This window comes from Elephas maximus, chromosome 23 (assembly GCF_024166365.1).
Source record: "Elephas maximus indicus isolate mEleMax1 chromosome 23, mEleMax1 primary haplotype, whole genome shotgun sequence".
In the NCBI taxonomy this organism is placed as follows: domain Eukaryota; kingdom Metazoa; phylum Chordata; class Mammalia; order Proboscidea; family Elephantidae; genus Elephas; species Elephas maximus.
In genome coordinates, this window is record NC_064841.1 from 59089359 (window position 1) to 59233537 (window position 144179).

Genomic DNA, 144179 nt, shown 5'->3' on the forward strand with positions numbered 1-144179 from the left:
ATGGACCTGTGTGGGCCTATTTCAGGAGAATAGGCCCTTGTTGGCAGACTCAACTGTTTCAGCTGTGCGGCCGAGAGGTGGGTGTTTGATGTTTGACATTGCTTTGCCTATTAAACAGGGTCCTCACCTACCCACATCAGGTCACCCAGCCACCCACGACAGGGGTCCAAGGATAACTGGTACCTCCCAGTCCTTACAACCAAAAACACTGGGTGCCCATGGTCTGTCTGCAGAACCCACCCAGCTGTACACGCTTTCCTCAGAGACACATAAGGAACGATTCTCAGCCCCCTGCCTTGTTCAGAGTGTGACCCCCTGCTGCAACCATATACCGGTACCTACACCAATCACCCCTGCCCCTCTAAGACTGTAGGACAGTCTGTAGGACACACTTGATGATCAGCTCCCTGGACACCTGAGCTGAATTCATACAAGAAAAGTGAATGAACTCCTAGACGGATATACCTGATAACAGCTCCAGCCATCTGGGGACAGGACGTCAGAGCTCCAAAGGTGAATATAGTCAAGCTAGCTCACTCAAGCAACCCATCTGGGCATATCAAAACAAAACAAAGCAAGAAGCTATGACAGTAAGCAAGCATAAACTAATACAATAACTTATAGATGGCTCGGAGAAAACAGTCAATATCAAGGCACATAAAGAAACAGGCCATGATCACCTCAAAACAAAGAATCAAGGGATCTTCTAGATAAAAGTGCATTCTTGGAATTCCAGAGGCAGAATATAAAAGATTAATATAGAGAACCCTTCAGGACATCAGGAAGGAAATGAGGCAACAGGCAGAAGAAGCCAAGGACACACAGATAAAGCAACTGAAGAAATTAGAAAGGTTATTCAGGGACAGACACCACCAGTTCTGCCATGTACCGGGTGAGCAGGGGTGAGTCCCAGTCTTAGCTGCTTCACCTGGAAAGAGGCTTACAGGTTATCTAGCACAATCTAGTTTGAGAATCCCACCTACAAAGAGCCGAATGGTAGTGGCTTGACACTGCTGAAGAGTGAAAGGTCTTTCACTGATGAACAGTAAACAGTTGGCTCTTCCTTCTGCTTAATATATGCCTCTCTGCCCCTTCTACTTCTGGGTCCCACTTCTGCCCTAGAAGCAAAACATCCTCCAGATGGCAGTCTTCAAATACCACGTGTGAAGACAGGTGTTACCTCCCCGCCTTAAGCTTTCCTTGGCCATTGCTTAAATGATTTTCTGACAACCTTCCCCACCTCAGACCAGCTGATCAAAATCACCTGGTGAGCTTTTAGAGGTGCCCTGGTGGCATAGTGGTAAAGCACTCAGTGCAAACTGAAAGGTCGGCAGTTTGAACCCACCAGCAGCTCCTGGGGAGAAATAATGTGGCAGTCTGCTTCTGTAAAGATTACAGCCTTGGAAACCCCATGGGCAGTTCTACTCTGTACTATGAGGAGCTATGACTTGAGAGCAATGGTTTGGGGAGTTTTTGAATTTTTTTTTACTCAATCAAAACCTGGGGGTGGGTCTTAGGAATCTAGAACTTTTGTAAAATCCATCCCGTCCCGCCCCCGCCCCGCCATTCTGTCGTCATCCAGATTTGGGAATGACCCATTGCATCAGCATAGCCGGACTGCTTTTTCTTGATCTTAAGAGATGTTTGCCGATTTCAAAGCAAGTAGAAGGTATGGACTTTTCTCAGTTGAGTCATTTCAGAGTTTAACTTTAGGGCAAAACATTGACAACAGGTGAGGAAGTTTAAAAAGGAACCAATCATTAAGGCAAATCACAGTAAGTTCATACGGTGCAGCACGTGGTGGGCTTGTTTTCTGGGGAACCAGGGATCCTAGACAGTGGCTACTTGAGAATCGTTTAATCCAGAGCTTTTCCTTATGGAAAGGGGGAAATACGTATTTTAAATCAGGCTTAGGAGATCTAGTAAGGAGCCCTGCTGGCACAGTGATTAAAGAGCTCATCCGCTAACTGAAAGGTCAGCGGTTCAAACCTACCAGCCCTCTGTGGGAGAAAGATGTGGCAGTCTGCTCCCACAGATTTACAACACTGGAAACTATGGAACAGTTCTACTCTGCCTATAGGGTCACTATGAGTCAGAATGGACTTGATGGCAGTGAGTTTGGTTTGGGGTTTAGAAGATATAGTATCAAACAGTATTAAGAGTTAATCTTCTTAAATTCCAATTATACTACGTATTTCAGTCCCTTTGACTGTTTCAAGGAGCCCTAATGGCGCAGTGGTTAAGCGCTTGGCTGCTAACGGAAAGGCTGGTGGTTCGAACCCACCGAGCGCTCCACAGCAGAAAGATGTGGGAGTCTGTGTCCATAAAGATTATGGCCTTGGAAACCCTGTGAGGCAGTTCTACTCTGTCCTACAGAGTGGCTGAGTTGGAATCAAGGGCAACAGGTTTTGACTGTTTCAGAACTCCGGGTTCTTTCTTTGGGCCTAGAAATCGGACTGCACTTCTGCAGGTATCAAGGATGCCTTTGTACCCTCTTCCTCCACCTGTTCTGCATGTATGTTTATCTACACATTTTATTAGCAACCTATGTTGCCCTGACTACCTCTTAGATGATTATTTTCTCAAGGGCAAAGACTGCTTCAACTTTTTTAATAATTAGCTACAGTGAGCATGTGAGTATTGTCTATTAGTGAAAACTGATTATGATAACAACGGCTAGGAACTTGGGAAGGTTATGGAACCTTGCTCGGCTTCTCACCAACTAAGCAACTGGGAAAATGACTTAACCTCCAAAAAGCCTTAATTTCTTCTTTAGTAAAATGAGGATATCACTACCTCATAGAAGTTGTTAAGATTAACATTTAGGAAAAAAAAGGAAAATGCTGAGCATAGGAACCATTACATAACTCAAGTGGGATGGGTTAAATATTTTAGCAGCTCTAGAGTCAGAATTGACTCGACGGCAGTGGGTTTAGAGTCAAAACTGGGACAGGTAATGGATGATCACAGAAAACATGAATGAAGAAAGATGGAAAAAGCTTGCAAGTAACAAGCACAGGTACCAGATAACAAGGGAACTTAGAGGGAAAAAAGAGGGGAGGACACTTGACTTTTCAACATGCATGAAAAAAATCTTGGATATAGGGGATTTCATTCACTAAAAGTTCATATACAGTGTGATATGGGTGCTTAAAAAAGAGAAAGTGCTCTCAGGTGCCCATTGACGGTCTAGTCCAGCTGGTTACTGTGCTCATTCTACGAACACATCTTTTAGTGATACGAACAAACAAGGGCTTCCAGAGCAGGGCTCACAAGAACGGTGAAGGCTTTGAAAGCCATAGGACACAAAGACCACTCTTGAGAACAGAACTCTGGCTGGGGTGATGAATGAAGGAGAATAAGGCAACACAAATGATTATCTTCTAACAATTCAAGTTAGGCAACCACAGTCTGGGATGGATAAACCACGGAGACTGCGCAGGAGCAAAGACACAGGAGGGAGGAGGTGTGATAGAAAAGGGGTGACTTTTAAAGTATTTTCCCCTCCAAAATTCTATGATTCTAAATTTAAACATTTAAACTTGGGATTTTCTTCAAAAGAGACTACTACTACATAAAGACACACAAGGTAATGGGCCGATTTCAATGGAGACACATACAAATTGCTATTTTCACATGGGATGCTACTTGAAGAAAAAGCCCTTTGGATAAGGAAAGTAACAACTTTTGAGGAAAACTAGTAACAATTTCCAAAGTGTGTATTCTAATTCATAAATACATTTCAGGGGAAAAGGAAAAAACACACTTAAAAACCCACAAGCACAAATAAACCAACTTTAATAGATATTATTTTGTATTTATATAGCGCCTTCTTCAAGAACCTTAAATGCTTTACAGACATTGTATCTAATTAATCCCCACAACAACCCTGTGAGGTAGGTATTACTCCCGTTTTACAAGATAGGGAGACTGAAGCACAGAGAGGTTAAGTGACTTGCCCAAGGTCACACAGTTAAGTTCACTGAAGAGGCAGGACCTGAGCGCCTTAGCCTCCCAGCTCCCAGTTAGATACCTCAGAAGAGAATTTTTAATGAAAAGTGTCTTTAAAGAAAGTATCAAGAGTAGTTATGTTATGAAAGTGAGGTCTTTCTACTGCCATCAAGGAAAGAAAGAGCCCTATACCGATGGTTAGAGGCAACGAGATCCATATATTAACATCCTTCCATCTTTCCCTTTTCCTAAAGCCTCATGGTTCCTGTCTTAAGTAATCTTCTAAAGGTAACGTTTCCAAGACTGAAACCATGGGACCTAGAAGTAGAACTTAATTTAGAATATTTACTTTTAGTTAAGATAATTTATAGAAATTTTTATTCCAATATACAAAATATGGGACAGCCATCCCAACACACATGTACATAGTTACACAGCAATCAGCCACCGCTTACAGCTTACACCTGCCCTTCGTATAACCACAGTCAACCAACAGACAACCTCACAGTGCCTTCTAGACGGGCCACTGTTCTTACTTACAATACCTGCCTTATTTTTCCCAGCCCTGTCCCTATCTGCTTAAAAGCACACTGAATTTCTGAGAAGCTTCAAAACTTCTTTCTTAGATTCAGCTGCTCTAACAGTGAATGTAAATTTAGAACCATCACCCCAAGCCCCTCCCCTGACAAATCATACTACTAAATACGGTATAGATGTGAAGAAAAAGTGTGACTACATGGAACTCAATGAAAATGCCATAACTTGCTTTAATGTGAAATTTAACCCTGGCTTTTATGGCACATAGGTATTTTTTTAAATGCAAAATGTGAAAAAACACAATGTAGCAGTATTCCAATGCTTACTTTTATGCAAATGACTTCATCTTTCTTTCTTATAACATGCTGTGGCTTAACTGATGTAAAAACTGATTCAGCTTAATTCAAAACAAAATGTATCCCTCCCTTCCCATCACTATGACTTTCTCCTACATTCCTGGTTGTGAACCTCTGCAACGCGAGCTGACTGGGCAGGCTGTGTAGAATTTGTACAGAATGATTCCAGCCTGCGTAAGGCTTTAAAAACCAGATCATAAAAAGCAATTTGTTAAAATCCATCATCATTTTCTCCCAGGACATCTGTTTCAACAGCCCAAACAGCTAAGTGACCCTGTTAAAATCTGTTCACTGAACGAATAGGTGAAGTCATTTCCTGAGCTAAAAGTTACAGATAGTAAATGTTAATAGTAGCAGCAGACAAAAAAACATTCTATTTCGTTGTTGTTGTCTGTTTTTCGTATTCAACAGTTTTAGTAAAACATCTTTAGAAAATTACAGCAATTTAAAAAAACAGATTACTGCCTGAAAGGGTTTGATAATGAACATCCAGGGCCCGATTGTTACTATTTGGAATACATATTCAATTATTTTCTGCAAGTGACATTCACCTACTGTCAGACAACTTACTGATGCATGAAAAAGTATCAATGGCAACTGAATTTGTTTTATAGGTATTTTACAGTACATATATTACTTCTTAAAAACCCCCAACAGAATGGAAAGTCTTAACACACGCAAATTCCGATTCCTAAATGCACTTACAGCATTGTTTTTTGCATTCCTGGTCTACTTCATTAAAATTTAATCTCCAAATGGTTGTTAGCTAGCTAACCAGGCTGCTGGCGTTATAAGGAACAGATTACTTCTTTCCAGGGTAAAGAATGACATTTGAAAATAACATAACTGTTATGACATGAATTTTCCAAGTGTGGTCTCAACTCTAAACAGAATATTTCAGAACTCTAAAGACGGACATCCCACCATTGCACCAGTTCCTTTCATCATTCTAACAACTATAGTGGATTGTGATAGGTTTTTTTTTTTATTATTATCATTTTACTAAAATTAAAGCTGAATAAAATAATTGACTTAGGAACTATAACAAAAGGACAAATAAATTTAGCCAGAGATATCAGTTCCTTCTGATAAAGAATATTTATCCCCTCTCACTGAAATTTTTCTTCAGGTATATTACTGATTTCAAATAGAATTTAAAATTCACCTTAAAAATAGAAACTAACAAAAGGACAAATTAAACTGACAAAAACTAATAAAAATATGCTCAAATTTACTGACAGAATCATGGGCACTTCATACAATACTTAGACTCTACCAGTTTTAAGTAAAATAAATAAGAAAAAAATTATAATTACAAAGCCAGTCTTTCCCCTTGGGGAAACAAAAAGCCATTTTCGACCAATTGTTCCCTACATATACATATACTGTATATTATTATAAGCTTCTTCAGAGAAGCAAAACATATTTGTCTTCCTGACACTGGATTCTAGTATCTGTTAGTTTATTACATCAGGAAGGCAACTGCAAGTGTTGGGCCCAAAAGTATTTCTGGTTTATGCTTGAAGAAAACCACTGAACATGCTTTCTATACACACTGAACACAGGCAAACTGATACAGTGTATTCATTATCGTCTTCTTACATAATCAATACAACCTCCAACGGATTCCTATTCCTTCTGTTGCACCCCAAGGAGCTCAAATAATTACTGGTGCAAGTGACAGAGAGAAAATGCATGCCAAATGACTGGAAGGCTGTTTGACGAGAGGAGCTGGTATCTCTGTTTGCACTCACTGGTTGTATGAACTGCACAGACAGCATGATACCTGAGCAAATAAATCAACTACCATGATAGGAAGGGCTTGTTCATCCAGAGTCTTTGCTTTATTGTGTGCAAAGTGTGCTGCTGCCCCCTGAGCTTCCTGCATTTCTCTTTTCTTGAAAAATCAGTGCTTGATCCTTTCTAAAATAACCAGAGAAGAAATGAGGCAGAAAGTCTCTCTTCACCACAGTTCCCATTCAGTCCCGAGACTGATAGAAGAGGATGTAACCGGACTCAGAGTTCTTTGAGATATCTGATGTCAACCCGTAGAATTCTTCAATAGCTTGTGCATCTATTTTCTGTGAGGCAAAAGGCAAACACCATTAGTACATAAAGGAGCTTTCTGAACTGCCTGGCATACACTTCTCACCAGGGAAATCTTCAACATTTCTTAGTTATGGCCTCCATTTTCTCATTTATAAAATAGCTCTGTACAACCAGAGTGGCTTAAATTAAAAATGCTGACAACTCGAAGTATCGGCAAGAATGTGGCACAAGTGGAACTCTCGCACATAGCTGGTGGGGATGTAAAATGGTACAAACACTCTGGAAACATGTTGGGCAGAATTTTCTAAATATGAAGATACACCAACTTTTTTTTTTTTTTAATTGTACTTTAGATGAAGGTTTACAGAGCAAACTGTTTTGTGACACTGGTTGCCAACCCCATAACATGTCAACACTCTCCCGTTCTCGACGTTGGGTTCCCCATTACCAGCTTTCCTGTCCCCTCCTGCCTTCTCGTCCTTGCCCCTGGGCTGGTGTGCCCATTTAGTCTCGTTTCATCTTATGGGCCTGTCTAATCTTTGGCTGAAGGGTGAACCTCAGGAGTGACTTCATTACTGAGCTGTAAGGGTATTTGCAGTCCATACTCTCGGAGTTTTTCCAGTCTCTGTCAGGCCAGTAAGTCTGATCTTATTTTGTGAGTTAGAATTTTGTTTTACATTTTTCTCTACCTCTGAGCTGGTACCCTCTATGGTATACACTGACCCCTTCATCTATCAAATTCTACTCCAACGAATAGGTTAAAACATTTGAAAACCATTTTGGATCTACACAAATGTTAATTTCATATGGTCCAGCCTAATATATGCCCAAGAGAAATGAGAGCATAAGTCCAGCTAAAGGCATGTACAAGGAAGACCAAGGCAGTTTTACTCATAACGAAAAGCCAAATTTCTAATTTGGTGTATTCATACAATGGAAAACTACACAGTAATTATAAAGACCTATGAGTCGGAATTGACTTGACAGCAATGGGTTTACATTTTAATACTATTATAGACAAGAACTTATCTCACAGATACAATGCTGAGGGAAAAGCCCCTGACACAAAAGAAGTCCTAGTGTTTAAGTCCATTTATATTCAAGAATATCCCCGCACCCCCCCCCCAAATGAACCCATTGCTGTCTCATTGAGAATAGGCAAAATCAATCATGATAATAAAAGTAAAAATACTGAACTCCAAGGACAGAGGGAGAGAACTTTTTGAGGTACTGACCAGGAAGAGGAACAACGTAGCCTGCTGGGGGTTGAAAATGTTCTTGATTTGGATGGTGGATACAAGAGTGAGTGTGTGTGTGTGTGTGTGTGTGTGTGTATGTGTATGCATGCATGCATGGGCATGCGTGCACATGTAAAAATTTGAGTTGTTAAGATACGTATACTTTATTGTAGCATTATTACAGATCACACTTTTTTTTAATAATAATTTTTTTTTTTTTTTTTAATTGTACTGCTGTTGAAAGCTTTTCCTTGTTTATTCTAAATGGTAATGGTTAGATGACCATTCAAGCACTGGAGTTAGACATGAGGGAGCAAGAAGCAGGAATTAAACCAAACCTGAAGGCCTGGACATGTGTCTAATACATTTGTACCTGACATCACCTGTCAGGTAGAAATGAGAAGCTGTGAGAAACGTGTGAAGAGCAAAATACAAACAGCTTTAAAGAAAAATAAGAAACCAATGACTTACTTCTACAATGTCGTCATCAAACAACAACCAAAAATCATGACTCTTAACTATTGCAATATAATGGCCTCGATTGGGACCACTAAAACAAAAACAGAGAAAAGTTAATTCTGTACAGTGTTTATTAATACTCTTTTATGTCCCAAATCACATGTTGTACAGAGTAAAAAAAACTGAAACAGATAAAAACACCCCTTACCTATTCTTCCCCGCTCCCAGCCAAAAAAAGAGCAAGCCGTGCTAATTTGCACTGGCATCCAACTTTAAAATCAAATAACTAGTACTCTACTATGAAAGATAACAACTAGTATTCTACTTATATAAAATCCCTTATTGAATTGTATAGAACTAAATTTTGAAGAAATAATTAAAATTATTGTCTTCGTAAGACTTTTCAAATTATGTTTCTATAATACTGTTCAAATTTGCTTATATGAAAGATTTCAGTAATTCTTCTAGCTTATTTATTTATTTATTTTGGTCACAGCTTGAACATGCTCAGTTAAACTACAAAACAACAAATGTACAATTATTTCTAAGCCTCATCCCCTTGGTAATAGTTTCTTTTTTTTTTTTTCTTTAAGGAAAGATCCAACGTGATACTTGAAGAGACAAAGATATCAAATTAAACCCACGGTTCTGAAATCAAGATTGAACTTTGTAAACTTCTTTAAAAGTAAATGACACTTACCCAATAGTCAGTATCATCAGTGCTATCTATATTTAATTCTAAGCACCACAATTTATAATTGCCTCTGCATCTCACTTTAAACAAAGGTGGAATATAGAAATCTTCGTATGCATAAAAATTAAGGAAGGATTATTTCTTTTAAAAGAAACACTTTGCTTTATGAAAGGGCACGGCAGAGAGTTTATTATAAAGCATATATATAATTTTTATTAAATTATAATTCTATAATTATAACTATAATTACATTTTGCTTGCAATAGCTTTCAATAGATGCTCTTTAAGGTGAATACTATTCTAAAAGTAACAACCGCAGACGTTAGAATGAGCCACCTCCTATCATGTCTCATGTTTCTCAGATCCTTTATCCTGTGGTGACATGAGTATCTTAGGTGACAGAATGACATGAGTGCTTTATAAACTTTTCACTACAGAGAAAAACACCTCAAAACTCGGAAAAAAAAAAACTTTTAATGTGTAAATGAGTCTAATTTTCTCCATGTCTATAGGACTCATCTAGAGTCTTGTATTTCATAAGGAAGGAAATTTTAAAAAATCAAAGGGGATAAAAATAAAAAAAAATCACAGAAAGACTGAGAAATGGAAGCTGAGAGGGAGGAAGGAGGTGGGTAGGCTGAGGGCTGGTAGCTATAAGATGTGAAAAGTTAGGCAGTGTTTTCCTTTGGCACAGTTACTTTGAAGAATGGTAGACAAAAGTTAATTTCAGAAACTAATGATAAGAAGGGCTGAGGCTAATGAATCTGTTATCTAAGGACGTTGTTTATTAGGGATTTGCATTCTGAACATAAAACATGCTCAATTTGACATACAAGTGCCTAAAGTGTGCAAGTAACTGTGTTGGTTGCTGTGGGGATTAGAAAGAGACCCAACAGCTCCTGCCCTGAAAACACTTCCAGTACAGTAGGTAACTACACCAAAAATACAGTACAAGGCAGACTCTAGTGGAGCCACAGGGGCTGGCAAGTGGAGAGCCTTCATCTAGTGAGAGAGGAGGTTGGTTACACGATGGAGTTGGTGCCTGAGGTGAGCTTTAAGGATAATATTTAAAATTCGCCAAATATTTATTGGAGATCAACTATACACCAGACATTGGGAATACAAAATGAGTAAGTTGGACTGACACAGGCACGCTGAAAATGGGATTCCTCAAACAGTGAAGGGTGTAGGCAAATGTACACCCTCCATACTCTCCTATGAGACAGACCTACAAATAAATTCGATAAATACAACGAAACGAGGTTAATAAGTTATTTCCTGTCCTAAGCTCTCGTTCTCACAAGGGAGACAGACATATAAACTGGTAAATATGGGATAATACAATGCAGTCAGTTACAACCGGCACTATGCAAATACAGAGGAACAGCACCCTGGAGACGAAGGTCCACAGAAGAGCATCAAGGAAGACTTCCAGAGAGGTTTACAAATATACAAGAGAGGACAGGAAGAGGCATGAGACAGCTAGAGTGAACTGAAGGAAAAGGAGAAACTGAGGTGGAGGTGGGATCTAGAAGAACTGCTGTGAAGAACTCACCCTGAAATGAATTCCCACTCGTTAGACAGTGTGATCTGTGAGGGAAGTCAATAAACATCTCTGGGAAGTTTCATGCAGCAATTCTGACAGTTGACAAGATAGAGATAGACAGTGGGCAAGAGAACTGGACCATGTTTGTGAGAACATGCTATAAATAACTGACCCTGTGTCATGGCTGGGGGAGAATCAAGTGAGGCTGAGGAAAGGAGCTGGAAGGGGGAAGGGGCCACGGTGGTGCTCAGTGTCAGGACCTGAGAGCTCAAGACCCTGGGAGTAGAGCAATTCCAAAAGATCTGGCAAAAGTTAAGGAGATTATGACATCACCAAATTTGACGAGGCTAACGAATAGTAAAGTTAGGTGTTAGAAGGTAATGATTAAAACAGCAGCAGTGCAGTGATTCATATTTCCCTTTTAATCCTAATATTCCAGTGAGGTAGTTAATATTATTCAGTATACAGGAGGAAAAACTGACATTCAGGGAGTTATGTATGAAGTCACACTGCCAATATATGGCAGAAATGGACCCGAAACCCAGGTTTTTCCCCCGAGTCTGAAGCCTCAGGTCTGAGTTACTGTACCAAAGCTCCTTCTATTATCTGATACTGTTTCACTCCTTCAGATGTCATTACCCTTTTCTTAGAATGCTCCAAAATCTGGACGAGAAAGACGGCTGCTGAGAATAAGAGACACGGAGATGATGTTGGCACCGGTGGTGGAGGTTAGGGCTGTATGACATAAACTTCACTCTCGTCCAGTTTTCATCACATACTCTCAGCAGCAAGTTAGGGGGGGATAAAGATGAGAGAGCTACAAGTTCCCCGAAATCAGAGGAAAAAGCATGAGTGCCCTCTTTTACAATTACAAAGGAAACTCTGGGCAAAGGCTGACGACTGTCTGTTCCAAGTTTACATCTGGATGAGCCTTTGCAGATGCGATGCTCTTGCAGTTTGAGGATTCTCTTGAGATTGTATTTTATAAACTGAAATGCATGTGCACAGTCACAGAGAAGACGTGCGTGCAACGGTGGAAAGGGGGTGGGAGTAAGAGACCACGCTGAAGATGACCCACCAGTCAAATCAGAAGCCTGATCTTTGAAGATTATTTCCAAAGCTTTTCACAACCGTTAACACGATGAACGTATCCAATTAGCCTCAGGAATAATTAATTTTGCAAAATAAATTTAGGCAGCATCATTTTTACCAACAAAAACATAAGGGAGAAAAAAAAGAAAGAACTAATAAGCCTCCAAGTTCTAGATTTCAGATAAAGCACTCTTAAAGTAAAATTTAAACCGTAAGAATAAAAATCAAATCATGGCAATAAAGTATTTTAATATATAATATAAAAGTTTAGAGAAAGAAATGATAAAACATATTATGTCTGAAAAATCCAAAGTGAAATAAACTATCTTGAAACTAAAGCACTGAAGGATAAAGAACTTCTAGAAACACTACATTCAAACCACTCATTAACATACTGCATGCACACTGCTTTACTAACCGAGAAATTTCACTACAAGTCCCCAGAGTTGTAATTACCTTCCACAGTGAACCACGACAGCAACCAGGTCATACATTCTGTCAGGGTTGGTTGCATCTCCTGAAGTATTAAACAGACGAAGTTCTAACGGAAAAACTACCCGGTAAGAAAGTTTTGTGTATCGATGAAGTTGATCCATGTATTTAAATCTCTTCAGATGCAGAGCTAGAATCATGGGCAGCTTTTTAACTTTCATCCTATTAAAAATAAACATGAAAACAATATTTCATAAGACATCCACCGTGTCCCTAAAAGAATCATCCAACTTTAGAATATTCAATTAACAGTTAGTGGTCATTTTCCAAAGTCCGGGATTACTCAGTTTTGCGTATTTCTTGTATGAGCAGAGATGGAGGATTAAGCAACATTGTGAAGGTCTTAAGATGGTATACCCCCACCCCATGACACCCATCACCAACAAACTGCAGAATCCCACTCAGCGCCCTATGTGGCTCCAAAGCAGATGGAAGAGCATTGGTCCTCTGGCAAGAAACATTTCTTTTTGAAATACAGATCCCTTATGACACACTGAATAAATTCTTAGTGGTGAGCTGTATCAGTCAAGCAAAAGACGTATACCTCAGTATTAAGTACATTCGAAGGAACCCTAGTGGCGTAGTTGTTTAAGCGCTCGGCTGCTATCCAAAACCTCGGCAGTTTGAACTCACCGGCCTCTCTATGAGAGAAAGATGTGGTAGTCTGCTTCCGAAAAGATTACAGCCTAGGAAACCCTAGGGGCAGTCCTACTCTGTCCTATAGGGTCATTGTAAGTTGGAAACGACTCGGCGGCAATGTGTGTGCGCGTGCGCGTGTTCATGTGTGTAAGATACAACTGGTTCCTTGAAACAGCAAACTCTTCTGGATGTGAGTGGAGATAGAAATCTTTTCGTTTTTTAACCCATATGATTCGATAACAGATTAGGAGGCTAAAATGAGAGCATTAGAGACCACTCCACTACAGGTGTTTGCCAGAGATAACAGCTCCAAATTAACAATAATGACTACATGTGTCCCAGAAAGGGAACAAAATAATCTGGAAATTTAGGAGTTTAAATTGTTAATTGTGCCACACAGGCCACCATTCCCACTCCAAGTAATCTTTGTTATGTCCTCAGGTGCTCCTCCTCCCTGAGACCGCCTCTGCACTCCTACTTCACCTGACAAGCCCATTCTTCTTTCAAAGACGCAGTTAACGTAACTCTGGCACAATGGACTGCTCTCTTCAGTTCTCCAACAGCGGCTTTACAGAGTCCCTTAAATCTGCATAGTTCATTATGCTCTAAAACCCTTTAGTGACTTTGATCTTTCTCCTAAGCTTTGAACTCTTGGCAGGTAGAAACTGTTTCCTTAGTCTAACAGGCCTGGTACATGATAGATACTTGCTGAATGTTGCAAAATTTGTTTCTATACAGGTTAAGGGGAGTAAAACATTATTCATAAATTAAAAAAAAGAAATTTTCTAAGACACTGCCTCTAATGAAGTGCAGAAAACAAAATAACTTTACAGCATTATATGAAATCTGCATTCTATAGATCTTGAATGTGGTGGGTAGCTTATTATTCCCAAAATACTTATTATTCAACTCACCTGGCCTTTAAAAACTTATTAGCCAAAATAAATGTAAACATAAGTCATTCCAAAAAAGCAGTCTGGCAATATGAATTAAGAGCCTTTTTATAACCTTTAGTAGGAGTCCCTAGGTGGCGCAAACAGTTAAGCACTTGGCTACTAACCACTCAGGGGCACCTCTGAAGAAAGACCTGGCTATCTACTTCCAAAAAGCCATAGCCACTGAAAACCCTACGGAGCAATTTCTACTTTGAAACATATGGGATTACCCTGTTAATGGCAACTGGTTTTTGTGTGTGTGTTTTTTTACAACCTTTTATAATTGCATTTCTAGGAATGTAAACTAAAGTAACTCTAGAAGTGGATTTTTTTTTTTTACCTTAGAAATCATATATTTGAGATTATATACCAGTCTTTTTACGGTAACCAAAAACCAAACTCGTGCCCTTCAGCCCTACAAGAGCTCTGAGGCAGGTCAAACAAGACAAGCGTCTTGCTTCAGTCCTTCAGGCAGTTCCCTGACAGTTGAAAACGGGCACATACAACAATTTGCAAATGAAGTCAGCTCTGTTCATGGCCAATTCCAGGAGAGGGTAAGGCACAGGCAAGGAGAAAACCAAAGCTTTCTCACTGATTGTGTGTCATCTTTTTCTTAATTCAGCATTTCGCTTAATTGCTGTAACCCTTTCCCTAGTTTCCAGAGTTCTGATAAAGTTGTTTCTGCCAGTTTCTTTTTTTTTTTTTTTTAAGGGGGGCGGGTGTGTTTTTGTGAGAGGATGGTAGCATGACAGCTGCTCATACCAGCATCTTCTCTGAACCCCTCCCCTCAAATTCATTTCTGAGGCCAGCATAAGCCCAGTACCAAAACTTGATAAAAGTACTACCTGAAAAGAAAATTACACACCAATACCCCTTATGAATACAGGTGGAAAATCATCAACACAACACAGCAAGCTGAATCCAGCAATGTATCAGATCTACTGGGTCACGACACGATAGCTACACTAAACGACTTTTGAGAATTTTAAAAAATCAGTTTCTTTCTAAGAACCAGTAACTGTAAAGACGCCTTCATGTTCCTAAAATAACAAAGTAACCACGAACCTATAAGGGGCATTTAAAAAAATAAGTATGACATGTTTATCAAAGAAATTCCATTTCTCCTCCTAAAGAAAAATATCCCCACCCTCACCTAAGAAGTTTCCAGAACTTCTCTGAACATCTCTGCAGAACACATATGCTGACCAACAATATGATTTTTATAAACGAAAAGTATTTCATCATTAAAGCAGGACTGAGCAGATTACAGGTATTAATTTCCCAGCAAAAATTTACTACCCACACTATACACAAGGTTCCAAACTCAAATGACCAGAGGAGCCAATGTAATAAGAAGTGTTGGGAATTAGAGCAAATTAGGGAGCACATCCTTCCCATTTTTGGTCACATTCCCCAGAAGTGGACCCAGTGACAAAAGTCACGTGCATGGGATTTATTTAAGTAACGCTCGCCAGACGGGAAGTGAGGGATGCAAGAAAGGGAAGGGGAACAAGCCAAATAAGGGTCTAATCTCAAGCAAAATCTCACAGATGGTAGCTTCACCCTAGTCCCACAAACCCCGGAGTGTACGTTTCACCTCAGACTTCTCCCAACAAGGCAGATGGGCTTTTATGCCCTCTTCCCCAGCGGTCAGTCGTTGTTCAGACTTAGGAGAGGGGGAGAAATTCCGAGCAACCTTCTTTGCTAGTAGCCCAAGAGAGTCCTCCGAAAAGAGCCAAGAGGTGCTAGGCATCAGAAATGAAAGCCCTCCAAAGGACTGGGGGTGATACTGTCTGTGCCACCCCCTAACTAGAATGCCAACTATTGAGCTGCAGGCAATCAACACCATGACAGAATGCAAGCCCAGGATCTCAGTGCTGTCTGATCTTCAAAATAATTTTTAAGTAAAATTTCCTATTTTTATAAATTATGTAAGCCAAGCAAATAGGTTTACAGACTGAATTTGGCCCAGAGAGCACTAGTTTGCAATTTCTGCCCAGATGAATTTAATATCCCAGCCATAGGCACATAAGGACTAATTAACATCCTGTGATCATTAAGGTTGTGTGTCAACTTGGCTGGACCATGATTCTCAGTGGTTTGGCAGCTATGATGTAGTCTGGCAGTCATATAATGACTTGGTCACCTTCGTGACACGACTGGATATAACGTGATCACCTCCATGACGGGATATGCTAGGAGTAGCTAATCAGCTGAAAAGGAGTTTCCCTGGGGATGTGGTCTGCATCCAATATAGGTGAAATTTCTGGCAAAGCTCGTGGTCTTTTGCTCATTCTGGATTCTGCAGCTGGCTCCTGTTCATCTAACCTCTGGTTACTGGGACTTGAGCTAGCAGCTTGTCTGCCAATCTTGGGATTCATCAGCCTCCACAGTCGGTATCTCGGGTTCACCAGCTCCTGTGAGTCAGGAGAAGCCTCCAGCTTGACCCATGGATTAGGACTTACCAACCTCTACAACTGTGTGAGCCACTTCCTTGATACAAATCTCTCTATATATACGTGTGTGTGTGTGTGCGTGTGCATGTGCGTGTGCATATGGAAAAGTCCTGACCACACAGAAGAGCTTCAGGCTAAATTCCATGCCCTTATAAACTGTAAGATAAATAAGAATTAACTGTGGCAAACTTAAATGGTGGTGAAACGGGAATATAATTCTATGATTGGGTGTAAGGAAAACACTAAGGTGACTAACCAAGATATAAGCAATGGGAGGAAATTAAGACAAGATAACACAACTCAATATCCAGCAATGTGATGAGGAGCCGTCACTGATACAGATGAGGCCCATGGAATACCCCGATGAGTAGATGGAAAACAGTATTAAACAATCTCTAGAGATTCAGGCAGATATGCAGCCAGTCTGCATCAACTTGTCAACAGACTGTAAGGACCTGGCCAACAAGAAGTACAAATCAGATTCAGTAGGATCCTAATAGGGGTGTGTGCGGGGAGCGGGGGGGATGGTGGTTGGAGATGTTGACTATAACAAGGCAAATCCCTATTGCTGAGAAGATTTTGATATGATATTATAGGAGTGACCATGACCAGGACATGGGTGCAGAGGAATAAGATATGGATCTATTATGAAAACAGAACAAAAGGTAAGGACTTGATCTCAGGAACAGGAAGAACTCCAGCTGTTGAACCCAGAGTACATACTCTGAGGTGGACATATGGCCATAACAACTTGATGTGGGGTCACCTGGGCATTGCCTTGGTGCTTCTCCAATGCCTTATGAAGATGGGGTTGGTCTCAGGTGTGGGCTAAGCCTGCATATGGAGTAAATGGAGAGTAAACAACTGCTGTGGAGTCGATCCCAACTCATAGCGACCCTGTAAGACAGAGTAGAAACTGCCCCATAGGATTCCCAAGGCTGAAATCTTTACAGAAGCAGACTGCCACATCTTTCTTCCACGGAGCGGCTGGTGGGTTCAAACTACTGACCTTTTGGTTAGCAGCTGAATGCCTCACCACTGCACCACCAGGGTTCCTTAAATGGAGAGTAAAGGAAGGAAAGAGAGAGGAAGGCTGGGGCTCGGTTCCCAGCCCACTGTCACTAATCCTCAGAGTCCACACTAAGTAAGAGGAGTGACAGAGATTTTGCCCCCCAGCCCCACTGCCCCCCCAAAAGGAGAATACTACCCGAAACAAAGACACAATCCTTTCCTTTTCTAATTCCCCAGGAACATCACCCCGCCTTTTTTTTTTTTTTTTTTAATTTTTATTGTGCTTTAAGTGAAAGTTTACAAATCAAGTCAGTCTCTCATACAAAAATTTATATACACCTTGCTATGTACTCTTAGTTCCTTTCCCCTTAACGAGACAGCAACACTCCTTCTCTCCACTCTCTATTTCCGTGTCCATTCAGCCAGCCCCTGGCCTCCTCTGCCCTCTCATCTCCCCTCCAGACAGGAGACACCCACATGGTCTCATGTGTCTGCTTGATCCAAGAAGCTCACTCCTCACCAGTATCATTTTCTATGTTATAGTCCAGCCCAATCCCTATCTGAAGAGTTGGCTTTGGGAATGGTTCCTGTCCTGGGCTAACAGAAGATCTGGGAACCATGACCTCTGGCGTCCTTCTAGTCTCAGTCAGAACATTAAGTCTAGTCTTTTTTACAAGAATTTGAGGTCTGCATCCTGTTGCTCTCCTGCTCCCTCAGGGGTTCTCCGTTGTGTTCCCTGTCAGGGAAGTCATCAGTTGTAGCCGGGCACCATCTAGTTCTTCTGGTCTCAGGATGATGTAGTCTCTGCTTTATGTGGCCCTTTCTGCCTCTTGGGCTCGTAATTACCTTGTGTCTTTGGTGTTCTTCATTCTTCTTTGATCCAGGTGGGTTGAGACCAATTGATGCATCTTAGATGGCCGCTTGCTAGCATTTAAGACCCCAGATGCCACTCTTCAAAGTGGGAACAGAATGTTTTCTTAATAGATTTTATCATGCTGATTGACTTAGATGTCCCCTGAAACCATGATCTCCAAACCCTCGTCCCTGCTACGCTGGCCTCTGAAGCATTCAGTTTATTCAGGAAACTTCTTTGCTTTTGGTTTAGTCCAGTTCTGCTGACCTCTCCTGTATTGTGTGCTGTCTTTCCCTTCACCTAAAATAGTTTTTATCTACTATCTAATTAGTGAGAACCCCTCTCCCTCCCTTCCCCGCCCCACTCTTGTAACCGTCAAAGAATATTTTCTTCTCTGTTTCAACTATTTTTTGAGTTCTTATACTAGTGGTCTTATACAATATTTGTCCTTTTGCAACTAATTTCACTTAGCATGATGCCTTCCAGGTTCCTCCATGTTATGAAATGTTTCACAGATTCCTCACTGTTCTTCATCGATGCGTAGTATTCCCTTGTGTGAATATCCCATAATTTATTTATCCATTCATCTGTTGATGGGCACCTTGGTTGCTTCCAGCTTTTTGCTATTGTAAACAATGCTGCAATGAACATAGGTGTGCATGTATCTGTTCACGTAAAGGCTCTTGTTTCTCTAGGATATATTCCAAGGAGTGGGATTGCTGGATCACATCGTACTTCTATTTCTAGCTTTCTAAGGAAGTGCCAAATCGAGTTCCAAAGTGGCTGTACCATTTTACGTTCCCACCAGCAGTGTATAAGTGTTCCAGTCTCTCCACAGCCTCTCCAACATTGATTATTTTGTGTTTTTTGGATTAATGCCAGTCTTGTTGGAGTGGGATGGAATATCACTGCAGTTTTGATTTGCATTTCTCTAATGGCTAATGACTGACATCACTCCAGTTCTACCCATATGCTGTTCATCCTCCCACTGGATAAAAGTATATGAATTGTTCCGTCCACATTTCCCAGACTGAAATTCTTCCTAAGCTGTGATACAGCTCATAGATGAGCTATAAAAGAGCAGCTGATATGCCAATAAATTCTGGAAAAAGCTAGGTGAAAAAAGGTAATTATTTTCTATTCTGTGTTTTTTTTCATAGTCTACAATACGAAATACGACTAAGAGGACATTTTATTATGTGGCAAATTAATTTTATCATGGAATATTTTTTTGTGTGGCACATTATTAACATTTCTAGAAATTGTTCTTCAGTGTTCCCAGATAAAAAGCTTTTTAGGTAAAACTGATTTTTGTTTCTTTAATAAGAACTATGATCTGTATAAAGAGCCCTGGTGGCACAATGGTTAACCATCTGGTTACTAGCTGAAAGGTTGGTGGTTTAAACCCACCCATTAACTCCACAGGAGAAAGACGTGGTGACCTGCTCCTGTAAAGATTAGAGCCTAGGAAACTCTATGAAGCAGTTCTACTCTGTCACATGAGGTTGCTATGAGTTGGAATCGACTTGACGGCACCTAAATACATGATCTATATATTCAACACAATCTTGTTCTCTTATTCTAAGACTAGAACTACAGATTTTGAGGGCTGGTAAGAACTATAGAAGTCAATAATCCAAGTGAGGTCCGAAAACATGAAGTAACTTGCTCAAGTCCACACCGTAAGGTATCAGAAGAACTGACACTACATCCCAGTGGGAAATACACAGTTTCTGTATAGTTGCTGCCCATGAACGTACACATTATTTATCCTACAGAAACACTCTAACAAAGTGTCCAAAAATAGATGGTGTATGTGTGTACACAGATACACTGTGTGTACATACACAAAAATGCTTATCAAAGCATTGTTTATAAAAGCAAAAAAATAAGAACATCTAAATGTCTAAAAGAGGGTTGGCAGGTTACTATACGTCAATACAGAAGAATACCACCACACAGCATCTCTTAAGAACGATGTAAAAGTGTATCCTCATTGACATGCAATTTACTGAGTGAAAAAAGTTACGAAATTGTATACAAAGTTTGATTCCATTTGTGGAATTATATGTGTACATACATATGCATTTAAATCTAAGACATATACAAAAAGGTTAACAATACTTTTGTGAATGTTGTTGTTAGTTGCCATTATGTCAATTCTGACTCAGGGTGACCCCATGTGTGCAGAGTGGAGCTACTCCATAGGGTTTTCAAAGCTGTGACCTTTCAGAAGCCTGTCTCCCAAGGTGCCTCTGGGTGGGTTTGAACGACCAACCTTTTGGAGTCTACCGCTCAAACGTTTGTGCCACCCAGGGACACCTGCTTTTGAAAATAGTGATTCTTCATTTATTTATATTCTTACCTGTGTTTTCTAATTTCATTACAAAGAACATATACTCCTCATATAATTTAATAAAAGATCTAATATTAAATAGAATAGTAAAATCTCATGGATGTATGCAAAACAAACAGCTCAATTTTGTAGACAACTGCCAATAGCCCACGTATGATTATTTAACTGTTTGTTATTCCATGTGAAGAGTGGCTTACGTTTTCATTCACAGATGGGTCAGTAAAGTTTGCAAGTTGCTTCCCTCTTAGCAAACACTTAATCCTTGACTTCTTCTTCCTTAACCAAGAGTCTTAGGTGCTTTCTACAAAAGTTTCAGGATTAATTTCATAATCTGCCCCTATGCAGATCAAACTTATCTGAGCTATTCCCATCATCTGCACTAACAGAAGGAAATAGTGAACAATCTGTTTTGATTACTTGTATCCATTACCCAAAAGACCTCCCTTCCTAGTAGATATGCCTGTATCCGAAACAAAACAAAAAGATAACCATTTAAAAATCTGAGCTCTTCCCTCCCCTTTATGAACAATTCAGTTCAGAAACCATTAGATGGGGTCCCATAAGGCAGCCATCTGTGCAGGCGGGAGCGGGGGCAAAAAGAGGACATCTGTGATAAATAGAATGCATATGTGTATGTGCAGCGCAGGGAGCAGGCTGGGAGAGTGCAATTGGTTACACACAGGAGCAGTGACCCAAAAAGTAAATAGAGTAAATACAGTGGTGATAATGGCATTCAACTTTTACTGTCAGAGAAGGCAGGCACAAATATGAAATGGGAGAAAACTAGAATGAACTCTATGGTATAGGCTGAAACTAGATACATCACCATGAATTCATGGTTTTTGGATGGATGGATGGATGATGGATGGACTGACGGATGGACGGACGGAGAGATGGAGAGGGAGAGAGAGAAAGGGAGGGAGGAGAAATACATGCGGATGTAAATGTGTGTGCATATATATGTACATATACACACACACATATCCCCTAGCTCTGTTCACTAAGGGACTTGACAATAGAAACATCCCAACAGCAATGCACACCTACACCCAGATCCTGGTATCAAGATCATTAAACTCAAGAAAAGGCCAAGGAACCATTCCAGATTGAGAAAACTAAAGGAGCATGAACTGTGAATGTACCATGTGATTCTGGACTGGAACCTTTTTCTACAAAGAACATTATTTGGACAACTGGTGACCCTTAAATACAGTCTGAGGATTAGATAATAGTAAAGTGTTAATGTTAATTTCCTGATTTTGATGGATATGATTACACAGAAAAATTTCCTGGTTTATAAGCAATGCATACTAAGATATCTGGGAACCACTGGGCAACATACCAGTGACTTACTTTCAAATGCCTTAGGGGAAAAAAGCACGTTTTGTTCTGTTTGTGATTGTTCTGAAATAAAACGTGCAATAATAGTAATAATGATGACGGTTCCATTCCCTGACAACAAAACCTAGTCGTCATAACAACACACTTGGAGAAGGTATGAAACCCTAGGTGGGGACAGCAGAAACCACAGTGAGGGGTACACTTGCTCCTCTCGCCCATTCTTGAAAAGAAAAAATGTTTACACAATCACAAAATCTCAAAGACAAGTATTTTAACTGTATTGGTTTATGATTATGAAACAGTCGTTAAATGCAGAAAATCACCTGAGGGTCCAGAGTCTTTGTAACAAGAGCTTCAAGGAGAATATCATTTATCTCCTAACTATTTAATGAGTCTTAACTGTGATAAAATTAAGAATTTTTACTTAATATCAATTTTTATAAATGACTTTCAGCTAGAAAAGCTCATCAACAACATCTATTGCCAAAGAGTCACTAAAAAAATTCAAGAATCACCAAATTACCGTTTGTGTGCTTCCTGTTTGCTGCGACACTCTTCACAGTAGTATTTGTACTCACTGCATAGAGTTTCTGTGTTGCTAAAACCCCTGTGTAAACGTCAAAATAAATTTATTTTGTATACACCACAAAAAATAATCATGTATTCATTTAAAAATATTCTAAACCAAAGACAATCATTAAGTTGCAAAAATAAACAATTCCATAAATACCTTAAGCAGTGAGTAATTGATGTGTTTTGTTCCACGTCAACAGAAAGGTCTAAAAAATCTTCATCTTTGCTGCTTATCTGTAAAAATAAGGACTTATCTTTGATTTCTTCAACTTTTAGGAAGCCGCTATTCCCGTTGACAGGGATATCATTCTCTGGCTCTCGTGGCATCTCGCACTGACCAACACCATAGCACACTATACTGGAACTGCCCCGTTTCTTGTTGGTTCGTCTTCACTAGCCTATGAGCATCTTGAGATCAGAGACTATGCCTTAATCATCTTCTATCACCTTCTACTACTCATCTTCTACCTACTATAATTGGTACTCAAGTATTTGTGTGACACTGGACGAAGAAATATTCACTCTTGAGATATCCTGGATTTCATCCCTCCAGGTTAGTTTGATAAATTACATTGATACTCATGATCATTTCCTGAATCTGCATAATGATGGCTTCGATTCTGAGGAAACAGTCTCAATTCATACCCTTAATTTTTGACAGATTATCTGCAAATGTATATGGCAGGCCAAAGGATGACCTAGCAAAAAATGGGTGAAATGATCATTATCCATTCATTACAAATCAAATTAATAAATATTTAAGCACTAGGTACAAGAAGGGATGGTATCACTTTCTCCTTCAAAAATTTCAAGGCCCACCCTCCACCATTCCCAGTCTACAAAATAAACTTCAAAGGCCTTAGCACAGCATCCCAAAGGCCTCCACATTAGGTTCCCCAAACCTACCTTTCCAATATTGCCTATTACTGCATCTCTCAGAATGCTAATAAGCAAACTCAGCTACTTTTTGTTTCATTGAAGAACACTGTATTATACAATTCTGACATCTTCTAATACAAACCAAATTCTGTAACAAACATCGAGGAACTGCCAAATTCTGATTACCCTACATTTCAAGTTGGCGTACTGCTCTAATAATAAATAGGCCAACACATTTCCTAAGGCCTCGAATTCAGTTATGACAAAATTTTATTATTTAACTAACTACAAAACTAAACAACTCACATTAAAATAATAATTGGAGTTGATTAGACTGAAATAAGATGAGTGCTAGCCCAATTTCCTAAAGCAAACATTGCCCAGTCCAGCCATTACCGCAATTAACTGATGGCTGGGGAAAAGAACCAGAACACAAACAAAAGACATCCTTCCTCTAACCTGGAAACATCTTCACAGGCTGCTGTTACGTACTTAAGTACTCAGTCATACCTCTTTCACTTGACCTGATTAAGGTTTACCACTAAGAATTTACTCAGAAAAAGGAATTTTATTTATTTATTGGTACCGTGCCCTTCATTAACTGAAATTACACTATTGACAGTAATCATTTGGCAATCATTTTGCTCACCGGGGTGGGGTTATGGCTTGCTTGTATTTAAAGAGCATAATCATTTTATTCATGGTTGAACCTCTCCTCCCCTCAAAAGAATCATCATTTGCTTAAAAGGAAAAAAAACAAAACCCGTTCCTTATTAGTCTCTGTCAGTGTACCTGTATTGATTTAGTCAGTCATGTGGACTGCGTTATTCTTCCAAACACCCATACAACATTTCTGTTGCCTTTCTTGCTAGTGAACACTTTTCCAATGACTATGCTATTTTCATATATTATTGTTATGGATTGAACTGTGTTCCCTCAAAATATGTGCTGTAAATCCTAACCCCTATACCTCTGGTTTTGGAGCCCTGGGTGATAGAGTGGTTAAGAGCTTGGCTGCCAACCAAAAGGTTAGCAGTTTGAATCTACCAGCCGTTCCTTGAAAATCCTATGGGGCAGTTCTACTCTGTCCTATAGGGTCCCTCGGAGTTGACTCAATGGCAATGGGTTTGGTTTTTCGGTATACCTGTGGTTATCCCATACGGGAATGGGTTTTCTTTGCTGTGTTAATGAGACAGTGTAGGGTGTGTCTTGAGTCAGTCTCTTTTGAGATACAAAAAGAGCAGATTACACAAGGAAGCAAGATAGCAAAGATGAGGGGAAGATAGAGGCCCACACCCACATGAAGATCACCAAGGAACTGAAAAACAGAAGCTGAAAAGAGACAAGGACCTCCTCCCAGAGCCCACAGAGAAAGAAAGCCTGTGCCTAGAGCTGGTGCCCTGAATTTAGACTTCTAGCCTCTAAACTGTGAGAAAATAAGTCTGTTTGTTAAAGCCACCCACTGTGGTATTTCTTTTATAGCAGCACTAGATAACTAAGACAGTTATTAAAAACTAGTAGTAAAACCATCATGTAGTAAAGACTGGACCAAGCAAAAACCATCAATCAACACCGAATCTTGGGGAAGATTTTGATGAATAGCAGGGTATTTGCATAGTGGTAAAGGAGCCCTGGTGGCACAATGGTTAAGTGCTCGGCTGCCAACCTAAAGGTTGGAGGTTGGAGCCCACCTGCTGTTCTGTGGGACAAAGGTGTGGCAGTGTCCTCCCATAAAAGTTACAGCCTTGAAGACTCTATAGGGCAGTTCAACTCTATAGGATCACTAAGAGTCAGCATCAACTCAATGGCATTGGGTTTGGTTTTTGGTTTTTAAAGACTTGCCTACTAGTTGCAAGAGGATTAAAAACCAGCAATTTTAAAGCAGAGAAACTGAACAACACCGTGACCCAGTGATCAACATGAATCTCACCAATGAGGGGCAGAGAGACCCTGTGTGTTACGACATGATACACAGAAAAGGACACAACATCGACTCGCAGTATGTCAGCTGAGAATGCATGACCGGCAACCAATCAGGAGGAAACATCAGACCAACTCGATATGAAGAAAGTGCACAAAAGGGCAGGGGGCTGTATTCTCAAAAAACATAAATGTCATAAAAGACAAAAATAGGCTAAGGGAATGTTCTAGATTAAAACAGGTTAAAGAAGCATAATAACTAGAAGCAATGCCCAGTTCTAAACTGGGTTCTGTACTGAAGGGGGAATGAGGGAGGGCTTTACTGGTTCAAGTGATAAAATTGGATAATGGATACTTAATTAGGTAAGCATTTGTTCAATCTTTCATTCCTTAAGTGAGAAACGAGCTAACAGGGTAAAATATAAGAGAAATACCAGGTTATCTGACCCCATGCATAAGCAATTTTCCCACTGCTCATCTACAGAGTATCCAGCAAGTAAATACTTTCTCCTCCTTGAGTGTGGGCAGTATGCTTTAGTTTTTACTCCAGCAATGAACACTAAATATAATTGTGGGAAAAGGAAAAACAAATCAATATGCCTACCTGACCAGAAGGCTCCTGTGAGCTTACCCAAGACATACAATTTCACACCATGGCTCTACGGCCTCCAAAAATTAAAACAAAATCAAAGAGTTCAAGCTGCAGTAAGTATCGTTTTTCACCTCAGGTATTCATTGTCAATAAGCAGCATTACTAAAAAGTGCAGATAGAGCCATTTCTAAGGAAGAGTACATCTTTAACATTTATATACTGTATCTAAGAACTATAACTTGCATGTTCATCTCTCAAACTGTCATCAAAGAACTTTTAATATAACAAATTATATTTTTCTACATAAAATTTTATGGTATACTTACAGTTTCACAAGTAAGACATCTGGTTTCATTAGTTAATGTTCCCTGAAAAATCTCGTGAACCCACGTTGGGTCTGGTGTGCTGTTATTGTTTTCACTGTCGATGTTACCATTAGGTAAGCGGCCATTTTGTTTTTCCTGCTTTCTTTCTTCTTGTAAAATATCAGCAATTGTATTTAATAGGTAATTTAAGAATTCATGGGCATCTTGCTGCATGTAGTTGTCAAAAAGCTCTAAAAATTAAAAACACCATTAGATAATTTGGAATTAATAACTTCAAATAAACAAAAAAAATTTTTAAATTATCTAGTATTCTGTTAGAACTTAATACGAATGTTTGATAACGCAGGTAATGTCTAAGAAATAGATAACTTTCTCATCTAAAAAATTATGGCTGAATTTGAGGGAAAGTTAGGATGAAGAACACTAAATAGTCCATGAAAAAGGGGCAAAATATACTCTCACACATTTCTATGAAAGATATCGGGAAGACAAGAAACACTGATTTTTACTAGTTCATTTAATCTATTATTATACAAATATTGCAAGATGGCAAATTTAAAAGCAGAACTTTTGGTCAACCTCTTGCCAATAATGCCTAGTTAGCTGGTTAAGAATCACACAGAAAGTTTGTTAAAAGTATAAATCACTGGGCCATACATCCTAGAGACTGTGATTTAGTAGATCAGGGTGAGGCCAGGAACCCAGGGTTTTCAAAGCTTCTCCAGGTGATTCTGATGTACAATCAAGATTCACAATATACCGTGTTTTTATGCAAATAACGTGTTATATGCTTTTTGCCACCCATGCAACCCCTGTGCTGTTTTCATAAGTACGCTATGCTATGCATCATGTATATGAGCATGTTATTTACATGGGTATGTTATTTGCTAAAAAAAAAAAAAAAAATATGGTAATAGTATCAGGTAGTATTTACTTAATCCTGAAAATTTCTAAGGTCCCTTCCAAATGTGAGATTTTATAACTCCATGAAACACTGCATGTAATTTTACAAATGAGTAAATTTAATAGAAATACCAATAGCTAACATTAAGCGTACCCTGCATGGCATCACACAGCCCCGCGAGAACAGTGTGAAGACTTTAGAGGCAGGATCTCATTTGATTCTGTAAACAATCCTGTGATACTGTTATTAGCCTTACTTTACTGACGAGGAACCTGGATCAGAAAATATTAAATCACACCGCGAGGAAACGGCAGAGCCGGGATTCAAACCAAGCAGGTTGATTCCACCGTGCTACAAAGCAGCACGTCCATTGAGCACACAAATTAAACTGGGATACCTAAAAGGTAATGGATTATTTAATAAACTCATTGTGAAAAACTACCTATTTAGGAATTTTTTAGAACTTTCATGTACATTTAGTAAATTCCACAAAAAGTATCATAAAAAAACCAAATTCACTGCCTTCAAGTCAATTCCAACTATAGGACTAAGTAGAATTGCCCTATAAGGTTTCCAAGGAGTAGCTGGTGGATTTGAACTGCCAACCTTTTGGTTAGCAGCCAAGCCTTTAAACTTCACCACCAGGGCTCCGGAAAGAGTACAGTTAACATTATTAAAAAGAAAGCTGACAAATTCAGAAGAAAATTTAGGGAAAGTTTTCCAAGACAAAAAGGAATAAAATAAACTACACTTTGGAAGAACTACAATATGGCTGCATAAAGTTAAGCATTAAAAAAAAAAAAAAAAAGTTAAGCATTAGGAATCATAAAATTAACCTGAAAATCACTAATATCTTCAACATATAAAGAGCTCGTACAAAAGAGAACAACACAAAGTGGGCAAAGGACTTGAAATTCACAATTTATAGAAAAAGAAATTCAAAAGGTTATGAAAAAACATGAGAATAGTCATCAAAAGGTCTTGATTTTCCTTTATGTAAAATGGGTTATCCTCTTCCTTGGAATGCAAAGTTATTGTAAAAATAAAATGGGAACCAGTGAAAGCACCTACTGGGAGGTGTAGTAAAAGAAAATAAAGAAGAATGTTTTTAATAGTGGTGTCAAAAGAAGCTTATTAAAAAGCTTCCCATTTAAGGTATGGTTGCTACAGCCAGACTGTCTAGATTTGATTCTGGTTCCAATTAGATGCATGTCCTTCACTTGACCTCCCTGCGCCACCATTCCTCACCAGAAAAACGGGCTAATAGTAGTTCCTGCCCCGCTGGGTTGTTATGAGAGTTAAAAGTGCTTAGAACAGAACAGTGTAAGTGCTCAAAGATCATGAGCCCTCACTGCTATTATTACTGTTATTAAACAGAACACACACACACACACACAAAACCCAGAAGTCATAAAGAAAAAGGCTGACCACATAAAAATTAAGAATTTTTGTATGGCAAAAATGCCATAAATGAAGACACGTAATGAGCTAGGACCATCCAGCTATGATTATCCAGAGTACACAGAGCCTTAATATCTCGAATATTCAAAGAAACCCTTTACAAAACATGAAAAGGAAACCCAACCAAAAAATTAGCAAAGAGAAACAAACAGGCAATTCAAAGAAGAAATACAAATGACCAAATAACATACCACAAGTGATCAGAAATGTAAATCACAACAATGACATCATTTCTGCCCCTCACTTTTGCAAAACAGAAATGAGAGTGCCCAGTGTTGTGCTGAGCGTGGGGAGAGGGCACTGTCACCCACTGTTGTTGGTGCCTAACCTGCTATGGCATGCCTTGGTCCTGCCTGGCTGAGAATGCAACTTAGTTCTTCTCCTAGATGTCAATCCCAAGTAAATGTCTGTACAAGTACTAAAACGAGTGTGCACACAGCCACTCATTTACAGTACAAAAGTCTGAAAACATCCTATTTATGAGAACAGCTGATTTAAATTATGGTGTAATTTTGTTATGGAACACTGCACAAATAGTTAAAAAGGAAGTAGTTCTGAATGAACCAACACAGTAATAGTTCCAAGATATTAAGTGAAAGAATCAAGGGTGCAGTATGTGTAGTAAAATCCCATTTTTACCTAAAACAAACAAGAATAGTAACAACAACAATGACAAAAACTCCACAAAATATAACTACAGTTTTCTATATTGCTGTTGTTGGCTGCCGTGGACTCAGCTCTGGCTCCTGGAGACACTGCGTGCAAAGCAGAACCGCGCTCCACAGGGTTTTCAAGGCCGTGGCCTTTCAGAGGCCAATCATCAGGCCCACCTTCCGAGGCGCCTCTGGGCCGGGTTCAAACCACCAACCTTTCCGCTAGTAGTTGACTGGTTCACTGCTGGCGCCACCCCGGGACTCCTTACAGTTTTCTACAGGGGCATATATATTAAAGGTTTGGAAGGTCCAAGTTATTCCTAAAGAAGAAGGTGGGATTAACAGGTTGGAGAAGTTTCAAGAGAAACTTTTGCTTTTGCACGGAAATATTACTTTAAGAATGTAAACACGCATTATTCGTATATTTAAAAATAAACGAGTTTCTACACAAAAAGCCCACTTTCCTGTTTCCTACCATTGCTGGCTGCACATCTTTCATATCCAATACTTCCCAAGCCCTTTTAATTTTTTTAAAAACATTTTCTGCATAAGTCTCTCTGTTCCATTTTCATTTTTGTTGTTGCTCATAATGTTTTTTCTTGTTCTTTTACTGTCTGCAGAAACTGTAGGAGTGTCCCTCATTTTGTTCCACTTTCATTTTGATCTGTCTAGTTCAAGTTAGCTCCCCTCAGGCCACTGACAAGTCTCCTGTCCTTTAGTTTTAATGGCTCTATTCTACCGTGGAGGAACCCTGGTGGTACAGTTGTTAACCCTTTGATAACCCAATTATTTTGAATTTTTTGTGGCACTGGGTTTGGTTTTTTTTTTTTGTGGTACCATGTGTTTTAATTAATGGAAGCATGCTGACTCATTGAGTGTGTCTGAATTTTTGGTAGGTAGTATGGATTTTCTTTTTCTTGCCTTCTGCCCCCCACAAGACTACCCTAAGTGTCTAGTGGTACCTATGAAGAACGACTAATTATAGTCCAGAGTGCCCACCAGGGTCTACTGGTACATATGTGTAACAAAAATTTTCAAAATTTCTATCTTTCCTACCCAAAATTCAGATACCTCATACAATACCCTGTAAAAACAGTAATTTGCAGCACACGCCCATTTCTTCCGTTTCAGTCATAGAGGTCCCTGCCCTTCAGCAGCACACACTGTCAGTCGTATAGGAGCGTCCCAAAAGACCCCAGAGGCTGAAAAAGTTGATGGTCATTATACGTACCGCTGGGCACGAAAAGGTTCGCTGCTAACTGAAAGGTCAGAGGTTCAAACCCACCAGCCACTTTGCTCTGTGAGAGAAAGGTCTGACGATTCCGTAAAGATTACACCCTTGGAAACCCTATGGGGCAGTTCTACTTTGTCCTATAGGGCTGCTATGAGTCGGAATCAACTTGACTGCAATGGGTATTCTACCCTGTTTGCAAATATACAACTTTGATTAATAGGCTGTGATTCTTTCTACCTAAGAATTTTCCCTGGCACCTCCTGTATCATGGTAAAATTTACACTCAGTCTTTCAGATTCATTACTTAATTTCATATACCCAAATCTATTTTATGAATTTGGATCTCAAAGCAACTACAATATTAAAAATGGAATTAGAGCCACACTTCATTTCTCTGCTATAAATTTAACCTGAGGGATCTGATTAGCCTTAAATAAATTTATTACGTTCCTTTTAAGCACAATAAAAATCAAAAGTTCTAAGTGTTACTGCATTAGCCTAGGGGAACTTTTATCATCCAACTGATCTTTCCTGTGGTATGCTGGATGTCCACTGGTTTTTCCCACAAGGGACAGCAGATCCATTCCCTACTCCCATGCTCACAGCAGAAGTCACTACAGCTGTTCCCAACGCACTGATTCAGCCTGCACCTCTGCAAACCTCCTTGGCAGTCCACTCGACCTCTGAGACCAGGACAAGCAGTGCTTGGGAGCCTAGATGGTTCTGCCACTGGAGAGGACTATGCCAAGTCAAGATCACAGAAGTCAAAGGCTTTGAATCTTGCCTCTCAATGCAATAATCTTCCACACCTGAAGATAATACCCTACCCCTCAACCCCATTCCTTTCTCTACCCCGTCCCTATCCTCTACTACCCACATTCACTTATTGTACCTTATTTCCTTCCTCATCCTTTGGATTTTCTTCTTTCTCAACTCCTTCTGGCGCCTTTTCTAGGAATCTCAATCTGTTCTAAGCAAACTCCCCATCTCTTCAACCTTTAACATCTTCTGGCTCCCTGCTGCCACTTCTAAACCATCACACTTTCACTTGCATATCAAAATTTGCCCTCAATCGAAGCTCATCAACCTGGTCATACTACCCTGGACCCTCCTCTCTTCTGCCCATCCCCTCCCCTCTCAATCCTCTGACAGCCTAATTCATGGTTTCTCTCTCCACTCAACTCTCATCATGAACTTGACACTTTCAGTGTCTATGCAACTTCCTTAAATGCATATGAGCTCCTTAAAATCAAGAGCCATCTTTACTCCTTCACTTACCCATTCCCAGGGCACAAATCTAGAATCCCCCCACCTCAAGAAGGTTCACTCAAATAAAGATCGGAAAGAATACTACTACTAGAGTTGAGAGGGGAGCCTGAAAAAAGTGGAAGCAAACTGGAAAAGCCACAAGGAATACAAAATGCAACATCCCAGGGGTGGGCCGGTAAAAAGACAATATAAGCACTGCCACGCTCATGGTTAAGGCTGGAGACGATGAATGCACCAGGGTGGGTATCGACATGCTGGCTCAATGCCACAATCTAAAGTTGTATGTCTAATCATTTTCATGTTTAAAAAATTATTTTATTCTATAGGCAGGTCATGTCAAAATAACTGCTTCCTTTGTAAAGCAAAAGTGTGCAAATGTTCTTGATTTTTAAAAAATTGGAAGCATCTCTTTTTGGATGTTCTTTTAACTTCAACTGACTTGAAGCCTCTGGAAATGAGATGCAAACAACCAGAAAATAGTCTAAACTTCTGACATATTTCTAAAATAATTTAGTCCATTTTCTATACACATAAAAACAACTAAACCAAACCCACTAATGTCAAGTAGATTGCAACTTATAGCAACCCTACAGGACAGAGAGTAGAACTGTCCCAGAGGGTTTCCAAGAAACAACTGGTTGGAACTGCCAACCTTTTTGTTAGCAGCAGAGCTCTTAACCACTGTGCCATCAGGGCTCCTTCCATACACACAGTATACTAACTATGCCTTGAGAGTGATCCCTATAGTTTTAAAAACATCAACCAGGACTACAAAAACATTGAAACAACAGAGACTAAACAGCCTCAGGACTATCTTTGTAAACTGTATTACATTTAATTTTTAAAACCCTAGTCTTCTTAGGGTTTGCTTTCTTCTCTGCAAAGTAACATAATGGGAAAGATGGACTTCAAATTTTCTTTGGTAAATTAAACACGTTAATTCACTCATTCATTCATTCAACAAATATTTCGTAAGCACCTGCTATGAGCCAGAGACTGGATTATTAGCTGGGAATACAATGGTGAACAAAAACAAATGGGTTCCCTTCATCATGGAACTAACAGTCTAGTGGGAGAGACAATTTCATTATTAAATAAATGTATAATTATAAATTCTTATAGTCCTGATATTGCTGCAGCCTTAATGCAGAAAAAAAAAAAAGGAAACCTAAATCACTGCTTAAAAATAGGTTATTCTCTTTATTAACTCTGAAGTAGCTGTAGCACTCATTGCACAAAATAACTTCCATGCTTTTCTAGAAAAAAAGAATTGATGGAAATGAGTATGGGAAATCATTTACTCAAATCGATTTAACAGGTGTCACTTGAGGAAAACCAAGGCACACACTGTCTGTTATCTCCCCATAGCACCCGAGCCCTTGCTGTACAGATGCAGATTCCTCGAGAACGAGAACCCCTTCAATCGTACTCAGTGCAGCATCCCCTGCCCTTAGTACAATGCTTGCCACATACGAGATGTGCTGGACTTATTTTATAAACGATTGAGTGAATGAATGAACGAACGAACGGACGAATGGCAGGGTCTGAAACAGCTGTTAACAGAAGAGTAAATCTCACCTAAAACAAAACTCTGAACTATACATATTGCTACAGATGATACTCAAGTTCACCTTACCAAAAAACAAAACAGAACAAAACCTGTTGCCGTCAAGTCGATTCCAATCACAGCGGCCCTACAGGACAGAGAGTAGGGCTGCTCCAGAAGGTTTCCAAGGCCATAATCTTTTTTTTTTTTGTACTTTAGATGAAGGTTTACAGAACAAACTAGCTTCTCATTAAACGCTACACATGCTGTTTTACTACACTGGTTAACAACCCACGACATGTCAACACTCCCCCTTCTCGACTTTGGGTTTCCATTTACCAGCTTTGCTGTTCCCTCCTGTCTTCTAGCCCTTGCCCCTGGGCTGGTGTGCCCTTTTGGTCTTGTTTTGTTTTATGGGCCAGTCTAATCTTCCGCTGAAGGATGAAGCAGGGGAGTGACCTCATTACTGAGCTAAAAGGCTGTCCCAGGGCCATACTCTCAGGGTTTCTCCAGTTGCTGTCAGACCAGTAAGTCTGGTCTTTTTTTGTGAGTTAGAATTCCAAGGCTGTAATCTTTAAGGAAGCAGACTGCCATATCTTTCTCTTGTGGAGCGGCTAGTAGGTTCAGATAGCTGGCCTTTCAGTTAGCAGACAAGTGCTTAACCACTGCACGCACCCCCAGCGTTCTTTAAAGACCACCTTAAATGATGCTAAATTCTCTAGTTGAGATTCGACCCTAACAAACATAACTACTTTAAGATACTTTAGATCACCAAACTGTGTATTAATACTTCCAGGATAATACAGCCAGCATAAAGTGGGTAATTTTAAACATATTAAGTAATTTCATCTCTTACCTAGATCACTGCAACAGCCTTGTGGCTGGTCTCCCTGCTTCTACTCTTATGCCACCCTTTCCCACCCCAACCATACCCAGAAGCCAGAGAGATCTTTTCCTAATGCAAATCAGAACACATCATCACCTGTACAGAACCCTCCAATGGTCTCCCACAGCTATCAAAATGAAATACAAGCTCTAGGCCCTGCCTTTCTCTCTTCCTCTCACTCCACTCTGTCATTGCTGTCAGGTGCCCCTAAATCCATTCCTACTCACAATGACCCTATATGACAGAGAAGAACTGCCCCATAGGGTTTTCTAAGCCGTAATCTTTACGGAAGCAGATGGCCATGTCTTTCTCTCACGGAGCAGCTAGGTGGGTTCCAGCCACCAGCTTTCTGGTTAGCAGCGGAGCGGTTAACCGTTGCACCACCAGGGCTCCTTTTTTACTCCACTTGAGCCACGCTAATTTTCTTGCTTCAAGCACTCGAGACATCTGCACTTTCTGTTCTTTCTACCCACTGCCGTGGAGTCAGTTCCAACTTATACAGACCTTATAGGACAGGGCAGAACTGCTCCACAGGGTTTCCAAGGCTGTCGTCTTTATGAAAGCAGACCGCCACATCTTTCTATAGCAGAGCAGCTGGTGGGTTCCAACTGTGACTTTTCAGCCAGCAGTCGAGTGCTTGAACCACTATACCACCAGGGTTCCTTCCTTCTACTTGTTACATTTTTGCCAAGATCTTCAAGTGGCTTGTTTCTCACTTCAAATCTCTGCTCTTATTTCCCATTATGAGACCATTTCCAACTATCTACATCTAAACTAGCAACTCCTTCCCCCTTTTCCCTGCATTATTTTTCTTCATAGCAATGATACATTCTGCTACATAACTGTTTATTGTTTATCTTCCCCACTAGACTGTCAACTCCCTGAAGGCGGAGGTTTTGTCTATTTCTATGTCCCTGGTTCTGAAACAGTGCCTGGCACACAGCAGGAGCTCGAATATATAATAACCAATTCAAACATCATCAAAGATAACATTTATAGAGCAAGCGTTATCATATTATATACACACACTTTGATACAGTCCTCTCCTGCTATGAGTAGGTAACATTTTAAAAAACAAAAACTGATTCATGAATATAAATTAAATTCAGTTTTTTCCAAGCAATATCAAAATGGTTAACAATATAAGGCAATAAATAGGTAAAGTTTATAACGCAGTATGGAAGGAAATTTATTAGGAAGGCTGTCTAACAGTGAAAGATACCAGGCAACTTATTTTCCAGAGACTCAAAAGAAACAAACAAAGTATCTCAGAAGGAAAGATATGCAATGTATATTTCTCTTTGATATATATGCTCATCCCTACACAATTCTTGGCGAAAAACTCAAAAGTCAAAAATATATATCAAAACATACTTATAAATTCCAGCAACATCAAAATAATAAAAATGCTTTTCTATTAAATATTATTTCTAAATTGTAGGCAAAAATAAAGAAAACTTATGAGAAGATGGGTTTGGAGTAAATATTCATTCCGAAATCAGTCTCATTCAAAGAAGTTTAAGAAGTGTACCGTGTATCATTTTACTCCACCATTTAAAAAAATCACAGAATACTGAACTATTACTAAGTAATAAACACTGTAAAAATATCCAAGCTTTGACAAGCAACATATAAAGCCATTGGTAAATAATCACACAGTACTTTCAAAACACAATTCGTGAACTCTGTGTTCAGCATGAGAGTCAATTTAACCCAAAGAATCATGGTGTATTTAAAGAACACATACAATATATTAAACAACAAAGCCAAAAAAAAATGTATTATTAAATGAAAAGGAAAATATTTCGCAATCTGTTCTGAAGCTAAATGCTTCTAAAATACTAACAGAATCACTGGGAAAGGACCCAAAAACCCAAAGCGTGTTCAATTATCACGTACATGCATTTCCTCCCAGGACAAAATTTTCAAATTTCATACTGATATAAACAAAAAGACTGAGAAACACTTGAACTGCTCAGTCCATATTCCAACAGGGTTATATTTGGCTTTCTTAAAAACAGAAGATACTGTGCAGATTTGTAATCTAAGAAAGTAAACTCGTTTTGCTTTCATCAGGGGAAACCAAAACACGTGTGTTGGTGAGCAATGAGCTAATTGCTCTGTATTTGTATGTGAGGGGAATGAAAGCAAACCACTGAGTAAGTATATCAAAGTCAAGACTAATAGCCCATACTGTTTCAGGGTCTTCTTCCGTTCCAGAGAACTAAATACCCAGGTGATAATGAACAGTGGCAACTGCATTAATTTAAGGGCAGGAATACGCAATAGTATCTTTAATAACCAACTTTAAAGATTTCTCAAGTCATATTTCTGTGTGCATCTTTTTAATTGATAGATGACAAATCAAGCTAAAAATACCACTCAATTTTATTTCTATGACTGAAATGCCTACATCAGACAAATTCAGAATTCTACATTTTATTTGAATTCCTTTTGAATTTTTTTGAGGCAGCATACCACTGTAGATGTAACACTGGGCTTTGGTATCAGGGAGAATTAAGTTTGTTTACCAGCTCTGCCACTGACCTTGCATAAATTAATTTCTCTGTGCCTCAGCACATTTTGTAAAGTGGGGTGATGCTATCTAACTTACAGGCTTGCTGCGACAATTAAATGAAGAATATTTTGAGAGAGAAAGAGGAGATGGGGCTAATTCAATAGTGACTTTAAAAAGGGAGGAAGGGATTAAAATGTATCTACCTAAAACGATCCAGGCCTGATTTCTTATTCTGGCTCTTTCCTTTCCCTGTGCTGTGACTCTTGGCGAGTCTCTTAGCTTTGAGTTTTTTCATGGCCTCAAAGGGGGAAATAACATGCTCCCTACCTCAGACTGTTGCAAGAATCAACGGAATTAACACATATGAAGGCATAATGAAAACAAATACACAATAATGTGGAAAAACTTCATTCTTGATAGGTAAGCCAAGCAGGCAACAAAGGCAGCTATGATTTCTCATCTTCTGGCATACAAAATTTTATTTCTGTATATAACGCACTTCACACATTGATCACAGCTCATAGTAACTGCTGTGTGACTGTGTCCTCACTTATCCTTCTTGAAGACCAGAACGTCTTTGTTTCCTCAATGGCAAACATATTATCAGCCATACAGCAGGCGTTCAATAAATGATTGGTGAATTACAGTACGCTATATCTAACCTTCCTGCTAGCAGATAGAAGCAATTAAGAAGTAGAAGAAGAATTACCATTTTCTTTCCGTAATCTTGTTATGAACTTCTTAGGAGGTATTACACCAACCTTTTTCTTCTGAGTGGCTATGCTATGGAAGAGGTCTGCTAAGCATGTAAGAAGGTTCTCCTTCTTCCTAGGTTGACTCTTGTATGCTAGAACTTTTTCCCGAAATGGACGACAAAAATAAAGTGCCTGAAGAACTGAATTGCAGTAGCAGGTATTCCCAAACTAGAAGGAAAAAAAAAAAAAGTTCTGTTAAATTGGGAGTAACTTGTTTTCAAGAGAATTTCCATATGCACACTTAAGAGATCACGAAGAAAAGATAGGGAATTTATGATGCTCATAAACTAAAAGGTATCAGAGAGCACAGATATCATTTTTCAGAACACAAATTAACCATTATATCATTACGTGGATTCTCCAGGCATGGGGTTCAGGTTAAAATTAAAGGGAAATGTATGTAATTAACTTGACCTTTATGAAAAATGACTTAAAAAAAACTATATAGTTTCAGTAGAGAGATCAGTTAAAGTTTAGGATTCTAGGTGATTTTTTTCTTTTCTTTCTAAATTTCCATTCTTATTATAACATTGGTTGTGTACTCTGCATTTTTAATATTACACTTTTTAAACTACAATTCAAAATTTTTTTTAAAAACCCACAAAAGTGAGATTTTCTTTCAGGTTCGTAAGTGTCTTCTTTTAAAAAGGAAAAACAGTATCCTCTAAAATGTCGGATTACAAAGTTAGCAATGTGATAGCCCAACAACCACTGAAACACCAGGTCTCATTATTTTTGATACACCCGACAGACATGTTCTTCAGAGCCAGTCAAGTCCTAAGCCTGGATCTATATGCTACTGGCCACGGAATCTACCGTATGTCACTATACCTTCCTGAACTTCAATTTCCTCCTCTTCAAATCGTTTCTGGGTGGGGGGAAGAGACAAAACGATCCTACCTAACATAAATATTTATTACCGTCCTTTTCCCTTCCCATTAACAGACTTTGACTTCCAAAGTCCACTAGTGAAATATGAAAAAGTCAATGAATGAGGACCCTGGAATACTATGGAATTATAAAAGGGCATGAGGAAAATTCTCGTATTACTACCGTGGGGTGCTATCATATATATATTAGATTTTAAAAGTTAGGTAGTGAACAGTGTTTAATAAATGGGCGATATGATCAAATATGTACACAGATATACACATATTTGCTTATATTTTCAAAAAAAAGGAAAGAAATTAAAAACTACTAAAAATGGTTATTTACAGAGAAAGCAGCAAAAGGGCAGAAGAGACAAAGATGAAAGTAAGACTCCTGTAAATGTATCTTGTTATAAAGTTTACTTTGTACCTCTACTTTATAAAAACAAAAATATTAAATTAAATAAAAAACGAAAAGAAAAAAAAAGTAATCCTTAAAATTGAAACCAAATAGAAAGATTTGAACCTAAATGAACATTTACCCAACTGGTGGCATAACTAACTACCCAGAGGGAAAAAAATAACTTCAAATGACTTTAAAACACATTTTTTTTTTTTTTTACTGTGTATTTCTAGTGAGATATAATCTAAGAATAAAGAAAACCACAAAGAAATCTTAAACACCACTCAGTAATCATACTGTTAGAATTATATTGATATAGTTAGTTTGAAACTACTATAGATACATCGTAGAATAAAGCAGACAAGAAATTACGTTAAACCATCAGGGCAAACACTTTTAGTGTAAAGGAAAAGAAATACAATAATAAAAACCAGAAAAGTAAAAGCCCTGTAAACTTCAGCTGGAACTGGAAATATCAGTATAAACTCGCCTTTTTTAAAAATCTTCAAGTGTGAGTGTGCGTGTGTAAGCGTAAGCGTGTACAGGCGTGTGTAAGCGTGTGTGTGTTTAAGCTCTATCCACTGAAAACGCTTAGCAGCAATGAGTTTCCCCTGCACCCAGATTCTGGTCTCTGAATGTATTTTCTCACCAAAAGGGAACTAGGACACCTTGGATACATGACTGATAAAAAGTAAGGAATGTACAATATGCAAGATCAGCCTGTATGGATATTTTTATATGTGAATACAAGAGCCAACTTTCATCAAAAAGCATTAGGGTAAAGGTTGATCAGGAACTTTAAAATGGAGGGATCAGACCTGAAAACCCAGGCCACTTTAGCATCATTAAAGGTGAATAACCAATTTAAAAAAAAGTTAATAACGAAACATTGTATGTCTCATGATGTGATGCACCACCACCTATGACATATTCTAGCCTTAAAAAACAGAACACTAAACTTTAATGCATACTCGGGACAAAGGAAGGAACTAGTCGAATGATACCACAAGAAGGAACAGGCCAAATTCAAAATGTGGGATAGTTCTAGGACAAATAACTGACCTGGTTTTTCTACAAATCAATGATATGAAAAAGAAAACAGGTTAGAAAGAACACCGTGAAGTGATTAATATCACTGAACTGGACACTTAAAGATGACTAACATGATAAATTGTGCTTTTATATATATACACACACACACACATGCATTTTATAACAATAAAAAATACAAGAAGCAAATGTGAAAGACTAAGACACTAGAAAAAAACAAACCAAACCCACTGCCACCGAGTTAATTTTGACTCATAGAGACCCTACAGGACAGAGGAGGATTGCTCCACAGGGTTTCCAAGGCTGTAATCTTTACAGCAGACTGCCGGAGTGGCTGCTGGGTTCGAACCATGGACCTTTTGCTTAGTAGCTGAGCACTTATCCACTGCACCACCAAGGCTCCTCCAAGAAACTAGAGGGAGTCTATAATTTGTACAGAATACAGGAAATCAATCCTAGCACTTCTGCTTAACATAAACTGCTCAATCCTCTCAATATAAAGCAATAAGGTTAACATTACAATCAATTCTTTGAGGCTTTGCATTATAACCACCTTTTGCTTATCTTAATCGATCCCTTAAAAGAAAAATTAAAGATTGAAACTACTACTATTTCTCCAGAAGAAGTTAACTTTCAATCTTATTAATAACTTTGGAAATTTTCCTTCAATTTCCTTAATTTTTGATACTTTCGAGTTTCTAAATCTTAAAAATACATCCTTTAAGTGTACAGTTTTCACACAAAATGTGGTCTGGGATGATTTCCTCCACTCTTGTTTCTGAACACTCACTTTCTGAAAAAGGCATTGCTTTAGGGTTGAAATCTACCCTGGTTCTGGTTCTGAAGATCAAAGGGATGACGAGGTTTAAAAGCAAGGGAAACAAATTTTAAAAGGCGTCACCTTTCTCAAGGTCTGATCACTAATTTTTTCAATTGCATAGTGGACACAATGACCCATCCTTGCTTTCAAACTGCCTTCTCTAATGCCTTTTTCTCCAAGTCTTAACAAATATGCCCCCTAAATGTTTTTTATCATATTCCCATCAGTGAGGTCACTTTGAGCACATATCCCTAATATACGCGTTATTTGTTTATAAATTGTAAATGTGCCACATATTACATATACATTAAAAAATATAAAAGAATGTAATTAAGATGAAATGAATGTTTAAAACTCTTGTCCGATATATTGCACAAACTTTTGTTTTCACTAAATATTGTTAATATTTAAATGAGAGCAACAAGATTGGGGTTTTGTTTTGTTTATAACTGTGGGTTTATAGATTTTAATACAGTGATTTTGATTGTCTGAGTTTATGTTCAGTCGTTTAGGTATTTGGGGGTTTGTTTAATATTTTATTTATTTTTGGTGGCAATATACACAACCATACATACCTCCATTCACAATTTCTACATGTACAGTTCAACAACATTGGTTACAAACTTCACATTGTGTCACCATTCTATCTCTGCTCATATTGTTCAATTACCATTAACTGAAGCTCTCTGCCCCTTAAAAGTTCTCATCTGTGCAGACATTTGGCTTTAATGACTAACAAAGCTGGAAAAGTTATCTTCACAAACTCCAAGTGGAGAAGAGCCTCACTGAAAGCCTTTACTTTCTGAATCATGATATTTAATGTCCAAATCCTACCTACCTTGAGAGCAAGCACAGGATCTGAAACCAAACTGCCCAGGTTCAAGTCTGGTTCTGCCACTTACCAGCTATCTGACCCAAACCACTCTGCTCATCAGCTTCCTCATCCATCAAGTGGGGATAATAGGATCTACTGCTTAGAATTTTGTAGAATTAAGTGAATAATCCTCATACAGCACTTAGAACATTTCCTGGCACTTCATGACTATATAGCTCCTTTTGAAACTACCTCTTCAAGCCATTTGTCCATTTTGGAAAATCAGATCAATTGAAATGAGATCACATAATCTCTAAATCTACATTTAAATTATAATAGATTGTAAAAGCAGAAATGAGTAAGAGAGGGTGATATCATCAACCCTTTGGCATTACGGGGAGTTCTGGGGGCGCCGTGGTTAAGAGCATGGCTGCTAACCAAAAGGTCGGCAGTTCAAATCCACTAGCTGCTCCTCGAAAACCCTATGGCACAGTTCTACTCTGTCCTATAGGGTCACTATGAATCAGAATCAACTTGATGGCAACAGGTTTGGGTTTTGGTGGCATTATGGAACCTCCTCCCTTCTTTCAAGATACCTTTGGGAACTGTAAGGGACATACAACTATATCACATACGCGTAGGGTGAGGGTCCAACACCATCCATATGTTAAGTACTAGTAAAATATAACTTTCATTTCTAAATAAAAATAACATTTCTATTTTAACTGGCTTTAACCACCATTATGTCAACCTTTAAGAAGTGCTTAAAAAGGACCATTTCTGAAGACGTGCACCACCTTCCCCTGTCCCCCCAGTCCTGGGGATGGGTGTGGTGCTTGGCCTATGAACATCCTTTCTAAGGAAAGGAACTCTCCCCTACCACAGCTTCGGTGCTGTTAGAACATTATCAGGAGTCCTAACCCTGGTGGCATAGTGGTTAAGTGCTATGGCTGCTAACCAAAAGGTCAGCAGTTTGAATCCACCAGGCGCTCCCTAGAAACCCTATGGGGCAGTTCTAGTCTGTCCTATAGGGTCACTATGAGTCGGAATCAAATCAGTGGCAAAGGGGTTTTTGTTTGCTTGTTTGTTTGTTTGTAATGGTGCAGTGGTTAAGCACTCATCTGGTAGCCAAAAGGTCAGCAGTTCAAACCCACCAGCCAGCTGCTTTATGGGAGAAAGAAGTGGCAGTCTACTTCGGTAAAGAGCACAGCCTTAGAAACCCTATAGGGGCACTGCTACTCTGTCCTATAGGGCTGCAATGAATGAGAATCAACTTGAAGGCAATGGATTTTCATAACATTATACCCCACGCTGCCCCCCAACCACCCTAGCCACAGTGAAATGGACAGAAGGTGAGCAGCTAATCTGAAAGCAGTCCTACCATACCCTAGCGAACAACACCCTGCCTTTGTGCCACTGTCACATGCTTCCTTATAGCAACTGCCTCTCCTCTCCTCTATGCAACTTCTGCAGGGTTGCCAACTGTACACCCCGGAAGCAGAGTGGGCACCTGATCCCACCTAACCAGATGACTTAACCTCCACAGGACTCGAGCACAGCCAGAGTTCTTTTGCCAGGTGTGACATGGATGTCCTCTGGGATCTATGACAATGTAAACCTACAGTACGCTGTGCATCGGCTGGAGAAAAAGTGGATGAGAATGAAATCAATGAAAACGAATACAGAGCCAAGAGACATTTACCTAGGGCGGAGCCAAGACGGTGAAATAGACAGATGCTTCTGGCGAGCCCTCTTTACAACAAAGACCCGAAAAAACAAGTGAAACAAGTACATTTGTGACAAGCTGGGAGCCCTGAGCATCAAAGGCAAGCTTAGACAACGAAATGAGGGGCAGCGGGAGGAAGAGACCGTTCAGAAGTGGAGAGGAGTTACTGGACCTGAATCGCGGGGAGCCCCCAGGTACCATTCCTGGAGCGGCGGCGGTGGCGGCGGGCTGGTACTAGCATTCGGCTGCAGTTTCCTCAGGGAGAAGAAGCCAGCCACACAGCCCACTCACACCTCTGGAACCTGAGGAGAACTGTGTTCTCGGCAAAAGCTAAGTACTTGCATATATTTTCCCATGCTCCCCCACCCGCAAGCTGGCTTCAGTGGCTGAACCCCTGGGCCTAAGATGAACCCTGGTGAGTACCTAGAGCCATCCTCCCAGGCTTGGGGAAGGAAAAAATTTGCAAATGGGGAGAAAAGATAATTTGATAGCTCCATTAACCAGGGGAGCTCAGGACAGAAGTGGTTCCTGTCCAGGCATAAACCGTCCATGGACCTTGAGCACCTTTCACTTCTGCATGGACCTATGTGGGCCTATTGTGGGAGAACAGGCCCTTGTTGGCAAACTCCACCCATTTCAGCTGTGCAGAGAAGAGGTGCTTGTTTGACATATGCCATTACTTTGCCTATTAAACAAGGTCCTCGCCTACCCACATTAGTGACCTAAGGACTAGTTTTCCACTCAGTTCACCCAGACACCCATGACAGGGGTCTAAAGATAACTGGTAACTCCCAGGCCTTACAACCAAAAACTCTGGATGTCCACAGTCCATCTGCAGGACCCACCCACCTGCATGCTCTGGAGAACAGGGACACGCTTTCCTCAGAGGCACCTAGGGGTCGGTTCTCAGCCCCCTGCCTTGTTCAGAGTGTGACCCCCTTCTGCAATCAGATACCGGTATACACACCAATCACCTCTGCCCCTCTAAGACTGTAAGACAGACCCCTTCCACACACTTGATATCAGCTGCCTGGAAACCTGAGCTGAATTCATACAAGAAAAATGAATGGACTCCTAGACTGATATACCTGATAACACCTCTAGCCAGCTGGGGACAGGACATCAGAGCTCTAAAGATGAAAATAATCAAGCTAGCTCACTCAAGCAACCCATAGGGGTATACCAAAACAAAACAAAGAAAGCAGCTACAACACAGTAAGCAAGCATAAACTAACACAATAACTTATAGATGGCTCGGAGACAACAGTCAATATCAAGTCACATAAAGAAACAGACCATGATCACCTCAACAGGCTCTCAAAACAAAGAATCCAGGGATCTTCTAGATGAAAGTGCATTCCTGGAATTACCAGAGCCAGAACACAGAAGTTTAATATGCAGAATCCTTCAAGACATCAGGAAGGAAATGATGCAATACGCAGAACAAGCCAAGAAACACACAGATAAAGCAACTGAAAGAATCAGAAAGATTATTCAGGAACATAATGAAAAGTTTAATAAGCTGGAAAAATCCATAGACAGACAGCACTCAGAAATTCAGAAGATGAACAATAAAATTACAGAATCAGATAACTCAATAGAAAGTCAAAGGAGCAGAATTGAGCAAGTCGAAGCCAGAATTTCTAAACTCGAAGATAAATCACTTGGCACTAATATATTTGAAGAAAAATCAGATAAAAGAATTTAAAAAAAAAATGAAGAAACTTTAAGAATCACGTGGGACTCTATTAAGAGAAATAACCTACGAGTGATTGGAGTACCAGAACAGGGAGGGATAACAGAAAATACAGAGAAAATTGTTGAAGATTTGTTGGCAGAAAAATTCCCTGATATTGCGAAACATCAGAAGATATCTATCCAAGATGCTCATCGAATTCCACGTAAGGTACATGTGAAAAGAAAGTCACCAAGACATATTATAATCAAACTTGCCAAAACCAAAGATAAAGAAAGAATTATAAGAGCAGTGAGGGATAAATGAAAAGTCACCTACAAAGGAGAGCCAATAAGAATAAGCTTGGACTACTTGGCAGAAACCATGCAGGCAAGAAGGCAATGGGAAGACATATTTTAAAATTTGAAGGAAAAAAATTGCCTGCCAAGAATCATATATTCATAGAATATATCTCTTAAATATGAAGGTGAAATTAAGACATTTCCAGATAAACACAAGTTGAGGGAATTTGTAAAAACCAAACCAAAACTACAAGAAATACTAAAGGGAGATCTCTGCTTAGAAAATCAATAATATCAGGTATCAACCCAAGACTAGAACACTGGGCAGAGCAACCAGAAGTCAACCCAGACAGGGAAATCCAAAAAAAAAAAAAAAAAGCAAGAGTATTTAAAAAAAGCTCAAAACAGGGTAACAGCGATGTTATATAAAAGAAGACAACATTAAAATAATAAAGAGGGACTAAGAAATGTAATCATACACCTTCCATATGCAGGGGAAGATACGGCAATACAAAGAAATAGTTTTCAATTTAGAAAAACAGGGGTAAATAATAAGGTAACCACAAAGAAGAGAAACTATCCTACTAATCAAAATAAAATACAAGGGAAAAATAGAGACTCAGCAGAAACAAAATCAACAACAAATATGAGGAAAGGACAATATATAAAGAAAATCTACTCAGCACATAAAATTAAGTAGGAAAAAGAAACTGTCAACAACACACAAGAAAAAGTCATCAAAATGATAGCACTAAATTCTTACCCATCCATAATTACCCTGAATGTAAATGGACTAAATATACCAATAAAGAGACAGAGAGTGGCAGAATGGATTAAAAAACAAGATCCGTCTATATGCTGCCTACAAGAGACACAGACTTAGAGACTCAAACTGAAACTCAAAGGATGGAAAAAAATATATCAAGCAAACAACAATCAAAAAAGAGCAGGAGTGGCAATACTAATTTCTGACAAAACAGACTTTAAAGTTAAATCCATCAGAAAGGATAAGGAAGGACACTATATAATGATTAAAGGGACAATACACCAAGAAGATTTAACCATAATAAATATTTATGCACCCAATGACAGGGCTGCAAGATACATAAAACAAACTCTATCAGCATTGAAAAGTGAGATAGACAGCTCCACAATAATAGTAGGCGACTTCAACACACCACTTTCGGTGAAGGACAGGACATCCAGAAAGCAGCTCGATAAAGATACAGAAGACCTAAATGTCACAATCAACCAACTTGACCTTGTAGACATATACATAACACTCCATGCAACGGCAACCAAGTACACTTTCTTTTCTAGTGCACACGGAACATTCTCTAGAATAGACCACATATTAGGTCATAAAGCAACCCTTAGCAGAAACCAAAACACTGAAATATTACAAAGCATCCTCTCTGACCATAAGGCCATAAAAGTGGAAATGAATAACGGGAAAAGAAATCAAACACTTGGAAACTGAACAATACCCTGCTCAAAAAAGACTGCATTATAGAAGACATTAAGGATGGAATAAAGAAATTCAGAGAATCCAATGGGAATGAAAACACTTCTCATCAGAACCTTTGGGACACTGCAAAAGCGGTGCTCAGAGGCCAATTTATATCAATAAATGCACACATCTGAAAAGAAGAAAGGGCCAAAATCAAAGAATTATCCCTACAACTTGAACAAATAGAAAGATAGCAACAAAAGAAACCCACAGGCACCAGAAGAAAACAAATAATAAAAATTAGAGCTGAACTAAATGAAATAGAAAACAGAAAAACAATTGAAAGAATTTACAAGACCAAAAGTTGGTTTTGTTTTTTTTTTTTTTTATATATGCACACCCACGTTCATTGCAGCTCTGTTTACAACAGCAAAAAGCTGGAAGCAACCAAGGTGTCCATCAACGGATGAATGGGTAAATAAATTGTGGTATATTCACACAATGGAATACTACGCATCGATAAAGAACAGTGACAAATCTGTGAAACATTTCAGAACGTGGAGGAACCTGGAAGGCATTATGCTGAGTGAAATTAGTCAGAGGCAAAAGGACAAATATTGTATAAGACGGCTATTATAAGATCTTGAGAAATAGTATAAACTGAGAAGAACACATGCTTTTGTGGTTATGCGGGGGGGCGGGAGGGAGTGGGGGAGAGGTTTATTTACTGATTAGTTAGTAGATAAGAACCACTCTAGGTGAAAGGAAGGACAATACTCAATACACGGAAGGTCAGCTCAACTGGACTGGACCAAAAGCAAAGAAGTCTCCCGGATAAACAGAATGCTTCGAAGGTCACCGAAGCAAGGGCGGGGGTTTGGGGACTATGGCTTAAGGTGGATTCTAAGTCAAATGGCAAAATGATTCTACTACGAAAACATTCTGCATCCCACTTTGAAATGTGGCGTCTGGGGTCTTAAATGCTAACAAGTGGCCATCTAAGATGCATCAATTGGTCTCAACACACCTGGATCAAAGGAGAATGAAGAACACCAAGGTCACATGATAACTATGAGCCCAAGAGACAGAAAGGGCCACAGAAACCAGAGACTTACATCATCCTGAGACCAGAAGAACTAGATGGTGCCCGGCCACAACCAATGACTGCCCTGACAGGGAGCACAACAGAGAATCCCTGAGGAAGCAGGAGATCAGTGGGATGCAGACACCAAATTCTCATAAAAAGACCATACTTAATGGTCTGACTGAGACTAGAGGAATCCCGGCGGTCATGGTCCCCAAACCTTCTGTTGGCCCAGGACAGGAACCATTCCTGAAGACAACTCATCAGACATGGAAGGAACTGGACAATGGGTTGGAGAGAGATGCTGACGAAGAGTGAGCTACTTGTATCAGGTGGACACTTGAGACTGTGTTGGCATCTCCTGTCTCTGCCAGAACTCACGAGAGGGCCACACAGTCCCCCAACCCCGTTTTTTCCTGGCTACAGCCAAGAGCTCGAGATTCCGGGGATTCCGGTTGGTGAACTACGGGGCAACGGCTTCATTATCCACAGGGTCCACTTCAGGCTTCACCGCTGGTTTGGAACTGCCTGAGAGGGCTGCAAACCCAAACTCGGGGTTTCTGCAAACCGACAAAGCCCAGAACCGCGACTGAAGTGCCATCGCTGAGAGACCTCAGTCAAAGCCTCAGAAAAGACTCGCCTCCTGCTCCTTCCAGGCGTCTCAGTGGTCCGCGGCCGCAGCCATATCCACTCAAGGAGAGGTTGAGGCCGGTGGAGGGCATCAATTCTCAAAAGCTGGTTTTTTGAAAAAAATCAACAAAATTGATAAACCACTGGCCAAACTGACAAAAGAAAAACAGGAGAGGGAGCAAACAACCCAAATAAGAAATAAGATGGGTGATATTACAACAGACCCAACTAAAATTAAAAGAATCATATCAGATTACAATGAAAAACTGTACTCAAATTTGAAAACCTAGAAGAAATGGATGAATTCCTAGAAACAGAGTACCTACCTAAACTAACACAAACAAAGGTAGAACAACTAAATAGACCCATGAGATTGAAAAGGTAATCAAAAAACTCCCAACATAAAAAAGCCTTGGTCCAGACGGCTTCACTGCAGAGTTCTACCAATTTTTCAGAGAAGAGTTACCACGACTACTACTAAAGGTATTTCGGAGCATCATTCTATGATGCCACCATATCCCTGATACCAAAACCAGGTAAATACACCACAAGAAAAGAAAATTACAGACTTATATCCCTCATGAACATAGATGCAAAAATCCTCAGCAAAATTCTAGCCAATAGAATTCAACAACATATCAAAAAAATAATTCACCACGACCAAGAGAGATTCATACCAGGTATGCAGGGATGGTTCAACATTAGAAAAACAATTAGTGTAATCCCCCACATAAATAAAACAAAAGAATCACATGATTTTATGAATTGATGCAGAGAAGGCATATGGCAAAGTTCAACACCCATTCATGATAAAAACTCTAAGCAAAATAGGAATAGAAGGAAAATTCCTCAGCATAATAAAGGATATTTATACAAAGCCAACAGCCAACATCACCCTAAATGGAGAGAGCCTGAAAACATTCCCACTGAGATCAGGAACCAGACAAGGAGGCCCTTTATCACCACTCTTATTCACCATTGTGTTGGAGGTCCTAGCCAGATCAATCAGGCTAGATAAAGAAATAAAGGGCATCAAGATTGGCAAGGAAGAAGTAAAAGTATCTCTATTTGCAGTTGACATGATCTTATACACAGAAAACCCTAAGGAATTCTCCAGAAAACTACTGAAACTAATAGAAGAGTTCAGCAGAGTACTGGGATACAAGATAAACATACAAAAATCAGTTGGATTCCTCTACACCAACAAAAAGAACATCGAAGAGGAAATCACCAAATCAATGCCATTTACAGTAGCCCCCAAGAAGATAAAATAATTAGGAATAAATCTCACCAGAGATGTAAAAGACTTATACAAAGAGAACTACAGTACACTTCTGCAGGAAACCAAAAAAGACTTACATAAGTGGAAAAACCTTGCTCGTGGACAGGAAGACTTCACACTGTAAAAATGTCTATTCTACCAAAAACGATCTATACATTTAATGCTATTCCGATCCAAATCCCAATGACATTCTTTACATGAGATGGAGAAACAAATCACCAACTTCATATGGAAGGGAAGAGCCTCTAGATAAATAAGGCATTACTGAAAAAGAAGAACAAAGTGGGAGGCCTTACCCTGCCTGATTTTTAGAACCTATTACACCGCCACAGTAGTCAAAACAGCCTGACGCTGGTACAACAGATACATAGACCAGCGGAAAAGAATTGAGAATCCAGACATAAATCCATCCACATATGAGCAGTTGACATTTGACAAAGGCCCCAAAACAGTTAAATGGGGAAAAGACAGTCTTTTTAACAAATGGTGCTGGCATAATTGGGTATCCATCTGCAAAAAAAATGAAACAAGACCCATACCTCACTCCATGCACAAAAACTAACTCAAAATGGATCAAAGACCTAAATATAAAATCTAAAACGATAAAGATCATGGAAGAAAAAATAGGGACAACAATAGGAGCCCTAATACATGGCATAAACAGTATACAAAACATTAAGAATGCAGAAGAAAAACTAGATAACTGGGAGCTCCTAAAAATCAAACACCTATGCTTATCCAAACACTTCACCAAAAGAGTAAAAAGACTACCTACAGACTGGGAAAAAGTTTTTAGCTATGACATTTCTGATCAGCGCCTGATCTCTAAAATGTACGTGATACTGCAAAAACTCAACTACAAAAAGACAACCCAATTAAAAAATGGGCAAAAGATATGAGTAGACACTTCACTGAAGAAGACATTCAGGTAGCTAACAGATACATGAGGAAATGTTCACGATCATTAGCCATTAGAGAAATGCAGATCAAAACTACGATGAGATTTCATCTCACTCCAACAAGACTGGCATTAATCCAAAAAACACCAAATAATCAATGGTGGAGAGACTGGAGCACTTACGCACTGCTAGGGGGAATGTAAAATGGTACAACTACTTTGGAAATCGATTTGGCGCTTCCTTAAAAAGCTAGAAATAGAACTACCATAGGATCCAGCAATCCCACTCCTTGGAATATATCCTAGAGAAATAAGGGCCTTTACAAGAACAAATATATGTACACCCATGCTTACTGCAGCACTGTTTACAATAGCAGCCACAGTGCCCATCAATGGATGAATGGATAAATAAATTACGGTATATTCACACAATGGAATACTACGCATCGATAAAGAACAGTGAGGAATCTGTGACACATTTCATAACATGGAGGAACCTGGAAGGCATTATGCTGAGTGCAATTAGTCAGCTGCAAAAGGACAAATATTGTATAAGACCACTATTATAAGAACTTGAGGGATAGTTTAAACTGAGAAGAAAACATTCTTTTGCAGTTATGAGACAGGAGAGGGACGAAGAGTGGGAGAGGGGTATTCACTAATTAAACAGTAGATAAGAACTACTTTAGGTAATGGGAAATACAGCACACAATACAGGGGAGGTCAGCACAGCTGGACTAAACCAAAAGCAAAGAAGTTTCCTGAATACACTGAATACTTCGAAGACCAGCATAGCAGGGCAGGGGTTTCGGGACCATGGTTTCAGGGGATATCTAAGTCAACTGGCATAATAAAATCTATTAAGAAAACATTCTGTGTCCCACTTTGAAGAGTGGCGTCTGGGGTCTTAAATGCTAGCAAGCAGCCATCTAAGAGGCATCAATTGGTCTCAATCCACCTGGATCAAAGGAGAATGAAGAATACCAAGGACACAAGGCGATTACCAGCCCAAGAAACAGTAAGGGCCACATGAACCAGAGACTACATCATCCTGAGACCATAACTAGATGGTGCCTGGCCATAACCGATGACTGCCCTGACAGGGAACATAACAGAGAACCCCTGAGGGAGCAGGAGAGCAGTGGGATGCAGACCCCAAATTCTCATAAGACCAGACTTAATGGTCTGACCAAAACTAGAGGGACCCTGGTGGTCATGGTCCCCAGGCCTTCTGTTGGCCCAGGACAGGAACCATTCCCGAAGCCAACTCTTCAGACATGGATTGGACTGGACAATGGGTCGGAGAGGGATGCTGGTGAGGAGTGAGCTTTTTGGATCAGGTGGACACAAGACTATGTTGGCACCTCCTGCCTGGAGGGGAGATGAGAGGGTGGAGGGCGTTAGAAGCTGGCAATGTGGACACGAAGAGAGAGTGGAGGGAGAGAGCAGCTGTGTCATTAGGGGGAGAGTAGTTGGGAGTGTGTAGCAAGGTGCATATGGGTTTTTGTGTGACTGACTTGATTTGTAAACTTTCACTTAAAGCGCAATAAAAATTATTAAAAAAAAAGAGAGAGAGAGAGACATTTATGTAACCAACTTTATTAGCACCTAAATGGAAAGAAAATTTTGTTTTTATTCCTCTTTCTTCCATACTGGGCCCTGCTCCCTGGATCCAGAATTCTAACTAATGACTATTAGTAATTCAGATTAAATAGGCTTTTATGGATGGTCTAGGGATTCGATCATTCAATCGTAATTCTATACCAAAGATTTTAGTGAAAGTGTATTTCACAGTAGTATTACAAATAATTTATTAAGCCTAATCCATTTGTGTATTGGGGCCTACCTAAAAAAAAAAAAGGAAAATTAACATCAAATCGTGCAGTAAAACAATGAAGGAAGGTCATTCAAAAAAATGTATAGACTGCATGGAAAAAAAAAAAGCGTTACTACTAGTTTAACTCATTCTCTACTACCAACTCTACTAAAATAGTCACTGGCTTTAAAATATAAGGAAAAAAGGGCAAAATCTGATTTGTCAGATTAAAGGAATTTGTTTTCAAAGAATTTAGCTGACCATATTAAATGCTAGAATGTGACTGGGATATTTTACACCAAGGGAAAGCCTCCAAAGGCTCCTTTGCCTATTCTAAATAGTTTCTGAACCCCCAAACTACACTAGCGTTTCTCCTTTCTGACTTCCAATAATACCAGGAATATTTATGTATCTATAGGAGATAAGGAAACCCTGGTGGCTTAGTGGTTAAGTACTACAGCTGCTAACCAAAAGGTCAGCAGTTCGAATCCACCAGGCGCTCCTTGGAAACTCCATGGGGCAGTTCTACTCTGACCTATAGGGTCGCTATGAGTCGGAATCGACTCGATGGCAACAGGTTTGGTTTTACAGGAGATAAGCCAAAAGGAAATCTCCACATGTGTGTCCAACTGCCTCCATGAACAACTGTCTCCTCTGCCACAAGATCAGAAGAAGTGGATGGTGCCTGGCTACCATTATTGAAAGTTCTGATCAAAGATTCAATAGAAGAATCCTGATCAAAAGGGAAAAAAATACAGAACAGAATTCCAAATTCTCATGGAATCCAGACTTTATGGAGCCATTGAGGCTGGGGTGAATCCCCAGAACTACTGCCCTGAGATAATCTTTAAACCTTAAACCAAAAATATTCCCTGAAGTCATCTTTAAAATCAATAGTTTAGCTTAACTAGTAAAGAATGTCTGCCTTGAGCTCTGCATTGTGCTCTTTTATAGAACTATCTACATGGGATCAAACTGAAAACAGCAACTCAAAGGTTAGACAAGAAGCTTAGGGGGCAGTGAGTTCATGTTAATGGGGGAGGCCAATTCGGAAAAGGAGGGTAAAATGGTACACAACTTGAAGACTGTAGTCAATGTCACTGAATTATACATGCAGAAATTGTTGGTGCATGTTTTGCTGTGTATATTTTTAACAACAAAAATAAATCATTTTAAAAAGGGCATCTCCACTCTATGCATTATGCAAACTACAGTGACAAACACAGAAATTATCATGAAGAGTAAACTCCCATAAAAGCCATTATTTGTGGTAATATTTTTTTTAATTAATTTTTATTGTCCTTTAAGTGAAAGTTTACAAATCAGGTTATTTGTGGTAATATTCTTGAAAGATAAAAATATTTGCAACTGTAAATAATGGAATATAAGCTGTCTCCAACAATGCTGACAGTAATCACTGTGTTGAATTTCCTGCTAGGTTAATTAAACTGCAATTACTTTCTCTTATCCGTTAAAAAAAAAAAGTCTAATTTTCTACCTGCCCAAATACATGTACTAGTCCCTAGAGGCAGTGCTCTGAGTAATCCTACCACTGATGGCAGCAAAAGAGAAATGAAATCAGGCATACAAAAGGAACTCTTTCCATATACTCCTTTTGTAAAGCAATTCAAATGAACCTAGCACACCTAGCCAAAAGCAGAACGGTGGAAAGAAAATATGTGTGCCTCGTTTTAACAAAATCCAGTTGTTAGAAAAGATTAACCAAGACTCTTAAAGCAGCCCACAGTCAAGTGTGTACAGCACTAGCTACTTAGCAAACAGGTGTGGTGTTGGTGGATGCCTTCAAGTTGATTCTGACTCACAGTGACCCCATGTGACAAATCAGACCTGCCCATAGGGTTTTCTAATAGGGACAGGAAAAAAAAAAGTTAGAGTGCTGACCTCTGAATTAACTAAGCCACCCCCCCAAAAGAGTGCCAATCATAATTAAGCAACACCTATAGGCGGTGTGACAAGTCTACAAATAGAAAGGGGGAAGGGAAGAGAGAAACAGACGAGTGATAGCTTCAGAGCTGAAAAGCAGGACTCACAGGAAAAGATTAAAGGTAAGGAATATAGCTGTGAAGTAGCCTGGGAACATAATCACAGGAAAAATTAATCACTATACTAGTTCTCTAAGGAGCCGTGGTGGCGCAGTGGTTAAGCACTCTGCTGTGAACTCACCAGCCACTCTGCAGAAGAAAGATATGGCAATCTGCTTCTGTAAAGATTAGAGCCTTGGAACCCCGACGGATGGGGCACTTCTACTCTGTTCTGTAGGGCTGCTATCAGTCAGAACGGACTCCACGGCAATGGGTCTGGTCTTGTGGTTTATACCAGTCCTCCTGACCTACTCAAATCTCTGACTGATTTTTGAGCGTAAGTCAAGGCGTTCAACCACTGCCAGGGCCCTAGTTAACTTCAGAGATCTCAATTCTTGTTATAACAATGAGACACAGAGACAAGAAACTGTATTCCTACTCATCAGATGAATCACTCAAGAAGGTGAAGACAAATCCTCTTAGTTCTGATGGTCCTTTTCTAACTTTATAGCCTCCGGCTTATCTTGATGTTACTGAGCTTCAAGGGGAAGCACAAATACTACCTTTTCAATCTCTACAGATCCACAAGGAGTAATAAAAATAACACCTTTGTAGAAACGCTTTTTCTACACAACTGACATCAGTATTTTGATCTAGACATCAGATTAAATTAAAAACAACATACCAGAAAAAATATAATATAGCTTTAGAACTTATATGATTTTTATCTAGGATGTTATTTTACTTGTTCTGAGGCTAGCTACAAAAAAGTTTACAGCTAGAGATAAAATGGAGAAGCTGAAATACTTATATTGGTAAAAGTAAAACAGCCTCCAATACAGGAAATACTATTGTTTGAAAGAAAATGGATCCTTCTGGGACACTACCAGAAAGCCAAAAGCACTCACAATGGGCACAGCTTTACTACAATTCCGGACACACATCAGCTTTGGAGTGTAAAGCAAATAAGGGCAGTGGGCACAGCAAAGCAGCAACAGAACAAGAGTGGAGAAAATGGGTTTTGACATCCCTGGAATTTTAATGAGGCTGTGGATCACTAGACAACTTTGTATGTGAGCATGAACATTTACTGTGTTATTAGAAATAGAGACAGATTCCCAGTAAAACGACAGTAAAGGAACAGATTAGGTAAAAAACAAAAAGGCCAAAGAGTGTGATAAAGAAGACAACCACAGACTAGAGACATCAGCAACTGTTCAGAGGCCAGAGGGCAGATGAAGGAGGGGTAAATGAATTGGCAGAGCAGAGAAAGTGGAGGCCTAAGTGCCTTCGAGGGAGAGGCAAAGGAGAAACAAGCTGATTCACCTTCGAAAGGTTCAGGAATTGGCGGAGAAGGGAAGGGAGAAACGTCCAAGAACGAAGTCTAGTTGTAAGTTTTAACGGACTGTTTATAGACACCCAACCCTGCAGAAGACTGCAGGCTTCATTTCCACAGAAATGGAACAAGAGAAACTCTGGATTCAAAGACCTTGCAGACAGAAGACAGCAGTGAGGCACCTAAAAGGATTAAGTTAAACTCTGAATTAAGCCACTTCCAGGCAGAGTCTGCTCTGTAGAAAATAAATAACCCTAGAGAAGAGGCCTCTAGCTAGTGAAAACAGGGGTGAAGGGGGGTGGTAGCAGGACTATTTAAAAAGCCAGTTTGCCAGAAGTCACCCCACAGTGAAACCCATGGTTAAGAAGCTCTGCTCATAATACACAAAGGCTCCAATCAGCTCTTTAGAGTCTCACTTTCATATATGAAATCTGAGAAAAACTCCCAACAGGAAACACAGCTTAAAACAAGGGAAAAAATGAACTCAGAGGTCTCAGGAACAACCCAGTAAGCATAAGAAAGTGTCAGTAACAACAAAAAGTATAAATAATATCCCTGGAAAGATAATAGAAGATATTTCCTCCATGAAACACAAGTAAAAAAATAAACATAACACTGTAAAATAAAAAGTGCAAAGAGCTGGACAAAAACAAACTTGTTGCCGTCGAGTCGACTCTGGCTCATAGCAACCATACAGGACAAAGCAGAACTGCCCCATATGGCTTCCAAAGAGTAACTGGTGGATTCAAACTGCGGACCTTTTGGTTAGCAGCCAAAGTCTTAACCACCACGCCACCAGGGCTCCGGACAAATAGTACAAGAAACTGTCTAAAATGTAGACAAAAAGGTAGATGATCAGAAATGGGAGAAAAAAAAGAAAATTAGAGAACTGATCTCTTTCAATATTCAACTAACAGGATATTCAAAAGACAGAACAGAGAAATTACATTAAAAGTGACGGAATTACCCAAAAACTACTACTAGAAATTTTCTAGAACTGAAGAACATGAGACTCTAGTCTGAATGGGCCCATAAAATACCCAGCACAGTTTAACAGAGGGCGACTACCAAGACACATCAAATTTCCCAACACTGTTATGAATAAAAGGAAAATCCTAAAAGCCCCCAAAATTTTTTTAAAAAGTCACAGAGAAGATCAAGAATCAGAATGGCATCAGGCTTCTCAAGAGCAACAACAGAAGCCAGAAGGCAATGGAGTAGCCTTCAAAGTTCTGAAGGAAGATCCCTTAACACAGAATCTGTAACTAAAGGAGCCAAAACATTTGTAGATACACAAGGCCTCAAAGTTTATCTACTATCCAGGCAAACCTCCTGAAGAAGCTACCACAGGATCTGCTCCATGAAGGAAGGGAGAAAACCAAAAAAGAAGACAGGATCAAGAAAACAAGAAGTGAAAAGCATTTCCAGAGCGACAGAAAATAAAATGTCTGGACAAAGGCTCCACAGCAGGCATGGTGAACACCAGTCCACTTAAAGCGAGAGGGCTGAGGTTAAGTTTACCTGATAGGTATGACTCCGTGGGACCTGGCATTGAGAAGATGTTTTGGGGGCTTTTTTTTTTTCCCAGTTCTTTTAAAGGGTTTGAGAAGAACACACGAAAATTACGGACATGAAAAAATAAAGCAATGATTAATTTCAGGCAAAACAAAGTTATACAAAGAAGGGAAATGCAATCATAATATAAGCTGGCTCACTTGGGAACAATATTTACATCTTTATAAGGAAAATACTGAACAGTGATGAAATATTGTGATATAAGCATACTGTGAGAATACGGGGAAAGTCAAGCTGGCAGGTGATGGTTGAGGAAGAGAGCTCAATTTCTAATCTACCGTAACAGGCAGTCAGTAGATTTAAAAGAAAAAAAAAGGAGGTACCAGTATTTTATTTAGAATTCGAAGGTTATTGTTTGTTAGGTGCCACCGAGTTGATTCCAACTCATAGCAACCTCACGTACAACAGAACGAAACACTGCCTGGTCCTGCGCCATCGTCACAATCGTTGCTATGTCTGAGCCCATTGTTGCCTTCCAACCTGAGGGGCTCATCTTCCACCAAGATATCAGACAGTGTTCCACTGCTATTCATATGGTTTTTACTGGCCAGTTTTTTCAAAAGTAGATCTCCAGGTCCTTCTCCCCAGTCTGTCTTAGTCTGGTAGCTCCACTGAAACCTGTCCACTATGGGTGACCCTGCTGGCATCTGAAATACTGGTGGCATAGCTTCCACCATCACAGCAACAGGCAAGCCACCACACAATGACAAACTGACAGACACGTGGTGGAGAATATGAAGGTAAATTCTAGGGAAAAAAATAGCTAGAGGAGTGATGGGTAGCTTCTTCTGGAGAGGCAGAGAAGAGTAGGGGACTGCTGATTCATTGTTATAAACTTTATGGTGCACAGAAACAATCTGCAAAGCAAGGGAAACACACACATCACTTTAACTGCTATCCTCAAATCTATCTCACAGGTCATAGTCGCATACTACCGTTCAAAGGTAAACCAATGTGTTCAAAACAATGTACTGTGTTACCTGTATTATCATATCATTCATATGTAAAAACCCAAACCAAACCCACTGCCGTTGAGTGGATCCCAACTCATAGCGACCCTATAGGACAGAGCAGAAGGAGCACCTGGCGGATTCGAATCGCTGACCTTTTGGTTAAGCAGCTGTAGCGCTTAACCACTACGCCACCAGGGTTTCCTCATTCATATATATATATATATACATTTTTTTTTATATACCCACCATAGGTCCCCCTGATAGAGTACAACAGTATAAAATAAACTACCACAACAATTATATAACAGATTTGTAATATTGTCTGGTGACTCAGAGAAGACAAAGAATGGTCAGAGTTAGAAATTCTTAAAGAAAGCTCTTCCAAAGTTTTAATAATGTAAATTATTAGAACTAAGTATACCTCCACAAGGACTGTGGGGTTTTTTTCCTTCATTTTCCAGTTCCATGTCTATAGTGCTGGTACAGCGCCAGAATACTCTCTAACGTGGAGGCATTTACACGGCTGTATCTATAGCTGTGCATGTGGACCATTCATACATAATTCAGGCATTTAAATAATTCTCATGACTCAGGAGATGATCTGGTCGAAGCTATATGAAATTCTGCTTATAGGACAAATCAGGTTGACAGGGTAGAAATTGCTTCTAATACTCTGAAGACTTCAGGCAGCTGTTTCCCTGCCCTTAAAGGTAATTTTACAATGCCAAATCAAGTTTCTTGGTGTTTAATTCTACTGTACAAACTTTTTTTCTTTAACAAATTATTAATGCAATTTTCAGTTTTCAAACTGCTTCCAATCATAATTGTGGAGGCTAAGTATCAATGGATACTTACGTTGACTAATCCAAAATAGTGCTCATTGACTGGAAACTGCTCTGGACCAATCTCTTTCTCTAATGCCGAGGCATTGGCGCCCTATAAAATGGAAAACAAAAATCTTAGTCATTAGAGTATCTGACACGGCTACAATTACAGAGGCATAATGGAGTCATTCTTTAAAAAATTCATCTATGCTCCCTATAATGCATAAAAACACTAAGAGAAAATAAAATAGGATACTAAAGAATAAAAGCTTCTAATAATTCGACTAAAAAGTAGTTTACAGAAACTTTCTCATGGAGCAAAAGACTGGATCAAAGAAATATTCCTAACTTGTTCTTCTTTTCTAAGTAGGAATTAAAGCCCCTAAAGACCCTGGGTGGTGTAGACTGTTAACACTCAGCTGTTAACCGAAAGCTTGACAGTTGGAGTCTACCTAGAGGTGCCTCAAAAAAAAAAAAGAGTCTGGTGATCTACTTCCAAAATATCAGCCATTCCAAACAGCACTCCGGCACACAGGGAGTCATCATGCATGGGAATCCCGGCTCAACCACAAATGGTTTTTTTTATCATGTATGTTAATGGGACAGTAATCTGAGAGCAAGGAGCCCTGGAGGCACAGTGGTTAAGTGCTCAGCTGCTAACCACAACGGTGGTGGTTGAAATCCACCAGTAGCTTCACAGGAGAAAAGACCTAGAGATCTGCTTCCGTAAAGATAAAAGCCTAGAAAACCCTACAGGACAGTTCTACTCTGTCTGATAGGGTTGCTATGAGTCAGAATCCACCCCATGGCACACAACAATCATCTAAGAGCAGCCATCTTGGTGAACTGAAACTTTGTGAATTTAATATGAATATATTCAATGACTTAGAAATTCTTCTGAGGTACCTATCTAAGAAATTCTCACACAGAACTAAAAGGTAACAAGAATGCTTACAGCAAAAGCTTGTGAGCTGCCATCTAAGATATTCCAGATTCCAACCCATCTGGAGTAAGGGAAGATTAGTCCAAAGGACTAATGGAACACAACTACCATGGCCTCCACTAATATGAGTCCAGCACAACTAGATAGTGCCCGGCTACCACCACTGACTGCTCTGACAGGGATCACAATAGAGGGTCCCAGACAGAGCTGGAGAAAAATGTAGAACAAAATTCAAACTCACATAAAAAAGACCAGACTTACTGGCCTGACAGAGACTGGAAAAACCTTGAGAGGAAAAACCTCTGGATACCTTTTAACTCAGTAAGAAAGTTACTCCTGAGGTTGAACCTTCAGCCATAGATTAGACAGGCCCATAAAATGAACAATAATACTTGTAGCTCAACCATGTATACGAGGCTAAACGGGCACACCAGCCCAGGGGCAAGGACAAGAAGGCAGGAGGGGACAGGAAAGCTGGATGAATGGAAATGGGGAACCCAAGGTCAAGAAGGGGAGAGCACTGACACATCACGGAGTTGATAACTAATATCACAAAACAATATGTGTATTAATCGTTTAATGAGAAACTAATTTGCTCTGTAAACCTTCATCTAAAGCATAAAAAATATGTTTTTTAAACAATACATATTAAATATCATACAAAAAAAAGAATGTTTACTGCAGTGTCATTTATGATTGCAGAGCTGACAGCAATCTAGCTGGTCCATCATGAGAGGAACAGATAATACTACCTAGTAGCGTCAGAATAAATGAATCTGATTTCCATACATAAACATGGATAAACTTCAAAATCATTATGTTAAATTACAAAACACCACTAGTATGTATGCGTGTGTACGTGTGTGTGTATACATACACACACACACATAACACATGGAGAGTGGACTAAAAGGGTGTATATTAAATATACTTGAATGGATGCTGGAAGCGGACTGGAAAATGAAATTGAGGATGAAGGATAAAGAGGAAAAAAAATAAAATCCAACAAAAGAAGGGCCTTGCACAGACTATAATAGCGTGCTACAGTCTGAGGAAGATGACCGACTAAATCCTGAGCACCCGAAGGCCTTGAATAAAAAATGGAGGAGGGAGGGGTTAGGGACTAGCACCCTGAGCACTACGTGCGGGTAAATCACAGACACAGGTACTAAGTGGAATCAGAATGTACTCTGAAAGATAAATTAAAGCAATTCTGATAAGTCTACATATGTTTGCCTTGAAAATTCCCAAGAATTTTTGATGTGTTACCAGATAAATATAACCAATATGATATTACTCAAAAAATACCCAAATATCACTTTGAAGAGTTATATATAAAGACAACGCACACAATAAGCCTCCTCAATTATCCTGACTATATGGTTTTTTTTTTTTTTTTTTTTTAACCACACATCAGTCTTTAGAATCCCACACCTGCTCTTTCCTTATTTGGCTCAGTTCCGGACCCTGCGACATCTCTGTTAAACACTGCATCCTCACAGTCACTTCCTGATAGGTCAAGACTGAAAATTAAGTCCTGATTAAAGATATCTGATGAGTTGGTAAGGCGGCCCTAGTGGTGCAACGCTTAAGCACTTGGCTGCTAACCAAAAGGATGAAGGATCAAACCCAACAGTGGCTCCACAGGACAAAAGACAAGGCGATCTGCTCCCATAAAGAATACAGCCTCAGAAACCCTGCTGGTCAGCTCTACTCTGTCACGTGGGGTCACTATGAGTTACAATTGACCCAACAGCATCCAACAACAACGATGAGTTAGTGGACAGGTTCTACCAAAACATGACATTTTCGCTAAAGTCTTCCAGCCAACCATCATCTGTATATATATATACGACACTTGTTATTTTTTTAATTTCGGATTTACTTATTCAACTATTACAGCACCCCCCAAGATCCACTGAACAAAAGTGTCTGCCTAGTGGGAATGCTGCTCCCACTCCTACCCCCGTCGGCTCAAGGGCCTTGTCACAAAATTTCCTCACATATGTTGAAAAGTATCAGTAAGCCCAGATTTTTACCATCTACTCTAAAAATTCAAAAGGAGCCCCTGTGATGCAGTGGTTAAGCGCTCAGCTGCTAACCGCAAGGTCACCAGTTTGAACCCACCAGCTGCTCCATGGAAGAAAACACCTGGCAAACTGCTTCCTCAAAGATCACAGCCTTGGAAACCCTGTGGGGCAATTCTACCCCATCCTATAGGGTAGCTATGAGTTCGAATTTGATTCAATAACAATGGGTGTAAAAATTCAAACTGAAAATTGGTTTATTCAAATTGGTATAATCCCTCCAGTCTTCCCCTCCCAAAAAAAAAGAAACAAAAGAAAAGGTGCTGTTATCTAAAGTACAATCTCATACATATAACTGGAACACTAAAAAACCAGCATATATACCTGAGGAAGGCACTTCTGGCCCTTAGGATGAACTAAGAACAGAACGGCATGCAAGCACTGTCCTGCCAGTGTCAGAGCAGCAGCATCAGGCCACACACCTTCTACTCTAACCATCCCAGATGGCCCTCTTGTCCCCATGTATACCATGTGGTACTTTCCTTCACTGGCTTAGAATGCCCCTCCTCCACCCCCACATTGTCCTCATGGTAGTTTCGTTATTTACTATCCTCTCTGTTCACCTGTGCCTCAGCTTCCTAACTCTAAAAGGAAAATGTCACCACCTACTTTACAGGATGGCCAAAAGAAGTAATTGAGCTTTAACTTTTTGCAAGGCATTTGGAGGTGTGTGGCACATAGGCAGGTGTCCCATAAATGTTGGTTCTCTTCTCCCTCTTCCTACCAATCACCAGAAGGAAGAAGGAAAAAAAAGCTACTCTCACTGGCTAGTAATGGTAGTAAATGTGATCAGGTTCAAGCAAACGCTAGAAAATAACAAAGAGGCGAAAATCATAAGAAAAAAAAGAAAGCTGTAATACAAAAAATAGACCTTCTTTCTCCTGACAACAAAGCACAACCAAAACCCAATTATGAGTCTGCGGAAAGTAAACAGGTATGATAAAGTGCAAAGAGCCTGTCTTAGTCATCTAGTGCTGCTGTAACAGAAATACCAAAAGTGAATGGCTTCAACAAACAGAAGTTTATTCTCACAGTCTAGTAGGCTAGAAATCCAAATTCAGGGCATCAGCTCCAGGAAAAGGCTTCTCTCTCTTTGACACCTCTGGAGCAAGGTCCTTGTCATCAATCTTCCCCAGGACTAGGAACTTCCCAGCACAGGAACCCCGGGTCCAAAGGGTGCATTCTTCTCCTGTCTCTATTTTTTTGGTGGTATGAGGTCCCCCTGTCTCTGTGCTTGCTTCTCTCTTTTATATTTTAAGAGACTGATTTAAGACACAATCTAATTTTGTAGATTGAGCCCTGTCTCATTAACATAACTGCTCCTAATCCTACCTCATTAACATTATAGAGGTAAGACTTATAACACATTGGAAAATCATATCAGATGACAAAATGACAGACAATCACACAATACTGGGAATCATGGACCAGCCAAGTGGACATGTATCTTTGGGGGACACAATTCAATCCATGCCAGGGCCCTAGATCATTGTCTTTCTGGATTTAAAAATCCTCGTTTATAAAATAAAAGGGTCAAACTCCTCAGGGATTTTCTAAATCCCCAGCTCCAAGTTTATCTGCTGGGTTTTCAAATCTTTACATGAATTAAGGTTTGCAAGCGAAAAATGTTTAGAAAATAAAAGGATTAGGTTTCTAAAGCACCTTCTAGCTCAATATTCTATCATTTCCAGTCAGTTTTATCAATGATTCTCAGGATATTACCATATTACTGTGGGTATACAGAACTCCAAGCCAACCAATAAACGCCAAGCAGCACAATCCAACAGTTGGAGGGATTATGGTTATGGATGGAGTGAAGGCAGTAGATCGAGATGCAAAGTACAAAGAGAAAATAGAATTCACTTTATTATGGTCCTAACCAAAGGTGAAGCATAGTCAAGTATCTGTTTCTATGATAATGATGCTATACAGCCGATTCTGCGAATGCAAGCAGGCGCATTCCCAGGGCGCTGACTCAAGATGTTCCCTGCCGAAATGCTCACAGTACATCCCTGCCTCTAACCTAATGCTACTACAACGCTGAAAGGTACACTAAGCAACCCAGTTTCTGATGAGTGGTTTTTAAATTAAAAAAAAAAAAAGTCAAAGGTAACACCAAATGAGGGTGTTCACAAAGGTAAACGGTGTCACTAAAATGTACACAAGAAAAAAGGACCTGTTGGTAATTGCTATGGCATACGTAATTTTGAAACAACAGCAAGAACAACCAAAAAATACACATGCGGGTACGTATCTATGTATATATGTATACATGTGTATAGGTATTTATGCATGAGTACATTTTTTATTTTATATATATGTACGTATGTATGCATATGCATCTATGTGACTGTATGCACACATATTCATATATATAATAAAGTATATAAGGGCACAGCTACAGATACTTCTTAGACACAATAAGGCATCTCACAGGACTGGATTTCTGGATTTGAAGGATTAGGACCGTAGTCTCGTGAGACATCTCAATCAATTGGCATACTATAGTTCATACAGTTAGGTTCTACATCAACCACAGCCTTATCTACCCCGAGACCAGAAGAACTAGATGATACCCAGCTACCACTACCGACTGTTCCAATCACGGCCATAACAGATGGACCCTGACAGAACGGGAGAAAAATGTGGAATAGAACCTCAAATTCAAAAAAAAAAAAAAAAAAAAAACCAGACCTACAGGAGAAAGACTCCCCAAGACTACTGCCCTGAGATACTTTTCAAACCCTGAACTGAAACTAACCCTTGTGATCACCTTGTAGCTAAACAGCAAATGGGCTAAAAAAATAATGAATATCACCCATTAAGTACTGCACTCCTTTAAAAAAATCACCTTTATCAGACCAAACAGTCAACAATTGCTTTAAAACAAAGATGAGAATGTAAAGGGGTAAAGAACCTAATAGAAATGGAAAAAACAAGAGAAATAATGAGAATGTTCATGAATTATGAAGAATATAACCAATGTCACTAAACAGTTTGTGTAGAAATTATTGAATGGGAACCTAAACTGCTATGTAAGCCTTTAATTAAAATACAATAAAATATTGTTTAAAAAAAAAAGTTTTGAACAAGAGTTAGATACAACTGGTGAAAACCAACCACCAAACCAAAAATTTGCTATTCAGTGTTTAGGCATCTTTAGAAGAGTTCTCAAACACAGACATTCCCTGAGGATTCTGATGGAGGCTGACAAATTTATCATGTCATACAATAGTGAATCAAGCTCCCCCATGTTTAAACTGAGCCTAGTACAAGTCAACATTCAACAGGAATGGCTCTGAATTATTTTTCATCTCCACGCACTTGAGAAATAGGACCCTACCAAATTAATTTTTTTTTTTTTTTTAATGAAGTCAATGATTTTTTACAAGAAGAGAAGGAAGGAATGGTGTGATGCTTGGCTAAGATTTTCTGCTCTAGAGCTTTCGTAGGTATCAGGATTCATTTGTTTTGTATGAAACATGGCACACATAGATGGGAAAAAAAATCATTTTCTGACTGTTTAGACACCATTTTTTGTACTGTAAGAAAAAGATTACTTTAGACTCAGTATCTGTTACTACAGAATTCATCATGAAGAAGCAACTGTTGTCAGTCGAGTCAGTTCCAACTCACAGTGACCCTGTGCACAACAGAAAGAAACACCACCTGGTCCTGCACCATCCTCACAATCGTTGTTATGCTTGAGCTCACTGTTGCAGCCACTGTGTCAATCCACCTCACTGAGGGTCTTCCTCTGGCCCGCTGACCCTCTACTTTGCCAAGCATGATGTCCTTCTCCAGGGACTGATCCCTTCTGACAACATGTCCAAAGTATGTAAGATGCAGTCTCACCATCCTTGCTTCTAAGGAGCACTCTGGTTGTACTTCTTCCAAGACAGATTTGTTTGTTCTTTGGCAGTCCATGGTATAGTCAATACTCTTTGGCAACACCACAATTCAAAGACGTCAATTCTTCTTTGGCCTTACTTATTTATTCACTGTCCAGCTTTCACATGCATATGATGAGACTGAAAATACCATGGCTTGAGTCAGGCGCACCTTAGTCTTCAGGGTGACATCTTTGCTTTTCAACACCTCAAAGAGGTCCTTTGCAGCAGATTTACCCAATGCAATGCATCGTTTGATGTCTTGACTGCTGAATCTATGGACACTGATTGTGGATCCAAGTAAAATGAGATCCTTGACAACTTCAATCTTTTCTCTGTTTATCGTGATGTTGCTCATTGGTCCAGTTGTGAGGATTTTTGCTTTCTTTATGTTGAGGTGCAATCCATACTGAAGCCTGTGGTCTTTGATCTTCATTAGTAAGTGCTTCAAGTCCTTGTCACTTTCAGCAAGCAAGGCTGTGTTATCTGCATAATGCAGGTTGTTAATGAGTCTTCCTCCAATCCTGATGGCCCATTCTTCTTCATATAGTCCAGCTTCTTATATTATTTGCTCAGCATATAGAATGACTAGGTATGGTGAAAGACAGAACCCTGACACACACCTTTCCTGCCTTTAAACCACCCAATATCCCCTTGTTCTGTCCAAACAACAGCCTTTGGATCTGTGTAAAGGTTCCTCATGAGCACGATGAAGTGTTCTGGGGTTCCCATTTGTCGCAATGTTGTCCATAATTTGTTATGATCCACAGTTGAACGCCTCTGCACAGTCAATAAAACACAGGTAAACATCCTTCTGATATTCTCTGTTTTCAGCCAGGATCCATCTGACATCAGCAATGATATCCCTGGTTCCACGCCTTCTTCTGAAACTGGCCGGAATTTCTGGCAGTTCCCTGTTGATACACTGCTGTAGCCGTTTTTGAATGATCTTCAGCAAAATTTTGCTTGCATGTGATATTAATGATATTGTTCTATAATTTCTGCACTTAGTTGGATCACCTTCCTCGGGAATAGGCATAAATATGGATCTCTTCCAGCCAGTTGGCCAGGAAGCTGTCTTCTAATATTTCTTGGTATAGATGAGTGAGCACCTCCAGCAATGTACCCATTTGTTGAAACATCTCAATTGATATTCTGTCAATTCCTGGAGTCTTGTTTTTTGCCAATGCCTTCAGAGCAGCTTGGACTTCTTCCTTCAGTACCATCGGTTCCTGGTTATATGCTATCTCTTTAAATGGCTGAACATCGACTAATTCTTTTTGGTATAATGACTCTGTGTATTCCTTCCATCTTCTTTTGAGGCTTCCTGTGTCATTTAATATTTTCCCCATGGAATCCTTCACTATTGCAACTTGAGGTATGAATGTTTTCTTCAGTTCTTTCAGCTTGAGAAAAGCCAAGCATGTTTCTTCCCTGTTGGTTTTCCATCTCCAGCTCTTTGCACATGTCATTTTAATACTTTACTTTGTCTTCTCAAGCTACCCTTTGAAATCTTCAGTTCTTTTACTTTACCATTTCTTCCTTTCGCTTTAGCTGCTCGACTTTCGTGAGCAAGTTTCAGAGTCTTCTCTGACATCCATCTTGGTCTCTTCTTTCTTTCCTGTCTTTTTTTTTATGACCTCTTGCCTTCTTCATGTATGATGTCATTCCACAACTCGTCTGGTCTTCAGTCACTAGTGTTCAATGCATCAAATCTGTTCTTCAGATGGTCTCTAAATTCAAGTGGGATATACTCAAGGTCATATTTTGGTTCTCGTGGACTTGGTCTGATTTTTTTCAGTTTCAGCTTGAACTTCCGTATGAGCAAGTCAGCCCCTGGGCCTTGTTCTGACCGATGATATTGAGCTTTTCCATGGTCTCTTTCCACTGATGTAGTCATTTTTATTCCTGTGTGTTCCATCTGGCCAGGTCCGTGTGTATAGTCGCAGTTTATGTTGGTCAAAGAAGGTATTTGCAATCAAGGAGTCACTGGTCTTGCAAAATTCTATCCTTTGATCTCCGGCAATGAAGCAATTAGATGCCCATAATACTTCTCATGAAGACCACCAAAAGGTAGATGAAACTTAGAATTAAAAAAAAAAAATTACTGAGCTGGTGAGAATATAGAAAAGCCGGACAAGGCAAAAAATAAAGTGATGGGAGAACCCTGTGAGATAAGTAAACACCAAAGGCAGATTTCACACTGAGGGTATTTGCCAAACCCTAGAGACCTTCAAGGAACCCTGGTGGCATGAACAGTTAAGTACTCAGCTACTAAATGAAAGGCTGGCAGTTTGAACACACCCAGCCCCTCCATGGGAGAAAGGCCAAAAGAACTACTCCCATAAAGGTTACAGCCAGGAAAGCCCCATGGTGCAGTTCTACTCTGTCACATGGAGTCGCTGAGTTGGAATCGACTCAACAGTACCCAACAACAAGTGATCTTTAGATTCTCTTCTGACAGCGGAATGGAGTGCAGAAAACTGGCCCTAAAGCTCAGGGTTCACCCAAGGTAGGGAGTCCAAAAGAAGACCCGAGCATGAAGCTGGGATCCCCAAAGTGCTACACCTTCAGCATACAGAACAACAAAGCAAGGATACTTGCCTAATGTGACTTGGCACCGGGGTGAAAGGGGAAAAAAAAAAAACAAGTATTTTCCAAAGTTTTATAAGTTGGTCTTCATGAAAGTTTGTGACCCAAATTCATACAAGCTGTGTGAGCTTAAAAAGAATCTCAGGCAGAGAATTTAATTCAAAGAGATCCTGAGTTAGCAGTGTTCTTCCCCCACCACCAACTGGCAGAATTACAAATTCACTCTGGAAAAAAACAAATTCAATCCATCTCACAAAGAATTCTCACAAATAAAGTTCCAAGAGATTTGAGTTCACAGTCAAAAATCACAAAACCACACAGGAAAACAAAGTGCCATGAATAAAAATCAACAGAAAAGTAGCAGAATCAGACTCATAAAGAGATTAAATATTAGAACTATCAGATGCAGGATACAAAGTAAATGTTTAATACATGTCAAGAAATAACAAAATCTGGCAATAAGAGCAAAGAAGACACTCTAAAGTCTAAGCAGATTTTTTTTTTAAAGAACCAAATAACACTTCTAAATATAAAACTTAAAATCACTGGAAGTAAAAACTCAACAGTTGTGCTTAAAAAACAAGGTTAATATTGGGTAATACTTCTTAGTCAACAGTCCTATCAATATAATATTACTAATTAAAAATAAAGTTTTATTCAAAATAGGAAATGTTTTACAAAAAAGACATCATGGGAGAACGAATCAATCCACTATGGAGCTGCTACAGAGACCAACCAAAACCAAACCCAATGCCGTCGAGTCAATTCCAACTCATAGCCACCCTACAGGACACAGTAGAACTGCCCCATAGGGCTTCCAAGGCTATAACCTTTACAGAAGCAGACTGCCACATCTTTCTTCCACAAAACGGCTGGTGGGTTCGAACCACTGACGTTTTAATTAGCAGCCAAATGCTTAACCACTGTACCATGAGGACTCCTTGTAGAGAGACCAGGGTGTATTAAAAATAGCACTCAACTAGCAAAGCTACAGTCTGGTTTGGCTTGCCACTAACTAACTAGCTGTCTGACTTGAAATGAAACGCTTCTCTCTCTGAACCCCGGGCACCTCCTATTTAAAATCTCTAGGTGTATAGTACCTCCCATTCCCCACATTTCTAGCAACATGTGACTCTATCAATCAGCTCTTCCAATCTCAATAAAATATTAACAATAAAATACTGGGTTTAGTCTATTAAAAGCCAAACATTAACAAAACCCTGAATAAAATTCATAGTGCCTTATCCTCAAAAATAACCATCTGAAAATAAAAACTAGTAGGAAATATAGTAAGCACTTTAAACTTATCTAGTATGAATTTTTCTTTTAATTTTTATTGTGCTTTAAGTAAAAGTTTACAAATCAAGTCAGTCTCTCACACAAAAACCCATATACACCTTGCTACATACTCCCAATTGCTCTCCCCCTAATGACACAGCCCGCTCCCTCCCTCCACTCTCTCTTTTTGTGTCCATTTCACCAGCTTCTAAACCCCTCTACCCTCTCATCTCCCCTCCAGGCAGGAGATGCTAACATAGTCTCAAGTGTCCACCTGATCCAAGAAGCTCACTCCTCACCAGCATCCCTCCCCAACCCACTGTCCAGTCCAATCCCTGTCTGAAGAGTTGGCTTTGGGAATGGTTCCTGTCCTGAGCCAACATAAGGCCTGGGGGCCATGACCACCAGGGTCTTTCTAGTCTCAGTCGGACCATTAAGTCTGGTATTTTTATGAGAATTTGGGGTCTGCATCCCACTGCTCTCCTGCACCCTCAGGGGTTCTCTGCTGTGGTCCCTCTCAGGGCAGTCATCAGTTGTAGCTGGTCACCATCTAGTTCTTCTGGTCTCAGGATGATGTAGTCTCTGGTTTATGTGGTCCTTTCTGTCTCTTGGGCTCATAATTACCTCGTGTCCTTGATGTTCTTCCTTCTCCTTTGACCCAGGTGGGTCAAGACCAATTAATGCATCTTTGATGGCCGCATGCTAGCATTTAAGACCCCAGATGCCTCTCTCCAAGATGGGATGCAGAATGTTTTCTTAGTAGATTTTATTATGCCAATTGACTTAGATGTCCCCTGAAACCATGGTCTCCAAACCCCTATCCCTGCTACACTAGCCTTTGAAGCACTCAGTTTATTCAGGAAACTTCTTTGCTTTTGGTTTAGTCCAGTTGTGCTAACCTCCCCTGTATTATGTGCTGTCTTTCCCTTCACCTAAAGTAGTTCTTATCTACTATGTAATTAGTGAGTACCTCCTCCCACCCTCCCTCCCTCCCCCATCTCATAACCATCAAAGAATATTTTCTTCTCTGTTTAAATCTAGTATGAATTCTTGAAGACAAGGACTGCTTCTTTTTCATATCCAGAAATAAATGTCCAAGTGAAAGAAAAGTCAGTTGAAACTGCAAGGATACCTTGGGTCCATTATTTTGATAATATAAAAGTGACAGACAGTATCTTAAGTGTTGCTGACAAGTCAAAGACACAATCTGAAAACATGAAAAAAGAAAAGAGCTTGGGAGATGGCTGCTTCTGATTAAATAACTGTTTTACATAATTAACCAGGGAAAACATACAACTGACATCCCTCACTCTGCCACTATGAGACAGATACAAAGTATATAAAAGCAAACTGATGACAAGGGGTGTTTTCAAGAAAACAAGTTGGGGAAGTTTCCTGGCCCATATCGCCAACATATAAAGCTAGAATGTGGTGTTTAAAGAAAAAAGACATTGTCTACGAAGACATATCAGCTTGAAAAGTGTAATTCCATTCAGTATACACCCACTCCTCACTTATTGACATGGTTAGGTTCCAAAGACCAGGGCACTGTGTGAAAATGGAGGATGACTAAATCATTATATAATTGCCAAGTAACACCATTATGTAACTGCCAAATTACATCATCACATAACTGCCAAACCACTGAGAATCACAACCCAGTCGAGTTGACATATAACTTTAACCATTACAGCCAGCATTAATTTTGCCTCACAGCTCAGCATTCATCACTCGAGATGTGTATCATTAATGCACAAGATGGCTGGAGAGTAGATTGTTTACTATTGCCGCAAACGGGAAACGTCAGATAATGAGACAGTCAATAAGTGAGGAGTAGGTGTACATTGTTTAAGGAGCCCTGGCGGCACAGTGGTTAAGCACTCAGCTGCTAACTGAAAGATTGGCAGTTCGAACCCAGCAGCCACTCGGTGGGAGAAAGATGTGGCAGTCTGCTTCCATAAAGATTACAGCCTTGGAAACCCTATGTGACAGTTCTACTCTGTCCTACAGGGTTGCCAGGAGTAGGAATTGATCCGAGGGCAATGGGGTTATACATTGTTTATGAAAATAGAGCACTTAATACATTAATACAGCAAGAAACAAAAAATAATGAAAACTTAAAGAGATCAGCATCTACCTAGAAAAGGTACTCATCAAGGATGTGTCCTTTTTTTTTTTTAAGACCAGGCTTACTGGCCTGACAGAGACTGGAGAAACCCAAAGAGTATGGCACCAGACACCCTTTTAGCTCAGTAATGAAGTCACTCCCAAGGTTTACCCTTTAGCCAAAGATTAGATAGGCCCATAAAACAATATGAGACGAATGGGGCACAACAGCCCAGGGGTAAGAACTAGAAGGCAGGAGGTGACTGGAAAGCTGGTAATAGGGAACCCAAGGTTGAGAAGGGAGTGTTGACCTGTCATGGGGTTGGTAACCAATGTCGCAAAACAACATGTGTAAAAACAACATGTGTACTAACTGTTTAATGAGAAACCAGTTTGTTCTGTAAACTTTCATCTAAAGTACAATTAAAAAAAAAGAATACTTTTTTTATAGTAGATAATTATGACAAACAATTAGTTCCCGGACAACTTTCTTTTTAATACAAGTAGGGGAAACCCCAAGACATTCTTCTGAGTGTCACACTTCTAGTCATATTCTACAACCCAGCGTTTATGAGTTTAATATTGAAAGGGGCGAGTCAGGTCAGTGCGTAGGGGAGAACTGCCAAATCAGGCAGGAAAGGCTTCCTGGAGGTGAGAGAGGGAAGTGACCTTGGGAAACAGAGAAAAGTCCCTGAGGCACAGGAAGCCAGCTATGTGAGGGTGGGAGGATCTAACAGCAAAAGGGAAGTGAATGTGAATAATAAAAAGATACATCCAAAGCAGAGAGGATGATGTAAGAAGCAAGTCTGTATCGCTTAAACTACAAAAAAAGTAAAGAATCCAAGAGAAGGCTTAAAGCACATACTTGTTCTGGAAATGCTGTGTTCCCTGAAACTATGTCAAAAGCAATTACAATTTTTATGACAAAACAAATCATCTCTACGCCCTAAGTTTTCAAGCATCATAAAAACACCATCAAAGCAATTGTTGCTGTTATTGTTGTTGGATGCTGCCGAGTTGATTCCAACTCATAGCGACTCCATGTGACAGGAGAACCGCCCCATAGGTTTTCTGGGGTCAGAGCAGATCATCAAGTCTTTCCTCCCACAGAGTGGCCAATGGGTTCAAACTGCCAACCTTTGGTTAGCAGCCACAGGCTTAACCATTGAGATAATAGCTCCTATCAAGCAGTGTTATTGTGTGCCCATCAAATCGATTCCAACTCATAGTTATCCAATATGACAGAGTAGAACTGCTCCATAGGGTTTCCTAGGCTGAAATCCTTACAGAAACAGATGGCCAGATCTCTTCTGCTACAGAGCCGTTGGGTGGGTTCAAATTGCCAACCTTTAGGTTAGTAGTCAAGCACTTACCACCACGCCACCAGGGCTTCTATAACAAAGAAACAGTCCTCTGGAAATGTAAAATCCAATCAATATCTGAATAACTATTTTCTACCAAGCACTGTGCTAGAAGTTGAACATAATTTTCAAACTGTAGTACTCATTAGTGTGTTGTAAAATCAATCTAGTGCATCACAATCAGTATTTTCTTTTTCAGTAACATAGATCAGAGTATAACTCCCTAGTAAGAGTAAACAATGGCTCATGAAACTTTTGTTTCAATACGTATGTCTATACTGGGTCTTAATGTGAATCCTACTTCTCATTGTGGATTGAAATCAAAGTCTTGACCTAGAGTGCTGTGAAAGATACAAAAGTGTGGGACAATTTCAAAATCATAATCCAACTGGGGAATACACTGTGAATAAAAATTAGCTTTTTATGACACACACACACACACACACAAAAAACAGCACACTCACTGCCATCGAGTCAATTCCAACTCATAGCAATGTTACGCGGCAAAGTATAACTGCTCATAGGGTTTCCAAGGCTGTAAATCTTGACGGGAGCAAATCCTCACATCTTTCTCCTACAGAGCAGCTGGTGGGTTCAAACTGCTGACCTTTTGGGTAGCAGCCAAGTGCTTAACCACTGCAACACCATAAAGGTAGGAAATCGTTGAAAAACAAATTTTAAAGTTATACAGGAGAGAGTTAGTGTCAGAGCTTATCCTACATACACTACAGCACAGTACAGGGTATCAGGACAGCGATAACATTGAGAGCCGGCGAGTCTGAGAAAGGCTTCATAAAACAGACTTCATAAACAGGCCTTGAATTTTCTCCAAGTGAATTTTCATAATGGGAAAATTAGAACCATAAAGAACAAACAGGAGGCACCTAAACACTGCAGCAGCAGGCTGTGCGTCAGGCTGAGCGGTGGCCTGCACACCAGGCGGCCGGCATTCCTGACTACTGCTAATACTACGTTAGACCGACAAGCAGTGGCACTTTGACAAGCCGTTCCGCTTAAGGTTCTTGACTGGCAGTACTTGGGGTTCTACACTGATCTGCAGCCAGTCTAAGAATCTTGGTCTAGGCCTTCTGCAGAGGCCTCCTTTGTGGTTACCTTTTTATTTACCCCTATTTTTCTAAGTAAAAACCTAACTTGTATCCTTCTATTTCGCCTTGTATCACTCTCCATCTGGCAGTTCAATGCCTCCTATATTTAGTCCCTCTTTTTGATTATTTTGATCGTTTATCTATTGATTTCCATGATTTCCTGTTGTGTGTATTATTTTGTTTATTTATTTATTTTTTAGAATTAGTCTTAATTTGTTTGTTTTTGTGCTTTCCCTGTTTGAGTTGCGTTGATATCAGGACGTTCTGTTTTGTGACCTTGTATTGTGCTGGTACCTGATATTATTGGTCATCCGGCCAAACAATCTCCTTTAGCATTTCTTGCAGTCTTGGTTTAGTTTTTGCAAATTCTCTAAACTTGTGTTTATCTGTAAATATCTTAATTTCTCCTTCATATTTCAGAGAGAGTTTTGCTGGATATATGATCCTTGGTTGGCAGTTTTTCTCGTTTAGTGCTCTGTATATGTCGTCCCATTCCCTTCTTGCCTGCATGGTTTCTGCTGAGTAGTCTGAACTTATTGATTCTCCCTTGAAGGAAACCTTTCTTTTCTCCCTGGCTGCTTTTAAAATTTTCTGTATGTCTTTGGTTTTGGCAAGTTTGATGATGATATGTCTTGGTGTTTTTCTTTTTGGATCAATCTTAAATGGGGTTCGATGAGCATCTTGGATAGATATCCTTTCTTCTTTCATGATGTCAGGGAAGTTTTGTGTCAGGAGTTCTTCAACTATTTTCTCTGTGTTTTCTGTCCCCCCTCCCTGTTCTGGGACTCCAATTACTCGTAAGTTATCCTTCTTGATAGAGTCCCACATGATTCTTAGGGTTTCTTCATTTTTTTAAATTCTTTTATCTGATTTTTTTTCAGCTATGTTGGTGTTGTTTCCCTGGTCCTCCAGAAGTCCCAGTCTACATTCTAATTGCTCGAGTCTGCTCCTCTGACTTTCTATTGCGTTGTCAAATTCTGTAATTTTATTGTTAATCTTTTGGATTTCTACATGCTGTCTCTCTATGGATTCTTGCAACTTGTTAATTTTTCCACTATGTTCTTGAATAATCTTTTTGAGTTCTTCAACAGTTTTATCAGTGTGTTCCTTGGCTTTTTCTGCATTTATCCTAATTTCATTTGTGATATCTTTAAGCATTCTGTAAATTAGTTTTTTATATTCTGTATCTGATAATTCCAGGATTGTATCTTCATTTGGGAAAGATTTTGATTCTTTTGTTTGGGGGGTTGGAGAAGCTGTCATGGTCTGTTTCTTTATGTGGTTTGATATGGACTGCTGTCTCCGAGCCATCACTGGGAAACTAGATTTTCCAAGTAGTCAGCTGGTGCGCTGGCTCCTAGTTCTGAAAACAGTCGCTGTCTGCCCGTATTTGTTCGTCCTCCGTCTCTAAGTCTGTGCTTGTTGTTCAGAGTTCGTAGATTGTTATGTATGTGATCGATTCCCTTGTTTTTCCGAGTCTTTGTTGCAAGAGGGATCCGCAGGAGCGTCCACCTAGTCCGCCATCTTGGCCCCCGCCTCCAGAGGCCTCCTTTGATTTTAACCACCCCATCAGAAGCTAAAGTGTTCTCCATAAAAAATATAAAGATTCTTGGATACAGGGGTGGCATCGCACCACTGCAGCATCTATCACAGAGGGTTGCAAAAAGCTGCCTTAAAAAACAGACATCAGCACCAAGCAAAGCCACCTTGGGAAGGTCTGGTATGGTCTGAGTGGGTATGGATGCTCCAAAATGGAACAGGGATGGGGAGGCGTCAAAACGTCCTGCTAACTCTGAGAAAACAAAAATATGATGCAACCAATTCTCAAACTCTGATAATCACATTCCTGAGGGCCCTCGCCTCTGTACTCTCTCACACAGGTCTTGTGAGAACCATTTGTATAAGTTACAGGGAGAACGAGAAATCATATAAACTTATTTTGTAACGTGTGCATACGTTTGTGTGTGTACCCTCCTGACCTCCTGCCTACCCTCTATACCTCCCCCCAAAATCGTCAACCCAATGAAGACTTCTGACAAGTTTTTCAAAGTTTTCAAGGCCAGGATAGCTACTCTTCTCAGAAGAAATGAGTTTACGTTCCCTTTCATCTACCACCAAAGAAGCACATGTCTAGCACATTAAACATGTGAATTCCTCATCTAATCAAGTCAGGAAAATCCAATCCTACGATTAATCAATGGGAAAATGTCTGCAAACTTAAATTTACTCAGAAGACTACACTGACATAATCCTTTTCATCTAACAGTAATATGTATGCACGTATATCACGTAAGAACCAGAAAGTAAGCCACAAATTACACAGCTGAATCATTATTATAGCTTAATGATAAAATGATCAAACCAAAAACACTAGACATGTAATTTTTACCTCCAGAACGTTCAAATAGACACTAGAAACTCAATGTTCCTATCAATGACATACGTTAAATTATTTGCTTCAATATCTTCAAAGAAAAGTCTAGCTCTAAAATCCACTGCTAAATGTGTGCTATGTATGCACGCATTCCTTCATTTGTTCATTCACTTATTTATTTATTCATATTGAAATATTCACATTCACCTTAAATCTTTTAACCTAGTGAAGGAACAGCAAAGTCAGAACACTGATGATGCCAAAAAAGAAAAAGTACTTTTGATCTGTAAATGCCCACAATGAGACAATTAGCTACTGAATGAAATTTGATTAACTCATCTCTGTCAGAAAGTAAGAGTAACGACACTGGGCTAGCAAAAACACTCTGCCAAGCTTTCTCATTTGGCTTAACAATAATGTCAAAAATAAAATTCTCAAATATAAGCAAACTTAGCAAAATGACATAATTTAACAATTTGAGCATTCACAATGACATTTTTACCAATTCTACTTTTCTACCAATACCAAAAAAACTTTCCCCCAAAAATTCATAAAATACTCTCATAGACAGCTAAGCACTGAAATCACAACTGTATCTTAATTTCATTACTGGCACCTTACCTACATTTTACCGTCAACAGGCAAAAAAAAAAGAGGGAGGGGAAAGCACAAGGTTTGGCTTGCCAGCATCTACACATTCATTTCAACATGGGGGTTCATTCGTTTTCGTGAACAAATTACAAGAAACATTTCATCATTTTAAGTTATTTCTACCATATTCTTGACAGTTTCTAAATTCTCTCACCAAACTGTTTCCGCCCTTCAGACTCCTCATCTGGATACTTGGTCTGTGTGACGATGTTCAATCAGAAAACCTGCATGTCCCGTTTCTTCACTTTTAAGCACATGAACCCTCCCATGTTTCTAAAACCCTATGGTGTAGGACAACGAAGTATTTATAAAGCACCTCACATTCATGAGAAGGAAATAACTATATAAACACAGGGTATCGTTATAAAATTGAAGTGAAACCAAAACTGACAATCTAAATTACTAACTGACTTAGGTACATTAACAGAGTTCATACTCCAGATTCCAGGGGCTAACTATACTCCACCTCACCCTAATAACAGGTAAAATTATGATCAAAGTGAAATATTGTTAAATCAAATCACTGGCATATTCCATATGCCTGAAATAAAATAAGGAGCTCACACTGTGAAGAACTGCCTCAGAGAGAGAGGTCTTAACTCACACCACAATAAAAAAAATAAAAAGTTACTTGTGGCTCTTCTCCACATCTTTGAGACTAAAGGAATATTTTATTAAACGAGAGTGAAGCAGAAAGAACAAAGAATCATCACAGTTCAGTTTTCTAGATTTCTATTCTCTTGACCTATTAAATGTGGTGCTCTTTTAAGATTTTTTCAGCTATGAAACTGTGAAAGAACTGAGAGCAAGTTTTAAGTTCTACTGCAAGAATAAAGACCATTCTTGGCAGCCACACTGTGATGTCCAAGTCCCCTGAAAGGGTGCAGTTTTTGTGACGGCTGCTAGAGAAATCCTGCAAACGAACGTGATCACATCAAAGCAGTATTCAGTCTCCTGGGGGGTGGGGGGTGGCAGCAGCTCTATTTAGACAAATTGTAGGGAAACAGAAAAAAACTGGGTACAGTTGGCACCATGTAGAATCACATTCAAAACACACTCAGGAGCATTACACTGGGCTTCCAAGACGAGGGCTGAATACACCTACTTCCCCATCAACGTCACATTTCTGGAAAGAAAGTCACTTGTTGAAACTCAAAATTTCTTAAGTGAAAAACATATCTGCAGGGTTCAGGTGAGGCCAGGAGTTTAGTATGCTTGTTTATTATGGCAAACCAAAAAGACAGTTCCTGACATAAACAACACTTAAATTCCACAGCTTTGATTCTGCAAGCCACAACAGTTAACAACAAGGATACCAGAAAAACTTTGGAAGGCACCTCTGTCTCTGAGAAAAGAACGGTTCAGCAGGCTGATGAGTAAGACCTAGGAGTTGTCTAGCTGCACGAATAACAAGGCTTAATGATATCTAATACGTGTGATGTTTTAAAAACTGCAATAAAATTCATTTATTAAAATAAACACAGATTGATATATTTTAAGCATGATTAGAACACGAATTTCAGAACAGGGAGAAATCAGTGTTGGAACTGGAGTTTGGGTCATGTTATAAAGGAGAAAGACATGGATTAGGAGAGAGGCACTTCAGCCGTCCCAGGACAAGAGGAAGCTGAGATGGTGGAGACCCATCTCAGGGAGCTGGGAAGAGCACTGAGCTGGCATCAGAAGATCAGAGTTTGATCCCCAGCTCTGCCACCACTTTCAAGCAAGTCACTCTACCAGTCTTCATTTCCTCATTGTTTTAACACCTACCCTGCCTTCCCTCACGTGGTTGTTGTGCAAATCGAATAATCAACGTGAAAGTTCTCTATAGCAATAAAGCACTGTGTGAAGGTATTATTAGAAAGACTGGTCATTTGAAGTTTTCTAAGTGATCATTTTACCAAGGTGAGCAATGCAATGGAAAATTCCAGTAAATGTACTTTGTTTAGGTGCACTTTGCTTTGAAAGCTACTGCGTAGAGAGAAGGGAATATGCCAATCTTTAACCTATGCACAAGTCTAAAGTAAAATTCCCTATGAAAGTATAATTTATAAGTTTTTAAGTTGTTATAAATACTAGAACAAGCATCAAATCCCTTTTGCCTGCTTTGTATGAAACCTTATTTTCTAAATAATGCATGCTCACAATCAGGGACGGACTACCCAATAAGCGAGGTAAGCACATGCTTACAGCATCAACAAAACAGGGGCACCAGCTGTCCAAAGCAAAAGCCCACAGACACCAAGCAGACAGGATACAAGGAAAAGCGGGCACCACAGTGGAAGGGAACCTGGCAGGGCACTAAATGAAACTGATACCAGCCCAGTGCGTGAGAATAGGATGGCCATGGATAACTAAGACACACACACACATACATGTGCATATATAACTCACATATCCCATTCGAATGTGTGAGTAAACAGAGGAAGGGGAGCCACAGATCATCAGGGTTTAGGGTATTCACATGCCTTAATCCAGCTCTGCTCACAATCCAAATAATTCAAACAATAACTAAACTTGCTGCCATGGAGTCAATTCCAACTCATAGTGAACCTATAGGACAGAGTAGAACTGCCCCATAAGGTTTTCAAGGCTGTAAATCTTTAGGGGAGTAGGCTATCACATCTTTCTCCCCCAGAGAGGCTGGTAGGTTCAAACCCACAAACTTCCAGTTAGTAGTCAAGCGCTTTAACCACTGCGTCAAAAAAGCTCTTTTCAAGCAATAAAGAGGTTATAAAAACTAATAATAATATTACTTACTACTCCTTCCCTTTAGGTTCCTTTCTCCAGAGACAACCACTATTAACAGTTTGGTTTTAGATTTGATGGTGATTATTTAACTGGTATATAACTTTAAACAACATATTCTATATCTCTAGTGCTTGATGCAACAGTTAAACACTAGGCTGGCAGCTAACCGAAAGACTGGTAGTTCGAACCCACCCAAAGGCTCCATGACAGAAAAGATCTGGTGATCTGCTCCTGTAAAGATTACAGCCTAGAAAATCCTATGTGGTAGTTCTACTCTGTCATATGGAGTCTCTATAAGTTGGAATCAACTTGACCGCACCCAACAATAACCTAAGAACAACGCTTGATGAATTAAATTCAGCAGCTTTGAATTCTGTGCTACACAAGATAAGAAACTGGCACACACGCCACCTCCCAATTCTCCTTCCCATGCCACCTCCTAATTTCTAGCAGGTATTACTAGACATAATAGTATTCTAGGGATTCTAGTGGTTCTGTATTTACAACTCTAGTTGGATTTATCAACTTCATGTAGTACTTGAGAAATCCCTGCAATGAAACAAAAGGAAATCAGCACATTTACCTTTCCCTTCTATCCCACTTGCTTCCCCATCTCCCAGTAACTAGTAATGATTTTTTAATGAATTCTGGGATTATAACACATTTGCGTCTGTAATTACAACTACATTTTCCAAGCTTTATTTATAGGTTTATTGGGAACACAACTGGAAAGAGAGGCTCCTCAAAGGAGAGCTGATGCTACGGTGCTTGACTTGTGCAGTGGGGAGGGGAGGGCAGGGATACTGAGTGACTAGACCTCAGAAAAAGTTACTTAAGGTAAAAATGCTAAAGGTAATTAGCAAAAAATAAAGGAAATATCATTACTCCAACAAAAAGATGTACAGGAAGAAACAAACAACAACAACAAAATAATAAAAGAAACAGACATGTAGCCCCTGTCATAAAATATTGCACTCAAAGGAGAATCTTCCATGTTTCCTATTCTTTCAAGCTCTTGGTTTTCTCCAAATGTCTGGGAATCTGGTTGGCTATTCAAATTTGTGAATGAAAGGCATTAGCATAAGTATCTGGCATGGGATTTTTCTGCTTCTGCGTAGGTCTGGTTCTCCTGAAAAAGAGCTGGTTCTGAGTTCCAGATAAGTGGGCCGACTGCTGACTGGTGAGCCTGTAAGAAGTAGGATGTGATGGGAGAGGAGGAGGCAGACAAGCTAAACTAAAGGGAGATGTGCTCTGAGGGTTGACCTACCCTCTAACCCTCACCATCTGTTGTAAAAGACCAAATTACCATAAGCTCTTCTCTGCTCTTTCCACTCTCATGCCCTAATGACCTATCGATCCTCCTCAGATAAAAGATCACCCAATTTCTGCAAAGACCCTGTCTCTGATTCTATCCAAAAACTAAAAACCAGTCATGCCTGTTTGAACATGAAGAAAGAGGCCCCACTAAGTCAGCTATTCCAAATGAAGTTCTTTAATTAGTGACCATGATGATGGCATCATAGCCACACTCCAACTACCAGTCGTTGATTCCAAATTCGAGCTTCGCCAAGAGCTCTCCTGCAAAGACTAGTGCCAACTCTGATGATCAAGGTCAATTCTTCTGTTTATCATTTATTCTTTCCTGGTGTGATTTTTTCTATTCTTCTGTTATCACTTTAATCCCATCTTTTACTTTTCAACCCTCTAGAAATTCCCCCAAAATATCTGGTTCATTGACAGCACCGATTATCCTCTAGCTCTGCGACAGTTTCAGAAACTCGATGCACAGCACATCCACCGCTCACAGGCACACCTTTGCTGTTATTTCCACAGAAACTCTAGGGAAGAAGGCTCAGATCAGCCTCATGCTCCTTCATATTTCTCATAAAATAATGGGTTTTATTTTAACAAGTATAAGATTACTCCTACGTAGTCTAATCCCCCCCAGAATATAAACACTGTCTAACCCATAATAACAAACGTCTGCTAACCATGTTCTGCGAATGTCTGCAATAGTGGCAAGAATACCTCTGATGCTCTATATCAATCTCATCAGAAACTCTCAGCCCACACCAAAGCTGGTTTCATTCCGGCCCCTGTTCCAAGCAATAATCTCCAATGTTTTCCTAAATGTTATATATACAAATGTAAAAGAAATAGAAAGAAATGTATATATCAATTATCTATTACCGGAAGCTTTTCAAATTGTATTCTAATTTAAAAATTTTTATTAGTCACACATTATGATTGAAACAGATTCCCCTAACCCTATAAACCGAAAGGGCTACAGAAGCATTCTTTAAGGCCGCTAGGGATCTGAATCAACTCCGCAGCACACAACAACCTTCCATTTATGTCCCCGATAAAGCCTCTCATATTACAAAAAATCACTCTCTTAATTACTTCATTTTGAACAACAAGCAGCTGTCCAAGAAAGTCTCCTGGGCCTGAAACGACCTCCCTAAGTGATAGCTCTAGATGCTTGTAGAGAAGAAGCAAAAAATTTGAACACGTTGATTAATTATGCCTAGAGGTATGATCTCGATATTATACATGATGGATGTCATAATAAAAAAGCCTTTTAAAATTACTTTTATAAAGCAGAGAATAGGCCAGTCATCAGTAATATGTTAAGGAGATATATGACTAAACAAGTTAAAAACAAAAAAATTGTCAATATTACACAAATAGAAATGCTATCCCCAAGCCACAGTACCCAGTGACACCATCAAAAATGAATTTAAAAGCAGTAGTGGTTAAGTGCTACGGCTACTAACCAAAAGGTTGACAGTTTGAATCTGTCAGGTGCTCCTTGGAAACTCTACGGGGCAGTTCTACTCTGTCCTATAGGGTCGCTATGAATCGGAATCGACTCGACAGCAGTGGATTTGGTTTTTTGGTTTTGGCACGTAGGTAGGGGAGCCCTGGTGGCGCAGCAGTTAAGAGATCGGCTGCTAACCAAAAGGTTGGCAGTTTGAATCCACCAGCCATTCCTTGGAAACCCTATGGGGCAGTTCTCTCTGCCCTATAGGGTCACTATGAGTCAGAATCAACTCCATGGCAAAGGGTTTGGTTTGGGTTTGGGTCCATCGGTAGAAGCCCTGGTGGTGTAGTAGGTAAGAGCTACAGCTGCTAATTCAAAGGCAGTTTGAACCCATCAGCTGCTCCTCAGAAACCCTATGGGGCAGTTTTACTCTTCCTACAGGGTCGCTGTGAGTCAGAACCAACTCTATGGCAACAGGCTTGGTTTGGGTTTTTTGGTACACAGGTATACACTGAAATGAAAATAAAGATAATATGGTCTGAGAACCTATGCTAGATGTCACAAAAAAATAAAGCTGAACAAAATACTGACTGAGGAGGCATATATATGAACAATCTGAGTAAAACTGTACCATAAAATGAATGAAATATCTTAAAATTTGTTTGGCCTCAAATCTCCACGTATAACATATTTTATAAATTAAATACAAAGTAACCCTTTCGTCATCTAAATCCCTGAACACTGATATACACAAATCTTTTAACACTGGAGGTCTTTGAAATGTATAAATCACTAGAAATCTACTTTTTAAAATATATGTATATAAACATTTACTGCCAGAAGCAAGCTGGGTTAGGGGAGTAAGCAAAAGAAAATCTGTTTTTCTTCATTGCCCAAGGTAAAAAGAACACAATAAAATCAGTACCAATGAAGTGATTTTGATAAAAATATCCCACCTCAAAACATACGAACTACCTTTGCTTTAACAGGGTTCATTCTGCCCAGAATTCAGGAAGCAGCGATAACTTTCGTCACCCATTCTTACCCCTGGAGTCCTGAGTTATTGTTGAGTTATGTTATTTGTCTAAAGATGATTTCCCCAACCCAGGTTAACTGTGAAAAAGCAATCAAGAAGATCGGCCTAAGTTCCAAAAAGATTCCTCCCTTGAAAAATATTTTAAGCAGCATTCAAATTTTCTGTCCCACTGCTGAACATGAGAGTATTAGGGTGACCACAACAGAGCAAACTGTTTTCCAAGTTCTGTTGGACACACTATTGCCTTCACTTCAAAAAACTACGACTCCTAGAGAAAACCTAGAGAAGCACCCAAAAATCCAAGACTCCAAAGTCCAAGTCTCATGAATGACTAGAACAGAACAGACCTTAGTGAGGACACTTCGCGTAGTAGAATAAAGTGAAAATTCTTCTCTAATGGACTGAATAAAGCAGATAAATACTTGTCCTCAGTTTGTAGAGTCAATTTAAATTAGAGAAAATAAATTTTTACAGTGTCTAAGTGTGTACATACATGTAAACCAAAAAACCCAAACACACTGTCATCGAGTTGATTCCAACTTATAGCAACCCTATAGGACAGAGCAGAATTGCCCCACACGGTTTCCAAGAAGCAACTGGTGGATCAAACTGCTGACCTTTTGGGTAGCAGCTGATCTCTGAACCACTACGCAAACAGGGCTCCCAAGAGTTAACCATTTCAGCACCTGCGATCCTATACATATGTGTAGTTTTCCAAATATGTACTGACTACCCACTTCTTGTTAGGTGCCAGGGAGTCAGTTCTGACTCTTAAGAACCAAACACTGCCCAGACCTGTCATCCTCACAATCGTTGTTATGCTTGAGCCCATTGCTGCAGCCACTGTGTCAAGCCATCTCATTGAATGGCTTCCTCACGCATGATGTCATTCTCCAGGGACTGGTCCCTCCTGATAACATATCCAAAGAACATGAGACAAAGTCTCACCATCCTTGTTTCTAAGGAATATTAGGCTTCTTAGATATGACATCAAAAGCACAAACAACAAAACAAAAAAAGAAAAATTGGACTTCATCAAAATCAAAAACCTCCGTGCTTCATAAAAAAAAAAAAAAAAAAAATTTTTTTTTTTTTTTTTTTTATGAGTCAGAACTGACTTGACAGCAACAGGCTTGGTTTTGTGTGTTTTTTTTTTTTTTTTTTTTTGGTGCTTCAGAGGACGTCATGAAGAAAGTGAAAAGGCAACCCACAGAATGAGACAAAATAGTCTCAAATTATATATCTTAGCAGTTAAAATCCACCATCCACTCCCTGGAAAACCTACGGGGCAGCCACTACGAGTCAAACTGACTCGACGGTGCCTAACAACAACAACAATCTAGAATATAAAAAGAATTCTTACAACTCAGTAATAAAAAGACATATAATCCAATTAAAAAATAGGCACAGACATTTCTCTAAGAAAGAAATACAATAAACATTCGAAAAAATGCTCAATATCATTAGTCATCAAAATCACAAATCAAGTCAGGTAACAACAAGCACTAGACAGGATGTGGAGAAAACGGGACCCTCATTCACTGCTGTGGGAACTGAAAGGGTGCAGCCTCTTTGGAAAGGTCTGAGAGCTCCTCAAATGATTACACAGTTACCACATGATCTAGCAATTCCACTCCTTTGCTACTTCACATTCCAAGAGAAATGAAACTATATATCCACTGAAAAGCTTGTTCCTGAACGTTGGTAACAGCGATATTCCTAATAGCCAAAACATGGAACCAACCCAAACGTCTACCAACTGATGCACGGATCAACCAAATGTGCCATATTCATACGATAGAATATTACTTGGCCATAAAAAGGGATGAAATACTGATACATGCTACAACATGGATGAACCTGGAAAACATTATGATCAGTGAGAGACGCCAGTCACTAAAGACCACATACTTTATGATCCCATTCATATAAAGTCCAGAATTGAGAAACCTATAGAGACAGGGAATAAATTAGCTGTTGCTCAGGGCCAGGGAAGGACCTGAAAGCCTTGGCAAGGTAGAGGGTGATAGTTAAAAAGTATGGTGTTTCTTTTTAAGGTGATGAAATGTTCTAAAATTGATGGTTGCACATACCTGTGAATATATTAAAAACCACTGAATTATATACTTTTAAATGGATGAATTATATGGTATATGAATTATAGTTCAAATAAAACTATTAAAAAAAAGTTGTATGTCAACTTTCTGAGTCCTTTTGATGAATTTTCTGTACTAACATGTAAAACTTGAATTGTTCAAAACCTGTCTTATTGATTATGCAAAGGCATTCCACTGTGCGGATTGTAACAAATTATGGATAACACTGCAAAGAATGGGAATTCCAGATCACTGAATTGTGCTCATAAGGAACCTATACAAAGACCAAGAGGCAGCCACTCGAATAGAACAGAGGGATACTGCGTGGTTTGAACTCAAAAAGGTGTGTGTCAGGGTTGTATCCTCTCACTATACTTATTCAATTTGTATGCTGAGCAAATAATCTGAGAAGCTGAGCTACATGAAGAAGAATGTAGCATCAGGACTGCAGGAAGGCTCATCAACAACTTGCGATATGCAGATGACACAACCTTGCTTGCTGAAAGTGAAGAGGACTTGAAATGCTTACTGATGAAGATCAAAGACTACAGTCTTCAGTATGCATTACACCTCAACATAAAGAAAACAAAAATCCTCACAACAGAACCAGTAAGCAACATCATCATAAATGGAGAAAACACTGCAGTTGTCAAGGATTTCATTTTACTTGGATCCACAATCAGCGTTCATGGAAGCAGCAGTCAAGAAATCACATGACATACTGCACTGGGCAAATCTGCGGCAGAAAACCTCTAGTAAACGTATCACTTTGAAGAGCATGGTGCGCCTGACCCAAGCCACGGTGTTTTCAATCACGTTATGTGCATGCAAAAGCTAGACAATGAATAAGGAAGACCAAAGAACCGGTGCCTTTGAGTAACAGTTTTGGCAAAGAATATTGAATACACCACAGACTGCCAGAAAAACAAATCTGTCCGGGAAGAAGTACAGCCAGAATGCTCCTCAGAAGCAAGGATGGTGAGACTTTGTCTCATGTACTTTGGACATGTTATCAGGAGGGACCAGTACCTGGAGAAGGATAGCATGCTAAGTAGAGGGTGATCGAAAAAGAGGAAGACCCTCAGTGAGATGGACCGACACGGTGGCTGCAACAATGGCCTCAAACGTAGCAACGACTGTGAGGGTGGCAAAACAACAAATAGTTCAAAAATCCAAACTCACTTTTAGCCTTCAATATGAATTTACAGGTTTTTTTAATAAAATTAATATGCACACATATGTATACATAGAGAATATAAGTATCTTCTAGTTTCAAATAATAAGTTCTATAAAATCTAATAACAATAAGTTACTCAAAACTTGTTAATGTTTAAGAATTACACATTCAGCTATTACAGTCTTTTCCCTTCCACAGACCACCCTCATGAAGAGTTCACATATCCCCTTTCCAATACTGCTCTGTCTGACATAAAGTCTCATCTTCCTCAAATGACTATGTCTTCCTCAACAGGAACCACTCCTGGACCCACCAGTTGACCCAGCATAATACCAGACATAAATATTTACTGATACTTTTTTCTCTTCCTTGATATGTCCCTTCTTTTGTTAACCTCTCACACTCTCTTTTTTTCCAGACTAACAAGGAAGAAGAGAAAAATAAAGGCCCTAACTATCCAGGGTTTTGGTTTCATCCTATTGTTCACAACTTTATTGATGTATTAAATCTAACAATGGCAGTTATTTAATAAACAGCAGAACAAAATTTTATCTTTTGAGATTTGGCAACCCTCAGGCTAGAATTTCTTCTGAATTATCTCTCCCCATTAAAATTCTAAAAGCCCATCTCACATCCTATGGGAATCTTCCTTTCTACTTAGCATAACAAAATATTATTAGGTGTTAGACAGTCTCTCTGCTGTTTTCTTCTTCCCAGGTACTCTTTCCTACCCTTCCTTAAGAGGCTCACAGTCTTGTCCTAAAAAGCTCCCCTCAAAGACTATCTTTTAATGAAACTCAACTATCATTTAGAATCATTGTGAACATATAAAAGGTTCTGATCTGACCTTAAAGTTCTCAGATATATTCTCTCTATTCTCTGCTGAGCAAGGCCTTAAAAGAGAAATCTTACCCATTTTCTCCATTTTCATAAACACTCAGGCTACAAAGCCTACTTACTCACTCAACAACAAAAGTTGTAAAGTACTGGTGCCTAATTTTCCTGACCACTCCACTGCATCTTTATCTTTCTCCTGCTGAGAATGTTGGTGTGCTGACAGTATCTGAAATAAAAACTTGCATTTTGCTACTCGTACATTTAGAACAGATAATAACCACCTCTTGGACCATAAAACAAAACATAATACACGTGAACACTGTGCTTCTTAGTTCAATCAAATACAAGAGACCAAATGTACAGCTCTGGTCCAAAAGCAGGATGAGAAGGCAGGAAAGGACAGGAATGGGACGGATGAGCCCAGGGAACACAGTGTGAAAAGTGCGAGGGTGCTGTCACATTGTGGGGACTGCAACCAATGTCACAAAACAATATGTACATAAATTTTTGAATGAGAAATTAACTTGAGCTGTAAACTTTCACCTAAAGCACAATAAAAAATAAAACTATCAGAACCAAAGACATAAAACAAGTAAAATAAATAAATAACCACCTCTCTTTTTTAACATACACCTAGGGGCCCTGGTGGTGCAGTGGTTAAGCACTTCGCTGCTAACTGAAAGGTCAGCAGTTCAAACTCACCAGCTGCTCTGTGGAAGAAAGGCCTCCTGGTCTGCTCCCATAAAGATTACTGCCTAGGAAACCCTACGGGGCAGTTCTACTCTGTCCTACAGGGCATCTAAGAGTCCAAATGGACTAAATGGCAATGGATTTTAACATTCACTTAGCGCAAAAGGTATATGTTTACAAATCCACTCACCTCCCTTCCAATACTTCCTCACAGCCAAAACTTAATTACAGGCATATCAGGAGCCAATTTTCTACATCTAATATAATGCAGATTTTTAAAAATTAAAAAATGCATACACTGTGGCTGGCAGAATAACAGCCCCCCTAAGATGTCCACGCCTTAATCCCCAGAACCTGTATGTTCTGCTCCACAGCACGGGGAATTACCTCTGTGGGTGAAATTAAGGTTGCTAATTAACTGAACTGAAAATGATGAGATTGGCCTGGATTCTCCAGGTGGGCCCAATGTAATCACAGGGGTCCTCATAAATGAAACAGGGAGGAGGAGGGTCCTTGTCAGAGTGGTAAGATGTGAGAACAGCTTTGAAGATGCCATGAACCAAGGAATGAGGGCAGCCTCGAGAAAGAGGGAAGGGTAACGAAACAGATTCTCCCCCACAGCCTCCAGAAAGGAATGCAGCTTTGCCAACACCTTGATTTTAGCCCAGTAAGACCCATTTTAAGGAGCCCTCGTGGCCCAGTGTATTAAGCAAGCATTCAGCTGCTAACTGGAAAGGTCAGCAGCTGGAGCCCACACCCACCAGCCACTCTGTGGTAGAACGTTGTGGCAATCCGCTTCTGTAAAGATTACAGTCTTGGAAACCCTACAGGGCAGGTCTACTCCGTCCTATAGGGTCACGATGGGTTGGAACTGACTAGAGGGCAATGACTTGTTTTTTGGTTTGAGACCCTTTTTAAACTCTCAACTTCCTGTAAAGTAGTAATAGATATATGTTGTTTTAAGCCACTAAATTTGTGGTAATTTCTAACAGCAGCAATAGGAAATGCACACGCATATGCAATGTTCTGATTCATTAAACATTACAAAGAGAAATAAGAGCACTCTAATAGCTCCAAAATCTAAAAATTAAAGTGACTGTGTTTCTGAATCACATGCTTAAAAGTTTGACGTTGCTTTACTATTAAAAGAATAATTGTACTAAGCATATGCCCTTGCCCGGAACTCATTAAAAAATGGAGAAATAAAAGGAAACCTGTACTTTACAAATATTACTGTACAGTGAGTATGAGTAAACAGTCAGCCAATTCTCATTAATTATAGTGCAGATGCAAGAACTTTCATTGGGTCCTGACATATTTGAATTTTAATATTACAAGATTATGTTCAAGGATGAAAAATATTTCACTTTAGTTTTTAAATGCAGGCTGACTAAATATACTATTTTAGAAGTACAACTATGAAAATATTTGGCATATATATAAAAGCTTACATCTATTTTGCTTCAAATATGATATAAAGAATAGATCTGCATTCTGTTTAAATGTTTCTTAAAGTGCTTCTTTAAAAAAAAAAGTATAGAAGCGATGGAAACTCTATTCTGAACCTCTAATGAAATATTTGGTCTAGGCAATGAACATCAACAGTTGCAAAAATCTATTAGGTGAAAATCTGATGTTGTTGTTGTTAGGTTGTGTCGTGCTGGTTCTGACTCATTGAGACCCTATGTACAATACAATGAAACCTCCTCAGTTCTGAGCCACCCTTACGATACTAGGTGTGTTTCAGCCCACTGGTGCAGCCGCCGTTGTCAATCCATCTCATTAAGGGTCGTCTTCTTTTTCACTGATCCTCTACTTTACCAAGCGTGATGTCCTTCTCCAGGGACTGGTCCCTCCTGATAACATGTCCAAATTACGTGAGACGAAGTCTCGTCATCTTCGCTTCTAAGGAGCATTCTGGCTATACTTCTTCCAAGACAGATACGTTTGTTCTTCTGGCAGTCCACAGTATATTCAATACTCTTCAGCAACACTATAATGGCATCAAGACTGGAGGAAGACTTATTAACAACCTGCATTATGCAGATGACACAACTATGCCTACTGAAAGTGAAGAGGACTTGAAGTACTTACTGATGAAAATCAAAGACTACAGCCTTCAGTATGAATTACACTTAACATAAAGAAAACAAAAATCCTCACAGACAGACTAATAACCAACACCATGATAAACGGGGAACAGACTGATGGTTCATTTTACTTGGATCCACAATCAACACCCGTGGAAGCAGCAGTCAAGAAATAAAATGACATAGCGCATTGGGCAAATCTACTGTAAAAGACCTCTTTAACATGTTAAAAAGCAAAGATGTCACTTTGAGGACTGATGTGCTGACCCAAGCCATGGTATTTTCAATCACCTCATATGCATGTGAAAGCTGAACAATGAATAAGGAACACCAAAAATCTGATGAGGAACTGCATAATAGAAGAGTCATGCTGACAACACCTGGACCCATGGGTCAACCTTACCATCACAAAGAGATGGAAGATACTGTGTGCCTCCAAATGCAATATAACAGGAAGTACCCACCACGAAGTTATCTTTTCACCACTTCCGCCCCCAGCACCGGGCAAAAAAAAAAAAAAAAAAAAATCAAGGAATGTGGATCAAGCCTCTAGCTCTATCAGTTTACAGAAAATACACAGAATAGAAGAACACATTAAACACCGCCAAGAGGATGCCATCAGCAAACGGTAGACAACTGGAAAAGCTCTGAAATAACCTGATTTTTTCAACAGATAAATTATAATAAAAGTGTGGGAAAGGGGAAAGACTCAAGAGACAGAGCAACCAAATGCTATATAGGGTCCTACTGTATACAACCATTTGAGACAATCAGATAATTTTAATAATGACTTGATATTTGATGCTATTAAGAAAGTGTGGGGGGAGGGGATAATGGGAGAGAATGATATCACGGTTGTTTTGGGGTGGGGGGAGTCTACACTTTTCCTAAGTATCCACAACACTAAGCACACCAAGTTGCTTCATTATTTACCTTATGGTGTATGTGTCTAGTCTCTCCAACTAGACTGCAAGCCCTCTGAGGACAAAGCCTGAAACCTGTATCTTTGCATCTGTATTGTATAGTTTATAACCCTAGTTAATGAGCATTCATTGATATTATCAAAAGGGACCTGACTGCTCCAGTGCAAATAGTTATTACGTAACCAAACCTTTCTAATATGATACACATTGAAGGCAATGGAGAAATAAAATGTACAGTTTTGACCCAGAATGAGTCAACATGACGACAGAGAAAAATGCCCACCCATTACACATCAAGTAGGAGCCCTGGTGGTGCAGTGGTTAAAGTGCTCAGCTGCAAACCAAAAGACTGGCGGTTCAAAGCCACCAGCCACTTTGTGGGAGAAAGATGTGGCAGTCTGCTTCCATAAAGATTACAGCCTTGGAAACCCTATGGAGCAGTTCTGTTCTCCCTTATAGGGTCGCTATGAGTCAGAACGGACTCGACAGAATTGACTTAACGTTAAGGCTGTAGGTTTGGTTTTAGCAAACGTTAAGTAAAAAATGCAAGTTGCAAATAAAACTGTATCCCATTGTTATCAAGTCGATTTCAACTCATAGCAACCCTATAAACCCAGTGCTGTCAAGTCGATTATAGGACAGAGTAAAACTGCCCCATAGGCTTTCCAGGGCTGTAATCTTTACGGATGCAGACTGACACATCTTTCTCCCCTAGAGCTGCTGGTGGGTTCACTTAACCACCACGCTACCAAGGCTCCTCTAAAACTGCACAGGTGATAATATTTGTGGGGGGAAAATAATATAAACACATATAATACCATGCTTGTATACGTACAGGTAATACCACATTTTTAAATTTTATCGTAATTTTAAAAAACTACTATTTCCAAGGTAATCAGAGGTCAAATTATTCTTTCACAACACACATAGTTAAACCTGAATAATTTAATTCACTTTTAAATTCTTCATTTTCATAGTTTAAAACAAGCCATTAGTTACTAAACTACCAAATACAAGGGCGTATCTACAGCTCCATTTCTAAAAGTGACCCTGTTCTTATATTTATTTCAAAGCCAGTATTAAACACAGACTGTTCCACAAAAACGGCAAAGTTCAAGAAAAATAAGATAACATTTACCCAACAGCACTCCATGTCTACCAGGTTATAATTCTGGAGGCCTTACAAATGTTCTCACTAAATTTCATCATTTAACTGGGTCACACCTCTTCAGTTCAGCCTTCTCTGTGTGACAGCACCAAGAAACATTTGTACAGGGACTTGTTAGCTTTGATGTCAACCAAAAATGGACCCAAATCTCTTCTTTTATAAATCATTCTGGAGGCAGTGGTGGTTCTGTGCTAGAATTCTCCCCTTCCATGCAGGAGACAGACCTGGGCTTGATTTTCAGCCAGTACACCTCATGGGGACCCACCACCCGTCCGTCAGTGGAGGCTTGCGTGTTGCTGTGATACTGAACAAGTTTCGGCGGCGCTTCCAGACTAAGACGGACCAAGAAGAAAGGCCTGGTGATCTACTTCCACAAATCAGCCAATGAAAACCCTCCGGATCATACTGTCTAATCCACAACCAATCATGGGGATGGTGCAGGACCAGGAAGCATTTTGTTCCGTTGTGCATGGGGTCGTCACGAGGCAAGGGAGGCGTCGATGGCAGCTAACAACGTTAGCACTGAAATAATACATTAAGTACAACCCGGTTCCAGATGTGAAAAGGAATGATGGTAGGCAACAAATGAAAAGTGCAACAAGCAGTATTACCAACAGAAGAGAAGCTTTAAGGACACAAAGAAGCAAAGGGCATGGAAACAACATGGTCACAGAATACTTGAAAGGGGGCAGCAGCCTGAACAAAGGCAATCAATCATAGAAGTCTTTAAAGAACAAAAATAAACTATAGAGAGCAAAAGAGGTAACAGATTTCAGTTGTATCTTTTTTTTTTTTTAGTTAAAAAGAGCAGTCTATAACATCTTCAAACATGAAAACAACACAAATACGAAAGTATGGTTGTCAGGCTGAGGCTTGATTTTATAGGGGGGAGAAACAGAAGTTGAAAGTTGCTTCCCTTCAGCTCTCTATTTGCAAAGTTGATTGTTTAAGTAAAGGCATTTGCTTTAATCGGTCACCAAAACATGTCAGGCTCTCTGTTAAACTGGGCTCCCTGTGGTTGAAATGTCCCTGCCAGCTGCCCCTGGGTCAGCCAGACTCATGGGGACCCCAGGCACAACTACAAGGAAATGCTGCCCACCCCTGCGCCATCCCCATGATCAGTTGTGGATTCGACCATCGGGATTCCACAGGGTTTTCACTGGCTGATTTTCTTAAGACCACCAGGCCTTTCTTCCTAGCCCATCTTAGTCTGGGGGCTCCACTGAAACCTGTTCAGCATCATGGCAACACGCCACCCTGCACAACAGAGAGGCTGTGCCGAGAATTGAACCCAAGTCTCCCAGATGGAAGGCGAGAATTCCACCAATGAACCACCAATGTCCCTACTGAAATGTCAGCCTCCTGAATCAAAAAAAAAAAATGCAATAAAAACGAAATGAAAAAAGGTGAACCATCTTTTTAAAGAAACATGCAAAAATGATAAAAACAACCTACAAAATTTGCCTAGCAGAATCAAACTACAATCTTTCCGGTCGGTTTTTGACTACAATCTTTCCGGTCGGTTTTTGATCAATTCTATCTAGTTTTAAGCCTCTGATATCTCAAAATCATTCCAGCTTTGGTCTGCTTTGAACACTCGTTATATCAGTCTGGGGAATGACCCTCAAGTCCACAAAATCATGAGTGGTGAAACACGTGACTCCTGTTCCCTCATCTGTTCCTAGACCAACCAAAGCTTCATCGTTCGAGGGCGTTAAGTCCGAAACCTTCTAAGCATTATATCCTGCTTTTGTAGGAAAAAGAATGCCCTCCCTGTTTTATTTCAGAACATATCTTCCTTATGCAAACTTCAAAGTACCAGTTGCTACTCCCAGGGTACCATCTTAATCATCCTGCATATAAGTATCTTTATAAAGCAAATTAAAGACCATGGAATCCTTCCAACACGAGCAAAGAAAAAGTGTGGAACGATTCTAGAAAGAAGACAGGAATAACTTCTTTAAAGTTACAATTTGTAGATTTTCAGACCGACATAATCATATAGAAAGCAGAAAAAAAGTTCACCTACAGGATCTCAAATTACAGTTTGCATTCCAAAGAACAGAGACTTTCATTTTCTTCTCTCCTTGTCCCTGGAGCTTTACTGCTTCCAAGACTGGTGCCTAGATGGGCTCTAAATTTAAAAGCAGAACTACCAAATTCTCTTCTCTGAGATCCCTTAAAAGCCCAGACAGACCAATACTACTGAAATTAACACAATTTACTCACTATAATTTTAGCTCTTTAAAAAAAAAAGTGACAAGAAGATAACTATGAGAAGTTTCCTGACATTAGAAATTACCTGTTTCCTCACAGCACAAATCTGGCAAAAAACTGTATGTCAATAAGAGAGCCAAGCCCATGATACCTTACTAGAAAATAAGAAAAACGCTCTATGAACCATAAATTCCTAACACATTAAAAAGATTTTTTATTTTAAGGATAGTCTAAAACTTTGCTGCTTCAATGCTTACCTGAGCGTCCCCGAACTGGGACAATTCAAAAACTCATTTTCAAACTTGGCTATGACTACATCTTATCAAAGGTAACTTGTGAGACAGCCCATGGCCTCTCCATGTGCCTTCTATCCTGTCCTTATGAGGAAAAGGGGTAGTCGGGGCTCTACCAATAACGATCATGTAACAGTGGTTTTAATTCACATTTATAGTGCAATGAAGTTAAATGAAATGATACATGCCAAAGTCCTTTAACTTCGACAACCCTTTGGAGCAATTATTATTTCATTTCATGGTTGAAATCAGATAAAAGGACTAATACTAAACCCATTGTGGTTAATTCTGACTCAGAGTGACCCTACAGGACAGGGCAGGACTGCCCCATGGAGTTGCCAAGGCTGTAACCTTTACGGAAGCAGATAGCCACATCTTTCTGCCATGGAGTGGCTGGTGGGTTCAAATGGCCAACCTTTTGGTTAGTAGCCAAACACTTAACCACCACACCACAAGGGCTCCTTTCAAGTGGACTACCCAAGTACAAATAATTACTAAGAAAGTGAAGTAGGACTCAAAGCTATACACACCCAGCTATGAAGTTAGGGACAAAAATTCTCAACTTCTTTCTTAAAGAGGAAGGAACAACAATTTTGTCTCAACTATCAAAGCTGCAACAGAGAGTAATGGATTTGGGAGTCAAGAAATCTGAACCTTATTGACTAGGGTCAATGTGAGGATGACTTTAAGCTTGTTTTTCTGTTCTGTGAAAAGTGGGGATAATATTACCTGATCTGTCCTAATTCTAAATGGATTCTTCAGATGACAGATAAGAGAAACAGTAATCAAAAAAAAAAAAAAAAAAAAAAACTCCCCAATAAAAGAAAAGCACTAAATGATTTTGAAATGTTTTTGAAAAATCTGAAAAACAGAAACCTATATGCTGTTAGTTTTCTTAGGTGTGATAACAGCATGGTGCTGTTATATGGATTATCCTTTTGTTTTGGGTAGGTTTCTGATTAAGCAATACTTTTTTATCCAGTCTTGACAGCTCTTTCTTTTCATACAATACAGATGAGTTTAATCCACTTAGATTTGTTGTGATTAATGAAATAGCTTATTCCTTCCACCTTACGTTGGTTATTCTGAGTTTTTTTTTTTTTTTCTATTTTTCTTTTTCCTATTTTCCTGCCTTCAGAGTTTGAATGAGAAGGTTTAAACTTCTGCTGGTTTAGCAGCAAGAAAATGCATTTCTTGTTTGAGTATGTATTTACATGCATTAACATGAATATAATACATTTTAAATGTTCTAATAGTATTTATTTTGCTCCTGAATAAGAACATGGCAAGAAATTTTAATTACCCACTGAATAGTCCTTCCTTGCCACTCTATCTTGTTATTGTTGGCTGTTATGTTTTAAAAGAACGAAAGTAACTTTCTGACAATTAATGCAATTACATTCAGCAACACATTTTCATTAATTTCCATTCTCATCACTGTTTCTTATATCTCCCACCATTCCTCTGGACTTACATTTCCTCAGGCTAAATGATTAATGAGAGTCTTTTTTATAGTTATAGTTGGAGCCCTGGTGGCTCAGGTGCTAACCAAAAGGTCAGCAGTTTGAATCTACCAGCCACTCTTTGGAAAACCTATGAGGCAGTTCTACTCTGTCCTATATAGGGCCTCTGAGTTGGAACTGAGTCGACAGCAACAGGTTTTATAGTAGTTAAAACTCTTACTTACCACTCCTTGATCTAACCCCTTCCTACTGTCTAGCCTTATTTCTCACAAGACCTCTTCCAAGCACCTGAAGACCCTAAGAGGAACACATCACTCCATGACTTTGCCCACAGTTGGAATCCCATCTTTTTCTGTCCATACAATAAACCACCATTCATTTGCAAGGTTCAAATCTCTTCTATGAAGTTTTTGGGTGTTTCCCCCGCCCCTTGAAGCCTTTCCCTTTCCCAGAGAGAAATAACCATTTCCTCTTCCACAGATATTTACCATTATTCATACACATGGTGTCGCCATGAGTCAGAATCAGATTGATGGCAAATGGCAGTGGCATGTTGTTGTTGGGTAGTGGTATACTAGTAGGAACAATATCTCATTGCACTCATTTGTTCTATGGGTTTATCCTTCTTTACAACACTATAAGCAGCCTTTTTTCTCATCGTGCACACAGAAAAAATAGTATATGTAGAGCCCACAAGAATATACAGGTAAGACTGATCTCACCTTGCTGGGACTCCTCGGTCTCTGGTCAACTCAGATACCGCCTGGCTGCCCAGAACTTAAAGGTACAGGTTTCTTAGCACACCTGTCATACATTCAGGGCGCACTAAATGGAAAGCTCTATAAGACCAGAGCTTGTCATAGTCACCCTTGTATTCCCAGAATCCTGCATACTCCCTGATACAATGTAGGTCACCATTAATACTTCCTGAAAGGACTTAACTGAAGAAAAAAGCACTCTTCACGAGCCAAAAAAAAGGTACTAATCAGCTTTTAAAAAATACCTCCTTCCTCACCCCCCATGAAAAACATTCAATCACTATCAAGCAGAAAAGCATATTAGGTCATTAAAATAAAACAGCATTATAAGATAAAAACAAAGGCAACAGTTACCTAACTCTGCAAAAGCTACTATGGTTCAAAACCACTATTTACAGCAGGCAGTGAATGGATGGTAGCTGCACCGATGACCCAGTCCAAGAAGAACATGCCAGTCACCACCGAAATCAACACCCACTTCTCCTTGTAAACTGCAAATACACCTGGATTGGTATGCAGCTTAGACAAACGGGTTACTATAGGCAGATTCTAAGCAAATTTATACAGCACTTCTTCAGACACCGCACAAGTTTCAGGGAACACTGATCAGCTTTCACACAGAAACAACAGAAAAGCATAAGGCAGTGAACGTAAAGGATTATGGAGAGCTACAGCTCCTCACACGACCATGTTCTGTATTATCCTTTACACTATATCCTGTATTTGTCATGAAATAAAACAAAATTCTTCTTGATTGAGTACTCTTATGAAAATAGTCAAAGATTAGCTCATTTTTCTCCCAAAACATTATTCATATAAACTCACCTCCTTCTAACACAAACGCTGTTCATAAGATTTTAAAACTTTAAAGGAAGAATTTTTGTTTTTGGAAGTTTGGGGTGATGCCATGTTTATTCACTAATGGAATAGTTGCTGAACCACTGTTGGTAATTTTTTATTAGTTGAAAATAAACCTACCCACTGCCAATACGGGGTGCCAAATACAAGCAGTCCATATCGGTACTGTGTTCCACGAGGTACATCACAAAGCCAGTACACATCAGTACCACGGTCCAGGAAGTGCCTCACACTTCCTGGTTACACACGAGCCATACCATATCTTACTCAACTTTCCAGTCAGCACTTTATAAAAGATCTTATCAGGGAGATGACTAACGAAAGCAGGCCAGATCAGTCCCACGTTCCATAAAGCACATCACGCACATGGTACGTACTGATTCCAGAATGTACTAAAGTGGCTCAAATGCCTACCAATAAACCCCGAGGGCAGAAAATATAACGGGGGTAAATATAACTGGGGTACATCTCTCCCAGCACCCGTGAAAGGCTTTAAACGGTCAAATTCTCATATTACAGGTAATTTCAACAATTCTTGGTACGTGATTTTTCAATTCAACAACCCATAACTTTCCATAATACCTAGCATTTACATTTTCCTCCCAACACCTTAAAGTACTTTCCCGATCTGTAGTTAATCTTCCTCTAGCCTACAAGATAGGGAGGGGACAGGTTTTACAAACGGTATCTACCAGGATCAGGTTGGGAGACTGCATTGCAGGTCAACGAAAAATGGTGTTCCAGTAGAGGACAGGGACACGAGGGAGTTAAGTGTAATAATACAGCCCCAGTGTTTATTAAGAACAGTTAACCTACCATTTCAAAATACACAACAGGCAAAATCTAAACGGGAATAGACCTGAAGCTGATGTTAACACACACACATTGTTCCCGTAACGACAAAAACTTGTGCCCTTTTTTTTTTTTTTAAGTACAAAACAGTAAGGCAGGATTTTTCTTCTAAAAGTTTTCCCAACTTATTTAAAGTTCTAAAATATGTTTGAGAATGTCACGAATTTGACCAGTGACTTTTGTTCCCAGACAAAAGGAATAAAATCTCTTTATACAAACTACCCAAATCAGGAAGAGAAGACAATCTACATTCTCAGTAATATTCTAGGAGTTCCTGGGTGGTGCACAGAGTTAAGCACTCAACTGCTAGCCGAAAGCCTGGCAGCTGGAACCCACCCAGAGATGCCTAGGCACACAGGCCGGGCGGTCTGTTTCTGAAAAGTCACAGCCTCGAAAGCCCTGTGGGGCGGTTCTACTCTGCACACACAGGGTCGCCATGAGTTGGAGTCAACTCGGTGGCAACTATCAACAATATTATAGCTTAATCCAATTAATTACAAAATAAATATTTCCTTTCTCTGAGGCATAAACTATTAAACAAATGTTTAAGATAAACATTTATTTTTTTTTTAAGATAAAAATGACCTGAAAATTTTCATTCCATGAAAAAATTTCAGTTGGTATTTCTTGAGCTAACAGATTCATCAGCATGGCCAATGATTACTTCCCGTCCCACCCAGAAGAGCACATCACTCTAGAAGCACAGTAACAGCCAACACTTACAGAATGATACCAGGAGCCAGATACAGTGAGATCGTGACAGCTGGAACTCCATGGGACTGCAGTGTTTCTCGTTTTCACAAGTCTTCCACCTATGACAGGGTATAGTTTACCACTTTTCTATCACTGTGTTGTTGTTATTGTCATTGTTAGGTGCCGTCAATTCGGTTCCGACTCATAGCGACCCTATGCACAACAGAATGAAACACTGCCCTGTCCTGAGCCATCCTTGCAATCGTTGTTATGCTTGAGCTCATTGTTGCAGCCACTGTGTCAATCCACCTCGTTGAGGGTCTTCCTCTCTTCCGCTGACCCTGTACTCTGCCAAGCATGATGTCCTTCTCCAGGGACTGATTCCTTCTGATAACATGTCCAAAGTATGTAAGATGCAGTCTCACCATCCTTGCCTCTAAGGAGCATTCTGGATGTACTTCTTCTAAGGCAGATTTGTCCATTCTTTTGGCAGTCCACAGTATATTCAATATTCTTCGCCAACACCACAATTCAAAGGCATCAATCCTTCTTCGGTCTTCCTTATTCATTGTCCAGCTTTCATATGCATATGATGCAATCGAAAATACCATGGCTTGGCTTAGGCGCACCTTAGTCTTCAGGGTGACACCTTTGCTCTTCAACACTTTGAAGAGGTCCTTTGCAGCAGATTTGCCCAATGCAATGCGTCTTCTGAATTCCTGACTGCTGCTTCCATGGCTGTTGATTGCGGATCCAAGTAAAATGAAGTCCTTGACAACTTCAATCATGTCTCCGTTTATCATGATGTTCCTCACTGTTCCAGTTGTGAGGATTTTTGTTTTCTTTACGTTGAGGTGTAATCCATACTGAAGGCTGTGGTCTTTGATCTTCATTAGTAAATGCTTCAAGTCCTCTTTACTTTCAGCAAGCAAGGTTGTGTCATCTGCATAACGCAGGTTGTTAATGAGTCTTCCTCTGGTTCTGATGCCCCGTTCTTCTTCGTATATTCCAGCTTCTCGGATTATTCGCTCAGCATACAGATTAAATAGGTACGGTGAAAGAATAAAACCCTGATGCACACCTTTCCTGACTTTAAGCCAATTAGCATCCCCTTGTTCTGTCCGACAACTGCCTCTTGATCTATGTAAAGGTTCCTCATGAGCACAATTAAGTGTTCTGGAATTCCCGTTCTTCGCAATGTCATCCATAGATTGTTATGACCCACACAGTTGAATGCCTTTGCATAGTCAATAAAACACAGGAAAACATCCTTCTGGTATTCTCTGCTTACAGCCAGGATCCATTTGACATCAGCAATGATATCCCTGGTTCTATCTCCTCTTCTGAAACTCGCCTGAATTTCTGGCAGTTCCCTATCCACATGCTGCTGCAGCCGTTTTTGAATGATCTTCCACAAAATTTTGCTTGCATGATATCAATGATATTGTCTTATAATTTCCACATTCAGTTGGATCACCTTTCTTGGGAATAGGCATAAATATGGATCTCTTCCAGCCAGTTGGCCAGGAAGCTGTCTTCCGTATTTCTTGGCATAGATGAGTGAGCACCTCTAGTGCTGCATCTGTTTGTTGAAACAACTCAATTGATATCCCATCAATTCCTGGAGTCTTGTTTTCCGCCAGTGCCTTCCGAGCAGCTTGGACTTCTTCCTTCAGTACCATCAGTTCCTGATCATATGCCACCTCTCGAAATGGTTGAACATCGACTAATTCTTTTTGGTATAATGACTCTGCGTATTCCCTCCATCTTCTTTTGATGTTTCTTGCGTTGCTTAATATTTTCCCCATGGAATCCTTCACTATTGCAACTCAAGACTTGAATTTTTTCTTTAGTTCTTTCAGCTTGAGAAACAACAGGCATGTTCTTCCCTTTTGGTTTTCCATCTCCAGCTCTTTGCACAAGTCATTATAATACTTTGTCTTCTCGAGAGGCCCTTTGAAATCTTCTGTTCAGTTCTTTCACTTCATCAATTCTTTCTTTTGCTTTAGCTGCTCGACGCTTAAGAGCAAGTTTCAGAGTCTCCTCTGACATCCATCTTGGTCTTTTCTTTCTTTGCTGTCTTTTCAATGACCTCTTGCTTTCTTCATGGATGACATCGTTGATGTCATTCCACAACTCATCTGGTCTTCGGTCACTAGTGTTCAATGCGTCAATCTATTCTTCAGATGGTCTCTAAATTCAGGTGGGATATACTCAAGGTCATATTTTGGCTCTCGTGGACTTGCTCTGGTTTTCTTCAGTTTCAGCTTGAACTTGCATAGAGCAATTGATGGTCTGGTCCACAGTCGGCCCCTGGCCTTGTTCTGACTGATGATATTGAGCTTTTCCATCGTCTCTTTCCACAGATGTAGTCAAAATGATTTCTGTGTGTTCCATCTGGCGAGGTCCATGTGTATAGTCACTGTTTATGTTGGTGAAAGAAGGTATTTGCAATGAAGAAGTCGTTGGTCTTGCAAAATTCTATCACTCGATCTCCAGCATTGTTTCTATCACCAAGGCCATATTTTCCAACTACCAACGCTTCCTCTATGAGAGTAAGCAGAAAGTATTTGCATTTCCCTTCTCTGACAGGTTCCCACCTTACACAGGTTCCGGCTTCCACAGTTCCTACTGTATTATTGCAATGCTCCATTTTACAGATGAAGAAACACGGCACAGTAGAATAACTTGCCCGAGCTTATACTCACAGTTAGAGAAATAAGTGTCGAATCTCAAAAAAGGAACCAATTAGGAAATAACTATGTGAATTATCCTGTTAACGAGTAAAAGGGTGATATCACCAATCTCTGGTAAAATGCTTTTAAAGAAAGAAAAACATATTTACTTTGGAGTACAATCTTCTATAAATTATATCACATTAAAAAAATAATAATCTGAGACACTATGCATAATTCATATAAAATATGCCTAATTCCAAGCTTCATTTATTATCTAAAACATGCTTAAACCAAAAACCAAACCCACTGCCATCAAGTTGATTCCGACTCATAGCAACCCTACAGGACAGAGTGGAATTGCCCCACAGGGTTTCCAAGGAGAGCCTGGTGGATTTGAACTCTTAGCAGCTATACCACTAGGCTTTCCAAAACATGATTAGGGCTCCAAAAATGATGATGATATTCATTGATAAACTTTCAAGGTATCACAGTCAAGTTCTAGATCTGGGACAAAAAACTATAAGGAATATTTATTAAAGATTGTGTAGTTCAATTCATTATTAAAGAGAAAAATTGAAAAGTTTTAAGAGATTTTTTCTCAGATACACAGACCTAAATGTCAAAATGTGAACCAGAATTTACCTTCTAGCCCAACTGCTCTTTTGAATATACCATGCTATAGGACACATAATAATATACTACATTAAGTTTCTGAAATAGGACTGCTGAAAGAGAAACAAAATTAGATTTAAACCTGAAAAACTAAGATTTCTGGAAAGGAATTACACAAAGTATACGAATTCTTAAGTAATCTTTCCTGAGACAATAAAATCTGTAGGGGAGCTAGAATAAAATCTTTAAAAGCAGGGAAAAAGGAACTTGGTAAGTGACAAAACAAAGGTGGACTCAATCTTTGGAGACTTGGTCAAAAGCCTAGAATCAAATAGGACAACAAGACATGTTGTGATAAAGTCTAGCTGAAGTTGGCTAACGTGGAGGCCAAGTAGGGTAGATAATTAACCTACTTTGAGGTCTATTATAAAAAGATTAGTCAAAGGTGGAGGGAGAAAGCCACCAGAAGGGTAAGCGAAGCCACATGGTACAGAACATGACCATGGTACTCAGACAGACTCCACATATTTGAATATGGTATTTGAAACTCTTACACTGTAAGTGTTACAAGTTTCTGATGCCAGTGGTCTTACCTTAACTTGTAATAACTAGTAAGCATCTAGAAGCCCCTGGATGGTGCAAAACATTAATGCACTCAGCTACTAACCAAGAAATTGGAAGTTTGAGTTTACCCACAGGCACCTTGGAAGAGAAGCCTGGCAATCTCTCCCAAAAATTCAGCCACTGAAAACACTACTCTGACACCCATGGGGTCATCATGAGTCAGAAATGACTCAGCTGCAACTGGTACTGGAATAGTAAGTGTCTAAGATTCGAATAAACCCATCATCTCTTATAAAATTCCATTTCTACCAAGTATGGAACTTTACCCTTTAATAAACACTGAATGACCTATCAACAATCCAGTACCCCATCACTGTGCCCTCCTTAGTAAGCTTTCCAAGTTTTAAAACATTAAACTCTCCATGCTTATTCTGAAAACTGAGCAGATTTTAAAACTAGCATGACTAAAGAGGATGTGAAATTGTATCTAGGATATAAGCTCGATTAAGTCTTTTTTAAAGGCAAAAAATATACACTCTGGAAAGTAAAGTAAGTGATTTTCTTTCTGCTTCCTTAGAGTTTCTGTGGTTACACTGGTGGTTCAGTGGTAGGATTCTCGCCTTCCATGTGGTTCCACTCCCAGCCAACGTACCCCACGGACGGCCACTACCCCTGTCAGTGGAGGCCTACATGTTGCTATGATGTGGAACAGGTTTTAGTGGAGTTGCCAGGCTAAGACAATCTAGGAAGAAAAACCTGGTGAATACTTCCACACATCAGCCAATGAGTCACAACGCTGTGATGTGCGACCCACCACGCGGATGGCATCGCTTCCTTCCATTGTGCGTGAGGTCGCCACAATCGGGCCAACTCCACAGCAGCTAACAGCAGTTTCTATGGTTTCCAACTTTTCTATAATGAGAATGTATCACTTATATAATTTTTCAACATCCAAGACTGTTTTAACCAAATTCAGAAGATCAGCCAGCTTAAAAAAATATATTAATACTTATTTATAAAACTTATTCTTAAGGCTCAAACATTCCTCATCAATACCTAATCAATAATTTATATGATAAAGGACTCCTTATATTTGAGGCTTTCTTCCCTCGGTAAAAATTGATGAGTAAAACATTGGCAATTTGAATTTAAATGTTCTTATCATAGAAACAAGGAGCTCTGTGGTGGTGCAGTGGTTAAGTGCTCGGCTGCTAACTGAAAGGTCGGTGGTTTGAACCCACCAGCTGCTCCATGGGAGAAAAATGCATGTGGCAGTCTGCTTCCACGAAGATTACAGTCTCGGAAGCCCTATGGGGCGGCTCTACTCTGTCCTACAGGGTCTCTACGAGTCAGAATCGACTGGAAGGCTACAGTCTCGGAAGCCCTATGGGGCGGCTCTACTCTGTCCTACAGGGTCTCTACGAGTCAAAATCAACTGGAAAGCAGTGAGCTTTTGGTTTATCACAGAAATACTGTTAATAATGAGATATTAATAAAACACTGTATGAATAAAAGGAAACCCTGGTGGCGTAGTGGCTAAGGGGTACAGCTGCTAACCAAGGGGTTGGCAGCTCGAATCCACCAGGCGCCCCCTGGAAACTCTACGGGGCAGTCCTACTCTGTCCCGTAAGATGGCTATGAGTCAGAATTGACTGGACGGCAGCGGGTTTGGTTTTTGGTTTTTTGTATTAATAAAATAACTAAATGCACCCTATTTCTTGAGAAGAAACAAGAAATTTTATTTAGTATGATATTCTGCCTACATGAAGAACTATCAACCCTCCTATCAACAAGGCATGGGCTTTGAAGCTTTTCCTCCTTTTCTTCTTTTCTGGAATGATAAATTGCATTGGCCATACACACGTTTACTTGGAACTGCTTGGACTCAGGGCAATAAGAAAAGGAAAATTAGCCAGTTTTACCTGTAGTTTAAGGTCTACCATGTGCAGAGTGCTGTGTTAGGTGCAGGCTTTTCAAAAAGTTCAGGTAGTCCACGTATTATGAACCAGTTCAGTTCCTAAATCTGTCTTTAAGTCGAACTTGTACAGAAGTCAGAACAGTCAGGTATGGTTTGTGCCTAACGTCGGTTAGTCAAGATGTTTGTCTTAGTATATAGTACACAGTGTGCCTTGCTACGCATAAGAAACATTTCCAGATACACTAAACATCTTTAAGATAATACAGTGATAATAATGTTTTGAGGCACATCACAAACAAGTGCCATCTGTTATTATGAACCATCGTATGTCCTAGAATTAATATAATAGGCTTTCCAGGAATTAGTTCGTAACTACAGATTGTACATACATTGGCCATTCGTAATCTGGGGACTACCTATAAAACCCATCAGAGTAGAAGGATTTAACGTGTGACCTTGGTCTCATGAACACCATGCTGTGTTCTATCTACCTTAGTCCCTTGTGACCCAAGCAGTGCCAGTGCTGTCCCCGATCTAATTCTGCCTACCCCCTGTAAGAGCTTTTTCCCCTTTATCCAATCCCCTCCCAACTATTACTCCTACAGCCCAAACAGGAAGAGCCATAGTGTCAAAACCAGAGGCTCCATGGACAGCCATAATGGAGCACTCATTATCATTTTCTAGTCAGAGGCCACCAAAAGTTGACCTACAACCTCCATTTCAATTTTCAAAACATGGGTCCTCTGTGTGGATTCTACCACTTTTCTCATTGTTTCATAATTATTAAATACAATATGCCAGGTCCTGAAGTTTGAACCTACTTCAGAGGCAAAACAAACACTAAGTGAGGCTGAAAATGCATTATTTCCTAGAAAAATGAAAAAAAGAGGCAGTTCTAGAGTTACTTTCCCAAATTTATTCATTGTAATCTAAACATAATCACTCATTTTGGTCAGGCTAGAATACTAACTTAAGAAAAATAAATTCTACTAACTTTCACATGTAAGCAGAGCAACAGTGACATAGAATAAAACATATCTGAAGAGATTTGTTTTCACAGAGCTACTTAACCTAATTAAGGTATTACAGATTTGCCCAGGTACCATATTTTGACAACTGAAAAAAATTATGTAAACTTTAGTATTTACATAATAAAGGAGTTCCTGGGTTGTACAAACAGATAATGCATTTGGCTGCTAACCAAAAGGTTGGTGGCTCGAACCCACCCAGAGATGCTTCGGAAGAAAGGTCTGATGACTTCCAAAAAAATCAGCCATTTCGCTAACAGATACATGAGGAAACTCTCAAGATGTTAGCCATCACAGAAATGCAAATCAAAAGTACAATGAGATCCCATCTCACTCCAACAAGGCTGGCATTACTCCAAAAAACACATAATAATAAATGCTGGAGAGGCTGTGGAGAGATTGGAACTCTTATACACTGCTGGTGGGAATGTAAAATGGTACAACCACTTTGCAAATCGATTTGGTGCTTCCTTAAAAAACTAGAAATAGAACTACCATAAGTATGATCCAGCAGTCCTACTCCTAGGAATATATGCTAGAGAAATAAAAGCCTTTACACGAACAGATATAATGCACACCCATGTTCACTGCAGCACTGTTTACAATAGCAAAAAGTTGGAAGCAACCAAGGTGCCCATCAACGGATGAATGGATAAATAACTTATGGCATAGTCACACAATGGAATACTATGCATTGATAAAGAACAATGATGAATCCATGAAACATTTCATAACATGGAGAAATCTGAAAGACATTATGCTGAGTGAAATTAGCCAGCTGCAAAAAGACAAATATTGTATAAAACCACTTTACAAGAACTACAGAAATAGTTTAAACAGAGAAGAAAATATTCTTTGATGGTTACGAGAGGGGGAGGGAGGGAGGGAGGGAGAGGGGTAGTCACTAATAAGATAGTAAATAAGTTTTATTTTAGGTGAAGGGAAAGACGATATACAATACAGGAGAGGTCAACACAGCTGGACTAAACCAAAAGCAAAGAAATTTCCTGAATTAGCTGAACGCTTCAAAGGCCAGCATAGCAGGGGCACAGGTTTGAGGACCATGGTTTCAGGGGACATCTAAGTCAATTAGGATAATAAAATCTATTAAGAAAACATTCTGCATCCCACTTTGGAGAGTGGCGTTCGGGGTCTTAAACACTAGCAAGCAGCCATCTAAGATGCATCAATGGGTCTCAACCCACCTGGAGCAAGGAAGAATGAAGAACACCAAAGATACAAGGTAATTATGAGCCTAAGAGACAGAAAAACCCGTTGCCTTCGAGTCAATTCTGACTCATAGCAGCCCTTATAGGACAGCGTAGAACTGCCCCATAGTTTCCCAGGAGCGCCTGGTGGATTTGAACTGCCAACCTCTTGGTTAGCAGCCGTAGCACTTAACCACTGTGCCACCAGGGTTTCCAAGAGACAGAAAGGACCACATAAACCAGAGACTACATCTGCCTGAGGCCAAAAGAACTAGATGGTGCCCGGCCAACCCATGGCTGCCCTGACAGGGAATACAAGAAAGAACTCCTGAGGCAGCAGGAGAGTAGTGGGATGCAGACCCCAAATTCTCATAAAAAGACCAGACTTAATGATCAGACTGGGACTGGAAGTACCCCGGAGGCCATGGTCCCAGACCAAGACAGGAACCATTCCCAAAGCCAGCTCTTCAGACAGGGACTGGACCAGAATATGGGATGGAAAATGATACTGGTGAAGAATGAGCTTCTTAGATCAAGTAGACACATGAGACTATGTTGGCATCTTCTGTTTGGAGGGGAGATGAGAGGGCAAGTGGGCCAAAAGCTACCCAAATGGACACGAGGAGAGAAAGTGCAGGGAAGAACTGTGCTGTCTCATTAGGGGGAGAGCAATTAGGAGTGTACAGCAAAGTGTATGTAAATTTTTGTATGAGAGACTGACCTGATTTGTAAACTTTCATTTAAAGCACAATAAAAATTAATTTAAAAAAATCACCCACTGACAAACCTATGGAGCACAGTTCTACTCTGACACACATGGGGTCATCATGAGACAGAATCTGCTCTACAACAACCAGTTTGGTTTTCTATAGAATAAAATTTCAATTTATTCTAAATATTTCTCAGTGGCTGATTCTTCCAAGAAGTATCACTCTTCAGGTATCTCCACCACTCCACACACACCCCCTATCTCATCAATGCTTAACCAAACTCAGGGTCCCCACAGAGCAGCAGGAGAAAGTAAGTACTCTGGGAAACTTTTTTACTGTGTGCAGAGGTTAGTGGTCCTGATCGAACTGCCCTGGGTGCTGGGGATGGAGGAATAAATGATAGTCCTTGCCTTTTAAGCCTGCACATTCTAATAAGGAGATAAGAGAAAAATTTACAACACAGTAAATATGATATGCTATCAAGATGACAAAAGTGTTGTGAAACTATGTAAGGGGAAAGGAGGGTGGGGCTGGTATGGGTAGGATTATTCAAGTAAGGCTATTCCTGCTTAGGAGACAAGTAGGAACTAGCCAGGCACGTGAAGAATTCCAAGCCAAGCAAAACTACACCTACAAAGCGGAAGATGGGAGGCAGTTTTCTTTACAAGTATTGCAGGTTACAAGACATTTGGCGTTATTTTAAGAGCGCACCATAATTTATTCAAATATGAATATAACCAAACCCATTGTTGTCGAGTTGAAAATATAAAAAATATATTAAAAAGAAAAAAAAAAACCCTTTGCCATTGAGTCAATTCCGACTTATAGCGACCCTACAGGGCAGGGTAGAACTGTCCCAAATGGTTTCCAAGGAGCGCTTGGTGACTTCTAACTGCCAACCTTTTAGTTAGCAGCCATAGTAGCTCTTAACCACTACGCCATTGGGGTTTCCACGTGAATACAGACACACCTACTTTTTAATACTACTTTTGAAACTACATTTGGCCAGGCACTGCCATTTCTATATCTGCCAATACACACACACCACACGTGCAACCAATGCACCTGGGTGGGAGCCCCAGAAGGAGCTTTACTCTCTGTGCCACCCTGGCAAATCTCTCTGTGCCCTCCTGCCCTAATCTGATTACAGCACACACTTAGCAAGATGTTTATTTAAATGCTGTCTGCCTCCCTCAACTAGAATATAAACACCAGGAAAGAAGGATTTGCCTTGATCATTGCTGTACTGCTGTATCCTCAACACTCACCAAAGCCTCTTGCACTCCAGCCATTGCTGTCGTGTCAATTCTGACTCATAGCAACCTGTCACAGGACAGAGCAGAGCTGCCCCCCATGGGCTTTCCAAGACTGTAATCTTTATGGAAGCAGACTGCCACATCTTTCTCTTGCAGAGCAGCTGGGGGGTTCAAACCGCAAACCTTTCAGTTAGCAGCCTAGCACTTAACCACTGTGCCACCAGGACTTCTTTTCTTGCACTTAACCAAAACCCATTTCCGAATCATAGATGCTAAATATATACCTGAGTAGGTGAATGAAAGAATGATTAGTAAAGACTAACATATCACTCAAGTTCCGGAAACACTAGACTCTGACAATGAACTATGACCTGACCATGTGTGCAGCTCAGCAATTTGGCAAGCTTCTCTCTTTAAAACACTTCATTATCACAGTCCTTTTGCAACAGAAAAAGATAATTAGCATATCTAGAAATAATTGGTCCAAACAATCCTCTAAAACCATGTCGGTACAGTCCCTTTAATACTAATGCTCTTCTAAAATGTACACTGTTAGAAAGAACAAATATCCAACTGGGGAAATGGATCCTTCGATGATTCATTCTTCCCTGTCACGTGCTGCTTAGTATCAACAATATATTCTGTGAAATACGCTAGGGGTTTCGGACGTTGTGCAAACATGCCTAACTCTCAAGAAATAGCATTTGATGATTTTCCACCTTGGTGTTGTTTAACAACCTTTTGTCTCACTTCCAAATCGACAGTCCTCCTTTGCCTCTTGCTGCTATCACCAGCATTGCTTTTGCTGCATTTGGGAGCCATGATGCACTTCCTGATAATGTTTTCAAAACTAAAGAGAGATAACCCTACAACACTCAGGGGACGCGCGATACAGGAGACTGGAAGCTGCTGCCTACCATTCGAAGTGTGCACTATTACACAGTAAACTTTCTATTTGTAAGCAGGGAAAGTTCACGTTAAAATAACAATAAAAACTATAGTACAGTACACACATAGGCCAGTAGCATGGGTGTTTATTGTGACTATCAAGACACATGTAGCACAGGTTATATATGTTCTGTACCGTTATACATCTGGCAGCACAGTTGCCTTGACTCCAAGAGGCATGAGATACACATGTTGCCAGTGGGAAGCTGTCCCGTCTGCTATGCACGGTTCTCCAAACTCGGGATTTCTGAACTCAATTATAACCTTACAGGGCACGAATGTATATGAGGTCAGATGCTACCCAAATACACATTATGATTTCAGTCATTTTTTTTAATACTGTTTCTCAGCGTGCAGTGTAGACTGCTTTTAAAGCACCTCTCCTATGTGATTCTCCACTCTTTAAAGATATATAAAATTAACCACCTCAGATACAAAGTGGCCTGGGGATCTCTAAGCACAATCAGATGCATACAAATGGCTAGTGAGACGTGAAACAGAAGGAAAGGCCCACGTTGCAATGAATAACTTTTGGGGGGAATGACTCATAACTATGATCCCTAGACGTCAGTTCCTAGGGAGCTAACCAAGCAAATTCTGTGCCATTTTGCACACCACTTGTAGTCCTTTCGGCCAAGCACAGAAACACCAAGTTTTAAACACAACCACATTCTGCTTCATTCTGGACTTTCAACGGGCATTAACACCCTTCCCTTTCAATCCACCTAAAAGCCCTGAGAAAACAATCGCAACAACCCTTGCAGCCCTTCTCTGCACAGAAACACTTCAAGTCACACACAGATGTTTGGTGTATTAAAGTAAACAAATGACAGGAAAGGAAATGCTGCTCTTCAAGATTCGTGTGGATTCCCAGAGACAAGACTGCCACCTGGACACATGGCTGGGAACGGGAGAGCTCATTCCTCGGAAAGAGTAGAAAATGGAAAAAACGTCAACGGCACTTAGTTAAAGTTTCCACCTTCCTACACACCCCCTTTCCCCCGAACGTGGCTCGGAGGACGCCCCCTTCCGCGGCGCGCGGAGAAAATCTGCACTTGACTTCCGTCCTCTCCCCGGGCAGGAGTAAGACCCTTCCTGCCCGCCCGCCTGCCTGCCTGCCTGCCGGGGACCCCCCGCCCCCGACACACACACGGGGACACACACACACACACACGGGGACACACACACACACGGGGACACACACACACGGGGACACCACCCCGCACGGCGCCCGGCCAGCCTAAAATGGGGCCGCGCGCTCGGCGCCCCTCGCACCGGCCCAGCCCGCGCCGCACGGCCGCAGCGCCCAGCCCGCGCCCCCCTGCCCTCGCCCCGCGCCCGCCCCGCGGGAAGCAGCCCGGAGCCCGCCCACTCGCCACGTCCGGCGCTAATCGCCCCGCGGCCGCCGCAGCCCTAATCGGCCGCCCGCAGCCGCGCTCGCCGCGCCGGCGCCGCCTCCCCTCCCCCGCGCCCGGGCCAACCGCCCGCCCGGCCGGCCGCGAGGAGCGCGCTAGGCCCCGCAGCCGCCGCCGCCGCCCGCCGCACCTACCATGGTACAGATGGAGGCGAATTTGGAGACTGTCATTAGGATTTCCATCCGCCCAGCGCCATCTTCCACCCAATCACAGCGGCGGCGGGCGGGGGAGGGAGCCGGGCGCCCGCTCTCGCCGCAGCCCCGGGCGGACCCCGAGCCGCGCGGCCTGACGGACCGAGCCTGTGCTGCCGCTGCCGCCGCCGGCGCTCAGGCACTCCCGGCCTCGGGCTCCGGCCCCCGCCGCCGGCCGCCCGCCCGCCCCCGGCTCCTCCCCGGCGCAGGGCGCAGCCGCTGCTTCGGGGCCCGCGCCTGCCCGCGAAGCCGCCGCCCCCGCCGCGCACCCCGCCCAGCCCTCCCGGGAGCGGCTCCGCCGAGGCCCTAGTGCCCGGCTGCTCCGCTGCGCGGCCCCCGCGGCGCCGCGCTCTCCCCGCCCACTGCCCGCCTGCCCCCGCCCCCACCCCGCAGAGCGAGTGAGCGAGCGGCGAAGTCCGGCCCGGCCCCACCCCGCGCCTGGGCTGGGCGGGGTCTGGGCCTCGCCGCACTCCGCCCCGCCTCCCCGCGGTCCTAGAGACCGGCGCCGGCCGCGCGAGGCGCGGGTCCTGGGGTAAGCCCTGCAGGGGGAGGACCGCGGCCCGTCCCGGCCCCCGAAACCGAAGAGCAGGGCGCTTATCTGGGTGACTCAGAGTGGGAAGAGGGGAAACCCGCTTCTGTAAGGATAGCCCGGGTGATGAACCCTCCAGAGCACTTTCCAAAATGTAAGGGTTGTTTTTTTTTTTTAAAACATATATTGGGTATTTACCTGGGTCAAACCAAAAAAAACCCGAACGCGTTGCCTCAGCCCATAACTCAGAGAAAGACAAAAATGAAAGTGGCAAAGGAGAAATTATGTCTAGCTCTTTGAACTAAAAGATAAAGGGGAGGAAGGGAGGGCCTGCCTTCCTGGCTCCCGTTAGCCTTGAATTTAGATATGTTTATAAATACAGTATCTAAATATATTTGTTCTAGACAACAGGAACTGCAAAAAAAGAAAGATCTCAACCCAGCAGCGAGAATGATGCAGTAAGGCCAGCAAGTGAGAAAAATGTCCTGTGAGGGTGGGATATTTCCTCTTTTCTATTTTTACAAAATTCATACTTGCACCCTGCTTTTCATGTCAGGCAGCTCAGCTTTACTTCTTCCTATTTCAGAAAGCAGTTCAAATGAGTAGAATAACTTTATTATATTAGGAAGCTGGTGGTGTTTTTCGGTTGGCAAACTAGAGTGCTGGGGTGCTTTCCTGGGGGATTCCCCCTTTTCAGTGGGGCAGAGGGACTGAATTTAGACAAAGCTCTAAAATCAGGTATTCCTTACATCACAGGTTAAAAGTATTCAAAAAGCAAATAAAGCAGCCAAACAACATTTAGTTGAAAAAGATACATTTGCTACACAAATGCAGTTTCCATAGGGATTTCCGTTATAAGCTTGTTTGGGGGAATATTTTTCGGTTTGAATATAGCCAAGTCCCATAGTAACCAGCCTGGTTCTCCAGGTGCCTGCCTCCATGGAAGCTGGGGCCCTTCCTCTTTGCTGACACCCAAGCCAGAGCTTAGGTAGGGCTCTGTTCCAGAGGGGTACCTAAGGCATGGCAGGTAGGGTGCATGACTGGGCATCGCTTGAGGAGAGGCGCTAATGAGCAGTTTCCATAGCCCACTGCAGTTTCCATCGCCAGCCGTGAGAGATCATTCACCAATTTAAAACTAATTGCCATAGTCTCTATTTTCCTGCTAGCCTCCTGACAACCCATCTGAATTCTTCACTGTGTTCCACCCCGTTTGTACAAGGACTAAAAACTCCTTAAATCCCAGGGGCTTGCGTGGGCCCCTTTGACGTTGCCATGCCTCTGGAGCCTGTTCGTCTTGCCCATCTTAATAAATGCCCATGGCATCCTATCCTTTCTACTTTGTGTTCTCTTCCAGGAAAAAGAAACTTACTGTCGACTTGACTCCGACTCATGGCAAACCCATGTGTGTTGAATAGAACCGCATGCCACAGGATTTTTTTGTTTTGTTTTTATTGTGTTTTAAATGAAAGTTTACAGTTCAGTTAGTTTCTCATACAAAAATTTATACACACGTTGTTACGTGACCCTGGTTGCTCTCCCTATAATGTGACAGCACACTCCTCCTTTCCAACCTGTATTTCCTGTGTCCATTCTCCACAGGGTTTTTAATGGCCAATTTTTTCAAACCAGACCAGCGGGCCTTTTTTCCAAGGTGTCTCTAAACCTGCTGCTGCGAAGTTGATTCCGACTCAGAGTGACCCTGTAGAACAGAGCAGAACTGCCCCATAGGGTTTCCAAGGCTATAATATTTACAAAAGCAGACTGCCACATCTTTGTCCCGTGGAGCAGCTGGTAGGTTCCAACCACCAACTTTTTGCTTAGCAACCAAGCGCTTAACCACTTTGCACCAAAGCTCCTATAAGGTGCCTCTGGGTGGGTTCAAACCACCAGCTTTTCAGGTTAGCAGCTAAGCACGTTAACGGTTTTAACCATGTGTACCACCCAGGGACTCCTTCTGTTCCAGGGAGCAGATCTAATGTGCCAGAGGCTTAGCCACGCCTCCATCTATGCTGCCCACCCACGTGCTTAGTTGCCTGTAAATCCTAAAATGTGACAAGAATGGAGGCCTCCTTGGTCCAACTTTATACATAAGTTTATATGAAAACAGGCCTTTTTTAAATTGACTTCTGATAGAATCATCTGGAGGCATGCCTAGTAGGTGTTACATCCATCTAAATGTGCAAGTGATGTCATAGACCCTGACTGCAGAACCTCACAATGACCTGTCTCCTAGCCTAAGGTTGAGTGGAGAGGCACAAACGGAGAGATCCTACTATTTGCCAGGTGCTGTACAGGGTGGTTTTCACTATCTATAATGCAGTTGAGGATAAGATTTGGCTGAAACTCCACACTTGGCACACACCGTTGTTGTTGGGTGCCATTGGGTCGATTTCGACTCATACCAACTTCATGTGACAGAGTAGAACTGCCCCATAGGGTTTTCTAGGTTGTGATCTATACTATCCATAAGGTTTCCACTGGCTAATTTTTTTTTCAGAAGTTAAATCGCCAGATCCTTCTTCCTAGTCTGTCTTAGTCTAGAAGCTCCAATGAAACCTGTCCACCATGGGTGCACCTGCTGGTATTTGAAATACCGGTGGCATAGCTTCCAGCATCCAAGCAACACACAAGCCACCACTATACAACACACTGACTGATGGTGGTGGACCCTCAACAAGATGAATTGACACAATGGCAGCAACAATGGGCTTGAACGCAGCAATGAAATGATTGTGAGGATGGCAGGACCAGGCATCGTTTTACTCTGTTGTACATAGGGTCGCTATGTGTCGAAACCCACTCAACGGCACCTCACATCGATGGCACCTAACAACAACAACAATCTATATGGAAGCACATCACGAGGCCTTTCTCCTGCAGAGCCACTGGGTGGGTTCAAACCACCAACCTTTTGGTTAGCAGCCAAGTGTTAACCATCTGCGCAATCAGGACACTTAATCTGGGCCTAGAACTCAGGGTTTTTTGTGTTTTTTTTTTTTTTAGATTTGGCAATTTCGTTTTTTAATTTTATTATGCTTTAGGGCTAAGAAGCATGTTCCTCAGGCATGTTGTTTGTTTTATAAAAAAAAAAAAAAAAATTTTTTTTTTGTTTTTGTTTTATAGACCTGTCTAATCCTAGGCTGAAAGGTGGACTTCAGGAGTGGCTTCAGTTCTGAGTTAACGGGGTGTCCAGGGGCCATATTCTCGGGGTGTCCACCAGGCTCTGTCAGTCTGGTCTGGCATATTTTTGTGAATTTGGATTTTGTTCTACATTTGTCTCCTGCTCTGTCCAGAACCCTCTATTGTGATACCTGTCAGAGCAGTTGGTGGAACACAGTTTTTACGGGCAACTGTATCAACTTTACAAAGAGCCCCCTTTTGCCTAAGGCGGATGTGTGTGACTGACCAGCAAGCCTGCCAGAATGTGTAAACTATAAAATATGCCAAAGCCTTCAGGGACCCAGCACGTGAACAGACTAGGGCTAAGCTTAATCTGGGTGGTCAGCACAGTGTATTTAACAAGTTTTTGTTTGAAATACCTTTACAAAATCATGCACTTCCCAGTTCCTCACAAACTCCTTATTTTCCTTTACTCGTCTTGTCTCCAGCTTGCCACGGGCTACTTCATACATTTCTGCCACCTCTCCTTTTACCTGTGATGATGGTGGGAAGGGGGGTACAAGGGGGATGTGAAACATCCATAAAAGAGCCCTAGTGGCACAACAGTTAAGCACTAGGCTGCTTAGGTCTACAATTCGAACCCACCGGCAGCTCAGTGGGAAAAAGGCCTGGCAATCTGCTTCTGTAAAGATTACAGTCTAGGAAACCCTGTGGAGCAGTTCTACTCTGTCACATGGGGTCACCAGGAGTCGGAATTGACTCTACAGCACCTGTCAAGAACAGAAGGCATCCCTAATGAGTTGGCACTTATTGAGACCTTATCTGTGCCACTAAGCACTTTATGTGTATTAACTCCTGACTCCTCAAATAACCCAAGGAAGTAGATACTATTATTATCCCCATGTTATAGATGAGAAAACCAAGGCACAGAGAGAATATTTCCAAGCTTGCAAATTTAGCAAGTGATGGGACTAGGATTCAAACCCAGCTGCAGAGGCTATATTGTATTGACTCCGCTATAGCCGCTCTTGCAAAAGTACCTCGTTTCAATTCTGGCAGGGTACGGTTGAAGGAGCCCTGGTGGCACAATGGTTAAGCATTCAGCCGCTAACTGAAAGGTTGTTGGTTCAAAATCCACCCAGTAACTTCCCAGGAAAAAGATCTGGTGATCTACTTCTGTAAAGATTACATCCAAGGAAACCCCATGGGATTGTTCTACTCTGTCACGTAGGGTCACTGTGAGTTGGAACCAACTTGATGGAACCCAGCAGGGTGGGGTTGAGACTCCTTGGGGACCCACTGGAGATTTTAGCCACAAAATATACTCAAATATGTTACTGCAATTTGCAGGTTCGAGCCGCCTGCTGCAAAGCCAATACTGAGACAGGAGGAGGTAAGCAGTAAGAAGGCTTTATTGAATACCAGTATTCAAGACACAGAGGGGGTTAAATTTCTCCCAAATTCTGTCTGCCCTAAAGGGTTGATGAGAGGGTTTTATACGGAAAAGATCACAGTTACTTAATGTTTTGAGCACGTAGTCCACAGATGGTCTTATACATCACAAAACAACTTCAAAAACTCTTTATTAAACTAAAGATAGACATGTCAGGCACCTGGACTCTAATCAGTATACTTATAACAGGCTGAAAAACTCTCATAAGAATCTCTCAGCTAGTGGGGCTGTTTTGCCAAGTCCACTGTGGCTGAGATAGGGAGCAAGAAAGTAAACCTTCTTGTCAGTCTTCAGGCTGAAGGCCTTTTCTCAAGACAACAAAGAAAGGAGACATTAAAGCCACAGGAGCTGAGATAGTTCCGCACCCCTTAGGAGGGGACCGGTGCAGCTGGTGCAATTAAAAAATGTTTAGAGATTACTTAGAGCATTATCATGGCGTTAGCCATGTCAAGCTCTCAATTGCCTATTTCGAATAAGGGAAAATATGTTGTAAGGTATTAGGGTGTTTGTTATGTTTAAGAGTGGAACAGGTTGTTCAGCTATATTTTGAACAGAGCCTGCACCATCTTTTTTAAGGATCAGAGATTAATCACAGCTTATACAGCTATATTAAAACAAATGAGAAAACATATTCTCCCTAATATTAAAACATTAAAGAAAAAACATTTTCACTACATCAAATAGGTATTTATGTGCCTCGCTTTCGTCATCCGGAAAATGAGGATGATGATTTTACCCGTATCAGAGGGTTATTAGAGAAGAAGACATGGAGGATGAAATATGGAGCACCTGGCACAACACGGAGAGCTTTAAATGGACATCCAAATTCAGAATTTTAAAACTTAGGGCAGGCAAATAACAGCCTTCAGTCTGCCAGTTTACTCCCTCAGATTTAATGAGCCTCTGGTGTCACTGGTTGGTGCAGTTACCACAATGGGCTGTTAACCAAAAGACTGGAGATTCGAGTCCACTCAGAGGCTCCAAGGCAAGGCCTGGTGATCTATTTTCAAAAAATCACAAAAACCACATGAAGCACAGTTGAAAACCACATGAAGCACAGTTCTACTCCGACACACATGGGGTTCATCGGAATCGACTCCACTGACGCTGGTGCTAATTTTCTACTATGTGCCAGGCACCTAATTAGGTGCTATACATACAATTTCTAATGTAACTGTCATGGATTGAATTGTCCGCCTAAAAATATGTGTCACCTTGGCTAGGCCATAATTCCCACTGTTGCGTGATTGTCCACCATTTTGTCATTTGATGTGATTTTCCCATGTGTTGTCAATCCTGCCTCTATGATGTTAATGAGGCAGGACTCATTCTACAAGATTCAGTTGTGTTTTAAGCCAAACTCTTTTGAGATATAAGAGAGAGAAGCTAGCAGAGAGACATGGGGACCTTTTACCACCAAGAAACAAGAGCCAGGAGCATAGCGCATTGGACCCAGGGTCCCTGCACTGAGAAGCTCCTAGACCAGGGAAGATTGATGACAAGGACCTTCCTCCAGAGCCGACAGAGAGAGAAAGCCTTCCCCTAGAGCTGACACCCTGAATTAGGACTTCTAGCCTCATAGACTGAGAGAATACATTTCTCTGTTAAAGCCATCCACTTGTGGAATTTCTGTTATAGCAGCACTAGATAACTAAGAGAGTAACCTTTACAATGACCCTGGGGGATAGATAACTTAGTGCTCATGTTACACACAAGGATGCTGAGACGGAAAAGACCAAGCACCACACTCATGACCAGGCTGCCAAGCAAGAGACAGAGCAAAGCTAGAACTCACACCCAGATGCCCGATTCTAAAGCCCATGCGTTCCCCTTCTCTACACTGCTTTTTTTTTTTTCTTTTTTCTTTTTTAATAATATTTTAATGTGTTTTGGGGGAAGGTTTACATAGCTGTTTAGGTTCCCATTCAAAAATTTCTACACAAGTTGTTCACTGACGTTGGGTACATTCTCTACAATGTGTGAACATTCTCATTATCTCCGTTAAGGTTGTTCATTTCCATTAATCTAGTTTCCCTGCCCCTTTACACTCTCATCTTTGTGTTAAAGTAATTGTAGACTATTTGGTCTCATACAGGTGATTCTTTTTAAGGAGCACAGTACTTACGAGTGATATTCATTATTTTTGAGCGAATTTTGTTATTTAGCTGTAAGGTGAACTGAGGGGTTAATTTCAGTTCAAGGTTTGAAGATTATCTCAGGGCCATAGTCTCAAGGAGTCCTTCAGTCTGAGCCAGTCCAGTAGGTCTGGTTTTTTGTGGGGGTTTTTTGTTTTGTTTTGTTTAGGAATTTGAGATTGTATTCCACATTTTTCTCCCATTCTATCAGGGTCCATCTATCGTGGCCTTGATTAGTGGTCAGTAGTAATAGCCAGGCACCAGCTAGTTCTTCTGATCTCAGAGTAGGAGAGGCTGCGTGTCATGTAGACTATTTGTCTTTTAGACTAGTTTCTTCTTTGTCCACATTGCTTCTTGACAGGTGAATAAATTCCCCTCTTAGTGGCATTAGTTAATATCACCCAGCTGTCCAGCAGGGTATGTCAGTCAAAACCAGTGATACCCTTCTGTTGATTTGAATGAACAAATTAATGACTTGCATTAACGAATCAGTGATTTGCTTTTCTAGGTTACTTCTAGTTCAGACGAACGAAGTCGAGTCACCTTCATAACGGATATATGACTCTGGTCTGCTGGGCGGGATGATTGCAGTGCAGTGCATTAGTTAATATGGCCCTTCTAGCCATAGTCTTTGTAAGTCCCACCAAATGACTGGTTGGGACAATGCAAATGAGATTCTCATAGCCCACCAAGGGGATTGGATAGCTTGCTAATAATGTAAATAGGGTGCATGGCACCCTTGTGGTGGTGGGATCATGCAAATAAGGTGTACGGAACCCTAAGGAGGGGATTGGTCAGTTTTGCCATCCTGCTAGGCTTAAAGGGAGACAAAGAGAGAGAGGAGCTGCAACACGGAAGAAAGTGACAGACGACAGTGAGCAGTAGCACGAGCTGTAGTGGTGCGAGACGGCTGTGGTGGGACGAAAAGTCATAACACTTGCCTGATAAGTCCCCCAGCAGGGCCTGGCAGAAGAGGGAGAGTAGAAGCTGTCCTAATCGAGAAACTTCATCCTGAGTGGTTCCTGTTACTTCCCTAATAAACCACTTAACTATCAATACGGTCCGTGAGTTCTGTGAGATGCTGCAGTGAATTATGGAACCCAAAGACAGGAGGGGGAGTCCTAAGGGGAGGAGAAATAGTTGATGTTAGAGATGATGGAGTAGTACAGGAGTTCAGAGAAGCTGGAACTTTGGGAATCTTTCACCTCTGCCTCATAGGAAACAGCCTTATGCTGATCCCCATAAAAGAAATTATTTAGTTGGTATCAGAATGGTGGGGTTCCCTGCAACATCCCAGACTCACTGGAATATGTGGTTTTGGAAAAAAGGTGATAAACAGGAGAATGAGAAACCTTTGGCATCTGGATAGGATAGAAAACACCCTGGATTGAAGTAGCTGTTATGTTGCAATCAGTTATCCAAGGCAAAAACTATTCATGGGATTTATGAGTGGTGGATCTAACTCCCGAGGAATTGGCTAGCTGGATGCATATGGAAATACAGAGTGATAAGGAAAGGGTGAAACCTACAATTCCTTGGTTGCTGTTATCAGTAATAGCTGCACGGACAGGGGAAAAGAACGTAAATGCAGATTATAGGACTGAACCAAGCCCAGATCTGGTCCAGTGAGAGGTATGACCACGAGTCATACCTCTCACTGGACCAATCTAAAAAGGAAAACCTTGTCAGAACAACAGGAAATACCCCTACGACCGCTGGTCATCAAGAATGTACTCCTGAAGGGAAATGAGTAAAATCAAGAAACTATTGAAACCAGGGGGTGTGGTGTAAAGGAATTGCTTCAATTTGTAGATCGGAATCATCAGCTCCCTGAGGAACTATTTGTGAGAGCGACTAATTTTTGGAGCCCTGGTAGCAAAATGGTTAAGCACTCAGCTGCTAATCAAAAGGTCAGCAGTTCGAATCCACCAGCCGCTCCTTGGAAACCCTACAGGTCAGTCCTACTCTGTCCTACTTATGAGTTGGAATCGACTCAATGGCAATGGGTTTGACTTTTTTGGTTTTGGTCTTTAGTTTTGAATGCTGCAGAATGGAAGAGTATGTTTGGGTTGATGCAAGACCCACAACTCACTATGGAACACTCATGAATAATGATACAAGGTTCGGTTACACAACAGTTTAACCCAGAGGGGACAGACAGCCAGCCTGGTGGAGTGGATAAAATTCACGGTGAGATTTGTTTACCCTGAGAAGGGAAACTTTCCCTCTCCCCCTCTAAATACCCAATGAAACACTCCAGAGGAAGCAGCTGATGTGCTGTTTACACAAGCCATGCTAGCATGGCTTTATGGTGATCAGGATATTCATCCAATGAGTAAGCCCCTTATATAGGTCATGGTACATATGGTAATCAAGGGAGCCCATTCTACATGGCACCGCATGTAACCTTGCTACTGGGAAACAAAGCAACAATCCAAGAAGACTTGTCGGATTTGTTGGCACAGCTTCCCTGCATGAGTCTTAAAAATGCAAGAAACGTAAGGGTGATTCATAGGAGAATGGGAAGAGGCAATGGGGAAAGAATTTACTCCAGCAGGATGGAGATTTTTAAATGGTTACTAAGAAATGGGATGAATATAGTGGACATTGATGGAGTTGCGACAAGGTTCTAAGGCAGCACTACAAGAGGTTGGGTGGACCAATGGAAACTCTTGCTGGTCCTCCAACGTTAAAGAGGCATAAACAAGTCTGTTCTATTCACCTCAGTAGGGAGGAATTTAATGATGGGAAGTCCCACCTGGGACCATTTGAAGCAGAGGCTCAGTCGATCAAGACAACAAGGATTGACAAGAGGACCAAGGTCTTCAGGTACAGCCCCCAGCTGGAAACCTGAGGTCCTATGCACATGTGTGGGTGAAATGGCCTGAGGGGTAGGGAAAAGACCTTCTTGGGGCTCCTGGACACAGGAACCCAATGCACTATAATTCTAAAATCCGTGAAAATCTTGAAGGGGCCTAAGGTTAGATTGGGTGGGGGGGGGTGGGATTTGTGGATGCAAACCGTTGATGGGACTAAGGTAAAAATTTGGATGAGAATTTGAAGATTTAAACAGATCTTGTCTGAAGCAATTGCATCTCCCTTACCTGAATGTATTGTTGGTATGGATATTATCTCTAATTGTGAAACACTCCCTCTACTTGATATTGTAAAATGGAAGGTGTGTAACTGTGGCCAGTATTGATTGGACATGCTAAATGGGAACCTAAGCCCACTCAGGCTGTTGATTTCAAACAGTATAGGATACCTGGTGGACAAAAGGAGATTACTGCTTAGATTAAAGACATGCTGAAGGCTGGAATGTTGGTGTCAACAAATTCTCTGTATAACAGCCCTGTATGGCCTGTGAAAAAGGCAGATGGCTCATGGAGGCTGACAGTAGATTATTGAAGCCTAAGTAAAGTAATGCCACCTGTGGCTTCAGCTATTCCAGACGCGGTATCAATGATTCAGAAAATACAAGAGGCTAAAGGAGACTAGTACCTCAGTGATTGATCTTGCAAATATCTTTTTTTCCATCCCAATCTCAGAAAAGAGCCAGCCGTAGTTTGCTTTCATGGGGGAAGGATCTAATTTACTTTCACTGTATTGCCACTTGAATTCACAGGTTTAATGTCATAGTCTGGTTAGAAGAGACTTGGACTTGGTGCAGATCTCAAGTATAATCTATGACACTGGTGATATTATGTTAATATCAAGCACCAAAGAAGAAGCTAGGGCTGATTTGAATACGGTGGTGGCCCACATGACCAAAAGAGGCTGGTTAATAAATCCAGCAAAAATCCAGGGTCCTGCCCAAATGGTGAGATTCTTGGAAATAAGTTGGGCAGGAGCCACCCATGACATTTCACAGGCGACGTAGAATGAGTTGCTGTTACTACCTACACCCAAAACTAAGAAGGAGGCCCAATGTTTGGTTGGTCTATTTGGATTTTAGAGAACGCATATTCCACACCTGGGACTATTGCTGGCTCTCATCCATAAAACCACTCGGAAGAAAACTGCATTCGAATGGAGACCAGAGCAACAGCAGGCTATGTCTGAATTTCAGAAAGCTGTCTCACTCTCTGCCTTTAGGCCCTTATGATCCACGTTCAGACATGATTTTGGAGATGTCTGCCACATGTGCTTATGTGGACTGGTGATCATGGCAAAAACCTGAGAACACCACCCTACAGCGACCCCTGGGATTCTGGACTAGAAAGTATCCAGATGCTGCAGCATGATACACATCGTTTGAAAGGCAATTGCTCACCTGCTATTGGGCATTAATTGAGACAGCCTCAATGACAAAAGGGTATAAAATCATCATGAGACCTGAAATACCTATAATGTCTTGGGTGATGTCAGAGAAACACTCTAATAAGGAAGAAGGTGCCCAAAATAGTTCCACAATAAAATGAAATGGTTCATACAAGAACAAGCTACGGAAGGAATGCAGGGAGGTGCCCACTGTATCCACAAGCAGGTAGCCTCTTTTCCCAAGATCCTACCCTGGAACCACCTGAGAAGCTGCCAGGGTCCGTTGCTACATGGACAGTGCCCTAAGAACAACTTTCTGCTGATCGGCAGAAGCCTGCTTGGTTCACAGATGGCAGCTCCAAGGTACGTGGACAACAAGTGATGTGGAAAGCTGCTGCATTCAGACCAGCAGATGAAAAGGCTTTGATTGAAAAAGGTAAGAACAGTTCAGCTCAATGGGCTGAACTGCATGCTGTCTTCCTAGCCATAATGGAAGAATTGGGCAATGGTGAGAGCCCATATGTTTGGATTTTTACCGATTCGTGGGCAGTGGCCAATGGCCTGGCTATATAGGCAGGCAAATGGGTGACAGAAAATTGCACTGTTAAGTGGACACCCATGTGGGGCATGGACCTATGAAAAGCACCCTGGAAATTTAGACTGCGCGTTAGAGTAAGATATGTTGATGTCCATCAGAAGAACCCCCCACTCCTGGATCAGAAGGCAAGTGGAACCGTTGGAACACTCACTTGAGGTGGCTAATTGGGTCCATGAAATTAGTGGACATGAGGGTGCCGCAGCAATGCAAAGATGGGTTGAATCTAGACACATCCCTCTTGCAAACTCTGAGGCACAAAATGCTAATAAGGACTGTTCCGTCTGCCAGCAAGAAAGATGAGGTGGCAGGAGGCTATGGGGAAGGTTCCCTTCGGGGGGAAGGCCCTGCACATAGCTGGCAGGTTGATCATATTGGGCCAATGACACTGGTGCGACCAGGTGGCTATAAGTGGGTCCTCACAGGAACAGGTATTCTGGACTGGGCTTTGCATATCCTGTGCAGATACAAATGCCGAAAACACCATTAAGGGATTGAAACAGAAGATATTGTACCAATTTGGGCCACCAAGTTATATTTCATCAGACCAAGGAACACACTTTACAGCCCACAGTGTACAGCAATAAGGCCAAGAAACATCACATTAAATGGACATACCATGCTGACACCACCTTCGGAGTAATGGTTCAATAGAGAATTGGAATGGGTGATTGAGACGTTTGTTATCTAAACTGGGGAGGGGCAGGTGGGGTGGAGATAAAAGCATAAAGGGCTGGCTTTCAACACCTTCATGCGTGTGTGCTCACACCCAACATAAGGCGGGCAAAGGGTGGATCACCACTGGACAGATTCCTGCGCTTCTCTGGGGGACCTGGGCAAGAGGGGGTGGGGGAGGATGCTGATGCCACTGTGCAGTTCCTCTCCACATCACCCAAAATTGCTTTTTTCCTGCCAAATCCTGTGATCCCAGGACCAGGGATGCAGCTGCGGATGCCAGAAGCAGGGGCGGTCCCTAAACAAGAGACTGTAACTATACCCCTGAACTTGTAAACAGAATTTCCAAGGGCCTGATGGGATGGACTGTACCTTCCCCGCATCTGGAAAAATTGGGGCTGACCGTGAATACTGCCGTATTGCCTAGTGGGTGAGATAGCCCACTAGTGTTGTACCTATGTAACTCTATGCAGCATGAATGGGAGTGGACCGAGGGAGAAGCACTTGCTAGACTGGTCTTCCTATGAGCAATCTGGACTGGTTCAGCTGCTGAATCTGATGTCTCTTCCCAAGGTGGAAAAGTCTGAGTAAAAATAAATGACAAATGGAAGGAAGGAGAAATAAAGGCTGAAGGTAAGGGAATGAATAAATGGGTTATGCAGCGGGGGAAATCTAACATTACGCTGATACCTCAAGGGAGACTCAGAGCAAAGGCATAATCTCTCAGTTACATTTTACCGGAGACCAGAGACTTTTGGAGAATTTGATCAGATCGGATGGATACCTGCAGCAGACCTGAATGGCTGGTGCTTGAGTAACCTCACCCTGAGGACTCTTTGCCCTATTGAAGGACTAATCGTTAATGACTATTTTGGACTGGTAAAATGATTGGGAGGGGGAAGTTAATCGTTCACGTATGAAAGGGCCAATGGCTAGAAGATCTAGAGGGTGGCCTGCAGTGCAGTGAATTACTTAATATGGCCCTTCTAGCTATAACCAAAACCCCAGTGCCTGAATACGGCCCTTCGAGCTATTGTCTTTATAAATCCCACCAAATGAGTGGGTGGGACAATGCAAATGAGGTGCTTGTGGCCCACCAAGGGGGTTGAATAGCTTGCTAATAACATAAATAAAGTGCATAGCATCCTTGTGGGGGTGGTACTATGCAAATAAGGTGTATGGAACCCTAAAAAGGGAATTATTTTCATTATTTTCGGTGAGGGTTTACACAGCAGTTTAGGTTCCCATTCAACAATTTCTATACAAGCCATTCAGTGATACTGTTTACATTCTTCACCATGCATGAACATTCTCATTATTTCCATTCTGGTTGTTCCATTTCCATTTATCTAGCTTCCCTGCCCTCTTACATTCTCATCTTTGTTTTAAAACCATTGTTGACCATTTGGCCTCATACAGGTGATTTTTTAAAGAAGCACAGAACTTACAGATGATAGTCACTATTTTTTGAGCCAATTTGTTATTTAGCTACAACGTGACCTCAGGGGTTAGTTTCGGTTCATCAGGGTGATTCTTCCATATGTTGCCAGAGTTTAATTAGATGTTCAGAGTTTGCATTGTGATTTTTACTGTCATGTTTACATTCAGATTTCATCTTAGCACCCACAGGCCTCCTTGCTACTTGACCTTTGTTAGCCTACCTTGGACACCATGTGAATCATGAGATACCGCTGCTGGAGTTTCCAGGTGCATTCAAGCCTAATGATTAGTTGAGAGAAAGAGGCATGGTTTCTACTTCTTCAAGTAGTCCTGGTGGCACAGCAGTTAAAGTGCTCTACTGCTAACTGAAAGGTCGGCAGTTCAAAACCACCAGCTGCTCCAGGGAAGAAAGATGTGGCAACTTGCTTCTGTAGAGATTTACAGCCTTAGAAGCCCTTTAGGCCGCTATGAGTTGGAATCGACTTAACAGCAGTAGATTTGGTCTACTTCATCTGTAGCAAACAAATAAAAATCTATTAAAGTAGCTAAGCATGGCGATATTTAACAAAAGCAAAATTTAAAAATATGTTTAACATAAAGAAACTCCCATCAGGGTGGGGGGCAAGTATGCAGGCTTCTGTTGGGACCCGGGACTGCCTGTCCTTGAGGCTCTGAACCTGCACCCCATCAGGGCCGGGCACCCACCACCCCACTGCCCAGGACAGACCTAAACCTCTATATTAGTTTAAGCTGAAACCTCATACACATGTTTTGTTAAACAAGAAAGTATGCATCCTTTTCATCTGAAAAAAAAAGAAAGAGAAAAAAACTCTTGTCAAATACATGAGAAACTGTTAAGGTGATTTCCTGGGGGTGAGGGAGTAGAAAAGAGTAAATGGGGGACAGGACAGAAAAGGGAATTTTTACCATATAGTTTTTTATACTTTTCAAGTTTAGAACCATATAAAACTTCAAAAATTATTGAAAACACTATTTCAAAACTTACGTAAATTGCATTATTTAAAAAATAAGTAAAAGGTGTGTTTCTGTGACTATATATATATTTTATTTAATTACTAGGTATGATTAATTTTTTAAAAATGGAAGTGTCAGTGTGAGCCTAGTTTAACTCTGATCCCTCTCTGCCTAAGTAGACAATGCATTTTAGCTCTGAGCTTCTTTTGGGCTCACACAGAGCTCTGATCGTCTGCCTTCATTGGCTTTGACCCTCCTAGTAAAGAAGGCAACAGTCTCTTTACACAATAATTAAAGAGCAAGCATTTATTTACCTGCTTTAAAGAGGCCTAGGCATAAGCTAGGTTCCTGGGTGATGCAAACAGTTTGTGCTGGACTACTACTCTAAAGGTTAATGGTTTAAGCCCACCCAGGGGTGACAGGGAAGAAAGACCTGGCCATCTGCTTCCATAAAAATTACAGCCAAGAAAACCCCATGGAGCAGGTCTACTCCGTAACACGTGTGTGGTCGCCATGAGTCAGAACTGAGTCAACAGCAACAAGTTTGGTTTTTTGGTTTAGGGTTGGAGCCCCCGGATAGTGCAAAAGTTAATGTGCTAGGCTGCTAACTAAAAGGTTGGCAGTTCAAGTGCGCTCAGAAGTGCCTCACAAGACAGGCCTGGAGATTGAAAACTCTACAGACCACAGTTCTACTCTGATACATATAGGGTCACCATGAGTCAGAATCCACTCAACGGCAACTGGTTTTAGGCTTGGGTTGTTTTTCCTGCTCTGGCAAAAGGAAGATATTCTAGGGGAAGTGAGAGGTGAGAAGTAAAGAAGCTGGACCCAGAAATTCCATGATGTTCCCCTGTTCCTGGCACTCCAAGGCCAAGTGGAAGAGTGAGGCAGTGGTTCTGTGGCCCATCCCAAGCTGCAGAGCACTCCCGGGGCAGGCCCTTCCTCAGCTCAGGTAGGGACACATCCTCCTCAGCGCCTCCATCTGAGCCTTCGCTGGGTTTTTTTGAGAAGAATTTGCTTTCGCCTTCCCCAGCTCCCTCTGGTCCATGCTTCAGCTGGGTATGTTATGCAGTGGGATTTACTCTTAATTTTTTTTAACAACAGTTACACACAGGACTAGATATATCAGCTTTCTGGCACCAACCTTGAAGATGCACAAATGACACGATATAAGGATTTTTTTTTTAGTCAGTAGGTCTTCCAGGAAGCAGGGAAATGCACACCGTTCTCTCCACGGCTTGAGCCTAGGGCTGCTATGCCTGCCACCCTGCTGCAGACTGAACACAGGGTCCCCAGAGCCACTTCTTCCTCACCTTTGCTGCCTGGTAAGCAGCAGGAATGTTTTCATTTTGTGGATTCCATTGCTAGTCATTACTGGGAAATAGGAAATAGACATGTGGGAGAGTCCAAGCTTATAGAGCTCTATGGTAGTAGTAAGGCGCCCTAGTGGTGCAATGTTAAGAGCTGGACTACTTAGGTTGATGGTTCAATCTCACCCAGTGACTCCATGGGAGAAGGACCTGGTGATCTGCTCCCATAATCCTATGGGGGCAGTTCTACTCTGTCACATGGGGTCACCATGAGTTAGAATTGACTTGGTGGCACCTAACAACAACATGGTAGTAGTGGTTGACCCCTGAAATATTAAAGGGTTTCAAGTTAAGAATTAGGGCATCTCAAAAGGCGGAAACACCCTAAATGTCCTTCAACAGATTGATGGGTAAATAAAATGTGGTACATACACACAATGGAATATCATTCAGCCTTTTTTATAAAGAGAAATGAAGTCCTGATACATCCCACAACATGAATGAACCTTATGCCGAGTGAAATAAATCAGTCACAAAGGGACAGATATTGTATGATCCCACTTATATGAAACATCTAGATAGGCAAGTGTACAGAAACCAAAGCTCATTAGTGTTGCCCAGGGGTGGGTGGGAGGGACGGGGAAGGGGAATTGCTTAGGTAGCACTGAACTTCTTTTAAAGGTGATGGAAAATTTGAAAAAAGATAATGGTAATGGTCGAACGGCCTAGTAATCATAAGTAATGTCACCAAGTTGTACATGTGAAGAATGTTGAAAAGGCAAACCATGTGTTACGTATATATCTACAACAATAAAAAAACAAATCAAAAGGATTAGAGGATCGGAAGGCTTGATTGAATCCCAGCCCTTACAGGATGTGATTGATCTTGAACAAGCTTCTAAACCTTCAAAGCTCCAGTTTCCTCCTTATACAATAGAGAAGACTCCTACCTCACTAGGTTGTTGGGAGGATTAAATGAGACACAGGCAGCCTCCAGGTTATGAACATCTGACTTACAGACAACTCATATTTAAGAACGGACTGCCATTAAAAAAAAAAAAAAAAAAAACTGTCGGTGTTCCATTGATTCCAACTCATAGCAATCCTATAAGATAGAGTAGAACTGCCCCATATGGTTTCCAAGAAGCGGCTGCTGGATTCAAACTGTGACCTTTTGGCTAGCAGCTGAGCTCTTAAATGCTGTGCCACCAGGGTTCCGAACTGCCGTAAAGCATATTACATTAAAAAACTCAGCTAAATATATACAGTGGTTTGTAATAATAAACACACGCACTACTTTGTGACACTCGTGAAAACATCGCACATTGGAAGTGTTTTATACGTATAAACCAAAAAACCTGTTGCTGTCAAGTCGATTCTGACTCACAGTGACCCTAGAGGACAGAACAGAACTGCCCCATAGAGTTTCCAAGGAGCACCTGGTGGATTAGAACTGCTGACCTTTTGGTTAGCAGCGATAGCACTTTACTACACCACCAGGGTTTCCCCTTTATATGTGCAGAAAGATCAAATACATGCTATATACTAAGACAAACATTTGACTAACTGACCCTAAGTAAGAACTGTAGGTACCTGTTCCAACTTACCTACAAATTCGACTTAAAGACAGACTTAGGAACAGATCTTGTTCACAGCCCGGGGACTTCCTGTACTCCACATAAGTATTCAACACTACATCAGGCCCACAGGACGAACAAGATGAAAAGAACGTGTGATTGCTCAACTGGAGTCTTTCTTCTCCACAGGAAAGACAATTCGGTCAGAACCATGTGTGATTATTTAACTCCCATCCATCCAGCGGGGCCGCTCTCCTTTTCAGCTCTTTCCTCTCACCAGCACAAACCTACTACCAAATAGCATTTTGAAGAATACTTTCAATAATACTTTTTCACGGTGAGAAAGTGGTCTTGCCACATTTGATAGTATAAGAAAATAATTTTTTAAAACTAGAATAATGTTTATGACAATGTAAATACCGTTGTTGCTATTAGTTTCTGTGACGTTAAGTCTGACTCCTGCGCTCCACAGGGTTTTCGGAGCTGTGATCTTTCAGAAACAGATCGCAGGCCTTACTCCCGAGGCACCTCTGGGTGGGTTTGAACTGCCTACCTTTTAGTTAGTACCCAGTCCAACATTTAATCATTGCGCCACGCAGGGCCTCCATAAATATTGTACATGGTTTTTAAAAAAAAAAAAATCCTAGTAGTATTAGTAAAGGGAGCCCTGGTGGTGTGGTGGTTAAGTACTTGGCTGCTAACTGAAAGGTTGCTGGTTCAAACCGACCAGCAGCTCTGTGGGAGAAAGACCTGGCAATCTGCTCTTGTAAAGATTCCAACTTATATCGATCCTATAGGACAGAGTAGAACTGCCCCACGTAGTTTCCAGGTTATAATCTTTACGAAAGCAGGCTGCCACATCTTTCTCCTTTGGAGCAGCTGGTAGGTTTGAACCACAGACCTCTCAATTAGCAGGTAGGGCTCCTTGCTGTAAAGATTATAGCCTAGAAAACCCTATGGGACAGTTTTTCTCTGTCACATGGGTTTGCTATAAGTCACAGTCAACTTAATGGCACCTAACAGCAACAATATTAATAGTGCTACTAAACCAATGGTGACCTCATGTGTGCGGAGTAGAACTGTACTCTACAGGGTTTTCAAGGCTGTGACTGGAACAGATCTCCAGGCCTTTCTTCCAAGGTGCATCTAGGTGGGTTTGAACGGCCAACCTTTCAATTAGCGGTCGAGTGCTTAACCATTTACACCACCTAGGGACTCGGGGACGGGTTTTAACACATCATAAGATGTTTTTTGACAGAGGTGAAAATGACGCCTACTAAAACCATGACTTCTTGCTCTTCAGCTGATGTTCTGGCTCTCTGCCTTTTGGACGCACATTAAGATTTTAATTTCTAACCTCATTGTTGAGAAGGGCCATGTGACCAGTTGTGTCCAAGGAGTTACGAGGGGAAATAATGCGTCACAGAGATGTACTTGCCTGTGCACAGCCTTCAGAGCACCTTCTTCCTTCTGGCATAAAAAGTAGAAACATTCTGGGAAAGCAACTAGGAGGATACAGTAAGGTATATATAAATTTTTGTATGAGTGACTTGATTTGTAAACTTTCGCTTAAAGCACAATAAAAATTAAAAAAAAAAAAAAGTAGAAACGTTCAAGATGGTAGTTGCTCCATCAGCAGCCGCCTCATATCTCTGCCAAACCACGGTGGCCATGGGCTGTGAAAAACACACGTGCGGTTCTAAGCTGCTGAAATTTTTTGGAGCTTTTTGTTTTTACGGCAAAGCCTAGCCTAATTTGACTAATGCAACGTTCTGTCTTTTTAGATACATATTTACCTCTGTCTAATATTTTTTTAATATAGCTTATGTTATATCTTCGAGGCGCTGTGGTGGCACAGTGGTTAAAGCACTTGGCTGCTAACCAAAGGGTTGGCAATTCTAACCCACCAGCTGCTCCACAAGAGAAAGATGTGGCAATCCGCTTCTGTAAAGATTTAAAACAAAAACAAATCCTTTGCATCTAGTCGACTCCAACTCACAGTGACCCTATAGGACAGAGTAGAACTGCCCCATAGGGTTTCCAAGGCTGTAAATCTTTAAGGAAGCAGACTGCCACTTCTTTCTCCTGTGGAGCAGCTGGTGGATTCGAACTGCTGACCTTTCAGTTAGCAGCCAAGCCCTTAACCACTGTGCTACCAGGGCTCCTTTACATAAAGACAATAGCCATAAAACCCCCCATGCATAGTTCTACTATGTTCTATAGGGTCGCTGTGAATCGGAACCAACTTGACAACAATGGGTTTGGTTTTATAAAAGTTCTGGGGATGGTAAGAGGCAGTTTGGTACAGGGGCAATACTTGGGATAAGACCGTCCCTCTCAGCATGTTGGTTACCTTTTCTTAAGCTGAAAATCAGTGTCTTCTAAGACTGTCTTATAAACACCAAAGCACAGAAGAAATGGAAGGTGTCTTTAATGGAATTTTCACACATCATTTCCTAAACCAAACTGCTAAGTCTTATTCTTCTGTTCCAGGATGTTCACTGGAAGCACTGATTGTCATTGTGAATAGTTAAATAGATTTTATGCATCCAGACAACTGAATATTATGTAACTGCTAAAAAGATTAAGGTAGGTGTATGTTTTTTTACCTAAAAAGATGGCCATAATCTACATGTAAGTTAAAAAGTGTCAGGATAGTATGTAAGTGAATAGACAATAATTTTATTCATTTGGAAGGTTATAAATGTAACAGTTAATGGTGACTGTCTCTGGAGAATAGGGTTACAGAGGCTTTTACTTTCTTCTTAGCATATTCCTTTCTGTTTAATGTTTCATATTGAAAATATATTATTTTTATAATAAAAGTAAAATTTTTAAAAATGTTTAACGATCATAAGGTCTGTCTTTTTACATTAGATACATAGAGTAAAAAAAAAAAAAAAAAAACCATTGCCGCCAGTCAATTCCAGCTCATAAATACATAGATTAAAAAAAAAAAAAAAGCTACCGTCAAGTAGACTCAGACTTAGGGCAACCTTTTTTATTTTTTTTTTTTATTATAACAGAACGAAATGTTGCTTGGTCCTGGGTTATACTCAAAATCACAGGCATGTTTACTGTAAGCGGCCATCTAGGATACTCCACTGGTCTCACCCCTTCGGGGGCAAGGAAGAATGAAGAAAACTAAAGACACAAGGGACAGATTAGTCCGAAGGACTAATGGACCCCATCTACCATGGCCTCCACTAGACTGAGTGCAGTACAACCAGATGGCACCTGGCTACCACCACTGGCTGCTCTGACAGGGATCACAACAGGGTCCCGGACAGAGCTGAAGAAAAATGTAGAACAAAATTCTAACTCACAAAAAAAGACCTGAATTACTGGTCTGACAGAGACTGGAGAAACGCTGAGATTATGACCCCCGGACAGCCTTTCAGCTCAGTAATGAGGTCACTCCTGAGGTTCACCCTTCAGGCAAATATTGAACAGGCCCCTGGAACAAAACAAGACTAAAGGGGTGCACCAGCCCTGGGGCAGGGACTAGAAGGTGGGAGGAAACAGGAAAGCTGGTAATAGGGAACCCAGGGTTGAGAAGGGAGAGTGTTGACATGTCATGGGGTTGTTAACCAATGTCATACAACAATGTGTGTACTAAGTGTTTCCTGAGAAACTAGTTTGTTCTATAAACCTTCATCTAAAGTTCAATTAAAAAAAAAAATCACCAGCATGTTTGAATCCATTGTTGTGGCTATTGTGCCAGTCCATTTCACCCAGGGTCTCCTTCGCCCTTGCTGGCCCTCTACTTCACCAAATATGATGTTCTCCTCCACCAATTGATTCCTCCTGGTGACATGTCCAAAGCAAGGGAGTCAGACACTGTCCTGTTGTGATTCAAAATGTTTTCATTGGCTAATTTTCAGAAGTAGGTCTCCAGGTCTTTCTTTCAAGTTTGCCTTAGTCTAGAAAGTCCATTGAAACCTCTCCACCATGGGTGATGCTGCCGGTATTTGAAATGCTGGTGGCATAGCTTCCAGCATCATAGCGACACCCAAGTTACCACAGTACAACAAACTAACATTCTGTTCTCTCCTGTTTTACATTAACAGAATTGCTATTGATTTGATTATCACTGAATGACACGGAAGCTCTGCAGTGCTCTGTCTTTGCTCCTTAAGCTATACTTTGTGTTATGGGCATAGCTAGGCCCTAGAAATCATGCTGGCACCCCTCTGAAGTCCATCCATAACATTTCCACAAGCAACCCTGCAAAATGATGCAATATGGCCTAAATAACATAGTATTTGAGGGCCTATTACTGTTCCTAGGAGCCCTAGGTGGCAAAGTGGTTAAGTGCTTGGCTACTAACAGAAAGGTTGGCAATTTGAACTCACCAGCCACTCCACGGGAGAAAGATGTGGCAGTCTGCTTCCATAAAGCTTATAGCCTTGAAAACCCTATGGGCAGTTCTACTCTGTTGTATAGGATCACTATGAGTCAGGATAGACTAGAAGCAACAAATTTTTTTTTTTTTAATCTTTACAGAAGCAGATTGCTACGTCTTTCTCTCGTGGAGCAGTTGGTGGGTTAGACCTGGCAGTTTTTCAGTTAGCAGCCCAGTGCTTTAACCACTGTGCCACCAGGGCTCCTTGAAGACCTATAACATAGGGTGTATTAGGCAGAGATAAAATATGTGTCTAAAAAAAGACGGAATATTGCGTTAGTCAGGTTAGGCTAGGTTTTGCTATAAAAACAAAAAGGGGTCTGAGGTCTTCAAAGCTAGTGAGTAGCCACCTAAGATGCATCAATGGATCCCAACCCACCTGGGGCAAAGGAGAATAAAGAACAGCAAAGACACAAGGAAAATATTAGCCCAAGAAACAAAAATGACCACATAAGCCAGAGACTCCATCAGTCTGAGATCAGAAGAACTAGATGGGGCCTGGCTACCACCAAGACTGTCCTGACAGGGAACACAACAGAGAGTCCCTGATGCAACAGGAAAAAAGTAGAGTGCAGAACTCAAATTCTAGTAAAAAGACCAGACTTAATGGTCTGACTGAGACTGGAGGAACCCAGAAGACATGGCCCCTGGATTCTCTCTTAAACCAGAACTAAAACCATTCGCAAAGCCAACTCTTCAAAGATTTGACTGGGCTGTAAGACATAAAATGATGCTCGTGAAGAATGTGCTTCTTAGTTCAAGTAGATACATCAGACTAAATGGGCAGCTCCTGTCTGGAGGCGAGATGAGTGGGCAAAAAGGGAAATGAGCTGGTTGAATGGACGCAGGAAATCTGGGGTGAAAAGGAGGAGCATGCTGACATAGGGATAGCAACTAGGGTCACATAACAATGTGAGTATAAATTTTTGTATGAGAAAATAACTTGAGCTGTAAACTTTCACTTAAATCACAATAAAAAAGAAAAAAGGGTCACTATGAGCTGGAATCGACTCAATAGCTACAGATTTGATTTGGTTTACTATTGTTTCTCCCACTTAGTATCACTATTGCCTTTCTAAAAGGCTTTTCGACACATGATGAGTGAAAAGTGTTTGAAGACTCAGCCTTGAAAAGGTCCATGCAAATTTCTTTGCTGGTTTATGTGCCCACAATGCAAGACGGGGGCCAGCTCAAACAGGACCTCACAGGGTGGTCCAAGGGGCCCAGAGTCAGGTACTCGGTCATAGAACAGAAGCCCAATTTTTTCTGTCAGAGAACACATTTGGTGCAAGAGGGACAGACCTTCTCTAAAAAGTAAATAAATAAAACTCACAAGGGACTTGTAGAAAAAAGAATGCCAACCAATTTGCTCTTTTATACGGAGTCCCTTCCTTCTCTGGCCACCCACAGCACCAGTCACTTCCATTATATTGACTTGCTTACAGAGTCACCTCTTCTCCAGACATCTCTTCTCCACCCTAGGGGGCCTATCTTATTTATTCTTCCATCTCTTTCTTCTGAATCTTGGCTAGCAGGTGCAGAGGATGCAAATGTGTAAGGCATACCCGTGAATCTGCGTGGAGCCAGGCCTTGGGTACTAGCTTCCCTGCCCACCTGCTTCATTAGATACATAGGTTATCTTCTTCAAGGACTTCGCTGGCTCTCTGTCCCCACGAGGCACCTTGACTCTTTCTCTTCCATCTGTGTTGACCCCTTGGGTTCAGTGACTCAGCTTTTGGAAAGGATTCTTGGCTCCAGCACTTGGCCCCTGCAAGATTCAGCTTCCTATATCTGTTCACGGTCAACTCTCAGAGTCAGCCAAGCAGCTGAGGTTATTGTCTACTTGTTACCACCCGAAGCCACCAGTTCCCCAAGCTGGAAATTTGGAATCATCCATTTCTTCTTTCCCCTCACCTGTCCCCCCCACCCCATTCAGCCATGTCGATTCTACCTCAGCGGTATGCGGTGCATTTACAGTAAAACTTGCCAAAGGAACCCGTGTAAGGCACAAACCTGTCAGAGAAGGAAAACTGAAATATTTTCTACTAATAGAAGTAGAAAAGTGGGAAGGCTGTACCTTGTCTAAGGTGGAAAACTTGTGAGACCCAGAAAAACAAGGCAGTCCCATCGAGTTCAAGCTCACAGGTGTCACCATACTTCCTTCTGAGCCCCGCTCCCCCCCCATCCCTGCCCATCCTCCCCCAAGTGAACCTCTGCACCATCTCCTCCCTGGTCTCTCTCTTCTCACCTGTGCCCCTCCAGGCCTTTCTCTACATTCCTGCCAGAGTTATTGTCCCCAAATGCAAATCTGGTCATGGCACTCCCCTCCTAAAAAACCTCCACAGGTTCTCATTTTCAGAGCTTGCAACTGAAGCTCTTTGCTTGCTGTGAAAGGCCCTTCACACTCCAGCCTGCACCCACCATGCAGCCTCAGCTGTGCCGCACTCCTTACCCCACCAAACTGAACCTCTTACTGTCCCTAGGTGCTTGCACAATCCTGTTCCTTCTACCCAGGGCAACTAAGTGGACTGGTTTGCCGGGAACAGACCTCATTTACACCTATTGCCTAGCATATTTATTAATGGTTCCCCTTTGGTTCTCCAAAGTGTTCTGGTTTGGCAATAAGTTATGTGGTCACGCTACATTTGTCCTAACCCTTCACCTGGCCAATCTCTGCTCATCCTCCAAGATCCTCTCCAATGCCAGAAATTCTGGGAAGCCTTACCCAACGCCTTCAGGGGAAATAGGGTGCTCCTTCAGTGCTCCCCACAGCCTTTCACGTGTAACTTCATTACAGTGTTCACCCTGGCGTGTTATAAAGGGATCCTTTACCTGCCTGTCTTCCCTCCCTCTTGAGTCGTACTTATCTTTGCCTCCCTAGTACTCAGAAGAGTCCCTGACACATAGTAGGTATTCAAGTAATGTTTGCTGACGAGGAATGAAAAAATGAACACATTGAATATTTGTTATAAGAGCTATGTGCCAGACCATAGGCTCGTAGAACATTTTGGTCAATTGGTGTAATATATGTTCCGTATATTCATATATATATTCTATATACTAGTTTGGTGAATAGCATCTGGGGTCTTAAAAGCTTGAAAGTGGTCATCTAAGATACAACTATTGGTCTCTACTTGTCTGGAACTAAAGAGAAAGAAGGAAACTGAAGACTCAAAGAAGAAACTAGTCTACAGGACAGTCTACGAGAACCACAGCCTCACCCATCCTGAAACCAGAGGAACTAGATGGCCCCTGACTACCACTACCAACCATTCCGATAGGGCCACAACAGATAGAGCCTAATAGGATGGAAGGAAAATGTGAAACATAACCTCAAATTCCTTAAAAAAAAAAAAAAAATTTACCAGACTGGTTGAGGCTGGAGGATGCCTGGAGACTATTGCCTCAGATACTCTTCAAATCTTGAACCAGTATAAGCCTTGAGGTCACCTCGTAGCTAAATAATAAATTAGCTCAAAAAATAATGAATATCACCCATAAGTACTATGCTCCTTTAAAAAATCACCTGTAGCAGACCAAATGGTCAACAAGGTCAACAACTGCTTTAAAGGTAAGGTGAGAATGTAAGGGAGCAGGGAAACTAGATTAACGGAAACGGAACAACCAGAAAGGAAATACTGAGAATGTTCACGCATTGTGAAGAACGTAACCAATGTCACTGAAAAATTTGTGTAGGAATTGTTGAATGGTGTAAACTTCCACTGATAACACAATAAAATATTATTCAAAACAACAACAACAACTATGTGCCAGGCAAAACAACAACAACAACTATGTGCCAGGCACTGTTTTATATTGTTTTGGCAAAATAGACCAACATCCACATTCTATAGAGATTATATTTTGGTAGGAGAAACAGACTGTATTCGTTTCCTGGGGCTGCCATGACAGAAAACCATAAATAGGGTGGCTTATAAAAACAGAAATGTATTGTCTTACAGTTCTTACAGCTCTGCGGGCTAGAGGTCCAAATCAGGATATCAGCCATGTTAATTCCTTCTGAGTGGCCTTTGAGAGAAACTGTCCCATGTCTCTCTCCCAGCTTCTGGTGGATCCAGGTGTTTTTTGGCTTGCGGCTGCAGGGTTACATGGTGTCCTTCCTCTGTCTTCTTGTCTCAATATCTCTTCTCTTTTATAAGGACACTTAGTCTTATAGGATTAGGACCCACCTGACTACAGTATGACCTAATGTTCACCTAACTGATAACATCTTCCAGGACCCTATTTCCAAACAAGCTCAAGTTCACAGGTACCAGTTAGGACTTGAACATATCTTTTGTGGGGGGGACACAGTTCAATCCATAACACAGACATAAATTAACTTCTAAACAAATTACTGGCCAAGGCATGAGTATGGGATTTCCTTCTGACTAAGCAGCTTGGAAACTCTGGTGGCATAGTGGTTAAGAGTTTGGCTACTAATCAAAAGGTTGGCAGTTCAGATCTACCAAGCACTCCTTGGAAACCCTACAGGGCAGTTCTACTCTGTCCTGTAGGTTCACTATTAGTCAGAATTGACTCGACGGCAATGGGTTTGGTTTTTTTGTTTTAAGCAGCTTAGCCCTGGAGCAGGGACTAGGGTTTAGCCCTCTTGAGGCACAAGGCTGTCTGAGGGATGAGGGCCTACCTGGCCAAAACAAGGATTTTGTTAGAAGAGAAGAAGCAGTGAAAGGATACCAGGTGTTTTAGTTATCTAGTAATGCTATAACAGAAAATACCAGGAGTGGATGGCTTTAACAAACAGAAGTTTGTTTTTTCAGAGTTTAGGAGGCTAAAAGCCTGAATTCAGGGTGCCAGCTCCAGGGGAAGGCTTTCTGTCTGTGTCGGGTCTGGGGGAAGGTCTTTGTTGTCAATCTTTCCCTAGCCTAGGAGGTTCTCAGCCTAGGGACCCTAAGTCCAAAGGCCACAATCTGCTCCTGGCACTACTTTCTTGGTGCTATGAGGTCCCCTCCCCTCTACTCAATTCTCTTTTTTATGTCTCAAAAGAGATTGACTCAAAATACAACCTGATTTTGTAGATTGAGTCCTGCCTCATTAACATAACTACCTCTAATCCTGCCTTATTAATGTCACAGAGGTAGGATTTACAACACACAGGAAAATCACATCTGATGACAAAATGGTGGATAACCACACAATCCAAGGAATCAAGGCCTAGCCAAGTTGACACACATTTTTGGGGAACACAACACAATCCATAACACCACGTAAATGGTGTCCATTCGAGGTAGGATTGGCAGGGTGGTTCACTTCCAGGCCAGAGCTGTCCCTGGCGATGTCCTCTTTCAATCCTGTCAGCATATCTCTGTGACAGTATGTTTAGCCTCGTTTGAACATAGTTTAGTAAGTTATTGTAAAGTCTTGGGCAAATGATTCTCCTGGCTCACGCTGTGTTAGGACCTGTTGTTTATACTTTATAGTGTGGTCAAACCAGTCAACCTTGTCATAAAAATTTTCCTCACCCATTGCTGCTACCTTACTTTTGCATTGAGTACCACCAAGACTGATTTTTAGCCATCATGTATCACATCTGTGGAGAAATGTACTCAGGAAGTTTGCTACAATTCAAATATTAAAATAAAAATGGAAATGCACAGACATGAAAACAGCAATGAGATCTGTTTCCTGGCATAGTTCCAGCAGAAGCAAGGCACCCAGGGACCCTAATCCCCATGCTAGATTTATTTAGGATTAGGCCCTGCTCTGGAAAGCCCTAAGTACGTTTCCTCCTGGGTCCATTATTAAAGAACGTCTTAATCCTAGAACCAAAAGCACATCAAAGAAAACGTCTTCTTGCCATTTTTCCCTTAAGAAATGTTAAAGTGGCAAGCTGACGGATGAGAACAGGGCAGTGGGTAAGCGCTCAGCTGCTAACTGAAATGTCAGCAGTTTGTGGAAGAAAGGCCTGGTGATCTGCTCCTGTAAAGATTAAATAATAAATATTTACAGCCTAGGAAACCCTATGAGGCAGTTCTACTCCTGTCACATGCGTTACATTTCATTTTTGACGACTTTCTATTTTCCTAGATTCATACTTCGCACACTCCATGTTCCCGTTATTAGTGGATGTTTGTAGCTGTTTCTTCCCATTTTGAGTCATGCCACATCAGCAAATGAAGGTCCTGCCCGAAAGCTTGACTCTATCCATGTCATTAAGGTTGACTCTACTTTGAGGAGGCAGCCCTTCCCCAGTCATATTTTGAGTGCCTTCCAACCTGAGGGGCCCATCTTCCAGCACTATATCAGACAATGTTCTGCTGCTATTCATAAGATTTTCAAGGGCTAGTTTTTTCAGAAGTAGACTGCCAGACCCTTCTTCCTAGTCTGTCTTAGTCTAGAAGCTCCACTGAAACCTGTGCACCATGGGTGACCCTGCTGGTATTTGAAATACTGGTGGCAGAGCTTCCAGCATCACAGCAACACAAAAGCCACCACAATACGACAAACTGACGATGAATAATGCAGAAAGAAGAAAATCTAAATTACCCATAACCCATCACTCAAATGGAATCATTGTTAGCATTTTGATGTATTCCCTTCCAGCCTTTTTTCTGTGCAAATAGAACAAGGGTCTACTCTGGAGTGCTAGATTTCACTCAGTGCTGAGGGCAAATGGGCTTACCGAAGGAGGACATCACTTTGTTTTACATATTAAAGCAGTGTGGTCTTTGTCTGCTTGGTACTGCCTTTCTGCACTGATTGATCACTCCCTTTCCCTGTTTTGTCCTAGCCCCTCCCTCCACTGAACCCAGTATTCTGGGTTTATAACCCTAACTTGAATCTTCACTCCAATTGCTGGTCCCAACACCATGCGCCTGATAGGAATCCCAGAGCTCTAACTATCGTGTTAATTCCGTTCACCTCACCTACCTTGGCTGTGAAACCAACTTCCTGGACCATACCAGATCTTTATTGTACTTTTTTTTTTTTTCTCATTTGTAAGCATTTCCCCATGGCATTAAAAGCCTTTGTAAATAGAAATTGAATGGTTACATACCATTCTCTTTTATGTTTGTACGGTAATTACCTTAGCCATTCTCCTAATATTGGCCTTATGCTAGTTTCAATTTGTCGCTCTGATGAATAACATTTTAATGAATATCCTTGCAAAGAAACCTTACCCATATATCAGGTTAAGGAGATGTGGTGGCACAATGGTTAAGCGCTCGGTTGCTAGCCGATAGGTTGGCCTTTCAAACCCACCAGCTGCTCCTCAGGGAAAAAAAAGACCTGGCAATCTGTTCCTGTAAAGATAACGGCCTAGGAAACACTATGTGGCAGTTCTACTTGGTCACACCAGGTCACTGTGAGTCAAAATTGACACAACAGCACACAACACTCTTTGCCTGTACTTCTGTTGGTATCCTACTGCTTTTTATTTATTTCTGTGAGCTCTCTACATTTCTGTCTTAAGTACTTTTCCAAATTTGTAGTTTGCTTTTTCTTTTTTGTATGCCATATTTTTGCCATAGAGAAGATTCTTTTATTTCTTATAATCACAACTATTGAGATTGTCTTTTAAAAAATTACTTTATCCTTAACCATTTCTACTTACAATGCTACGTAGTAGTACAGAAACGATATTGCTCCTATATTCAAGAACTAGTTGAGTAGCCCAAGCCCACTGCTATTGAGTCGATTTTGACCCACAGCGACCCCATAGCGTTTCCAAGGCTGTAAATCTCTATAGAAGCAGACTGCTACATCTTTTCCCCGGGGAGCTGCTGGAGGTTTTCAACTATTATTGACCTTTTGGTTAGCAGTCCAGCACTTCAACTACTGCGCCTCCAGGGCTACTTAGCTGAGTAGCAGTTATCCAGATAATAACCCTATGATTTGGATAGCCAATTTTCCTGTGGAAAGTGGTTCTAAACCAGTTGGCTTGGAGTTGACTCTGACTCACGGCAGCCCCGTATGTGACAGCGTAGAACTGCGCCCCATAGGGCTTTCAGTGATTGGTTTTTCAGAAGCAGATCACCAGGCCTTTCTTCCAAGGCACCTCTGGGCGCACTTGAACCACCAACCTTTCAGTTAGAAGCCTAGCACGTTAACTGTTTACACCACTCTACAACAGGTGTTATTTGTGTCATTACAGTGCATCAACAGGACAAAAATGGCTCAGAGAATCTAATTTGCAATACCAGTTCAAAGTTACAACATGTAATATTTATACTAGGTTCTGAGACATGTTTTCATCTATACCAAAACAAACCCAAGCCCACTGCCGTTGAGTTGAATTACCGACTCATAGCGACCCTATAGGACAGAGTAGAACTGCCCCCATAGAGTTTCCAAGGAGCACCTGGTGGATTTGAACTGCCAACCTTTTGGCTAGCAGCCGTAGCTCTTAACCACTGTGCCACCAGGGTTTCATCTATAAGACTGGATTGAAAGGATGGTGAGATTGATACAAGAATATTGAGAATCATAGAGTTTTCAATGGCTGATTTTTCTGTAGTATGTGGCCAACGCTTTCTTCCAAGGAGCCTCTGGGTAGATTCAAACCTCTAGCTTTTTAGTTAGCAGCCAAGTGCACTAACCATTTGCAACACCCAGGGCCTCCCAGGCTACCTCCATGCCAATCCTAGATCTGCTATTTACTAGCTATGTGACCTTGAACACCTGATTTAACTTCTGAGTATCAATCTACTCTCATTTAAAGTGGAAATAGTAGTATCATAGAGTTACATGAGGATGAAATGAGCCAAGGCATGTAAAGCACCTGGCATATAGTAAGTATTTGATATACTTCAGCTATTTTACACAAAGAAAGAAAAAGCACGGCCGGCTAGATATTTCCTGTCTTTTACACGAGTAACACAAAACAAATAAAAATAAGTAAAAAATATGAACACATTCTATGAGCCATTGAATCAGGTAAGATTAGGTTTAGCTGCATGAAATAAACAAATAACCCTCCCTACACATGTCAGGAAGCCCCGGTGGTGCGATGGTTAAGATCTTGGCTGCTAATCAGAAGGTCAATAGTTTGAATCCACCAGTTGTTCCTTGGGAGCTCTATGGGGCAGTTC

The 144179-nt window shown here is 40.8% G+C and overlaps 1 protein-coding gene across 1 annotated transcript; it reads right to left on the bottom strand.

Annotated features, from left to right (window-relative positions):
• Nucleotides 1-3781: 3781 nt before the first annotated feature.
• USP12 (ubiquitin specific peptidase 12) lies at nt 3782-112829 on the bottom strand. Its single transcript, XM_049867886.1, has 9 exons — nt 112596-112829; nt 59102-59182; nt 37476-37689; nt 26296-26525; nt 22736-22812; nt 22529-22612; nt 12379-12576; nt 8603-8681; nt 3782-6925 (listed from the first exon to the last, which is right to left on the bottom strand). The coding sequence occupies exons 1-9, from the start codon at nt 112641-112643 to the stop codon at nt 6824-6826; spliced, it is 1113 nt and encodes a 370-aa protein (XP_049723843.1). The 5' UTR covers nt 112644-112829; the 3' UTR covers nt 3782-6823.
• Nucleotides 112830-144179: the final 31350 nt, after the last annotated feature.

What these genes read in the sequence shown, in the direction of transcription:
- USP12 (XM_049867886.1), bottom strand. Translation starts at nt 112,643, where the DNA reads ATGGAAATCCTAATGACAGTCTCCAAATTCGCCTCCATCTGTACCATG. An exon ending in ACTATTTTGGATTAGTCAAC is followed by an intron (nt 37,690 to 59,101) that starts GTAAGTATCCAT and finishes TTTTCCTTCTAG; the next exon opens with TTTGGGAATACCTGCTACTG. An exon ending in AAACAGGAAGCACACAAACG is followed by an intron (nt 12,577 to 22,528) that starts GTAATTTGGTGA and finishes TATTTTTAATAG; the next exon opens with GATGAAAGTTAAAAAGCTGC.